The sequence below is a fragment of the Pongo pygmaeus genome, chromosome 12 (genome assembly GCF_028885625.2).
Source record: "Pongo pygmaeus isolate AG05252 chromosome 12, NHGRI_mPonPyg2-v2.0_pri, whole genome shotgun sequence".
NCBI classification, from domain to species: domain Eukaryota; kingdom Metazoa; phylum Chordata; class Mammalia; order Primates; family Hominidae; genus Pongo; species Pongo pygmaeus.
This window is the reverse complement of record NC_072385.2, coordinates 91,205,877-91,350,055: the sequence shown is the minus strand read 5'-3', so window position 1 is coordinate 91,350,055 and position 144,179 is coordinate 91,205,877. Positions and strand designations below refer to the sequence as shown.

General features: G+C 42.8%; 1 protein-coding gene, 1 non-coding gene and 2 pseudogenes across 3 annotated transcripts; 2 read left to right on the top strand and 2 right to left on the bottom strand.

Annotated features, from left to right (window-relative positions):
* Positions 1 to 66,528: 66,528 nt before the first annotated feature.
* LOC129030985 (small nucleolar RNA SNORD75) lies at positions 66,529 to 66,610 on the top strand. The gene has a single exon (XR_008500874.1). It is a non-coding gene; the product is annotated as a small nucleolar RNA SNORD75 (small nucleolar RNA).
* A 1,589-nt stretch (positions 66,611 to 68,199) lies between these two features.
* Positions 68,200 to 120,093, bottom strand: KCNG3 (potassium voltage-gated channel modifier subfamily G member 3). 2 transcript variants are annotated; one of them, XM_054475178.1, is made up of 2 exons: positions 118,948 to 120,093; positions 68,200 to 70,764 (listed from the first exon to the last, which is right to left on the bottom strand). In XM_054475178.1, the coding sequence occupies exons 1-2, from the start codon at positions 119,610 to 119,612 to the stop codon at positions 70,119 to 70,121; spliced, it is 1,311 nt and encodes a 436-aa protein (XP_054331153.1). In that variant the 5' UTR covers positions 119,613 to 120,093; the 3' UTR covers positions 68,200 to 70,118. The 2 variants fall into 2 exon arrangements, with proteins under 2 accessions (XP_054331153.1, XP_054331154.1); XM_054475179.1 differs by having other exon boundaries at positions 118,981 to 120,093.
* LOC129030746 (voltage-dependent anion-selective channel protein 1-like) lies at positions 89,292 to 90,268 on the bottom strand (annotated as a pseudogene).
* LOC129030179 (small ribosomal subunit protein uS15-like) lies at positions 96,043 to 96,492 on the top strand (annotated as a pseudogene).
* Positions 120,094 to 144,179: the final 24,086 nt, after the last annotated feature.

Sequence of the window (144,179 nt, the reverse complement as noted above, 5' to 3'; positions counted from 1 at the left end):
CACCACGACCTCCACCTCCCAGGTTCAAGTGATTCTCGTGCCTCAGCATCCTGAGTAGCTAGGATTATGGGCGTGTGCCACCATACCCAGCTAATTTTTGTACTTTTTGGATTACAGGTGTGAGCCACCATGCTTGGCTTATCCACCCTTGACTTCTTCAAAAAGACAAAGCTTTTTTTTGTGTGTGTGTGTATGTGTGTGTGTGTGTGTACGAAAATACATATAACCATTTTAGCCATTTTTAAGTATACAGGTCAGTGGCCTTAAGAATATTATTGTACAACCATCACCACTATCCATTTCCAGAACTTTTTTATCTTCCCCAACTGAAACTCTGTACTCATAAACACCAATTCTTTATTTCCTCCTCCTCCCAGCCCCGGCAACCACCATTTTACTTTCTGTATCTATGAGTTTAATACTTAGGATTTGTTGTTGTTGTTGAGATGGAGTCTCAGTCTGTTGCCCAGGCTGGAGTGCAGTGGTGCAATCTCGGCTCACTGCAACCTCCACCTCCCTAGTTCAAGCAATTCCCCTGCCTGCCTCAGCCTCCCAAGCAGCAGGGACTACAGGCATCCGCCACCAGGCCGGGCTAATTTTTGTATTTTCTGTAGAGACAGGGATTCACCATATTGCCCAGGCTGGTACTGAACTCCTGGGCTCAGGTGATCCTCCCACCTTGGCCTCCCAAAGTGCTGGGAATACAGGCACGAGCCACCGCACCTGGCCTGCTTACCTTTTAATGTTTGTCTCCTCCTCTGGAGGGTTAGCTCATGAAAGGAGAGACTGTGTCTCTCTTGCTTGGTACAGAGCAGGAGCTCAGTAAATATTTGTTAAGCAAATGGATGAATTGCATCTCTGCATTTCCACTTGAAGGGCTTAGTTCTTCCTCCACATGTTTTCTCTCAGACATAGGTCCAGACTCCACCTCTGACTCCTCTCTCTTCTCTACCTTTATCCTGTCTGTTTCCTACTTTTTTCACAGAAATGTCTCTCCTAACCTTCTTCTTTTCCCTGGCTGGCCCTTAGCCCTGGGCTACTCCACCTGTGCCCAAGACTGTAGTCCCTTCTCCTCCAATTTACCCCCAAAACCTTTTTCATCAAGTCCTCTTTCCCCACATTTTCCCCCATTAAGAATCTGCTCCCCGCTGGGCGTGGTGGTTCATGCCTGTAATCCCAACGCTTTGGGAGGCCAACGTGGGAGGATTCTTTGAACCCCAGAGTTTGAGTCCAGCCTGGGCAGCACAGTGAGACCCTGTCTCTACAAAAATTTTTGTTTAATTAGCCAAGCATGATGACACATGCCAGTGGTCCCAGCTACTCAGGAGGCTGAGGTGGAAAGATTGCTTGAGCCCTGGATGTCGAGGCTGCAGTGAGCTATGATTGAGCCACTGCACTCCAACCTGGGAGACAGAGTGAGACCCTATGTCAAGAAAAACAAAAAATAAATAAAAGAATCTGCTCCCCAATGCCTATCAAGTCTAAATTTTTTTTGGTCTAATTTTCTAAGTTCTAAAAAAATGTAGATTTACAGGGTTTTTTAAATGTTAACTCTGACACTCAAATTTATTGAGGGTCCGGAGGAATCTGTACTAACTTTATATAGTTCTTGTATTCCTTCTGGAATTTAAAACCTTAAAAATGTGTAAATCTGGCCGGGTGCGGTGGCTCACACCTGTAATCCCAGCACTTTGGGAGGCCGAGGTGGCGGATCACGAGGTCAAGAGATTGAGACCATCCTGGCCAACATGGTAAAACCCCATCTCTACTAAAAATACAACAATTAGCTGGGCGTGGTGGCACATGCCTGTAGTCCCAGCTACTCAGGAGGCTGAGACAGGAAAATTGCTTGAACCCAGGAGGCAGTGGTTGCAGTGAGCCGAGATTGCCCCACTGCACTCCAGCCTGGCGACAGAGCAAGACTCCGTCTCAAAAAAAAAAAAAAAGTATAAACCTTTTCACCCAGAAATTCCATGACTTTGTGCAAAGAAATAATCATAATTATATCCAAAGATGTATCTTCAAGGATATGCATTGTGGTAAAAATTTACAAAGGTACAAATAAACTATCTGATCAAAAATAGGCAATTGATAAATAAATTATGATACATTTGCAAAATGAGTACTTTGAACCCATTACAAAGTTATGCTGTAGTAGAATTCTTGCTATTGGAAAATTTTATTAACACACTGATACATTTTTATCTAAACAGGAGTATTAGTTAAGATACAGTTTCAAATGCTAAATCAAAAGTCAAAATGATAGTAGTTTAAACAAGATAGAAGTTAATGTACTGTAGCGCTGATGAGGGTCCACAGGGTCAGGGACCCAGGCTCCTCCCCTCCTGTCCCTCTGTCATCTGCCTCATGGTCTCCAATGGCTGCTACAGCTCCTGTCATCACAGCTGTCAGGGGAGGAGAGAAGTGGGCATAGGGGGCAAGCCCCCATCCTTTAAGGGCATGAGCCAAAATTTCTACACATCCCTTCTGCTCACATCCATTAGCCAGAAATTAATCACACAGCCATGCCTCGCTGCAAGGGAGACGAGAAAATGGATGCTACGCCCAGTGAGAGTAAAGATCTTTGATTACAAAAGGACTCAGGTTGAGTGGCCTGGAGAATAACAAGCAGCCTCTCCCACAGCAGACAGCCAACGGCACATGTACAGTATGACATATGCCAAAAATTTTCAGCAGTGATCATCTCTAAATGGTGATTTTTCTGTTTGGTTTATGCTTTTCTGTACAAATACTCTAATGAACATGTACTATCTTTGAAGTCAAGGCAAAAAATGCTACCATATTTCCTCTCTAATTATTCCAGTCTCCCTGAACTTCTGCTTCATTTCCTGCCACGCCAGGGTCTTTGCAGTGCCGGCACAGCCCTGGCTCATTTGGCCTCAGAGTCTTTTAATCATGCTGTCCCTAGGGCCCCAAGCGCTGCCTGACCCCCTCCCCCAGCATCCCCATTCAGTTCTCCTCCTTCAAGATCAGTTCAAGATCCATCCACCTGCACTCCTGCTTCTCCAGGAGAAGTTCCCCAACTGTCACAGGCTCTGGGCAGTCTTGTCTCAAAAGTAACCACATCAGCCAGGTGCAGTGGCTCATGCCTGTAATCCCAGCTTTGGGAGGCCGAGGCGGGCAGATGACCTGAGGTCGGGAATTTGAGACCAGCCTGACCAACATGCAGAAACTCTGTCTCTACTAAAAATACAAAATTAGCCAGGCGTGGTGGCGTATGCCTGTAATCCCAGCTACTCAGGAGGCTGAGGCAGAAGAATCGCTTGCACCCAGGAAGCAGAGCTTGTGGTGAGCCGAGGTCGCGCCATTGCACTCCAGACTGGGCAACGAGGGCAAAATTCCGTCTCAAAAATAAAAAAAATAAATAACCACATCACATCCACATACACACTTTCGTACCTTTGTTAAGCCCCCTGCAGTCCACTTCCACCCCCTACCATGGTGCCTTATGTAAGCCCCAAGACTGGAAGCGCCTGGAAGGCAGGTGGCTACATTACACTGCTGTGATCTTCCCACTGGCTCCCCAGCAGACCCTGCGGGCAGGTGCCGCTGTTTCTGAACAGAGAGGCGGAGCCACAGACTGTTATTTCTGGCTTGCCTTTGTCAAAGACGATGCAATGGAACAGTAAAAGGGTTTCAGTTCAACTACTTATGGGTTACATCTCTTGGTCTGTGTTCCTTGAACCTATTAACCTATAAAGTTAAACATAGTTACAAATGTTACCAAGGTTGCTTTTAAAAAATATCTTTTTTTTTTTACAAAAGCAACACAGTATAGGAATATTGAAAAATACAGAAAAATACAAAAATAAAAGCAAAACACCTGTCCTTCCACCCGCTTATCCTCCCTTCTCATGTAAAGTAAAACATGTAAAGTAAAATAGGAATAGGAGAGATCCTCCCACTATCACAGAGCTAAACTCTGTGAGTAAATGATTTGGCACAAACATGGAGAGGTTTTTGTTTCTATAGTTATACTAAATGTAATATCTTTCCATATTCATATCTATAGCATCTATATAGTATCTATGTCTATATAGATATGGACATATTAAGTACTGTTTTTTCCAAAATAAAATGTTGTTACGCTGTTCTACAATTCTCCATTTTCTCAATGATATTTGTACGTCATCAAGGTCTTGCTCTCTTTACACACACACACACCACACACACATTCTAATGCACATGTGCATGAGCACACTCACCTTATCAGTATATCCCATTTGTATGTGACATAATTTATTTTAAACAGGTTCCTACTTATCAACAATTGTTTTCCAGTCCATCACTATAACCAGTGTTATAATAAATACCATTGGGCCAGGCATGGTGGCTCATGCCTGTAATCCCAGTGCTTTGGGAGGCTAAGGCAGGGGGATCACTTGAGACCAGGAGTTTGAGATCAGCCTGGGCAGCATAGTGAGACCTCATCTCTACAGATTTTTTTTTAAGTTAGCTGAGCATGGTGAGCACCTGTAATCCTAGCTACTCAGGAGGCTGAGACAGGAGAACTGCTTGAACTCAGGAGTTCAAGGATGCAGTGAGCTATGATAGCACCACTGAACTCCAGCCTGGACAACCAACTGAGACACTACCTCTAAAAAAATGTGTGTGTGTGTGTGTGTGTGTTTATGTGTATACATATGCCTTTGCACATATGCCTTTACATTCTCATACTAGAAGTGAGATTGCTGGGTTGGTAAAGATATGCATTTAAATTTTGTTAGATACTGTCAAGTTATCCTCCAAAAAGGCTACAGCCATTTCCAGCCCCCCTTAGGCTATGTGGGCAGGCTGTAGGCTGCAGTGAGGAGTCCCAGTCCCCAGTACCATCCCCGTGTCTATGCCATCAGCTTAGCCTAAGCCTTTTTTCCCAGTCAGTAATGAGGAGGCCAGAACCTACAGCAAAAGTTGCTGTGAGTAGGACATAGAAGGATCCACATCTCAAAGATGTTACCACAGTGCCCAGGATGTAGTAGTCACCTCACAAAGTCAGCTGCCATTATTATCTTTTAAATTTTAGCTAATCTGATAAGCAAAAAAGTCATATTTTATTGTTGTTTTAATTTGCATTTCTGGAATCACTAAAATGATTATGGCAACTTCTCCTGAGAGTGTTGCTGGCTTCCCCACGATGTATTATGTATTTGGCCAACAGGCCAATCTCATTACGGTGCTCTGCAGAGCCTCATCATACAGGCCTGTGCCCCAGACTGACCCAGAATAGACCCCTATTAGCCACAGCTGCACTTCCAGGGGGCCTGCCTCACTGTCCAGATCCCCTCTCCTTCACCTTCAAGGCCACACTGTGGCTGGACTTTAAAGGGCAGGGATGCGGCCAGGCACAGTGGCTCATGCCTGTAATCCCAGCACTCTGGGAGGCCAAGGCAGGTGGATCACAAAGTCAAGAGATCGAGACCATCCTGGCCAACATGGTGAAACCCCATCTGCACTAAAAATATGAAAATTAGCTGGGTGTGGTGGTGTGCACCTGTAGTCCCAGCTACTCGGGAGACTGAGGCAAGAGAATCACTTGAACCTGGGAGGCGGAGGTTGCAGTGAGCTGAGATCGCACCATTGCACTCCAGCCTGATGACTGAGTGAAACTCCATCTCAAAAAAAAGAGAGAAAAAAAGGGCAGGGATGCTTCAGGTAGTAGAGATCAGAGAGGCTTAGTTTTCCAAGACACTGGGAACCTGAGGGAGGGTCTCAGGAGGCCTAGAGACTCACACCTACCCTTGATGGGACCACTGCTCAAGTCACCTATGGTAGAGTTGCCAGGCTTAGCTAACAGTAATACAGGATACTCTGTTAAATTTGAAGTTCAGAGTCAGGCATAGTGACACACCCTGTAGTCCCAGCTACTTGGGAGGCTGAGGTGGGGGGATTGCTTGAGCCGGGGCAACATAGTGAGACCCCCTCCCCACTCATCTCTAAAAAAATAAGAAATTGAAATCAGTTAAACAAGAATAGCAATATTAGATGGGATATACTTATACTAAAGAAATTATTTTAAAACTATTCATTATCTGAATTCAAATTTAACTGGGTGTGCTGTATTTTATCTGGTAGCCCTAGCTACCAGCTACTTTAGGTTTTTTATTAATCTGCTGTATTAGTTCTCTATTGCTGCTGTAACAGATTATCCAAATATAGTGACTTGAAACAGTACAGACTTACTCTCTTATAGTTCTGGAGGCCAGAAGTCCCAAATCAGTTGCACTGAACTAAAGTCAAGATGAAGGCATGGCTAGTTCTTTCTGGAGGCTCCAAGGCAGAATCTGTTTCCTTGTCTTTTCCAGATTTTAGAGGATGCCTTTATTCCTTGGCTTACGGCTCCTTCTTCCGTCTTCAAAACTAGCAGTGTTGCATCTTCAAATCTCTCTCTGTCCCTCTCTGACTCTGACATTTCTGCCTCCCTCTCATGAGGGCCCCTGTGATTACATTGAGCCCACCCAGATAATCCAGGAGACTGTCCCCATCTCATGATCCTTTAATTGCACCTGCAAAGTCCCTTTTTTTTTTTTTTTTTTTTTTTTTTTTGAGATGTAGTCTCGCTTTGTCACCCAGGCTGGAGTGCAGTGGCACGATCTCGGCTCACTGCAACCTCCACCTCCTGGGTTGAAGCCATTTTCCTGCCTCAGCCTTCTGAGTAGCTGGGATTACAGGTGCGCACCACCACGCCTGGCTAATTTTTGTATTTTGGTAGAGATGGGATTTCACCATGTTGGCCAGGCTGGTCTCAAACTCCTGACTTCAAGTTATCCACCCACCTCTGCTTCCCAAAGTGCTGGGATTACAGGCATGAGCCACCATGCCCGGTCCAAAGTCCCTTTTACCATGTAAAGTCTATTCACAGGTTCTGAAGATTAGGACACAGACATTTTTAGGGGACCATTATTCAGTCTACTACACCTGCCTGGTAACCTTCATACATTATATTGCTTCTACTGCAAAAAACATTCTGAGTTCTAAACTCCAACACCAACTTTCTTGCTCTATCTGTATAATAGCACTTGGCATATTCTATTGTGACTATTTTACATCCCTCTGTCTCTGTCTCCTGACTCATTTATCCCAGTCTGCCCTGTGCTTGACACACAGTAGGCACCTGAGCTAATGATGATTGAATTAATATTAAACTGCAGATTAGGATGTGCCTCTAACCACGTATTTATATTATGGAAGTGAACAAGAGAGAGTGTATTGGGTGGGAATGTGGACTTGGGAAGAGAGATGGGGTCAGGACCAGAGAGCTGAGCAGCAAATGGAACACCGTGATCAGAGAGGCTCAGGTAGGAGAGAAAAGAATGAGGCAGAAGGAGAGGAGCACCCCAAACTGTGACCCCTCCCTGGGTCCTAGGTGCAGACAGGGTACATTTAGGAGGTGGTTATGAAAGTAGCACACCCCGAGGCAAGGATTTGGGTGTAAGCATTTTGAGAGAGTATCCCAGGTAGCTCAGTGAGGGAGCAGACCTGTTTACAGGTGACTGGAGTGGGGAGCCAGGGGGATATGGTGGGACACCAACATTATCTGCTCAACATGGTTATTACACTAGGAGGTGAATTGCAATGATGTATACTTTAACTTTATTTTGTAAAATTTTTAAATTTTGCATTAAGAATACTTCCATTTTGTAAAAAAATATATATACAGTTAATTGTAGGAAATATTCATGCCTCACCATTCAAAGTCCAATGCTGTGGCTAGGCTTCTCAAGAAAGATTGCTTTTCAACCTCCAAGACAGCTGCCACCTTGACTCTCCTAATCTGATACATGTACAGAAAACACCCGTTGGCATTTCTGATTTGGGTTCACTAAAATTATCTTCTTTCCCTACCCCTTTCCTTGTCATGGTCTTTTTTTTTTTTTTTTTTTTTGAGACAGAGTCTCCCTCTGTTGGCCAGGTTGGAGTGCAGTGGCATGATCTCGGCTCCCTTCAACCTCTGTCTCCTGGGCTCAAGCAACTCTCCTGCCTCAGCCTCCTGAGTAGCTGGGTTTACAGGCGTGTGTCACCACACCCGGCTAATTTTTGTATTTTTAGTAGAGATGGAGTTTCACCATGTTGGCCAGGCTGGTCTTGAACTCCTGACCTCAGGTAATCCGACCACCTTGGCCTCCCAAAGTGCCGGAATTACAGGCGTGAGCCACCGCGCCCGCCTGCTTGTCATGATCTTTAACCAGTTATCAGTTTCCAGTCACAGTACATCAGGGTCCATCTCTGATCATTGTCTCCTCTCAAAAGAAAATAAATCTCAGTCATTACAAATTCATCAAGTTCATTCTGTTAGGATGAACTTTTGTTTCCCTTTATGTTCTTGTTTCAATGAATTTTGTGTTCTTTGGCTGTTTTCAGACCATGTGTATCCCATATCTGCGTTCATTCTTTGGTCTTTGAGTTGGGATCACAAAGGGAAAAAGGGCCATAGAAAGCTATCATAGGTGACAAGACCCTTCTGAGTGTGAAGAGCTCAAGTGGGCTGCCAGGCTTCACCGTGGGGTCCATGATGACAAAATCGCTGGTCCCTGCCAGCCATCCCTAGGGCGGCTCACAGGTGCAAATCCAGGATAGCAGTCCTCCCAAGACATCCCAGTTTGTGTGGATATGGGTTGGTGGATTAAACCAGAAAGTCTGCAACTCAGAGGCACTGGAGTCACCTGTCTAGTTTCTTGATGCAAAAGAGAAAGAATATGGAAAATTTCTCTTCACTCATTCACCTCACAGATTCTTGTTAAGGGTCTATTATGGGCAGGCACTGTGCTAAGTGTCCAATCAGAGATTAAATGTGAATTATTTTCCCCCAAAGGAATAAAATGCATGATGCCTGCGATGCTATCTGGTCAGCTCAGAAATGGAACAAGTAAGAGGTGAGGAGGAAACAGAGAGAAAAGGGAAGAGGGAGCAAATAATCCCCACCCATGAGAAACACTGGGGCCACAGCCCATAGCCAGCTGGCTGACCAGTGGTGACTGACAAAATTGGAAGCACATGGCATCTCATTCCATCAAAAACCTTCAGGAACACAGTGTTTCCATAAATAAGCATCACACACACTCACAGTCCGGAATGCTCTGCTAGCTTACCACATACAGTGGATTTTTGTTTACTTTGGAAAATCTAAATTTGAATCTAGAATCTCATCACAAGGCCTGCCTCGCAGACACTGGGCCCTGTCACGCATATGTCCCTAATGCAGCAGGGGCAGAGTGGGGGGAGGCCAGCCCACTAAGGTGGGCCAGACCTCAGGTCTGGGATCCCCTGCCAGCTGTTCCCTGACTGCCCACCATTCTGCCCTTCAACTGTACAGTCTGTCTTGCATCAACAGTTGGTGTTCAGTTTTCAGGGGATGAGCACCAAGTGCAATTTTTTTTTTTTTTTTTAGATGGAGTCTCACTCTGTTCCCAGGCTGGAGTGCAGTGGCCCGATCTCGGCTCACTGCAACCTCCGCCTCCCCGGTTCAAGCAATTCTCCTGCCTCAGCCTCCCAAGTAGCTGGGACTACTGGCGCACGCCACCATACCCAGCTAATTTTTTTGTATTTTTAGTAGAGACAGGGTTTCACCATGTTGGCCAAGATGGTCTTGATCTCTTGACCTGGTGATCCACCCACCTTGGCCTCCCAAAGTGCTGGGATTACAGGCGTGAGCCACCGCGCCCCGCCCAAATGCAAAATATTAACCAAATGGAAGTTAAGCTTTGGCACAAAATTGATTGCCGCCTCAGCGAATTAAATTCAGTGAGCTGCCTCCTTATCTTAGCTGTGCCTGTAATAATCAGGCATAGCTCCTCCGCTTGATCTCTAGGTAAGGAAGTTGGAGGCAGAGTGAGATGGGTATTAGGTAGGATATGCTGTTGGCAGAATATAGCTGCAAGATGATCATCTCCTTAGCGGCAAAAGAATAGCTGGCTCTTCTCCACATTCATCTCCACTAAAGAATTCACTCCCACCACCCTTCCCACATCCACTCTGAGCACTCTGAGAGCGGCAGGAGACCACTCTGCTCTGACAACTTTCTCTGCCACTGACATTATCTCCTAATTATCTTCTCAGCAGTGACGGCCTGGTACCAGTCTTCAACTTGTGCAAAATGATTATAATACCCAATCTGATTGAGAGGAAAAGGAAATTCTGCAGTTCTTTGAGCTTCTTGGGGCTGTTACCATTTTCCCAAAGGGCCTAAATATTCACAATGATCATAAGGGGCAAAACACACACATTACTTTAAATGACCATTACTCAGAAAACAATAATACATTTTTCAGCCAGATGAATATGTTTATGTAAGAGGGTAACTCTTGTCTACAGCAGAGTTTCCAAGAACCAGAGCCATTAAGTAAATGGCCTGAAACAGAACCCAAACGATGTCAGGCTCATATTTGTTCCATGACATACACCCTGGGTGGTGGGACACACTGCAGTCTTTAAAAAAAATGATTTTTATTTTAGAACAAATAACTTTTTTCAACAGCTTTGAGGTAAGCAGCTGCAGCACATGGCATGCTTTGCTAGGGGAAGAGGCCAGTTTGGCCCAGAAATCAAGTGCTGGCGTTTAAAGGCCAACTTCGACGAGCTTGTGACTGCGTCTGTACTTAGAGAAGGAAGACTAGCAATCACACCCCAGGTCCCCTGCCCAGCCTCAATCCCCTTCTTCCCTTGGTCTCTGGTCGCCTCTTGGTGATATAAACCAGTTCCTGGTGGCCTAAACCTCCTCTACTACCAGTGTGGGGCCAATCGGTCAGATAAACAGAGCCTGAAACCGCTCATCCTTGGTTAGCTTCCTTTGGTTTCATAAACCCAGAATCCCCGACTGGCCGTGCTGGTGGTCTAAGGGGTCTTAGGGCTGTGAATGGACAATGCTTCCACACAGATGGAAAAGCCACCCGAGTGTTTGCAGGCCTGACACCTGGGTGTAAGGACCATACACAGTGTTCCACTGCAGGTCAGTAAGCTGTACTCCTAGCCCCTTTCCTCCTCAGGGACTCTCTGGGGACAGCCCTGGTGAAGGGCAAAGGCCTGAGAATTTGGCACAGTGCACACTGCAGCACTTCTTAGTGCTTGAATATATGAACAACAACTTTTAGCTCTCCAGACTGGAGCAGCTGTGTGGGTTGACTTTAACTGGGAGTCCATCGGATCTCCAGTCCTGGTGTGACTGAATTTACTGTGCAGTTCTCTAAAAACCACCTAGTTCTTTGGGGCAGTTTTCTTTCATTTTGCAAAAATAAAGTTATTAGAGCAGCCTCCTAAGCCATCAGCTTACTGGTCATTAAACCTCACAATTACTCAGGTGAATGGACTGTCTACATTTAAAAAACATCATTAATGATTCTATTACTGGCTTTGTGAGAGGAAATGTTGGAAGAGAAGTACACTGTAACATTCAAGCTGAAATGCTCGCTTCCCTTCCAAATATACAGCAGCTGGGTGCCTCTCCAAGCCTCCTTTTCCCTCTCCTGCCCACCTGCCTTCCCCCAGCTCTGCAAGGTGCCAGCCTTGCCAGTTTCTGGATTGTGGTCGTCAGCAAGGCTGTTGCTGCTGCAAGGATGCTGGGACACACAGGCCATCAGCTGGGCGGCCAGTTGTCATTTAAAACCTCAGGCTTCTACTATTTCTTGTAAATAATTGGGGAACAAGTGCCTCTCCCCAGTGCTAGTCTTACTTCATGCCTTTCTCAAATCAATTCAACAAAGATTTGTTGGCCAGTTACTAAGCGTCAAACAGTGACAGAGAGAAAATGCAATCCCAGTGAAGAAATAAAAAATTTATCATCACTGAGGATGTGCAAGGCTGAGGCTGGCCCTAAAAATGCCAAAATGAATGTTGCCAGTGCTGCCTTTGAGATGCCGATGGAAGACCAAGTCCTTACCCTCAAGGAACACACAGCCTCAGAGACTGATGGGAGGCCACCACCAACCTGCTGTGACAGCAGGCCGAGCCAAGCACTGGGAGCAGCAGAGGGAGCCCTTCCAAAGGCAGGGACTGTGGAAAGAGGGAGGCGGAAGCATCTGAGCTGGACTATGATGCCTAAGATTTCAGCAGGAGAAAGAAGGTGACACGAGAACATGATGCAGGAAGTCACAGTGTCAGCAAAATGCAGGAGGGTTTCAAGGCGTCAGGAAAGAATAACCCCCATCAGACCCCTGTAACAAAAGACAGATTCACAAGAGAAAAACGAACAGAAGCTTATTAACATGTAGAGTTCACCTTTGCATGGGAGACACCCGGGCCATGAGTAGTTCTCAAAGAGGCAGCCTTGAATTCCAGCTTATTCTCAACAAAGAACAGTAAATTTTTAGATAAGTGACAAGACAAGAGAAAAGGACTTTGGGTCTCTAGGGGGAGCACTTTGGGGGGCCGCAAATACATGCAGATAAAGGCAAATTACCAAGGCTCGTTAATGTAGATTCTTCTGGTACCATCTCCATGCCGATAAGGGTCCAAAGTTGTCTTCAGTGGTTAACCTTTGTCCTCCCTAGTAGAAGAGGGAGCCGGGGCCGGGCGTGGTGGCTCACGCCTGTAATCCCAGCACTTTGGGAGGCCGAGGCGGGTGGATCACCTGAGGTCAGACACTCAAGACTAGCCTGGTCAACATGGTGAAACCCCGTCTCTACTAAATATACAAATATAAGCCAGGTGTGGTGGCAGGTGCCTGTAATCCCAGCTACTAGGGAGGCTGAGGCAGGAGAATCGCTTGAACCCGGGAGGCGGAGGTTGCAGTGAGTTGAGATTGCGCAATTGAACTCCAGCCTGGGCAACAAGAGCGAAACTTGGTCTCAAAAAACAAAAAAAAAAAAAAGAAGAAGAGGGGGCCAGGAAACTTTTTGTCCCGGTAAATCTGTGTCATGCTTTTAGGCAAATACAGGAAGGGCAGAGAGCCTTCCTGCATCTGCTTCTTCTTATCTTCAGCTCATCAATCCTTCAAATTTGGGGGCAGCATATTCTGGTCTTCCACGAAGGAAAGTCAGCAAGGATGGGGGAAAGGATCAAGGAGAGATGGGCTCCTTGATCCTTGATGTCCACAGGCTCGGCCACTTGGGGAGGGTCTTGGAGACCATGTTGAAGAGTCTGGCCTTGACTCTGCCTCATCAGGCAGTGATTGGAAGTTATGGAGTGGGGAAGGCTTCTATCAGATCACTTCTCTTCCTCTGACAGAAGCCTCCCTCCCATTCTTGCTGTGGGCCTTCTTGCCTTCCAGGTGTAAGGGGTGAAGTAGAGAGGAAGAGGTGCCAGCCCAGCCTCCAGTACTCTCCTCTATGGAGTTGAAGTTCAAGGGAATTGGGGCTGAGGGTTTGTACATCTGGGTCAGTCCTGATTCCGATCACACTGCCCCGCTTTGTGACACCAGGCCAGTTCTCCTCTGGTCAAATGCCAGGGATGGCCCCTAGAGATTATAACAATTAAAAGAATCCTCCACATTTCCACCCACTTTGGGTAATGATAATGCGTGTGCATGTCTCTCTCCCCTAGTGGACAGTCCTTGCCTTAACAGCAGGTGTTATTTTGGTCTTCAGCTTTGCATGTCTTCAAGTGTTTAGCACGATGCCTTGCGCAGTTTGAGCACTGACATACATCTGTTGAGTGCACATATATTACAATACTTTTTTTTTTTAGATGGAGTTTTGCTCTTGTCGCCCAGTCTGGAGTGCAATGGCACAATCTCGGCTCACGGCAACCTCCACCTCCTGAGTTCAAGCGATTCTCCAGCCTTAGCCTCCGGAGTAGCTGGGAATATAGGCACTCGCCACCATGCATGGCTAATTTTTGTATTTTTAGTAGAGATGGGGTTTCGCCATGTTTGTCAGGCTGGTCTTGAACTCCTGACTTCAGGTGATCCACCCACCTCGGCCTCCCAAAGTGCTATGATTACAGGCGTGAGCCACCGCGTCCGGCCAACAATACTCTTTATTTTTCTACCTTATATGTAAATATTATTTTTAAGTTCCATAGTCAAAGAGAGCAGTAGCGATCCTCATGCCAATACAAACTCTTCCCAGTTCTTCCACTTAGTCACCTTAAATTTTACTTAACTCCTAGAACACTAAGAAATCTAGCAAAGAGTGCCGATGTCTGCAACAGTTCTTATTCGCTAATGCAAAAACAGCAAAATCCCTAAGAGGATTTAAAGATGTTCATCCGAGCTCATACTTGTTAATGCAGAACAAATTCATAAATAGATAAGTCTGAAGCTGGATTTCAACATTGACAGATTCTAGCTTTTGCAGCAAAGCCATTGTCACAAGCACCACCTTCTTTCTGGGGCCCAGCATCCAGGCTTCACCTTGCCGCCAGGTGGATGCACAGGAATAAATCAAGGCTGGCTGCTGGAGCCTCTATCATAGCCTGCACACCCTCTGGGGTACTGGAAAACACGTGGCCCAGAAATAGCTCATGGTTGGCAAGCAAGTAGGAGAATGTGACACCTTTCTATTTCCAATATGAAATTTATACCTGGAGTGGGACTCTGGAGGATTGAGACTGCTCTCCGAATCTTACTCACAAGATTAACCAGGACTGATGCAAAAGAAAGAACTAGACAGACAGTAACTGGTAGCAGAGTTGGGCACTGGTCTTGGAGCCAAGCAGCCCAGTTCCTGGACCTGGGTCCACTGCCACTAGCCATGTGACGCTGGGCAAGCCACCTAACCTCCCTAAGCCTTGCTCATGCCTGCCTTGCTTACTGCTTGTGGCAGTCAACTAAGTTAACATATACAGATGTGTGTTTTAAACTCTAAATCACTGTGCAAGCTCAGCTAGAAATTATTGGCAATGCCAGGGATGTGGGGGCCCATGCCCCCTCCCTGAGCACCTGGCATAAGGAGCCTGACAGCAGGTGGACACCGCGAGGAAATGATCTTTGGGTGATCTCACCAATTCCCACTCAATACTATTCCCAAAAGAGACCCAGAGAGCTGTGTTCGTTTCTGTCGATAATGAAGTGGAGCCCTGAGAATAAATGTTTCACATTTATTGTTCTTTAAATAACAAAGCAATCGATATTCACTACAGAAAATAACAGAGAGCAAAAACAAGAAAATGTACATACTCACTGTCTTAGCTTGGGCTGCCATAAAATACCACAGACTGGTGGCTTCAACAACAGGAATGTATGTTCTCACAGTTGAGTTCTGAGGGGCAGGACTCTCTTCCTGGCTTGCGGGCTCGGCTGCCTTTTCGCTGTGTGCTCACATGGCTTTTCCTGGGTGTGTGTGCACAGAGACAGCTTTCTTCTTGTCTCTTCTTGTAAGGCCACCAGTCCTATTAGAGTAGAACCCTATGATTGCATTTAACCTTAATTACTTCCTAAGAGCCCTATCCTCAAATATAGTCACACCAGGAGTTAGGGGTTCAACATATGAATTTGAAGGTGGGGGGCACAATTCAGTCTATGGCACCCAATAGTCTCAACTGCCTAGAGAAAACCACTATTTATACCTTGGTATATCTTGTCTCCTTCTAAGCACATAATTTTGTTTTTGAGTGAGATCATACCATGTAGATTACTTTGTTTTGGTTTCTGTTTGTTTTTTATTTGAGAGGGAGTCTCGCCCTGTCACCCAGGCTGGAATGCAGTGTCAGGATCTCGGCTCACTGTAATCCCTATCTCCTAGGTTCACACGATTCTCCTGCCTCAGCCTCCCGAGTAGGTGGGATTACAGGCACCTGCCACCACACTCAGCTAATTTTTGTATTTTTAGTAGAGACAGGGTTTCACCATGTTGGCCAGGCTGGTCTCAAACCCCTGACGTCAAGTGATCCTCCCCCTTCAGCCTCCCAAAGTGCTAGGATTATAGTCATGAGCCACCTTGCCGGCGCCATGTAGATTACTTTGTAACCTGCTTTTATCACTCAACAGTGCATGATCATAGTCTTTCCACATCATCAAACATTTCCCCAACATCGCTGTTAGTAACTTTGTAGATTCTTTGGCGTGGCTATACTATTGTTCCTATGGTCCCTAAATTTGAACTTCTGGTTTCTTACCAACTCAGAGTGCTGAAAGAAAGGCCCTTGACTATTTCCTGGGAATGAAATGATGGGTCAGTGGGCACACACATTTCTAAATATTTTAATGAGCAGTGTCAGAACATTTGTACCCATTTATGCTCCCAGTAGTAACAAATAAAAATGTGACTTCACTTTTTCAAGAATAAACTTTTTATTTTGGAATATATTTGTATCTACAGAAAAGTTGTAATTATAGCATGAGGAGTTTCTGAAAACACTTCACCCAGTTTATCCTAATGTTGATATATTACCTGACCATCGTGCATTTGTCAAAACTAAGAAATTTAAATTGGCATGTCATAGTTAACTAAACTGCAGACTTTATTCACATTTCACCAGTTTTTTCCACTAAGGTTCTTTTACTGTTCCAGTATCCAGTCCAGGACACCACACCGTATTTTGTGTGGCATCACTTTTTAAATCTTATTTGTTATCAACTGCAAGAAAGTCCCTGGTGCTTTGGGGGCTTGCTGTCTCTGATGCTAACTAGTGGTTATTCATTGCTTTGGGGTATGTCTTGTTTCTGCCTATATTTGTTTCATCAGCAAAGTTTACTGTTGTACAGGGCAGCGCCGGAGATTTAGAGAAACTGACCATGGTGGCTTACTGCCCCAACCCTAACTTTGTAAAGAGCCAAGGGGAAGGCTCTCTATGTGGGAAAGGACATATATGTGTTCCTACTGCATCTCCCATGTGAATGTCATGCAGGAAACATTTATAAACAACAGCATCAAAATTGGATTTTGCTCTATATTTGGAAAATTTGGCCCTTCATTACAAAGCAAGCTGATGCTATCTTATTTAGTTCATTCTTTTGCTCATCTCCTGTAATCATTAAATTACAGAGCCATATTTCCAAAGCTCTAAGAAAAAAAAATGGATTAGGAATAAAATCTTTTAAGCTCCTTTAGAAAAGCTCTGGATTCATTTATGAATGGTGGATGCAGAGCCCAGGGAATGATCTATTCTGAGCCATCCTGGGTGAAAGACTGGCTTCATTTTCCGTAGCTCTACAATGTTCACTCTCTAATGCAGAACAAGGATGGTGCCTTTAATATTTTGTTCCTGGATGTATTCCTGATTGCTGCATGACCCGATCCCCAGGGGCAAAAGTGAACGAAGGAATGAGAAATGATATACGTGAATGGTCAGGAGGAAGAAAAAAAATTTAAAACCCAGGGAAACAAGGCTGCTGTGTTGTTTATCAGACTCCTCTGAATAAGGCCATTTTGATCATGCGGACTTATTCCTCACCTTTCTCAGAACTGTCAAACTGAAAAAGTCTTTGTTCTTTCCATAGAGAGGCCTATTTCTCTTAGGTGACTCGAAAACTTAACAAATAATCAGTGAGCTATTAGAACAGCTCTCCTACCAGCATTCACAGGCTGTTATCTTCCTAGCTCCAAATCTGTCTGAAACCATGATTGATTCACTTACATTTTCATTTCCCCTCATTTTCTCTGAGAGTCCAATTTGGACTCTTTTCAGCAAGGTTCGTTGGGGACACCTATTTGTTTCTCTGGGCAGTCCAGTTTTGCCTTAGGATTTCCCCCAGAGTCACCAACTCTCTCATTCCGGAGGAAAGTGCTGTGGGCTGAGCTCACAGGTTCAGCTGGGGAATCTTCAGGAAGGACTCTTCTGGAGAGCGCTGCTGTGACTATTTTCCTCCCAGACAGCTCTCTGCCAGGATGTGGCTCTGCAGGCCAAATTTGCATTCCAAATACAGGGCCCATTTGCCTCATTATGTTTTGTGTCTTTATTAAGAATGAGGGGAAATTAGAGCAGAAGAACATTTCTAACATGGTGCTATTGAAATCCCCCAGCAAGCCATCTCCTCCTCATGGAGCACTCCACATTGTCCTCACTTCTATGACCAGAAGACAAGCCCCTAATGGTTGCCTAAAGACCCAGGGCAAAGTGACCTACCTGGTTCAACCCCCATAACTCACAGCTTACTAGCATGAGCTCACACTCTGCTTCCAGCACCTTCTAGCTTGCAACAGCATCCTTAAGATTGGCTTATTTACAGCCAGTTTGGGGACCAAGGATTGAAACAAAGTGGCAACAGAAACAGACCAAATTTCTCTCTACAGCTTCCTGAGAAAGCTGTCCTTCCCAGCCTTCTCATTAATCAAGAGTAGATGTCTAGCATACACTTGTCTCTCTTTTAAACATTTTGTATCTCTTGTCTTTGATGAATTCCATCAATAAAGATGCTTTTACGGTGCCAGGCACTCATATCAGTATCTTAAAATTTGGCCCCCAATTTTTCCTACCAAAGATATAGCAAAATCTTAGGGATCTCTTTATTCATAACAATTAGAGCATCTGAAATTCGCTAAATAATTATTTCATCAGTTCAATTCAAATAAAGTCAAGATGTACCAAAGCCTATGCCTAAGAAAATGATGCTAAATGTCGGAAATGCCTTATAGGCATGAACTCAAGAGGCTCTCCCTGCCACCTTCCTCTAATGCATTCAGGGAAAGGGAGCTTGTCTCCCGTCTGCTCTTAGTCCATGCTGCAGCCCACATCTCCCTGCCCTGCCAGGTCACCTGGTCCCTTCCTCTAGTCTCTGCTTCTCCTTGGCCCTTTGCTTGTTGCACTACTAGTTACAACCTGAAACTTTGGGATCTCCTTCCTTCACATCCTGGGTGTCAGGGAGTGGGTAATGCCAGGGGAGGATGGGTGTCCCCCACCTGCGGATTCTCTAATACAACACTGTGGTGGTAGCAGATTCAGGGGTGGTACTGCACAACTGTTACTGAAACACCAGGGTTCAGTCTAGGTCCTACCGCTGGCAGCATAGAAAGCCAATCACTGAGACAACAATTATGGCCAAAGAGAAGGCTTTAGTTGGGTGCTACAGCCAAAGAGATGGGAGCCCGGTCTCAAATCCATCTCCCTGACTGACTAAAATTAGGGCTTCATAAAGCAGGGAAGAAATGTAACTATGTATGGGAAAATAGGAACTCAGGAGGGGTAAGGAAGTAATCTCGATGAATGAGGGTCCTGGCATCTCACTGTCTGGACGCAATGATCTAGTAAGCTTCAGTTCTCTGATACTTTTGAGAGGCCTGGGGATCCTTTCCTGAGGAAAGAACTCAGATAAAACAATGTGAGTTTCAAGCTTTAAGACCAGAAGGGTCAATTTCTATGTGTATCAAAACAAAACAAAACTTGTCTATGGGACTATTGGGTTGATTTCACAGCCGTATCAGTTAGGATTCGGTTCAGCTATGTTGGTGCAGTTTAAGTCAGTCAGTCTAGCACAAAGTTTACAAACCCAAATTGTTATTATATTAAGCCCAAATTAATTAACTTTGGGCAAAATAGCTAATCTCTCTGTGCCTCATTCCTTATCTGTAAAATAGGGATAATAATAGTACCTGCTTCATACAGTTGGTAGTAAGAGAATTAAATTAGTACATAATCCAAGCATTTAAAACAGTATTTGACATGCAATAAGTGATTATTATGATAAAACAAGAAAACAAAAAAACAAAGAATTTTATCTCTTACATGAAAAAAAAAAAAAAATGCCCAGGCGCGGTGGTTCAGGCCTGTAATCCTACAGCTTTGAGAGGCTGAGGTGGGCAGATCACTTGAGGTCAGGAGTTTGAGACCAGCCTGGCCAACATGGTGAAACCCTGTCTCCACTAAAAATATAAAAATTAGCCGGGCATGGTGGCGGGCACCTGTAATCCCAGCTATTCTGGAGGCTGAGGCAGGAGAATTGATTAAACCCAGGAGGCAGAGGTTACAGTGAGCTGAGATTGCACCACTACACTCCAGCCTGGGCAATAGAGTGAGACTCTGTCTCAAAAACAAACAAACAAACTGTCCAAAGATAAGAAGTTCAGAGCTGGTACAGCAGCTTCATAGTACTGTTAGACTTAGACTCCTATCTTTCTGTTGCTTCTTCAAGATTACCTCATAACACAAGATAAGTGCTGGAGCTCCAGTCATTGCATCCAAATTGCAGTCTAGAAGAAGGAGGAAAGGCAGATGGGCCAAAAGAGGTTATCTTGACTGAGTAAACTTCCCCCCTTTTTTTTTTCGAGACAGAGTCTCTGTCTGTTGCCCAGGCTGGAGTGCAGTGGTGCAATCTCGGCTCACTGCAGCCTCCACCTCCCAGGTTCAAGCGATTCTCCTGCCTCAGCCTCCCGAGTAGCTGAGATTACAGGTGCCCGCCACCATGCCCAACTAATTTTTGTACTTTTAGTAGAGACGGGATTTCATCATGTTGGCCAGACTGGTCTTGAACTCCTGACCTCAGGTGATCCACCTGTCTCAGGCTCCCAAAGTGCTGGGATTACAGGTGTGAGCCACTGTGCCAGGCCATAAACTCCCTTTAATTAGTCTTCCTGGGATTCTGACATAACACTTCTGCTTACATTTATTGCCCAGAACTTGATCACACTTCTTAAATTTTATTGACCAGAACTGGGTCACATGACCATGACATGCTGCAAGGGGAGCTGGGAAGCTCTTTATTCCAAGTGATAAGGGGCCCAACTAAAACTGCTAAAAAGGCAGGGAAGAGTAGACATACGGAGACACAGTCTGCCGACACCACAGCACAGCAATAGCCTCAGGGTGGATATTAGGCTTCTCTTTTCCAAAGCTCCTCAGCCATTCCCTCCCACAGGGGAGTTTTCATCAGCTACCATTCTCTCCTTCTGCTCTAACTTACCTGTATCACTTAGCTCAGGCCTTCTCTAGACCCTTGTCACACCTACACCCTTCTCACATCTTCCTCTTTTTTTCTGTGAAAGGAAAATAAATCTTGGGGTCCCCAAATCACTAAGCTAAAGGGAAAAGTCAAGCTGGAAACTGCTCCCATTCTATTCAAAGTCAGCCCACTGCTCACTGAGATAAATGCATATCTGACTGCCTCCTTTGGAGAGGCTAACCCTTATCTACCTATGACCTGGAAGCCCCTCCCTGATTTGAGTTGTCCCGCCTTTCCAAACTGAACCAATATTCATCTTTCATATGATGATTGATGTCTCATGTCTCCCTAAAACGTATAAAACCAAGCTGTACTCTGACCACCTTTGGCACATGTTGTCACGAGCTCCTGTCACGGGCACACATCCTCAACCTTGGCAAGATAAACTTTCTAAATTAACTGAGACCTGTCTCAGATATCTGGGATTCACACTTTCTAGTCTCAGACCACTCCAGAAACTCCAAATTCTCCTTGGTGTAGTACTGAGCAATTCAGCTTCCTCTTGACACTGCCCTCACCTGTATCTGAATGCCAAGGGGCCCTGCGATGGCTGGGACAAATCTTTCTCAACCAAAATGCTCATCAGAGCAACCAAAGCATTTTTCTAAATCAAAGAATAACTAAAGCTGGTGGATTGAATACAGGTATTTACTCCTGCCCCTCTCCAACTCCTCTAAAGCATCGGTTATAGATTTATAAAGGATACAAGCCCATGGAGACAAACAATGAACTGGAGAGGAGACAACAGCAATGTTCTGGAAACTGGAAAGCACATGGAGAAGTGGTCCATGATTTACGCAGTTCCAAGAAAGTTGAGTGATAAGCCAGCAGGTGGAAAAAAAACACACAGCACTCCCTTTTACAGCACACTCACAAAGGCCAGGATTGGGTAGTAGCAGTGAATGGGGAGCCAGAAGCAGGAAGATTGGTGGAAAGTCTGTTTAAGAAGGAGCTGGGGCCAGGCGCTGTGGCTCACACCTGTAATCCCAGCACTTTGGGACTACAGGTGCGCAGGAGGAGCTGGGACTACAGGTGTGCAGTTTTACTGTATTGTTTACTTTAGTAGATGTAATAATGAGGTCTGTGTTGGACAATGTCCTTATTTATTGGATTGTATGCATAAGCACTGGTGCTCCTTGACTTAAAACAGGATTACGTTTCAGTAAACCCATCATAAATTGAAAATGTTGTAAATTGAAAATACATTTAAGCCAGCCATGTTGGCTCATGCCTATAACCCCAATACTTGGGAGACTGAGGTGGGAGGATTATTTGAGGCCAGGAGTTCAAGACCAGCCTGAGCAACACAGCAAGGCCCCATCTTTATAAAAAATTTTAAAATTAGCCAGGTGTGGTGGCACACACCTGTAGTCCCAGCTACTTGGGAAGCTGAGGTGGGACACTTGAGCCCAGGAGGTTGAGGCTGAAGTGAGCTGTGATCCAGCCACGGTACTCCAGCCTGGGCAACATGTTGAGCAAATCCTTGTTTAAAAAAAAAAAAAAAAAAAAGAATATGCATTTAATACCCCTGACTCACAGAATGTCACAGCTTAGCTTAGCCTACTTTAAACATGCTCAGAACACTTGCATTAGCCAACATTTGGGCAAAACCATCTTATACAAAGCCTATTTTATAATAAAGTATTGAATGTTTCATGTAATTTATCGAATACCATACTGAAAGTAAAAATGGAATAGTCATATGGGTACTCCAAGTATAGTTTCTACTATTATACTGATATATATAGTTTCTATATATCAGTTTTGCATCATTGCAAATTCAAAAAAATCATTAAGTTGAACCATATAAGCCAGGGACCATCTGTATTTATATGTAAAGCATCTAATGTCCATAAATTTCTTTAAAATTTTGTCCATTTTTCTAAAAATCTCAGGAAAAATAGATGCATCAGATATGACAAAATGTTAAGAATTTTTTAATCTAGGTGAGGGGAAGTATTGGGATTTCATTGTCCTATTTCTTCTCTTTTTTCTTTTCTAGTTTTTCGTTTTCATAATAAAAAGTCCAACCAACCAAAAACAGTCAGGGAATGACTAAATAAACTGTGATGGAACTTCTACAAATTCCACCAGAAAAATGTAGGCAAGAAGAGGGCAGTTTGGTGGCTCCTACAGTCATTTCTACCTGAGTCCACAAGGGCCAGTGAGAGCTGGGGAGAACCAGTTCAAGACCCCTGGGAAAGTCAAGATTCTAATCCTGGAAAGTTCATGCCAAAACTTCAAGTTCAGGGCAGGACAGATTGAAGTTGGGGGTCACAGCATGGTTCAGAGCTTGGCAGTGAGAATTCAAAGCCAAGGATGGAATTTCAGGAAATTGCTTTGAAAACTGATGGATGGGTAGGCGAGGTCAGGCACATGCTGTAACCACTAAAAATTATGTTTACACAAGTCACTCATTGGGGCGTGATTTATTATAGTAAAAAAAATTAAAAGAATGTTAGTTGTTTAGGGAACTAGTTGAATAAACTAAAATAAAGTCACACAATGGAGTACTGGGTGGCCATAAAAAGCAATGAGAGGCTGGGCACGGTGGCTCACACCTGTAATCCCAGCACTTTGGGAGGCCAAAGTGGGCAGATCACCCGAGGTCAGCAGTTTGAGACGAGCTTGGCCAACATGGCGAAACCCTGTCTCTACTAAAAACACAAAACTTAGCGAGGCATGGTGGCAGACACCTGTAATTCCAGCTACTCAGGAGGCTGAGGCAGGAAAATCGCTTAAACCAGGAGGTGGAGGTTGCAGCGAGCCAAGATCGCACCATTGCACTCTAGCCTGGCCAACAGGAACAAAACTCCATCTCAAAAAGAAAGAAAAAAAAAAAAGCAATGAGAAAAAACTGTAATCACAGAAATGGGGTGGTTTCTAGGATATACTGGCAGAAGAAAGCAAGGTATAGTATATGTTACTTTTCGTGTGGGAAGGAAGGGGAAATATACGTAAGTACCTGAAAGACACACCATAGACAAATAAGCACGATTACTTACAGGAGGAGAAAGAGACTGACAGAGGAAAGAGATTGAAGCTTACATATGCCTATTATATATTATAGTTTCAACTTTGGAATTATGGTTTACATATTCAAAAATTAAATGAAAAGAAAAAACAGGCTTATAAGGACTGAAATAATGTAAGAAAGTATTGTGATGTTAGGTATAAAGGTGACACACAACATCTTATGTTCAAGCCTTTGCATGGGATACTGACTGGGAGGAGGTACATTACAATGCTCTGTGGTTGCTTTGAAGAATGGGACTGGGTGTTTTCCTCTTCTTTCTACTTGCTTATATTTTCAAAATTATCTTTCATGAGTCTGAGTTCACTTAATAATGGTGAAAAATAAGAATGTGTTTTGAAGAAGACATGGTTGTGTTATGCATGAGAAAATCTTGCATTTGTATGGCCCTTTTAGAGTCTGTTCACTCTCATATGTAGCTAGCCACTTAATTCTCACAACTCTAACAGGCAGACATTGTCTTTAAAATCAAGAAGACGGGCTGGGCATAGTGGCTCACGCCTGTAATCCCAGCACTTTGGGAGGCCGAGGCGGGTAGATCACGAGGTCAGGAGATCGAGACCATCCTGGCTAACACGGTGAAACCCCGTCTCTACTAGAAATACAAAAAATTAGCCGGGTGTGGTGGCAGGCGCCTGTAGTTCCAGCTACTCGGAAGGCTGAGGCGGGAGAATAGCGTGATACCAGGAGGCGGAGCTTGCAGTGAGCCGAGACCGCGCCACTGCACTCCAGCTTGGGTGACAGAGCAAGACTCCGTCTCAAAAAAAATAAATAACATAACATAACATAACATAACATAAAATGAAGAAAGAATAATACTCGAGAATTGGACCCTGAGATCAGTGCTTTTTGATATGGTTGCTTCCATCATTTTGGTGGCCCTTGTTTTGCTCAACTTCTGAGCATCCAGTCTCTTCCTCTGGCCAGAGGTAAGACGACAGTGTCCCAGGAAGAGCCCTGGGAATCCCATGAAAAATCTAAGCAGGTGAGTTTTGAGACACACGCATTATGGAAGACTCAGAATGGCTTTGATAAGCATTGTAACCTTCCAGATTAAATAAACCGTCTTCCAACAGAAACCAATCTTTGGTTATTAATTCTGAAATGGCCCAGGAGCAAATACAATTTGCAACAGTAGAAGGTTCATTCCTTTTACTCTGCAAGTGATGGGATCCACAAGACGTCAACAAGCTGTGAACACGCACACAAAGATGGCAGAGGCAAGGGGAAATGTTCTCACATATTCAAGGGACTGGAGCCGGGCTCATTCTGGGAACTCAGGGATAAGAGGACAGACCTTCACAAATCCTGCTTACAGTAGGGTCCCAGAGCTCCAGGGAGAAATGGAAAAGGAATTTTTGACATGTCAGCACTGTGAACATTACTGACTTGAAGAGAGAGACCAAGGGTGCCTCAACCACTGGGAGCTCTGCCTGGGCAGGAATCGCCTCACCCTCAGCATCTTTTCAATGTTCATTGCCTTGTAAGGTTCATCTTTTGTGAATTGCCTGTTCATATCCCTGGCCCATTTTTTAATATTGGGTTGTCCTTTTTTTCTTTTTCTTTTTTTTTTTTTTTTGAGACAGGGTCTCACTCTGTCACCCAGGCTGGAGTGCAGTGACTGGATCACAGCTCACTGCAGCCTTGACCTCCTGGGCTCAAGTGATCCTCCCACTTCAGGTTTCCGAGTAGCTGGGACCATAGGCATATGTCACCACACCTGGCTAATTTTTGTGCCTTTTATAGAGACAGGATCTCACCCTGTTGCCCAGGGTGGTCTTGAACTCCTGGACTCAAGTGATCTGCCCTGCCTCAGCCTCTCAAAGTGCTGGGATTACAGGCATGAGCCACCGTGCCCAGCCTGTCCTTTTCTTTTTTATCTGTAGAAGTTCTCTATTGTAGATACTATTCCTCTGAGTAACATGATGTTAAAATAGGGCTCTTTCAGCTTCAATTCTAATCTTCAGTCAGAGCTACTGACATGTTATATACCAAATACCAAAGTGAGAGTGAGGCTGGCTCTCCCATGCAGCATTCCTTTATTTATTTATTTATTTATTTAGCCTTTTGACCAGGAAACACATGCAGAATTTACAAAGGAAATTTCAGAAACAAACTAGTTCAATAATTCTTAGACTCCTCAGTCAGATCAAGAATAATTAAAGGGTAAGAGTGTGGAGACAGAAGAGAAATTTCTGAAGAGATTTTGATGGAGAGAAACTTGTTGCTGCACTGAGCAGTTCCCATCCCCTCTCAGCTTAGGTGGACAGGGTTGCTTTCTCCTTTGCTGGAATCCTAGGGAGAATGGGCTTCCATGACACTACTCAGGAAGCTTGATATGTCTCTCCCTACAGTTGGGGGTCACCATGGACCAGGGTCTGACTCCTGCCTTAGAAACTCAAGTACCAGCAACCTTCCACTCTTTGAGTTCTTCAGGACAAAGGATGCATCAGTGTTTCTATGGACAACATGTGAGCAGGCTGGGTGCAGTGTCTGTGGTCCCAGCTATTCAGGAGGCTGAGAAGAGAGGATCGCTTGAGCCTGGCAGGTCGCGACTGCAGTGAGCCATGATCACACCACTGCACTCAAGTGTGGGCAACAGAACGGGACCCTGTCTCAAAAAATAAAAATATGGGCAGTGTGGGAAAGGGCTGGCATGGGTGGTCTTAGTCCTGTCCAATAGGTCCACTTGAAGGAGCAAAGGGAACCCAGTAGAAAGAAGCTAGAGATGAAGCCCAACTGGAAGGAAACACAAGCAACCACTCACAATAAAACCCATCTGTCAAGGTCAAGGGACCTGCAGGATGGAGGTCCCTAGGAAGAGAAGTTCCTAAGAGACCATGACAGTGCCCATGAGACAACAAATCATGCTTTAAACTCTACCAAGCTCAGAATTCAAAGCCAGGTTATGAGAGGACTTTTCTATCCCATTTGCCACCCCTCTGTTCCTACATCTGGGCCTTGGAAACATAAAAACTGGGCAGCAGGCTTAAAGTTGGAGGAGTTGAGAGAACCCACAAGAATGAACTAAAGAAAAACACCAAACACCCCCTCCTTGTCACCCACCTGAAGCAGACCTAAGTTGGAGGAGGAAAGAAATTTAGACAGTAAATGAAGTTCATAGTTTTTATTAAGATCTTGGATGGATAATTCAATTTATAAATTGAGACTGGGCTTATGTCTTAAAGTGACTCTAAGATTTATTATCTAAGAATGAACAGAAAAGTCTTGGACCTGCCAGAGTTTTTATCCAGGAGCAAAAAAAGATTACCCCACTGGAAAAAATGGGTTTTTTTTTTCCCTATGGTATTTTTGTTACAGCAACCAACCCACTGAAATTTTTAAAGGAAGTTGGAAACAAAAAAAGAGAAGAAGTTGTTTTTGGTTATTCACCAGTGATGCTTGTCCAATATACTAAAATTCATCTATTATAAATATTTCATCTCTCTTCTCTCAGTCTATCGTCTTTTAATTTATGAATGGTGACTTTTGTCAAAATAAGCTCTATATTTTAATATTAAATGTATTGTTTTCTCCTTTTAAAAATATATGTGTATATAAATATCCATACATATATTTATATTTAAAATGTATATGTATATATTATACATTTGTCTATATGTATATATAAATGTATGCGTATATATTATATATACATTTTTTTCCTCTGGTGTATACATGTTTATATGTATACACACACAGAAAAATATATGTGTATATAATATATACACATATGAAAATATAGGTATGTATATATGTATAATGTGTATACATCAATGCACATTTTAAAAAGAAGAAAACAATACATTTAATATCAAAATATAAAGCTTGTTTTAACAAAAGCCACCGTCCATAAATTAAAAGACAATAGACTAAGAGAAAGGAGGTGAAATATTTATAATAGATGAATTATATAGAGAAAAATATATTTATATAAAAAAATATATATATATATGTATGTATTTTTGGAGACAGGTTCTTGCTCTGTCTCCCAGGCTGGAGTGCAGCAGTGCAATCACAGCTCACTGCAGCCTCAACTTCCTGGGCTCAAGCGATACTCCTACCTCAGCCTCCTCAGTAGCTGGGGCCACAAGTGCACACAACTGCACCTAACTAATATTTTTAAATTTTTTGTAGTGACAGGGTCTCACTATGTTGCCCAGGCTAGTCTTGAACTCCTGGGCTCAAACAATCCTCCTACCTCCCAAAGTGCTGGGATTATGGACATGAGCCACTATGCCCAGCCTTCTTTTAAAAATATTTTAAAAGAAATACTGTGACACCTGGGAGGCTGAGACAAGACGACTGCTTGAACCCAGAAGGTGGAGGTTTCAGTGAGCCAAGCTTGCGCCACTGTACTCCAGCCTGGGTGACACAGCGAGAATCCGTCTCAAAAAACAAAAACAAAAAACAAACAAACAAAAAACCAGAGAAATACTGTGATGGTTAATTTTCTGTGTCAACATGGCTGGGCTAAGGGATGCCCAGATAGCTGGTAAAACATTATTTCTGAGGGTGTTTATGGAGGTGTTTATGGAAGTATTTGTATCTGAATCAGCAGACTGAGTAAAGATCATCCTCATTCATGGGGATGTGCATCATCTAATCTGCTGAGAAACTGAATAGAACACAAAAGCAGAGGAAGGGTAAATTTGCTGTCTCTCTGTGAGCTGGGACATCTACCTGCCCTTGGACAGCCGAACCCCTGGTTCTCAGACCTTTGGTCCAGACTGAATTATACCACTGGGTTTCTAGGTTCTCCAGTTTGCAGACAGCATATCATGGGGCTTTTTGGACTCCAATATCATATAAGCCAGTTCCCTAAATAAGTAAATCAATCCTATTGGTCTGTTTTTCTGGAGAACTCTGAATAATACAAATACTTTCCTTTTAATGGTTTTAGTTTTGGGCCAGGTGCGGTGGCTCATGCCTGTAACCCCAGCACTTTGGGAGGCCAAGGTGGGAGGACTGCTTGAGCCCACTAGTTCAAGACCAGCCTGGGCAACATAGTGAGAACCCATCTCTAAAAATAAAAGTTTTAAAGTTTTGTTTTTTCACGCACAGATGTTTAATTCAGCTGGAATTTGTTTTGTGTATGGTATGGGATAGAGATTTATTTTATCTTTTTATAGAAAATCAATTTTCCTATTACCATTTATTGAACATCCACCCTTTCCCACTGATCTGACAGAGCATATCTATCATATAACAAGATCTCACAATATTTGGGCTCTGTTTTGGGGCTCTTTGTTCTGTTCCACTGATCTATTTGTTTATTCTGTATCAATATCTACCATTTAAATTACTCTAGACTTATGCTGCCTTGATTTCTGGTACTAATTCTTCCTTTTCAGAATTACATCTGAATTGTCACAGCTGTTCATCTTCTATATGAACGTAAAAAATGTTTGTCAAAGGGCTACCAAAAAAATTTATTGGGAATTTTTGTTAGGATCACATTGAATTTATAGATCAATTTGGGCAGAATCGCCATTTTGAGATCACTGAATCTTCCCTTTCATAAACATGGTTTATTTGGTTCTTCTTATGTGACTTTAAATGTATTTTTATAGGTTTTAAAATGGGAGTTTGCCTTTTATTTCTAAGAATTTTATTTGTCTTGTTAATGTGAATAGTCTCCCTCTTATTGTTTATGTTCCTTTTCCTTTTTGAGACAGGGTCTCACTCTGTCACCTAGGCTGGAGCGCAGTGGTACGATCATGGTTCACTGCAGCCTCAACCTTCCCAGACTCAGGTGATCCTCCCACCTCAGCCTTCCGAGTAGCTGGGACTACAGGCACACACCACTACACCTGGCTAATTTTTGTATTTTTTTCTGGAGACAAGATTTTGCCATGATGTCCACGCTGGTCTCGAACTCCTGGACTCAAGGGTTCCTCCCACCTTGGCCTCCCAAAGTTCTAGGATTACAGGCATGAGCCTGTAATCCTGGCCTATTGTTTCTGTTCTAATTGGCTATTTCTTTTCTGGTTTTTTGTTTGTTTGTTTTTTTGTTTTTTTTTGAGACAGAGTCTCACTCTATCACCCAGGCTGGAGTGTAGTGGCACAATCTCAGCTCACTGCAACCTCTGACTCCTGGGTTCAAGTGATTCTCCTGCCTCAGTCTTTCTATGCGACTTTTTATATATTTTTTTTTTTTTTTGTATTTTTAGTAGAGACGGGGTTTCACCATGTTGGCCAGGCTGGTTTTGAACTCCTGATCTCAAGTGATCTACCTGCCTCGGCCTCCCAAAGTGCTGAGATTACAGGCATGAGCCACCGTGCCCGGCCTAATTTTTCAGTTTTTTGTAGAGATGAGGTCTCACTATATTGCCCACGCTGATCTTGAACTCCTGACCTCAAGTGATCCCCCCATCTAGGCCTCCCAAAGTGCTGGGATTACAGGCATGAGCTACCCTGGCCCTAGCTGCATTTATGTTCTTAAGATTGTACTTTAACTTTCTTCTGTTATACTCTCTTTATCCAGTTTTGATATTAAAGTTATACTATCTTCACAAAATAAGCTGAATAACTGTTTCTATTTTTCTTTTCTCTGAAACAATTTGCATGATATAAAGGTTACCTTTTTTTCTGGGAAAACCGGCCCATAAAACAGTCCAGGCCTAGTAACCTTTGCATGGGCATTTGGGAGGCAGTTTTGAATACCTAGTCAGTTAATTTTATTGGTCTATTCTGGTTTTCAGTGTTAGGACAATTTTGGTAATTTATATTTTCTAGGAAATTATCCATTCCCCTAAGTTTTCAAATTTCTTGGCACAGAATTGTTGATAGTATTCTTTTCATCAGTTGTGCCTGATACAAGGAACAAGAACCCCTGTTTCAATGAAGGGAACTGGGAGCTTACAAAATTGTTGACAAGACTAGAGACGTGAGCTCTAGAAATGACTCCCAGAACAGTCTAGAGCTGTCAAGAAGAGCTGCCAAGTATGGCACCATTAGTAAAGTGGAGCCAGGAGCGATGGCTCACACGTGTAATCCCAGCACTTTGGGAGGCTGAGGCAGGCAGGTTATGTGAGCTCAAGGGTTTGAGACCAGCCTGGGCAACATGGCGAAACCCCATCTCTACTAAAAATACAAAAATTAGCCAGGCGTGGTGGCACACACCTTAGTCCCAGCTACTTGGGAGGCTGAAGTGGGAGGATTGCTTCAGCCCGGGAGGCGGAGGTTTCAGTGAGCTGAGATTGTGCCACTGCACTCCAGCCTGGGCGACAGAGGAAGACCACATCTCACCAAAAAAACAAACAAAAAAACAATGGAAAGTAGGGAACCAGATGCTGCCATTGGGACAACTGAGTTCAAGTATACACGGCAATGATTGCAATCCAGGGTCACAAAGCCATGGTTGAAACCACCGCTGACTCTTAAGAGCTGTAACTAGATATGGCACTGCTGATTCCAGCTGCTGTTGCTGCTGCTACAAACAACTCCCCAGACCCTCAAAGCCGGATCCTGGACTCTGAGTTTGGCAACAAAGAAAGTCAGTCCAAAGTTTTAGGATTATGGCCATTGCTTCCCTGTTTCCAACCAAATCTCACACAACTGCAGCTAACTAGCAAAATCTGATTCTCATCTAGAAACCTAATTGAAATGCAGTTTTCAGCTTTGTAATCTCTGTAGTTAGGCAAATACCCTCGAAGGAGATGGAAATAACTATCCAGTGCCAATCAACTATATCTAATACGTCTGGAATCACGTTTTATAGATCTCTACTATACATGCAGTTATGTGCACTTTCTTGACCTAATATTATTTACCTTTGCTTCCTCTCTTTTTCTCACTTTTGGCAGATGTCTATTTTTTCAAAAGAATTGTTTTTGGTTTTGTTGATTTCTCCTTTGTGTTTGTCTTCTGTTTCATCAATTTGTGGTTTTATCTTTATTCTTTCATCCCTTCTGCATTCATTGGGTTCAGCTTTTTGTTCATTCTGTAGCTTTTTTTTTTTTTTTTTTTTTTGAGACGGAGTCTCACTCTGTTTCCCCGGCTAGAATGCAGTGGCGTGATCTCGGCTCACTGCAGCCTCTGCCTCCCAGTTTCAATCTATTCTCCTGCCTCAGCCTCCTGAATAGCTAACATTACACGCATCTGCCACCAAATGTGGCTAATTTTTTTTTTTCTTTTTTTGAGACAGAGTCTCACTCTGTAACCCAGACTGGAGTGCAGTGGCGCAATCTCGGCTCACTGCAAGCTCCGCCTCCTGGGTTCACACCATCCTCCTGCCTCAGTCTCCCGAGTAGCTGGGACTACAGGTGCCTGTCACCAAGCCCAGCTAATTTTTTGTATTTTTAGTAGTGACGGGGTTTCGCCATGTTAGCCAGGATGGTCTCGAACTCCTGACCTCGTGATCTGCCCACCTCGGCCTCCCAAAGTGCTGGGATTACAGGCGTGAGCCACTGCGCCTGGCCTAATTTTTGTATTTTTTAGTAGAGACAGGGTTTCGTCATGTTGGCCAGGCTGGTCTTGAACTCCTGACCTCAGGTGATCCACCTGCCTCAGCCTCCCAAAGTGCTGGGATTACAGGCGTGAGCCACCATGCCCAGCCCATTCTCTAGACTTAAGTTGAGCACTAAATGACATGTTTTCAATATTGTTGTTTACTAGTAACGACACTGCTTTATCTGCATCCCACAATGTTTGATACTTTGCTAGTGTATTTTACAGGGTTTCATTGTCATTCAGTTCCAGATATTTGGTACCTTTCACTGTCCTTTTTTAACACATTAATTTTCTTTCTTAAGACGGAGTTTCACTCTTGTTGCCCAGTCTGGAGTGCAATGAAGTCATCTCGGGTCACTGCAACCTCTGCCTCCTGGGTTCAAGCAATTCTCCTGCCTCAGCCTCTGGAGTAGCTAGAATTACAGGCATGTGCCACCACACCTGGCTAATTTCGTATTTTTAGTAGAGACGAGGTTTTTCCATATTGGTCAGGCTGGTCTTGAACTCCTGACCTCAGGTGATCCACCCACCTTGGCCTCCCAAGGTGCTGGGATTACAGGCGTGAGCCACCGCACCAGGCCTAATGCATTATTAAGAAGTGAGGCAGGCTGGGCACGGTGGCTCACGCCTGTAATCCCAGCACTTTGGGAGGCTGAGGCGGGTGGATCACAAGGTCAGGAGTTCGAGACCAGCCTGACCAATGAGGTGAAACCCCATCTCTACTAAAAATAAAAAAAAAAAGCCGGGTGTGGTGGCACATGCCTGTAATCCCAGACACTTGGGGGGCTGAGGCAGGAGAATTGCTTGAACCCATGAGGCAGAGGTGGCAGTGAGCTGAGATCCTGAGATCGCACCACTGCACTCCAGCCTGGGCGACAGAGTGAGACTCCTTCTCAAAAAAAAAAAAAAAAAAAAAAAAAGGAGGCTTTTGGTTTACAAACATAGTGTGATTTCTGGGCTTTCATTTTATTGTTGGTTCCTAATTTTATGGCATTGTGATAAGAAACATTCTATATGATAAAATTTCTTTAATATTTGTAGCTAACGCTTTTTTTAAAAAAAATATCTAACTTGCATCAGAGAGTGGTTCACTGTTTAAAAAAAAAAAAACACACACTTCACATCATGCTTGATAAGAATTCATATTCTCTATTTGTTGGGTACACGCTTCTATACAAATCTACCAGAACACATTTGTCAGTTGTTTTTTCAAGTCATTAATATCATTGTTTTTATCTGCTTGATCTATTTTTTTTTTTTTTTTTTTTTTGAGACAGAGTCTTGCTCTGTCGCCCAGACTGGAGTGCAGTGGTGCTCATGGCTCACAGCAGCTTCAACCTCTTGAGCTCAAGCAATCCTCCCACCTCAGCCTCCTGAGTAACTTGAACTACAGGTGTGCGCCACCACACCCAGCTAATATTTTTAGAGGCGGGGGCTTTACCATGTTGCCCAGGCTGGTCTCGAACTCTTGGACTCAAATGTTCCTCCCACCTTGGTGATGGCAACGGCAGCCTGTCTGGAGCGGCTGCTGCCATCATGCTGGCTGCAGTAGGGAGGGGCGGCCAGGGCTGCACACCCTGTGGAGCCAGCAACAAGTGGGAGCCCCACCTCTTCTGAATTGGTGGGGTGGGAGCTCCCCGGGTGCAGCCACAGCCATCCAAGTCATGGCTGCGGACCCAGGCCTCCTGCTCCTCCAGGGAGCCCTACTTGGGGGGCAGCTGCAGCTGCCCAAATCACAGCTGCAGACCCGGGCCTCCCTAGGCTCTTGCAGGTGCCAAGAGCAAGCAGGAGCCCTGCCCTCCCTGGTGCAGCTTCAGACCTGGGCCTCCATGGAGCAGGCAGGAACCCCATCCCCGCCAACTGTGGGGCAGCTGCAGCCACCCAAACCGTGGCTGTGGACCAAGGCATCCCTGCACTCTTGGGGGCCCAGAAAGCCCCACCTGACCTTGCAGGCTCAGAAATGCCTGCTCCCACTGCCTGACTTCTCCCTGCTGTTGGTGCCCACGCCGATCTCAGAGCAAAGCTGGGGTGAAGACAGCCAGGTGTGCACACGCTCAGGGCAGTGCTGACATGCCAGCCCCCTGCCACCTTGGCCCCCTCTGGACTGTGGGTGCCTATGGGCATGGGAGGGAAGCCAAGAGGTGGCAGAGGGCAGCTCAGCACTGGCTTGCAGAAGCCCCTTGGCAGGAACAGCCTGGGCACCATGAACAGCAGCAGGAGGCAAGACAGGCTCCTGGGCGGAAGAGGGCAAGTCCCTGGTGAGGCCCCACCTTCAGGCCATGTAGGGCCTGAAGGCTAGGGGCTGAGCTGCCTGTCCCGCAGACCAGAATGGGAACTTGTGGTGCCTTTTCTGGGCCCGCTCATGGCCACTAATGGAGCAATTGGTGTGCACCTCCTCCCCTCAGAGGCCCATAAAAGCCCAGGTTCAGCTAGAGCTGGGCAGACCTCAGGATGACCAGCTGCAGAGAGGAGCTACCCACTCCAGGGCCTCCTCTCTGCTGAGAGCTGCAGAGATTTTGGGACAACCTACCTGCAAAGAGGAGCTTCCCACCCCAGGGTCTCCTCTTTGCTAGGAGCTGAACACTTGTTGGGACACCCTGGCTGCAGAAAGAAGCTGCCCCCTGTGGTAGACTGAGCTATTCTAGTGCTCAATAAAGCTCCTCTTCATCTTGCTCACCCTCCTGCTCACCCTCCACTTGTCTGCATACCTTATTCTTCCTGGTTGCAGGACAAGAACTCAGGACCACAGAATGATGGGGCTGAAAGAGCTGTAACACAAACAGGGCTGAAACATGCTCCTTGTTCCCCATGTTGCTGGTGAAGAGAAGGAGAGAAGAGCTGCAGTCCTTTGCGGAGCCCAAACCTGGGAACTCCCTGAGCCAGGGCTGTGACTCCCTCTTTGGGGCCCTGCTGTTCCTGGCGTCTCCAAGCTTCTGAATGCTTGTTCCCCGATGCAAGCCATGGAAGCTGCTTGTGGTGCACCTGGTCTGGCCACAGCCTCACAGAGAGCCAGTGCCTGTGCTGGCACCTGGAGCTGCCCACCCCACTGCAGCAGCCAGAATGTCTGACTGTGTGCAGTGGCCAGACCCCACACTCACTCACACGCCCCTTGCCATTCCATGTCTGACTTGCCCTTGGTGGCGTGGGATCCAGGCCAGCAGCATGAACCAAATGCAGCCTGCCAGGCCAACTGAGTGAAATGACTCCAGCGGGCCCGAGCAAAACTTGGGGAAAGGTACCACCGACCACAGAGGTTTCCTGCCAGAAAAACGACACCCCAAATATCCTATAATTGCTGCCACCCAAATCAGCCTCCCTCTGTGCTGGAAATACAGACATGAGCCACCATGCCTGGTGATCTTTTTTTTAATTAAAAATTGTTTTTCAAATATTTTTAATAGATAATCCATTCAAAGCATTTTTTAAGGCTGGGCGAGTTGGCTTACACCTGTATTCCCAGCACTTTGGGAGGCTGAGGCATGAGGATTGCTTGAGCTCAGGAGTTCGAGCCCAGCACAGACAACAAGGTGAAACCTGTCTCTACAAAAACGTACAAAAATTAGCCAGGCATGGTGGTGTGCACCTGTAGTCCCAGCTACTCGGGAGGCTGAGGTGGAAGGATTGTTTGAGTCCGGGAGGCAGAGTTTGCAGTGAGCCTTGATTGTGCCACTGCACTTCAGCCTGGGTGACAGAGTGCCTGTCTCAAAAAAAAAAAAAAACAAAATTTTTTTTTTTTAATTATACAGTGAAAAAGCTTGCTCCCACCCTGTCTCCTTAAACCCAATGCATCCCACTCCCAGGTAACCTCTATTCTCCCCCAATAATACTTATTTGGCTATAACGTGATTGACAATTGACTTTTGGACCTCTAGTTCTCCTAGCCAGCCAGCTGCCTACTACACTCATTGCAGTCATTTCATGAAGCTTACAGTAATGTGATCACATAATTTACACCACTCAATTTTTGGCCCCACTTAGAACTTTTGGGTTTCATAATCAAATATGAATCTATATTTATTTCCCAACCCCTTCCCACACAAAAGGTGGCATACTATATATACTGAGGTGTACCTAGCTTTCTCCATTCAATAATAATTCCTGGAGATCTTGCCATAGGTGGATAAGAGCTTCCTACTTCTTTATTGTAGTTATCTAGTATTCCATTGTTGGATGTCTCAGATGTTATTCACTTGGTCATATTTTGGGGGCAACTGGATTATTTACAATCTTTTCTATTATATACAATGCACAATGAATAACCTTATATGTATGTCAGTTCACACATGCGTGGGTATATCTGTGGTATAAATTATCAGAAGTGGTATTGCTTGATCAAGGGATACATGCATTTGTAATTCTGACAAAAATTGTCAAATTGAATTCTAGAGAGGTTGAAACAATTTATAATCCCATCCACCGTTTTCCCCAAAACTTTACCTATGGAGTATATTATTAAACTTTTGAATTTTTGACAATTTGATAGGTGAAAAATGGCACCTTAGTCTAGACTGAAATCGCTTTTCTCTTATTCTGAAAGATGTTGAGTATATTTTCATGTACTTAAGGGACTTTATATTTTCTATATAAAACTGTTCATATGCTTTGCTCATTTTCCTATTTGGTTGTTGATTCTTGTTTTATTGATTATTGATCATAAGCTCTTTTAGTTTTTAAAAAAATTTTTTTAAGCTTTTATATAAATTAGGGGGCCTGGTCCTTTAGGATGCAGTTCCAAGTTGTTTTTCTTCTTCCTAAGCTTTTCATTTGTCTTTTGACTTTGCTTCTTTCTTTCTGCAATGCAAAACTGTACAGTCAAGGTTGGAAAGACTACTTCTTTATGCCACAGTTAAGAAGGAATTCTCCTATGTTTCCTTCTAGGACCTTTATGGTTTTATGTTGTACATTTATCTTTAACCTTTAACCACTGGGAGTTTTTCTGGTGTATGCTTTGCGGGAGCCAATTTCTTTTTCCAAATAACTTTCTGATTGTTTCAATACAATTTATTGAGTAGTCTTTTATTCACTGATTTGAGATAGTTCTCTTAACATATATAGATATTTTCTCATGCATTTTAATCTTTTTGATTTTCTGTTCTGTTTTATTGATATGTCTATTCATTCATCAATGCTCAGTTGTTTTCATCTTTGAGGGCTGAGTGTTTTAAGATCTGGTAGGTCCAGTTCCCCTTCATTGATTTACTTTTTTCAATTTTATTCTTGCCATTCTTGTTTATTTTTCCATAGGAATATTAGAATCAGCGTATCTAGTTCTAAACAAGTGTCAGCATTTTTATTGCTCCTACATTACATTTATAAATTAAGTTAGAGAACTGAAGTCTTTATGAGGCTTAGTCTTCTGATCCAAGCACATGCAAAGTTTTTCCATTTGTTCAGGTCTCCTTTAGTGTCCCTCAGTGCTATTTTTAAAGTTTTCTTCATAAAGGTCTTATATTTTTTTTTGTTTGAGAGAGAGAGCCTTACTCTGTCACCCAGGCTGGAGTGCAGTAGCGTGATCTCAGCTCACTGCAACCTCCACCTCTTGGGTTCAGGCAATTCTTGTGCCTCAGCCTCCCTAGTAGCTGGGATTACAGGTGTGCACCACCACTCCCAGCTAATTTTTGTATATTTAGTAGAGATAGGGTTTTGCCATGTTGGCTAGGCTAGTCTCGAACTCCTGGTATCAAGTGATCTGCCCACCTCGATCTCCCAAAGTGCTGGAATTACAGGCATGAGCTACTGTGCCCAACCAGGTCTCATACATTTTTCATTAAACTGATTCCTAGTTATTTGTACTTGCTACTATCAATTGGTACTTGACCTTCATTCTCATCTACTTCTCTGTTCCCTACTGAAATACAAGGGCTGAAAGGCAAAATAAATAAATAAATAAATAAATAAATCACATTTCCAAGACTATGTGACAGCAAATTCTGGATATGATTTAGCTTTGGCGAATCAAATACATACATACAAGAGCAGGAAGATGGAAAAGACGTGGAGCCCCTTGTCCTCCTGCTGTGGTGGCTGGCAAGCCAGGTTGAACTGACTACCCCTGGACTCAATATTCCAGTGTCTAGTCACTACCTTTGTGGACATGAGAAGATTGTGGTGGCAGCAGCAGTGACAGCTTCCTGACATCTGAATTACAGCTATGATGATATGACTTTGAAATCATTAATCCCACGACAGTCCTCAACTTTATGTATCTTCTAAAATTTTATCTAACACTCATGTAATACATACTAGCTGCCAGAAACTGTTACAAGCAATTCTTCAAAATTATATATGTGAAGACTTAAATTAATTCCAGGCCTAATGATATTGGAAGCAGCTAATTCCCCATCTTCTTTTGTACTTGAAATTCTTGGAGTGACTTTGAACTGATTCAAGGTTCTTTAGTGTGACTATTATACTACTAGGGTCACCTTCTGTCATTATACCTTACGTTTGTGTGTGTAAAAACAGACATCAGTTTTTTAGATAGTGTGTTAAAATCTCCCATTATGATTGTAAATTTGTCAAATTCTATTAGGTTTGTTTTATATATTTTAATGCTTTTATTGGATGTAAAGAAATGAATGATTCTTATTTCCTGGTAGACTGTTTCTTTCTGTGAGATAAAATAACCTTTGTGCATATTTCTGCTTAAATGTTATTTGGCCTGATAACATTATTTTATCATTTATATTATACTATATTGTTACACCAACTTTCTTTATACTAGTAATTGAGAATTTTGTTTGTTGAGAAAGAAATACATTCACATGGTTCAAAATTTAAAAGGGTATTCAGTGATGTTTTCTTCCCACACCTCACCCCCAGCTACTCAGTTTTCTTCCCTGCTGGCATCTGAAATACCTTTTTCCATCCCTTTTATTTTTAATTACTACGTCACATTTTTTAGAAGTGTTTCTTTCTTTTTTATTTATTTTTATTTATTTTAGAGATGAAGTCTCACTCTGTCATCCATGCTAGAGTGCATGCAGGCTAGAATGCGCCCAGGCTGGAGTGCAGTGGTGCAATCATAGTTCACTGCAGCTTTTATCCCCAGGGCTCAACTCCTGCATAGTTCACAGTGGACTTTAACTCCTGGGCTCCCACCTTAACCTCCCAAATAGCTAAGACTACAGGTGTGTGCCACCATGCCTGGGTAATTTATTTTAATTTTAATTTTTAGAGACAGGGTCTCACTACATTGCCCAGGCTGGTCTCAAATTCCTGGGCTCAAGCAATCCTCCCTCCTCAGCCTCCTGAGTAGCTGAGATTATAGCCAAGGAGTGTCCCTCATAAATAGTATTTTTAAAATCCAGTCAGAGTCCCTGCTTTTAATAGAGGAATTTAATAGCAATATACTAATAGTGATCACAGACATACTTGGATATAGATTTGCCATCTTGTTTTTTCTATTTACTGTTCTTTTTTATCGCATTTTTCTTTCTCTCTTGCATTCTACCAGACTGATAAAATTTTTATTCCATTTTTCTTCTTCTAATGATTAAGAAGTTATATATTCTATTTCTAGTCTTCTAGTCATATCACTTACATTTTAAACATTTTATTTTGTATTTGTATTAGTCCGTTCTCACACTGCTATAAAGAACTACCCAAGACTGGGTGATTTAGAAAGGAAAGAGGCTTAATTAACTCACAGTTCCACAGGAGGGAGGCCTCAGGAAACTTACAATCATGCAGAAGGGGAAGCAAACATGTCCTTCTTCACATGGCAGCAGCAAGGAGAAGTGCCCTGCAAAAGTGGGGAAAGCCCCTTATAAAACCATCAGATCTCGTGAGAACTCACTATTGTGAAAACAGCATGAGGGTAACCATCCCCATGATTAAATTACCTCCCCCTGGGTCCCTCTCATGACACATGGGGATTATGGGAACTATAATTCAAGATGAGAGCTGGGGGGGACACAGCCAAACCATATCAGTATTTTTCCAGCAAAGTCTAAAGCTAACCAGTATTTCAAGTGTTCTGAACAAAACAATGTTCTTAACATTCTTTAGCTTTCTTCTGAAATATCTCCTTGTTTTTGGCCTAGAATGTAATTATCAGCTTGCCTTTAAATACGCACACAAAAACTGTTGTTGTTGTTATTATAATTATTATTTTATTTAAGGTTTGTCAACATGTTTTACCAATTTCTCTTTTTCACCTTTTCTTGTGGCATCATGCTCTTTCCTTTTGGATTAATTTTTCTTCTAGCCAAAGCAGTTTTCAGTTGTCCTTTCAGTGAAGGTCTGTTGGTAGTAAGTTCTTTTGGTCCTTGTGTGTGTTAAAATATCTCTATTATGCACACTCTACTGACAGTTAAGCTGGGTATGAAATTCAAAGTTCAAATTATTTTCCCTCAGTATTCTGAAGTTGTTATTTCATTGTTTTTTGGCAATGATTTGTGCTAAAAATAAGCGTACTGTTATTCTGATTGTCATTCCTTTGTACATAATCTGTCTTTACCTCCTGGTAGCTTTTAAGAGGATTCTCTTTATTTCCAATATTTTGTCATTTCACTGCAATCTTCTAAATGTGCTTTCTTTTTCTTTTTTCGTTTTGTGCAATCTGTCTCAGCATTTAGTGGTTTCAACCTGACAATTTGTGCCCTTTTTAAATGCTGAAAAATTCTTAGCTATTCTATCTTCAAATTTTGCTGTCTTCACTCTATTATTTCCTTCTAGGAAACCCTCGTTTGTGTAGGCTAAAATGTCTCAGTCTATCCTCCATGACATCAACTGATTACCTTTTTGTTCCATACTCTAAGAGTTGTCTTCAGTTCCATCTTCCAATTTACAAATTCTCTCTTCAAATATGTCCAGCCTAGAAGTTTTAAATTTCAACGACTATCTTTTTCACATCCACATCTACCTGTTCTTGTTTCACCACCTCCTGATCTTACTTCACTGATACCAGTTCATCTGTTATATCTTTAAGCATTTTAAGCATACTTTTTATTTTAATGTCTTTTGGATGGGCCTATTGTTTATATTTCTTGATATAAATTATCCTATTTGTCGGATTTGTAGATTTTCCTTGATAGGGCTGAACCTCCTCAAATACTTTGTAATTTATGTTTGAGAGCTTACCTTGGGAGTTTTTTCCTTGTGCCCTTTCTTATTAAGTGATTTCTGTGGTGCTGTGTTCCATCCTAAGCAGGTACAGGGATCCGAGCTGGGCCCCACATTAGGGCTCAGAGGTGTTGCCCCATTCAGATAGCATGATTCCAGATCATGCACTACCTTATAGTGAGGTCTCATATGTATAGATGTTTCCCTTCCTCCATGGCCAAGACAAGTGTCTTATTTCTGGTTATAACCCTATAGTAACTGTATTATTGCTCCCAAATAATCACTGTCCCTTCCTATAGAAGGACTATATTTTCTCACCCCAATAAGGTCAGGCTAGGTTATATGACTAGCTTTAAGAGTCTCATGCTTCCATGATTTTTTCCTCTGACACAGAATGGCAACATACCAGATAAGGGCATATCCTTCATCCTGGATTCTAAAATGAAGAGGATGTGGCACAGAGTTGTGGCCAACCTGTAAAAGACATGTAACATGAACAAGAAATAGACTTTTGTAATTGTAAGGCATTAAGACTTGGAAGTTGTTAGCTACTACTGCATAACTTAGTCCAAAGTCTGACATAAACTTTAAGCCATCTATATAAAAATACGATTTAGGCACTCCAGCCTGGGTGACAGAGTAGACTCTGTCTCCAAAAAAAAAAAAAATTCCTACTTGGCCATAAAAAATTTGCAGCAACATGGATAAACCTGAAAGACATATGTTAAGTGAAATAAGCCAGGCATGGAAAGGCAAATATTGCATGATCTTACTCATATGCAGAATCTATAACACGGTCCTCATAGAAGTAGAGAGTAGAGGCTGGGTGCAGTGGCTCATGGCTGTAATCTGAGTACTTTGGGAGGCCAATGTGGGTGGATCACTTGAGGTCAGGAGTTCGAGGCTAGGCTGGCCAACATGGTGAAACTCCATCTCTACTAAAAGTACAGAAATTAGCTGGGTGTGGTGGCGTGCATCTGTAATCCCAGCTGATTGGGATCAGCTGGGATTGGGAGGCTGAGGCACGAGAGTCACTTGAACCTGGGAGGTGAAGGTTGCAGTGAGCTGAGATCATGCCACTGCCCTCCAGCCTGGAGACGAAGGAAAGCAGGAGGAATGGTGAGAGGTTAATAAATGAGTACAAAGATACAGATAGGAGGAATATGTTCTGGTGTTCTACTGCATAGCAAGATGACTAGAGTTAACAATAATGTATTGTATATTTCAAAATAACTAGAAACTAGGTACAGTGGTGCATGCCTGTAGTTCCAGCTACTTGGGAGGCTGGGCAGGAAGATTGCTTGTGCCCAGAAGTTCAAGGTCAGCCTGAGCAACACAACAAGATGCGGTCTAAAACAAACAAAACACAACCTAAAGATCATGAAAAACACAATTGCAAAGACAAAATAACCAGATTTTGAATGTGCACATCACAAAGAAATAACATTTAGGCTGGGCACGGTGGCTCACTCCTGTAATCCCAGCACTTTGGGAGGCCGAGGCAGGTAGATCGCTTGAGGCAAGGAGTTCGAAACCAGCCTCGTCACCATCTCTACTAAAAATACAAAAAAATTAGCTGGGTGCATTGGCTCATGCCTGTAATCCCAGCTACTCAGGAGGCCAAGTGGGAAAACTGCTTGAACCCAGTAGGCAGAGGTTGCACTGAGCCGAGATTGCACCACTGCACTCCAGCTTGGGTGACAGAGTGAGTCCCCTGTCTCAAAAAAAAAAAAAAAAAAGAAAGAAAAAAGAAATGACAGATGTTTAAGGTGACAGATATGTTAACTGCTCTGATTTGATCACTATACAATGTATACATGAATCAAAACATCATGTCATACCCCACAAATATTAATTATATAAAAACATAAATTCGTCCTGGCACGGTGGCTCATGCCTGTAATCCCAGCACTTTGGGAGGCTGAGGTGGGTGGATCACTTGTGGTCAGGAGTTGGAGACCAGCCTGGCCAACATGGTGAAACCCTATCTCTACTAAAAATACAAAAATTAACCGGGTGTGGTGGTGGGTGCCTGTATTCTCAGCTGCCTGGGAGGCTGAGGCAAGAGAATCGCTTGAACCTGGGCAGTGGAGGTTGCAGTGAGCTGAGGTTGCACCACTGCTCTCCAGCCTGGGCGACAGAGCAAGACTCCATCTCAAAAAATAAGAAAATAATTTTTTTTTGCATTTAAAAAATATTTGCATTTTTATCATAGTATTTATCATTTGTAGGTGTGTGGTGGGGGGAAGGTTTGGAGACAGGGTCTCATTCTGTCACCTGGTCTGGAGTGCAGTAGCACAATTATGGCTTACTGGGGCCTTGACCTCCCAGGCTCAAGTGATCCTCCTGCCTCAGCCTCCCAAGTTGCTGGGACCACAGGCACGCGCTAACACACCTGGCTAATTTTTGTATTTTTTCTAGAGACAGGGGTTTCACTATGTTGCCCAAGCTGGTCTGAAAATCCTGGGCTCAAGTGTTCTGCCCATCTCAGCCTCCTAAAGTGCTGGGACTACAGGTGTGAGCCACCATTTGTGTTTACAGAATAGTACAGAAAATTACATGCTCATTGTTTTTCTTTTTTTGTGTAGTAAAATATACTGACACAAAGTCAGGCGTGGTGGCTCACACCTGTAATCCTAGCACTTTGGGAGGCCAAGGCAGGCAGATCATGAGGTCAGGAGTTTGAGACCAGCCTGGCCAGCATGGTGAAACCCTCTCTCTACTAAAAAATTCAAAAATTAACCAGGCTTGGTGGCGTGCACCTGTAGTCCCAGCTACTTGGGAGGCTGAAGCAGAAGAATTGCTTGAATCCAGGAGGTGGAGGTTGCAGTGAGCTGAGATTGTGCCACTGCACTCCATCCAGCCTGGGTGACAGAGTGAGACTCCATCTCAAAAAATAAAAATTAAAAATAAAAATAAAAATATATATATATATACACTGACACAAAATCACCATTTTAACTGTTTTTAAGTGAACAATTAAGTGGCATTAAGTATATTCACAATGTTGTTTAACCATCACCACTATCCATTTCCATAACTCTTTAATTATTCCAAACAGAAACTCTATAGCCATTATACAATAACTCCTCATAAGTGAAATCCTACAATGTTTGTCCTTTTACATGTCTTATTTCACATATTACTACGTTTTCAAGGTTCACCCATGTTGTAGCATGAAGAATTTCATTCCATTTTAAGGTTAATATTCCATTGCATATATAGACCACATTTTGTTTATCCATTCATCTGTTTATGAACATTTGGGTTGTTTCCACATTTCAGCTACTGTCACTGTGCTTTCTTGATCTAGAAGTAGCCAAAAACATACTATTAGAGAAAAAATACTGCAAATAAACCACAACCAGTGGGTGCCTGTTGAGTTCAATCTGGAATGAGGAAAACTTTCACTCTTCATCTTGTGTATTTCTTTATTATTTAAATTTGTTGCAACAATTTTTATGTAATTTTTAAAACTAGTAAAGAGTTTTTAAAATAAATGCTTCTTTGTGATCAGAAGAGAGATGCTCAAGAGAGATAATGAATCATTGCAAATGTGTGGGTTTAGGGTTTTTTGTGGTTAAAAACATGTATCATAAATTTTACCATCTTAACTATTTTGAAGTGTGCACACAAATGTGTTTTTTAAAATTATTAGGAAGAACCTAGGGAGGCTCCACTGGTAGCCAGCCAGCCACAGAATCACCATAAATGAAGAGTAGTTATTAAAAATTAAAATCACACCACAGGAAGCTGTATATGACCAAATGAGACTCTTGCTCATAATATTCACTTTCTTCTTCCTTTAATTACCTTAGTCTTCTGTATCAGATTTTATGGCTCATAGTGATTAATGATTATTAGTAATAACAGTCCTTTTTGAACAAAGCTGAAGCTTATCCCAGCAGTGCATTCTCTGAGTCTAAATATGATTAAGAATGTACTCAAATTCAGCCTCATTTCAGTAGTAAAATGCTACCCTTGTGTAACTGCTCTTGGTTTTTAACTGAAAAATGCTACTGTATGTTTTAGCTGTTCAAACCGTGTAATGTTGCTGACAGGCCTGTGGAAATTCTCACGTGCTGCTATTTCCCAAGTGGTCAAAATAAAGCTCAGATGGTATTTCTTTTTTTTTTTTTTGAGATAGAGTCTCACTCTGTGGCACCCAGGCTGGAGTGCAGTGGTGTGATCTCAGCTCACTGCAACCTCTGCCTCCTGGGTTCAAGTGATTCTCCTGCCTCAGCCTCCCAAGTAGCTGGGATTACAGGCACCTGCCACCATGCCTGGCTAATTTTTTGTATTTTTAGTTAAAGAGATGGGGTTTCGCCGTGTTGGTCATGCTGGTCTCGAACTCCTGACCCCAGGTGACCACCCCGCCTCGGCCTCCCCAAGTGCTGGGATTACAGGCGTGAGCCATCACGCCCGGCCCTCAGATGGTATTTCTTAATATCCTTGCAAAAGGCTGGACTTAAGGAGGTGGAAACTGAATCAAAGGTTTGCTAAACCAGAGCTGGAAAGCCCAACCTTAGCACTCAGCTACTCAATACAGCTTGAACTTTCAGCCTTCTGATTAAAAGTAAGATCATCTACTTATTTCATGTTCTGGGTCTGTAGACATAACTTCAACAGAATAAAATAACTATCCAAGACTAACAAACAGCAGCAATGAGGAGACAACAGGTCATGTGCATCAGGGTTAAATCGCAGAACTGATTTCAAGGCCAGCACTACTAGCAAGAGAGCAGAGACTGCAGGTCAGTCTGTAACCAGAGATTTCCACACTACTATCTGCGTAATCTACATAAAATGAGGACTCGGCTGGGCACGGTGGCTCATGCCTGTAAGCCCAGCACTTTGGGAGGCTGAGGCAGGCGGATCACCTGAGGTCAGGAGCTCGAGGCCAGCCTGGCCAACATGGTGAAAACCCCATCTCTACTAAAAATACAAAAATTAGCCGGGCATGGTGGCGGGCACCTATAATCCCAACTACTCAGGAGGCTGAGCCAGGAGAATCGCTTGAACACGGGAGGCAGAGGTTGCAATAAGCTGAGATCACACCATTGAACTCCAGTCTGGGTGACAAGAGTGAAAAGAGCGAAACTCCGTCTCAAAAAATAAAAAATAAAAATAAAAGAGGACTCAGTGTTAGAACATCTATGTTTGAATTGCAGCTGTGCTACAAAGAGCTAGTATGCTTTTGGACAAGTTACTTAACTACCCTGAGACAGTTTCTTCATCTGTAAGAGGGGGTTAATAATAACTACCTTACAGAATTAATGCAAAGACTATGCACTATCATGTGAGTGCAAGTGCACTAGAAAGGCTAGTCATCATTGCCCTTCCTCAACTTCCTTGGCACTTGATTCAGATTCCAACAGGGGGCCGGGTGAGATGGCTCATGCCTGTAATCCCAGCACTTTGGGAGGCCGAGGTGGGTGGATCACCTGAAATCAGGAGTTTGAGACCAGCCTGACCAACATGATGAAACCCTATCTCTACTAAAAATACAAAATTAGCCGGGCGTGGTGGCACATGCCTGTAATCCCAGCTACTCAGGAGGCTGAGGCAGGGAGAATCGCTTGAACCCAGGAGGCGGAGGTTGCAGTGAGCCGAGATCATGCCATTGAACTCCAGCCTGGTTAACAAGAACAAAACTCTGTCTCAAAGAAAGAAAGAAAAGAAAAAAGAAACTAACAGGGCCAGTACTCACAGTGACAAATCATTCTGACCTCTCCAACAACCTATCAGTTTAGACATATTGACCATTTAAAAAAATTGAATTGACCAATTTTTTCAATCTAAGTTCCAGATTGTATCCTTAGCCCAGACCACCCATTGCTCAACTGTATGTTGTTAGAAACAAAAAGGGCAGCTTTATGAGTAAGAATGAATCACCATAAAACGATACGCTACCACACAAAAATGACTCAATGAGAGTAGAACACAAATCATGAAACAGTAGTATAAACTGATCTCATTTTTGAGATGTTTTATCTTGATATACAGACATATTCACAGAGAAAAAGCATAAAAGGAAATATCCCAAAATGTTAAAAATGATTACTTGAATTTATGTGTTCATTCGACATTTACTGAGCAACAATTATGTGCTGGCCTCTGTGCTAAGTGTTGGGGATACAGTAATTAATCACACATATAAGGCTGCTGTTCTGGTAAAGCATTTATAATTCAGAAGTAACAATAATAAAGAAAGATCAATAGGATGAGAGAAGATGAACCTAATCTATTATAGGGTTCAGTCAACAAGGCCCCAAGAAAGGAACATTTAAACTAAGACCTAAAGGATAAGCAGGAGTGAGTCAAACAGCTGAGTAGGATCGTGGGAATAGCACGACAGATTACTTTTATTTTCTTCTCTTTGATTATCTACAATTTATTTATTTTTTCTTAACGAACAAGAGTTCTTATTGTTCTGTTGGTAATATCTTCCTACTCTAAGGGCTAATATGTTTTTCTGATCATACCGAAGGTTTCAGTCAATTTCTCAGTGTTTATTTGGGGCCAGCTGTGGGCCCCATACCCTCCTAGCCACTAGGAGTTGCAAATGGAGAACAGAGAAAAATATCTCAGAATCTTAGAATTGGGGAAAAAAACCCAGAGAAAACATCAACAAATTATCTTAGTCAAGAAACAGACCCAGAGAGATGAAGCATTTTATCCAGGACCACAGCACAAGAGCAGTCAGCCCCACACAATGATCAAATGCTTTAACAAGTTTGTTTTCTGTTTCCTCTTTAAACTACCAATCCAATATGTGTTTTTTAATCTGGTTGGTTAGTAACTAAAAGTGATTGTAACATATAGTCATTGGTAACCAAGATGTTATTACAAGAGACACAGTGAGAAGCCATTGTTAATCTGTTGCATTAAGAAAATAATTTAATGAGGTAAAAGCCAGAGTTTACGAGGGTGTGGTAAAACTAGAAAATAATTTAATGAGGTAAAAGCCAATGTTTATGAGGGTGTGGTAAAACCGACAGTATCAAACATTACCAATTGCTACAGTTTGAACTTGTCCCCCAAAGTTCATGTGTTGGAAAGTTAATCCTCAGTGTAACAGTGTTGAGAGGTGGGACCTTTAAGGGGTGATTAGGACATGAGGGATCTGCCCTCATGCATGGATTAACGCTGTTATCTTGAGAGTGGTTTTCTAATAAAAGGATGAGCTTGGCTTCTCTTCCCTCTCTCTCTCTTGCCCCTGCCTTTTGCCATGTTATGATACAGCTAGAAGGCCCTCACTAGAGGGCCTTCAATCTTGGACTTCCCAGCCTCCAGAGCGGTGAGGCAAATAAGCTTCTATTGTTCACAGATTACCCTGTCTGTGGTATTCTGTTATAGCAAGAAAGAATGAACTAAGGCACTGACAATACTCCTAATCAGTACATCCCAACTTAAAATCAGTGTGGTAATGTATTTCAAAAGCCATAAAAATGATAGGACTCTTTGGTCCATTTCTTTAGACTCTGTTATCTAAAGAAATAGATAACTTCTGGTATACCTAAAGGCAGACAATTAAAAGTAATGGCTATGAAGACTCTACAGTAGGAGGGAAGAGCTCAGAGTTTAATATGGATGATGTTTATATTTCCACCATATTTATAGCCATAGTTATGAAGAAGCCTGTAACCTGCATCTGCACCCTAAGCCACCAGAATGGCTTTCTCCAAAGCCCCCATAAGTGCCTAGTTGCTGAAACCAGTGAACATCTGACTGTGAGGAGGCATTTAACACCCCACCTCCTTGTTGAGCCCCTCAACCCCCTTTCCTCCTCTTATCCAGTTTGGTGGTCTCCAGGGACCAAGCCTAGGTTATTTCCTCCACTCCCTCAACACTCTTACAGAGGGATTTTTCACATCTTTTTCCAAACTAGCTTCCATTTCCATCTATAAGCCAAGGATTCCAAAATCCTGACCATTTGGACCACTCTAGACAGAACCTCTCCCCAGTGCACAGAGCCAACAGTCGGCTTGATATTTCCATTTGGATACTTCCCAGGCTCCTCAAATCATTAAATCTACAATGGAACTCTTTCCCATCAAAAGCTGCTCTCTTTCTATCTCTCTCTCGTTATTGCTACTGAAACCACTCCCATCGCTTCCTCTTACTTGAATGATTACCACAGTAACTTCCTAATGGGTCCCACTGTCCCCAGTCTCTCTCCACCCTTGACAGAGTTGACAGTGTAATCCTCCTTAAGCACAAACCCTGTTTTTCCTGACTTAGGTCCTTCAATGGCTCTCTGCCTGCAGGGTGAAGCCCACCTTCTTGGCTGCCACATGAGATTTTTCCTAATCTGACCTCTGCCCACCCAACAGCACTCCTCACACACTCTCTTCTCTCTGCACTTACCCAACCAAGTGCAACTGCCAAAACATGCCACTTTCTCTTGCTTTGGTACATGCTGAACCCTGTAAGTGTCACAGATCATCAAGGGTCTGTCTCCCTGAACTGAATTTAAGAATCGCTCCTCTAGGAAGCCTTCCTTGACTCCTGAACTGTCTTCTGCGATCTCACAGCATCTATTTCATAATCTTTACCCTACCTGTAAACGTCTTCAATGTTTTATTACTGGTCACCTTCCCCCAAGAGCTCTTTATCAATGGGGAGTGTACCTTCCACATATGTGGCTAGAGCCTCGCACAGTCGGAAATGAGGTGAAAGGAAAAAAAAAAAGCAGATGATGACAGTAACTTATTACGATGACAGGGCAGTATGTGCTTATTTTTTCCTCCCCCTGTTTTCCATATTGTCTAGTATGTGGATTATACTATTTTGATACATTTTAAAAAATCAATTCATTTTGAAGATATGTCCAATCTCTCCAAGCTAGCTCCTGTAAAATAACTTACTGCCCAAGTAAAGTCAACTTCAAGATCCTCTTTCCCCAGAGCCTTAGGCTCAAGACCCCCATCTCGAGCTTCACAAATCCAGGATTCTACTTTCCACAAATCCTTCAGGATTCTACTTCCTGCAAAGTAAAATGGCTTATTTCAACATTTTCAGCAGACAGAAGGACCACCCACACACCAAAAAATTCCTTGGCCTTGAAAAGGTTACATTGCTCTTGTAGCTGAGTGCCAAAACTCATTTTTGGCCAAACATTCGTCAGAACCTCACTGTATTCACAGCCTGAACACAAAAAAATGAGGTGCTCTGACAACCTTGCCACAGATTTACAAGGGACAGAGATGATGGGACTTCTGACTGATATATCCATCACCTTGTCAGCTTAAGACATCAATGAAAGATGGGGGTTGGGGAAAGACTATGAAAATTCCCCCTCCGTCCCTTTAAAAAAAAAAAAACCCAAAACATTAATTATCTTCTCAGGTATCCAAAAGTTCAACCATGCACACTGGCTTTTAATTCTTTTAAATTTGTGAAAATAATCCAACCACATAATGTTCAGTCTGACATTTGCTATTATTTTTCCCCAAAAGAAAACAAAAACCTGATTAGTTCCAAAAATAAAATATAAAGAAGAACTCAGATGAGAAGCAAACCCTGTGGCTTAGAAACCATTGCTCTGATTAACAGCACATAAGTGTTACCTGACGAATGGGTTCCTGTCTTAAATGCAATTATCACAAATTTCTTGTGACTCCCCACTGTTTTTATGGTTTATGCCCAGCTCTCAAAGCAACAACTTTAATAGCAATAAATCAAAGGAAACCTCTTCTCGGGACATGGGCCGACTGCTTCACATCTCAGTCAGCAGAGACGCCAGAGGGAAATGCAGGGCCCCGGCTCCACAGCTATCCAGAAAGGTATCTACTTCTCCGCCCTCAGAAGTCCTTGCATCCACCCCTGAAAGGGTGATTTTCACAGTTAAGTCCATCGACAGGGCCTGCTGTGACAATCAGGACAAGAGGGGCCTCTGTCCTCAGGAAACCCCCTCCTGGCGCTGCGGGCCTGCTTCCTGGGGATGCAGCCGCCATGCTATTGGCACGGCCACACAAGGTGCTTCCGGCAGGGCGGAAGCACCACCCGGTCAAGGGGTCTGGGGGCAGCTGCTCCACCGCTGGGCCACTGTCAACGCAAGAATATCAAATCAGCCAGCCCGGCCAGCATGGCAAAAACCCGACTCTACTGAAAAAAAAAAAAAAAAAAAATTAGCGAGGCGTGGTGGTGCGCCTGTAGTCCCAGCTATTGGAGAGACTGAGGCACGAGAATCGCTTGAACCCGAGAGGCAGAGGCTGCAGTGAGCTAAGGTCCCGCCACTGCACTCCAGCCTGGGCGACGGAGCAAGACTCCGTCTCAAAAAAAAAAAAATCAAATCAGGAATTATTTCCTCCAGGAAGCAGGGATGGGGGGTGTAGAGTGTGGGCAGAAGAGAAATAGAGGGATGATGGGGAGTGGGAGGAGGGTCACGTGGTCTTTTTACTAGGAGAACTGAAAGGGGCTGGCAGGCATCTTTGTAACTGAGAACATACTATAAACAAACAGCAGCATTTGGAAGGTATAATTTCCAAGATTTTTGATTCAACTCAACATGTACTACGTGCCTATAGGTACCCATCATCATGACCTGGAAACTTGCCTCGTGTTGATTAATGATATTCTTACCACGGAGAAGAAGAGTAATTAAAAGGAAGAAAAATAGAATATGAAAGCAGGTCAAAGAAGATCAAATGACTGATTCAAGGCTACCTGACCAACAGAGACATTGTCACAGCCAGGAGACACCTTTGTGCTTCATTCACAGTAGTTTATTGCAAAGTGAAGTTTTGGTTCAGAACAAAAGGGAAGTAAGTCCACTAAGAATAAACTACTGTACGCAAATTACTGAAGCTGAAGCACCAGATAAGTAGCATGTATTTAGTATCAGCTGTAGGTGGTTCTCAAAGTCAAAATTTATTAACTATTCAAATGTTCAAGCTGTACAGACTTTTTTTCAGATGTGCATACAACATACTTATAACAAAGTTAATTTTTATAAAATATTATTTCCTTAAGAACTGAAGATGCTAAAAAGCTCCAACCATAAATTAATCAAATATTTGATGCCCATTTAAAGATACTATTAAAGATCTGACAAATACTAAATAACACAGCTGAATGAGGAAAGTTATGACCCAAATGACTGCACACTTTAATAATCCCATATTAAAATAGAAAATGTCACATACATTGAGCTGATTTGAAATATTTTTATTAGAAAACAAAAGCTATGTCCATTTAAACCATCATTCCTAAAACACCTACCAAACAATATAATTATTACCTTAAATCCTGAATGATAATACAATCTTTTCTATCCACATTATATTCCCCATTGGTTGATACAGTACGTCTGATCCTTCCATGACATATACAATGGCCATTAAGGATGACAGTTAACAGTAGTTATGTATATACAGTGAAAATAGTAAAACTGACCACACACACGATTGAATACTCTCATTGAGGATAGGGTCAATAAAAATAATGGTTAAAACCAATACATGTTTTATCTGTTCAATCACTTGCTGTCTTTAGCAGTAAAAGTCAAACAACACACACGTATTATTTTTTTCCATAAAGTCTTCACATGTTGAAAATACTTTTTAATCCAGGTGCAGATAATTAACAATGAAAAGACATTTCATCTTCTTTCTTACATCCAGGGACTTTATCAGACTTAAATTCACTAGGTGCACGGAAAGAGCAGTAACTAAAAAGGCAATTTGACCGTAAACTGCTTGCAAGACAGAAGTGTTCTATTTTAAGGCAAGTATCTTTATCACACACATACACAGCAATTTATCCACTGATGAATTTTATCATATGACAGTATCAACCAAGAAAGTGAGGTATAACTTTACTCAATGTAAGTACAAATGTCAGAAAATGTAAAGACATTCTCAATGTACTTAATATATTTTACCCATAACTAGAGAACTCTTCTCAAAGTTCTTATATGCTCAGAAATACCCGAGATTCTCAATTCTAGAAAAAATACTAGAAATTAAATACTCTAATATCTTTGCATAAGGCTCTCCATATAAGGCTACCTTTGATATAAGGCTACTTCGATGTATTTTCTGAAAATAGCAAAAATGTGCACCAAAATTCAAGGTATTCTGAAACTAAAGAAGGGGTCTTGGTCTTGCGAGGGATAGTGAGGTGGTTAGTTTATCTATCAAACTTAAGCTAAAAATCAAATTTAAAATGCGTAAAATAAAAATGTTTCCTGACAGGGAGTGGTGGCTCATGCCTGTAATCCTAGCACTTTGGGAGGCTGAGGCGGGTGGATTTGCTTGAGCCCAGGAGTTTGAGACCACCCTGGGCAACATGGCAAAACTCCATCTCTATAAAAAAATGCAAAAATTAGCTGGGTGTCATGGCATGTGCCTGTAGTCCCAGCTACTTGGGAGGCTGAGGTGGGAGCATCACTTGAGCCCAGGAGGTTGAGGCTGCAGTGAGCCATTATCTCGCCACTGGACTCAAGCCTGGCATCAGAGTGAGACCCTGTCTCAAAAAAAAAAAAAAAAAATTCTTTCAACATAAAACTGAACTATCATTGTATAAAAATGGTTGAATGCATAAGATATTTTTTAGTGCAAAACAGACATATATTTATCTTTACATAAATAATTTAAATAGAATATAATCCATAACTTGGTATTCATAATATATTTTAAAAATCTACATTCTGTTACCTTTACAAAAGTAAATCTGTTCTTTACTTTCAAGTTAAAAATGGCCTAAAAGTTTATCTTTGGAGATTTCAAGTCAATGGCTTTCTAAAATGAAGGATAATACAAATCTAAGTCATAGGTCATTTAGTACATTAACATGTAAGCCATCAGTTTGGGGCCCTAAAAGCAAAAAATAATTAACTACTACAAAAAGTAGAAAATAATGTACTCCAGATTTATGCTCTAGTCCAAAGACTTATAGTGTCTATGTATTTTTAATTATTGAATAGTCTGATGCAATGACATTCAATGCTAACTGAATTCATGTTCAAAATATTTTCCTTAAAATGAAAATAGAAAGTATTCATCATCCCAAATATGAACTAATAACAAGGTAGATTTTTTTTTTAAGTTAGCCTGGGCATGTTGGCTCACATCTGTAATCCCAGCACTTTGGGAGGCCGAGGCAGGTGGATCATTTGAGGTCAGGCGTTCGAGACCAGCCTGGCCAACATGGTGAAACCCCATCTCCATTAAAAATACAAAAATTAGCCAGACAATAGTGGTGCACGCCTATTATCCCAGCTACTCAGGAGGCTGAGGCAGGAGAATCACCTGAGCCTGGGAGGCAGAGGTTGCGGTGAGCCGAGATTGTGCCACTGTACTCCAGTTGGGGTGAGAGAGACCTGGTCTCGAAAAAAAAAAAAAAGAAAGAAAGAAAAGAAAAAGTTTGACAATTACTGCACTCATTTCCTCTACCAAACTCTCAGTGACATTAAGAGAAAAAAACTGTAATTATTTTCACCTAATAATTTAATCAAGCACTCTAGAAAAATGTTCTTCTAATGGGAAGTTTGGTAGGAATTTCTTACTACATTTCCAAATTAGATCAAAAGAAGGGAAAAAAAGGGGGATTCAAAAAGACTAGCTAGCTTAATAAATAATAACAATAAACATTAAAACAGCTGCATACTAAGTAATCAGAAAGATCCACAACTCAAATACCACTTCCACAGTGATGTCAGGTGTCACCTGGTTGTGGGGCCTCCTGCTGATTCCTACAGAAACAGGCACGAGGCTGAGTGTGGTGGCTTGTGCCTGTAATCCCAGCACTTTGGGAGGCTGAGGTGGGCAGATCACTTGAGGTCAGGAGTTTGAGACCAGCCTGGTCAACATGGTGAAGCCCCATCTCTACTAAAAATACAAAAATCAGCCAGGTGTAGTGGTGCACTCTTGTAATCCCAGCTACTTGGGAGGCTGAGGGAGGAGGATCACTTGAACCCAGGAAGGGGAGGTTGTGGTGAGCCAAGATCATGCCACTGCACTCCAGCCTGGGTGACAGAGCAAGACTCCATCTCAAAAACAAAAAAAAGACAAAAACAAAAAACAGGCAAGAAGCACCCTCAAGTGTCAATCTCACAGAGTTGCTCCTTTGAAAAAATGTCCTAACAGTTGGGGAAAGAATGTGGTACAAGGGGACAGGAACTTTAAGTGTAGATACCAAGATAGATGCTCCTTTATTTGAAGAGATCTAGAAATCTGCTTATTTAGTAATTAGCTGTACATGCCAATGACTTCAATTCAAACACTCACCCTTCTAGAGACTGCCACAAATCAGCCATGGCCTCTGCCCACAGAATGATTTATTTTTGTTGTAACTGTGGCTAATCCCAACAGCAATTTGAGCTTAGAGTAAAATTCATTTTCTACTCTTGAGTATACCAGACAGGTCAATCACTGTGACATCTAAGTACTTGCTACTTCTTTCTCATCATGTCGAATCAGCAAAATGTCATTAACATGGTAGGCCAGGGTGTGACACTACACAAAGTCTCTGTGGACCACAGGATGGTACTTCCAACACTTCCTTCTAAAAGAAACTGCCCTGCCCACAGCAATCACCTCACCCAAAAAGACTGCTTCCCCCAGGGCAGGGAGCCTAGCTTTTAAAACCTCTCCCCAACCCAAGTGATGGTTAAGACTCAGCTAATGCTACTCTGGAATCTGAAGATGGAAAGTACAAAGAGAATCAACCAGTGGACCTCGAGTAGAGAAGATACGGGAAAAGAAGAAGAGAAACAATGTGGGTGAGAGTGATGCCAGACCCTGAGAGGGAGGAGGAAAGAGAACAGAGCCACCAGACTCAGCCAGGCAGCTGCTGTTGTGTCCTTACAATAATCACCCCATTACCTCCAGTGACCTGTGTTTTCCTGTAACTAATGAGCCTATAAATACAGAGAGAAAGATATATTTTTGAGAGACTGCTGGCTACAATTTTTTTCTCTAAGCAAATTTTATTAAGGTAACCAACTAGGGGGGCGGACATGGTAGCTCATGCCTGTAATTCCAGCAATTTGGGTGGCCAAGGCAGGCAGATCACTTGAGCTCAGGAGTTCAAGACCAGTCTGGGCAACACAGTGAGACCTCATCTCTACAAAAAAATAAATAAAATTAGCTGAGCATCACGGTGCACACCTGCAGTCCTAGCTGCTTGGGAGGCTGAAGTGGGAGGATTGCTTGAGCCCAGGAGGTCGACGCTACAGTGAGCTGTGATTGTGCCACTGCACCCAGGCCTGGGCAACAGAATCTGTCTTAAAAATAAATAAATAAATAAATAAATAAGCTAACCAACTAGGAGTGGAGGTTTATTTTCAAAATACCTAAAAATATTAAGCAGGCCAGTTAAGGTGGCTCATGCCCGTAATCCCAGCACTTTGAGAGGCCAAGGCAGGAAGATCACTTGGGCCCAGGAGTTTGAAACCAGCCTGGGCAACATAGTTAGCCCTTGTCTGTACAAAAAAGTTAAAAATTAGCTAGGTGTGGTGGCACGCACCTGTAGTCCCAGCTACCTGGGAAGCTGAGGGGGGAGTGGGAGGATCACTTGAGTCCAGATGGTCGAGGCTACAATGAATCATCATGCTGCTGCACTCTAGCCTGGGCCACCATGTGAGATTCTGTTTCAAAACAAAACAAAACAAAACAAACAAACAAAAAAAAACAAACCAAAAAAAGTATTAAGCAAAAATAAAAGACTGATTTTTAGGCCAGGAGTGGTGGCTCACACATGTAATCCCAGAACTTTGGGAGGCTGAGGTGGGCGGATCGCTTGAGGCCAGGAGTTTGAGACCAGCCTGACCAACATGGTGAAACCCCGTCTCTACTAAAATTACAAAAATTAGCTGGGTGTACACGCACCTGTAATCCTAACTGCTCAGGAGGCTAAGACATGAAAATCAGTTGAACCCGGGAGGCAGAGGTTGCAGTGAGCCAAGATCGTGCCACTGCACTCCAGCCTGGGCAGACAAAGGGAGACCCTGTCTCCAAAAAAAAAAAAAAAAAAAAGAATTATAAAATATTAATACATTTTTTATGAAAAAGTTGCTATAATTTTCATTACTCTATAAATTTTAGGAGTTGTAGCCATTATTCAAGCAGCCAATGACTAATAATTGGGGATCCTGCTATTCCTAAGAATAGCTGTTATGAATAGTACTGAATACATTTATTTTACAGTTATGGCAAAGTACATCTCTCTTTGAAAGCTTTTTTTTTCCCTGAGCATTTTAAATAAATATGTAACATTAAAAATGTAGTGTGCCCAAAATCTTGGATCATAACTCCGTTAGGTTTGATATACACATTTGCATTGAAGATTAATATTTGCCTAGAACATTCACAAAATTTATTTAAAATGTAGCCATTAACCAAAGGCCTTTTGGGCATATGTACAAAATTAGAGAACTGTAAGTATTCAGTTAAAAACTACATTAGAAATATTACTCATGAGAAAATGCTAGTGGGGCTCTATCTATGAAAAGTTAGTCAAAACCGGAAAACTCGCAAGTGAGCTTCCAACCATTTGAGGAAATGTTGCTTGCAGATAATACTAAGCTTTTCCTCCACTGATTTTAGTAACATAATTCCCTAAAGGAATTTCACAATGACTACACTCATGATGATGAATTACATTAAAAAATCTGAGCTTAGGGCAGGGCATAGTGGCTTCTGCCTTTAACCCCAACACTTCGGGAGGCCGATGTGGGCAGATCACCTGAGGTCAGGAGTTCGAGACCAGCCTGGCCAACATGGCAAAACCCCATCACTAATAAAAATACAAAAAATTAGCCAGGCGTGGTGGTGCATGCCTGTAATCCCAGCTACTCGGGAGGCTGAGGCAGGAGAATCGCTTGAACCCGGGAGGCAGAGGTTGCAGTGAGCCAAGATAATGCCACTGCACTCCAGCCTGGGTGACAGAGCAAGACTCTGTCAAAAAAAAAAAAAAAATCTGGGCTTAGTGTAAAGGACCCTCAGAACGGGTCTTTTGAGGGCTTTTTGCACGTACAAGGATTGCTCAGAGCGTATTTGTCAGGGTGAGGCCAGCTGATGGTCATCTCTGTATACCCCACAGTGCCCAGCACAGAAGTGACACTTGTTAGGCAAATGCTCCTGCTTTGTGCACACAAAGGATTAAAATTCAACAACAACAACAAGAAAACCCAAAACTTTTCCTAGGGCAATGCTGAAGGTTAATTAACCATCAAGTCTTGTTTTTGGAATACTTCCTCCATCCCAGTAATTCAGTGGTACTTGTGCTTACTGTAAGTACTATGGAAAGATAGGATTAAACACTGTTAGGAAATCCAGTTCCCAGAAATTCAGAGCTGTTTCTCAGCTCTTCTGCCAAAATATTCCCAAGATAGGTAAAGGAAGATAACTGAAAGAGCTCTAACATTGACAATTCAAGGACACAGAGGCACCCTGTATCCACAACCTCCAGCATTCTCCCAGGAACCTGAAATAACTGAGTTTGAGAAGCATGAGGTCAGGTAAAAAAGAGGTATTACAATAAACCAACCAACAGAAGCAAGTAATCTTTTATCTCTCATGTCTGTGTGTCTCTGTATCTTTAGGCAAGTGAACACAAACTCAAATTAACTTGGGTTAATGAAGAGAATCAGTTTAATGAACTTAGAAACCATTAAATATATACCAGTTGAAGAACTGTTTAAAAACCATCAACAAGTACTTCTACGGCTTCGACTTGGTAAATTTCTTGCAGAGATTTTAAAATTTCAACAAAATGTATTTCCTGATATAGACAGTACAACAACTCAACTCACGAAGTCTGTCCATCTCTTCATTAAAACACAGAATCAATACGCTTTTATGATTAAAAAAAAACACTCAACAAACCAGAATAGAAGGATAGTTCCTCAACCAAGTAAAGGGAATCTATGGAAAAACCCACAACTAACATCACACTTAGCAATGAAGGACTGGAATTTTTCCCCCAAGATCAGGAATAAGGCCAGGATGTCCACTTCTATTTGACATTGTACTGTAAGTTCTAACTGGGGCAATTAGATAAGAGAAAGACGTAAGATACCCAGATTGAAAAAGAAGTAAAATTATCTCCAGTTGCAGATGGTATGATCTTATATATAGAAAACCTAAAGAATCCTATTATAGCTAATAAAGCGTTCAACAAGTATGATGGTTAATTTTAGGTGTCAACTTGACTGGATTAAGGAATAGCTAGAGAACAGGTAAATTATTACTGCTGGGTGTGTCTGTGAGGGTGTTTCCAGAAATTGGTGTGTGAGTCGGTGGGCTGAGTGGGGGAAGATCTACCATCAATGTGGGTAGGCACCATCCAGTTGGCTGAAGGGCCAGGGGTGGTGGCTCATGCCTGTAATTTCAGCATTTTGGGAGGCTGAGGGGGGCATATCACTTGAGGTTAGGAGTTCAAGACCAGCCTGGCCAAAATGGTGAAACCCCGTCTCTACTAAAAATACAAAAATCAGCCAGGCGTGGTAGCGCACCCCTGTAATCCCAGCTACTTGAGAGGCTGAGGCAGGAGAATCGCTTGAACCCGAGAGGTGGGGGTTGCAGTGAGCTGTGATGGTGCCACTGCACTCCAGCCTGGGTGACAAACCAAAACTCTGTCTCAAAACAAAACAAAACAAAACAAAAAAATAATTGGCTGAAGGACCAGACGGAACAAAAAAGACAGAGAAAGGGTAATTTCTTCTCTTTCCCTTAAAGCTGGGGACACTCTTCTCCTACCCTTGGACATCAGTATTCCAGGCTCTCTGGCCTTTGGAATACAGTAACAAAAATAAAATACTTTGGGAATAAGTTAAACCAAACAAATGCAAGACTTGTACACTGAAAACTATAAAACATTGTTGAAAGAAATTAAAGAAGACCTAAGTGAATCGAAAGGCACCTCATATTCATAGATTAGAAGACTTAATATGAATAAGATGCTACTCCCTAATTTATCTACAGATTCAATGTATTCACTGTCAAAATTCCAACTAAATTTTTTTGCAGAAATGGACACACCAATCCTAAAATTCATATAGTAATACAAGGAATGGCCAGGCACTGTAGCCTACACCTGTAATCCCAATACTTTGGGATGCTAAGGTGTGAGGATAGCTTGAGCCCAGGAGTTCAAAACCAGCCCGAGCAACACAGGGAGACCCTATCTCTACAAAAAAAATTTTTTTTAATTAGCCAGGCATGATGGTACACACTTGTGCTTCCAGGTGCTCAGGAGGCTGAGACGGGAAGAACCTTTAAGCCTAGGAGGAGGCTAAGGTTGCAGTGAGCTGTGATCACAGCACTGCACTCCAGCCTGGGCAACAGAGTGAGACACTGTCTCAAAAAAAAAAAAAAAAAAAGAGAGAGAGAGAGAAAGAGAAAGAAAGAAAGATAATAAAAAAGAAACAAAGAAATATAAGGGACCCGGAATAGCCAAAATAATTTTTTAAAAAGGGAATTGCTTGAACCCGGGAGACAGAGGTTGTAGTGAGCCGAGATCGCACCGCTGCACTCCAGCCTAGGCAACAAGAGTGAAACTCCATCTCAAAAAAAAAGTAAGAGAGACTCACACTTCCTGATTTCCAAACTTACTACAAAGATACAATCTTTTGTGTTGTTCTGGCATAAAAATCAACACATAGATCACTAGAATAGAATTGAGAGTCTAGAAATAAACCCACACATCTATGGTCAATTGATTTTTGTCAAAAGTGCCAATACCATTACATGGGGAAAGACTGATCTTTTCAACAACTAGATATCTACATGCAAAAAATAAACAAATAAAATTGGACTCCTACTTCATAACAGATGCAAAAATTAACTCAAAATGGATCAGCGACCTAAAGACAGGCATTAACACTATAAAACTCGTAAGAGAAAACAGGGCTGGGCGCAGTGGCTCACGCCTGTAATCCCAGCACTTTGGGAGGCCAAGGCGGGTGTTATCACCTGAGGTCAGACGCTCAAGACCAGCCTGGCCAACATGGGGAAACCCTGTCTCTACTAAAAATACAAAAATTAGCCAGGCATGGTGGCGCATGCCTGTAATCCCAGCTATTCAGGAGGCTGAGGCAGGAGAATCGCTTGAACCAGGGAGGTGGAGGTTGCAGTGAGCTGAGATCGCACCATTGCACTGCACTCCAGCCTGGGCGACAAGAGCGAAACTCCATCTGAAAAAATAAAATAAAATAAAATAAAATTCTTAAGAAAACACATAGGAGTAAATCTTCATGACTTTCAGTTTATTAGATATGACACCAGAAGCAAAAGAGACAAGAGAAAAAACAGATAAATTGGGCAACATCAAAATTTTAAATGTGTGCTGCAAATGATACATACCACTAAGAAAGTGAAAAGACAACCCTCAGAATAAGAGAAAATATTTGCAAATCATATATTTGATAAGGATCTAGTATCTAGAATAAACAACTCTTAAAATCCAACAACTTTTTTTAAAACCTATTTTTTTAAAGGCAAGGGTTTAAGTAGACATTTCTCCAAAGAATAGATGAAAAGATGACCAACAGCATTGTCATTAGGGAAATGCAAGTCATAACCACAGGGAGGTAACCATTTCATACCCACTGTGATGGCTATTATTTTTAAAAAGGAAAATAACAAGAGTTGGGGAGGATGTGGAGAAACTGGAACCCTCACACATTGCTGGTGGGAATCAAATTGCTCAGCTGCTTTGGAAAACAGTTTGGCAGCTCCTCAAAAAGTTAAACATTAGCATCTAACCTGGCAATTCCATTCCTAGGTTTATATCCAACAGAAAAAGAAACCCTATGTCCACATGATAATTTGTACATGAATGTCATAGCAGCATTATTCATAACAGTCAAAAAGTAGAAACAAGTGTCCATCAATTGATGCATGGATAAACAAAATGCAATCTACCCATACAAGGAAATAGTATTCAGTCATAAAAAGGAATGATGTACTGATACATGCTACAACATGGATGAACTTTGAAAACATGACACTAGGTGAAAGAAGCCAGACACAAAAGGCCGGCCATATATCATATGATTCCATTTATATGAAATGTCCAGAATAGGCAAATCCACAGAGACAGAGAGTAGATTAGTGGTTGCCAGGGGATGGGTGGAGTGGAAATGGGTAGTGACTGCTAATGGGCACAGGGTACATGAAAATGTTCTGGAGTTAGATAGTGGTGATGGTTATACAGCTCTATAAATATATTAAAAACCACAGAACTGTACATTTTAAGATAACAAATTGTATGGCATATGAATTATATCTCTTTTTTTAAAAAGGCATTGTTAGGACCACCCCATATTTGTTTAGTTCCATTTTTAAACTTCCCTAAAAACTCTTGCTAGATAGACTAAAGCTTGTCTACAGAGCCACAGTGCCAATAACACTGACTGGTCAAGGTAGTCATGTAGCCAGGAACTACCCTTATTTCCTTCTCTGGCCACTCAATTGCCTCTTGGCATGGTGAAGACATGCTTAACACTCACTTGTGTGGGATTAAACAGAATAGAGTGTGAGTTGCTGAACTGAGAAAGCGCAAAGCAGAAAAGAGCTAGAACAGGGAATAAAAAGAAGGTATCCATCTATCATCCCAGCTACCCCTTAGAAAACTTTTGTGAGGACCATAAAACCACACTTTATCAGTTGACAAAATTCCTCATCCTTAGGTCAAACATTATAATTCCTCAAATCTGATTTTACACATACTGGCTTTTTAATAAAATCTGATTCTGTTTTGACCCTTATATAAGAATGCCCTTCTCAAAAGAACTTGTTCTTTCATACATGCATGAAAAATGAAATTTTTTTAAAAATCTCCTTTAGGGGATGATAGGTAACACAACAGAAGGGTGACCCACAGGTTAGATTCCCTAATTCAGTTCCTGTACATATCTACCATTATGTAAAATATGAAGACATTTACAACCCTTTTTTCCCATATGAATGTCTGGAAACCTATCTATTACATGAAGTGGGGTGCACCTAATTATTTCTTACATGCTATAGTGTTCCCATCTCCACCTTGTACTACAGCACAAAAAGATGCAGACATAAAAAAATATATATTTAAGAAAAAGACACACAAATATATGTGTGCCCAGTTTCTGATCTTTTTAAACAGGGTTAACTGGGAATCTAATAAAAAGTGGTTTTGATTAAATTAATATAAGTCGAATCTTAGAAAGAAAGCAACCATGACCCACGATTCTAACTTTAAAACTAGAATATTTATATGATTTGTATTATTCATTGTTTTTAAGGGCCTTCCAAATGGTAAGAATTACTGAATAAAAAATATAGGTAAGAGAATTAAGCAGTTTATCTCAAAGCAAAACATCTAAAGTTTCCACCTCTGTCCTAGGAACAAAAATAAACAACCTTCACATAGATCTGAAAGTTAAGCCTTACACAGATTTTATGATTTGCATTTTACTTCAGAGTGTATAGTATAAAAGCATGGATATGGTTTAATTTTTTTTTTATTTTGCCAAACAGCACTGACATAGGTATGGTTTTAAAAAATAAATATGTGGGCTGGGTGTGTTGACTCACTCCTGTAATCCCAGCACTTTAGGAGGCTGAGGTGGGCGGACCACCTAAAGTCAGGAGATTGAGACCAGCCTGGCCAACATGGCAAAACCCCGTCTCTACTAAAAATACAGAAATTAGCAGGGCATGATGGTGGGCGCCTGTAATCCCAGTTACTTGGGAGGCTGAGGCAGGATAATTGCTTGAACCCAGGAGGTGGAGATTGTAGCGAGCTGAGATTGTGCCATTGCACTCCAGCCTGGGCAACAAGAGTGAAACTCTGTCTCCAAAAAAAAAAAAAAAAAAAATTGTGTCACTACAATCACATAATAAATGTTCCACTTTTATCACAGCTCAGAATTTGTAACTATAAATATTACTCTCTACTAAGAAAGTAAAATTATCTTGCCCTCTATATTTGTAGAGAAAGAAAGCATGGAATTCTATCAGAGTTATAAGATCGAGGTTGTAATATGCAGTTGAAAAACAATACCTAAGTTGAACACATCATCGTATATTACTACAGCAAATGTCACTGCTTGAGCCCAGGAGTTTGAGACCAGCCTGGGTAACATAGGGAGACCCTGTCTCTACTACAAAACAAAAACAAACCAATACACACTACAAACCGCCTCCACTCTGTCATGGGCAGAACTATAGAATTATTTCCAAATAACAGAAATAGTGATCCTATCTAATATAAAATTACGGGAAATTTTAGTTTTAGTTTTAATACAATGCTGCATAAATAAGTACATCAAAGCACTCCTTCAGATATAAATAACATAGAATCACTTACTCCTGGAAGGTGAAAGCCAAATAATATTCTCCCTTCACTTTCATGTACTAAATGTTACTATTATATTTGGTATAGTCTTGTTGATGTTTTAAACGATAAACCAAAGAATTCCCACCAAAGCTACTTAAAATGTATTTGTTTAAATTACAGCATAAATGCAGATTATCAAGTTCAATTTTCTAAGCAAATAATAGTAAACTGACAATTGAGCTTATGCTAATAGTCAAAAGCTCCAGTACTTATTGAAAATATTTGGAAGATCTAGAAAAATCTGAAAGTTTGGGCATAAGTTAACCACAGAATGGGACAATATAATCATGCTTCTAGATGACATTTCACAAATCTATGAAAGGCTTCACTGCAAATGAGGCAGTAAATCATTAGTCTACTTTCAGAAGCAGAACTGATATGCCCAGGCCTCTGAGTGCAGATGGGATCTGGAAAACCAGGAAGTGAAACACCATAGGAAAGAATGCTGAACAGACACAGAAGTAAATGGATGCAATCTTTCCTGACCAAAATGGAACTTTCCAGAACATTCCATTAAAGCTTTAACCCATGTTACTTGACATTTCTCAGCCTGGTTCTGAGAATGTCCTAAATAATGCAGTGACAACTATCAAATACTTGTACTTATTTGTATACATGTGGATGAGTGCACAACTGCACGGTAATTTTTAAAATTCTACAGAAAATCTGAGTTCCTTATCCATTTGTCTCAAGCCCTCCTTCTTGACATCTAAGGCTTCTAAAAGCAATATATATATATCTTTTATATTTTTATTATAAAAATAAACTGTCAATTATATATTATTGTGTATATATATATATATGATTTTTTTGAGAGTTTCCCTCTGTCACCCAAGCTGGAATACAGTGGCAGGATCTCAGCTCACTGGAACCTCCACCTCCCAGGTTTAAGTAATTCTCATGCCTCAGCCTTCTGCGTAGCTGGGATTACATTCATGTGTCATCAAGCCTGGCTAATTTTTTGTATTTTTAGTAGAGACAGGGTTTCGCTATGTTGGCCAGGCTGGTTTCGAACTCCTGACCTCAAGTGATCTGCCCACCTTGGCCTCCCAAAGTGCTGGGATTACAGGCATGAGCCACCATGCCCGGCAATAATTGCTTTTTAATTCAAACATTAAAAAAAAAAAAAAGAAAAAGGAAAAACACGGGGAACACCAAAGCCCTAAAGAAAAATTTTTCTTTTTTTTTTGAGACGGAGTTTCACTTTTGTCACCCAGGGTGAGTGCAAAGGCGCGATCTCGGCTCACTGCAACCTCTGCCTCCCTGGTTCAAGTGATTCTCCTGCCTCAGCCTCCCAAGTAGCTAGGATTACAGGCACCACGATGCCCAGCTAGTTTTTGTATTTTCAGTAGAGATGGGTTTTCACCATGTTGGCCAGGCTGGTCTCGAACTCCTGACTTCAGGTGATCCACCCGCCTCGGCCTCCCAAAGTGCTGGGATTACAGGCGTGAGTCACCATGCCCGGCCAAGAAAATATTTTTAAAAGAAATCCTTCATGGCTTCCGAAGTTACAAAATTCTTAAAGGAAGTATATCCAGAGTACTAAGCCAAAAGTCTGGAAATCAAGCTTCTGGGACCTAACCTGACACTAGAGTGACCATGGCTAAATTACAACCCACTGGGAACAGAGTTCCCTGGTTGCTAATATCTGGATCAGACAAAAGGCATACAATTGGGCCAAAAGAGACCAGAAGGTTTCCACAACCCCTAGTTCCAACTTCCTATGACCCTACAAAATGATTAGACTATGTTTGATTGAATTGTATATTACACACCATAAGGGAATGCACATTTATGAAGGGTCAGAGGACTCGAAATATTCTATGACACTATACATTAAGTTTGGAGTTACATAGCTGAACAGTAATACAGGGCTAGGAGCTTTCAATGTTTTATTTTTCATTTCTACGGAAAAGAGGTGAAGTGGACAGAAGGGATGTCTGAAATTCTATCCTGAGGCTTTAATATTTCAAATATTGTTTTGCATCTTTTTGTCTGTTTTCTTTAAAAAAAAAAAAAGAGGAAAATAAGCTGCTATTAGCAAATACCAAGCCAACAGGGAAAATTCTCCCAACACCAACATCCAAATTAACCCCATCTCCACCTCTTCCAGATTACAGGACATCTGGACAAAGGTTTAAAAAGAGACAAATAATTCTGACTTATTGACAGCCATTGTGGAAATAACTTTTCAGAAAGTACGAACTTACAAATGGGTACTTATAAGTAACGACCAAACCCAAGAACAAATGCAACTGTTTCAATTAGCAACAAGGACAATACAGTAATAAAAGTCTTGAATTGTTAGTTTGTTCACTTTCAAATATATTCCCTAATTTTGTGTTTGTAATCCTAAAACTCCCATTTTAGAGAATACAAAACAAGTTACATATTAGATCAAGTCATGTAAACTCAGGTGTGGTAAAATCAGATTAAAGATTAGGAGATTAGGGCTTTTTTCCTCTTTGGGTATTTTAATTTAGGATAATGTCTGACTTACTGGTACCAATATAGATATTAATGAAAACATTTCTGCCATGAAAAGACTGAGTTATAATAGATGTCTGTAAGTATAGCTAAGAAAGAAGTGATACTTAATGGTTTTTTTAAAAAGCAGCAACAGGCCAGGCACAGTGTCTCATGCCCATAATCCCAGAGCTTTGGGAGGCTGAGGTGGGAGGACTGCTTGAGGCCAGGAGTTTGAGGCCAGCCTGGGCAACATAGTGAGATCCCTATCTCTACAAAAAAATAAAAATAAAAAAATTAACCAGCATGGTGATGCACACCTATAGTCCTAGCAACTTGGGAGGCTGGGGTGGAAGAACTGCTTGAGCCCAGGAATTCGAAACTGCAGTGAGCTATGATCACACCACTGCACTCCAGCCTAGGCAACCAAGCAAAACTCTATCTCTAGAAAAAAATAAATAGATAAATAATGATAAAAGTAGCAACACTCAAGGAAAGTTACAAGAAAATGCTGTTCCTAAAAAAACACAACATCCATGAAGACAAAACCCTAATACATATTTTTTCATTTATGAACGAACTACTCTATCACGTCTCATCGTCTCCTTATAAATGGGTAGCTTAACTGCCACTAGTATTTATCCAACATGCTTCTTTATGAAAATCGGTCCTATGGAAAGTCTGGAATCACCAAGAGATTTCACACTTGTTACCTAGGGTAGCATGAAGTCTGTGTGTATATTTGCACATGTACATTATATATATATATATATATATATATATGCCTATATATAAAATATATATACATATACATACACCTATATATACCTATATGTATATATAAAAAATATATATAGGTGTGTATATATATATATATATACCTATAGATATATGCTTCTCCTTGTCTCTTCTCACAGAAGTTTCTCCCCTCAAATCAGTCAACTGTTTGTGCCCAAGTCTGTAACAGACACTGTTGGGGATATAAAGGTGTATGCATGAGAGATGATCCCAGCTCTCAAGACAGTTATAATTTACTTGGGAAGATAGGACATATTCACATAAAGCGGTCCCAGTACCAGTAAAATTGATGGTTATCATATTTTTATTAGTAATATGGAGGTGCTATCATCTGCACATTGTTTGCATGAACCACAAAGCTTTAATCCAAATAGTTAAGAAAAAATAAATCCATGCCATTTATTTCAATTATATTAGAATACAATAAATATACAATAAATAATTGAATTTCTTCTGAGTATGTAAGAAGTAGCATACTAGCAGTAGTAGGGAAAATAAGGCAAGATATTTAATGGCCAAACTATTACATAAGCTTAGGAAAGGAAATTAAGGGAAAGAAAACAGTTTTGCTATTATTACCTCAGCATGACAATGACAAAGAAGTGTGATTTTTCCAGGCTTTTCTCAGAACCCAGAGGTGTGTGAAGATTAAACTGCTGGGCTAGGTTTCTGGAGATCCAGGTGTTAGCCCTGACTCCTTCACAATTATAACCTCTCCTGCCCTGATTTTCTACCTGTAATAGTTGAGGTTTGAACTAGATGATGGCTAAAATTCCTTTAATGAACACTTCTGGTAACCCTTTATTTGATAAATATATCCAGGTCCTCCATCCTACCCACCACTTCCCAATCCCTGTCTTCTCTATCCCTGACAAAATTACTGTGTACAACATTCAATTTTTTATGAATCTGCCACTAATTATTGGTGTTTATATATACACTAACTTCTTTATGGTAACTGGTTGAAAAAGCAAAAATCTAATTCCTATTGCTAAAATTTAGTTACTAAACAATCATCACTTTTACATTATCTAGTCCTAATAATCTAGCCAGATTAACATGGCGTATTAGTCAGTATTCTTACAAGAAGAGTTTTGGTGTAGCTGTGATTCACAATAGTTAAAGCTCAGATCAAATAATTATGTATCCATTGCTTTTACTGGCTTAAAATTTACTGAGCTACACAGCAACTAAGAGTACAGTAATATTTAATTTCTTCCTTTTATGATAATCCAGTGACAACACATAAGTATGACTTTGGTACTAAAAGGCTATATAAATATCCTTTCATCTGATAAGTCTTATTAAACCTCTAGTGTTTGGGGGAGGAGGTTAAAAGAAGAAGACGATGTAATATTGAGTCATCTCAAATTATTCCTATTATAATTTTTATGTTGGAAGTATTCTTGTTTGGACATCTAAATATTAGGACAGTTATCACCTAGGAACAGCAATGAATTCAAATATTATCCAGTAAGATGCTAAACAATACAAGCTCTCGTCAATTCTTAAATATCTTTTGAGTCATTTCAGTAAAGAGATAAATCCAAAATGGAAAAGGGAGAACATACTCAAGCTTCCATGAAGCTGCACGATAAGGTGAATAATTGGCACAAAAATAAAGCAAAGAATTGAGAAGTATGCTGGAAAAGTCTTTCAAATACTATTCTTGCTTGTATCTAGCTCCATTATACAGTTTAAATTTTGGCCAAATTTTTAAAGTATTTGTTAAACAGTTCCCGCATGTGACATATGTTTCCAGGATACTTCTGACATTGATATGAGAAATTATAAAACATTTAGAAATGAAAATGTTACTCTCAAACAAAAAACACTATAAGTTCCAAGCTTCTTCTGAATTCATAAGATGGAAAAACATTTGGAAAATAGTACCTTTCTGTTTTAAAATGTTCAAATAATGTATTTTTTAAAAATGTGTAATCATTCAAGGAAACGGGAAAACAAGTCTAAATAAAACTAGGTCCTAAAGTTTACTCTAGGAGTCATTATTCTTCCTTTGCAGTCTCAATTCTATTTACTCCATAATAAGTAAACTGTTTTATCCCTTCGGCTGGGAAGGATAATTTTTACCCTACCAAGATGATGACAATGCCACTGCAGTGCTCACCCAGCAAGAAACACATAAATATGAAGCAGCATCAAAGTCGTTCTATGAAGTGTATGCAAGAATTGATTTGCAATGCATTAATTCAGGAATTCAGTGGAGAGGCTCCTACTATACCTAGCAGATCTAAACTTGAGCTCATGATAACACTGCACAAAGCTATGGTAGATAAAAGTGATAGGTAATGCCAATAGAACAATTCCACTGACAACACAAACTCCTCCAAGAATTCTTCCAGGCACTGTGATAGGATACATATCTCCATAGCCAACTGTAGTCATAGAGATAATCACCCACCAGCAGGCAGCAGGAATGCTGGTAAAGTCCTTGTTGGATGTTTCCAGGTCCAGCCCATGTTCAAGAAGCTGAGAAAGTGCACTAAAGATTGCCATGGCAACACAAATGAAGACAAGTAACATAACCATCTCTCGGTAGCAACGTTTGAGAGTCAAACCGAGTGTCTGAAGACCAATGAAGTGACGGGCAAGCTTAATCACCCAAAAAATCCTCATCATTCTAAGTACCCTCAAGGTGACTCCAGCCCTCTGGAGTTGAGAGTTCTCGCCTGTAAACACTGTCATCAACACGGAGATGTAATACGGCGTGATTGCCAGTAAATCAATGATGTTCAGGGGTCTCTTGACAAACTCACACTTGTTTTTGGAGACAATGAACCTCACGATGCACTCCGCAGTGAACCAACCTATGCAGATAGCTTCAATTATCCTGTCAAAAGAACAAAAGAAGAATTATCATTTTATTTTTAAGCATTTTAATAGCTCTTAGATTTCTTCAGATAGTACTACACTGACATACTAATTCAGTTACTTTTCCAGAAAACATAAAGAACAGACAACATTACCAACATCATCAGACCACCAGGATGCACGCAACAGAACAACAAATCAATTCAGATGAAAATTGAGACCAGGTGCAGTGGCTCATGCGTGTAATCCCAGGTCTTTGGAAGGCTGAGGTGGGTGAATCGCTTGAGCCCAGGAGTTCAAGACCAACCTGGGCACCACAGCAAAACCCCATCTCTACAAAAAAAACAAAAAACAAAAATCAGCTGGGTGTGGTGACACACACCTGTAGTACCACCTACTTGGGAGGCTGAGGTGGGAGGATCACCTGAGCCTGGGAAGGTCAAGGCCAGAGTGAGTCATGACTGTGCCACTGCACTCCAGCCAGGATGACAGAAAGAGACCCTGTCTCAAAAATTTAAAAAAAAAAAAAAAATTGAACTTGATAAAGTTCTTACTTCTATGCTACAATACTATTAAATTTTGTTTTTTACTTGTCACTAATACTTTTAAAAAATATCTCTCTTATTTGGTAGTTTGAAATTAACTTATCCTCAGTTGGCCACAACATGAAATTTAACTTACTCTTGCAGGACAGTGGTTCTCAGCTGTGATACCAGTTCTGAGTTGGATTGGAAGGGCATTATTCCGATAGAATGTGGACCTATCTAAGTTTTTTGATGGGCTACTTCTTGGTAACTTACAGTCAATGCAAGATCATTTCCTAAAACGTGAATCGTCCTTCCTTCCCAACAGGCTTATATGGGAGACACTGGCACCGAGCAAGTTTATGGGGCACTGGGTGAGTGCCCTCACCAGGAACACACCAGGTCACAACTATCCTAAAAAGGCTCCCAGCAGAAACGAGGCCGAGGACTCCCACATTGGAGCAAAATGGCCGCTAGGATTTTCCCAAAGACCACAAATACTTTGTGTTCCATCATCATTTTTATACAGCACATATTTTTAAAAGACCACATTTTACCTAGAGCAATATTTACCAGCCTTTCTGCATTACTGCATGCACTGAAAATAATCGCATTTATACAGTACACTGCAGTCAAGGGATAGGATTCCTTTTTTTTTTGAGATGAAGTCTCACGCTGTTGCCCAGGCTGGAGTGCAGTGGCATGATCTCAGCTCACTGCAACCTCTGCCTCCCAGGTTCAAGCAATTCTCCTGCCTCAGCCTCTCCAGTAGCTGGGACTACAGGCGTCTGCCACCAAGCGTGGCTAATTTTTGTATTTTTAGTAGAGACGGAGTTTCACCATTTTGGCCAGACTGGTCTCGAACGCCTTACCTCAGTTGTTCTGCCCACCTCAGCCTCCCAAAGTGCCGGGATTACAGCCATGAGCCACCACACCCAGCCAACGGGTAGGATTCTTGAAGAAGCCAGCATCCTGGGAGCTCTAGGCCCCCAGCCCTCAGGCCACAAACCCCAAAGCTGAGAAAATCAAATTTCAACACCTCTGACCCTGTGAGCGGTAATTTGAAGGTAATTTTAAATTTAATTAACATTTTAAATTTTTTTTTTTAATTGAGATGGAGTGTCGCTCTGTCACCCAGACTGGAGTGCAGTGGCACGATTTCGGCTCACTGCAACCTCTGTCACCTGGGTTCAAGCAATTCTCGTGCCTCAGCCTCCCAAGTAGCTGGGACTACAGGCGCGCGCAACCACGCCTGGCTAATTTTTTTATATTTTTAGTAGAGAGGGGGTTTCACCATGTTGGCCAGGCTGGTCTCGGACTTCTGACCTCAAGTGATCCGCCCACCTCGACTTCCCAAAGTGCTGGGATTACAGGCATGAGCCACCATGCCTGGCCCAAAATTTTTAACATGCTAAATTAAAATTTATAATTATTATACCATCACTTGTTTTTCTCCACATAATTCTTTCTCACCACTAACTTAAACCCAAACATTAGAAGTACAATGGAGAGAGAAGAAACTGGTGTAAGTGGGAGGAGAGTAGGTGGGGCAACATTTTGAAAAGAATTACTCAAAGTGCATTCCACACAACACAAGTGGTACTTGACGTTACTCATAAAAATGAATAAATACAATTAACCATGTTTCCCTATTGTAGGGCTTTACAGGGCTGTAAAGATTAACTTTATTTATTAACTTTTATTTTCTGAATAGGTATTCACATTCACATGGCTTAAATCACATGATTTTAAAAAAAAGAGTATAGAAAGAAAGGTCTCAGGCCAGGCATGGTGGCTCATACTTGTAATCCCAGCACTTTGGGAGGCCAAGGTGAGAGAATTGCTTGAGCCCAAGAGTTCAAGACCAGTCTGGGAAACATAGTGAGGCCTCCTCTCTACAAAAAATAAGGCAGGAGGATTGCCTGAGCCCAGGAGACTGAGGCTGCAGTAAGCCATGATCACACCACTGCACTCCCACCTGTGTGACAGACAGCACACCTGCCTCAAAAAAAAAAGGGATGAGGAAGGGGAAGGGAAAAGTCTCACCTCTCACACTATTCCAGCCACCCACTTCCCCTCCCTGGAGTCAACAAATATCATCACTTTCTTATGCATCCTTCCAGAGCTATTTGATGTATGTACAAAGAAACAAAAATTTTTACTTATGTGTGTATATATATGTATATACATGTATATATATATACAGATACATATACACACACATATATATGTATGTATCTCCTTTTACACAAATAGTAGCATGTTACACTAATTGTCCTGCCTCATTTGGTTAATATATCTTGGAGGTCATTCCAAATCAGTAAATAGAGAGCTCCCTCATTTCTTAAACATGGTGACACAGTGTTCCACTGAATGTACAGTGATTTATTTAACCAGTCCACCAAATGAACATTAACAATGATGCAATGAATATTCTTTTTTTTTTTTTTTTTTTGAAACAGGGTCTTGCTCCCGTCAACCATGCTAGAGTGCAGTGGCACCATCACAGCTCACTGCAGCCTCGAATGCCCAGGTTCAAGTGATCCTCCCACCTCAGCCTCCCAAGTAGCTGGGACTAAGGCACATACCACCACACCTGGCTAATTTTTTTTTTTTTTTTTTTTACTTTTTCTAAAGATGAGGTCTTGCTATGTTGCCTGGAATGGTCTCGAACTCCTGGGCTCAAGCAATCTGCCCACCTTGGCCTTCCAAAGCACTGGAATTATAGGCATGAGCCCAGCCAATGCAATGAATACTTTTATTTGTACATCATTTCCCACATGAGCAGATATATCTGTAGAATAAATCTGAGACTTGGAATTACTGGATCAAAGAAGACACATATGTATTTGTAATTTTGATAGATCTTGCCAAGCTACCCCTACAGAGGTTGTACTAAATTACCCACCCACAGGCAATGCATAGGAGTGTCTATTCCCCATGGCCTCACTAATGTAAAGTATTGTTGAACTTGGAGGTCTCTGCCACTCTGAGAGATGAAAAGTGCTAGCTTATTTTGAGCAATGTTGAGCATCTTTGCACATGTTTAACAGCCTGCTCTGTGACCTGTCTGCATCCCTTGCTCACAAAGGCTTTAATCTTCTCAGAAACAGTAGGAATATCCTTCAGAGTATCAGGCCAGGACTATTGTTCCTTGAAATACCAGTTTTGCAAAACGATTCCAGAGCCTTTGTCTATAAATTTCTTAGTAACATGGTTTGACAAACTATAGCCTGGGGTCTAAATCCTGCCCACTTCCCACTAATTTTTTTTTTTTTTTTTGTATGGCATGCAACCTAAGAATGGTTCCTAAATTTTTCCCCCCCTGGTGTGAAATGGTGGCTTTTATCATACATTAAATTACCAATCACACCTAAGTAAAATTCTGGATTTTCCACTTTCCAGAGCGGAAAGTTCAGAACTTCACTCAGGTATATCTGATCGATCCATTCTATCTTATACTATGCTACTCTCAATTTTCATTACAGTTGACCCCTGAATAACATGGGTTTGATCACAAGGATCCACTTAAAGGCAATTTGTTTTTCAACCAAATGTGATAAAAAATACAGTATTCGCAGGAAGTAAAACATGCTTATGGCCAGGCGCGGTGGCTCATGCCTGTAATCCCACCACTTTGGGAGGCCGAGGTGGGCGGATTATGAGGTCAAGAGATAGAGACCACGGTGAAACCCTGTCTCTACTAAAAATACAAGAAATTAGCCGGGCGCAGTGGTGGGCACCTGTAGTCCCAGCTACTCGGGAGGCTGAGGCAGGAGAATGGCGTGAACCTGGGAGGTGGAGGTTGCAGTGAGCTGAGATCGCGCCACTGCACTCCAGCCTGGGTGACAGAGCGAGACTCCGTCTAAAAAAAAAAAAAAAAAAAAAAACACGCTTATACAGATGGCCAACTTTTCATATACTTGGGTTTCCCAGGGCCCACTGAGGGACCTGAGTATGTGCAGATTTTGGTATATGTGGGGGGTCCTGGAACCAACATCCTACATGTACCAAGAAATGAGTGTACTTTGTTTTGATGTCTAGTTGAATGATACTGTTCTTCCTTTTCAAGACTGTCCTGGTTGTTTGTAAGCACTTGCTCCTCCAACATAAATTTTATTTTTTTATATTTTTTAATGATTGGGGGAAAAAACAAAATCTAAAGAATTACATTTTATGACACGTACAAATTATGTAAAATTTGAATTTCAGTGGCCATAAATAAAGTTTTATTGGAACACAGCCATGCTCACTCATTTACACAATGTCTGTGGCTGTTTTCATGGCAAAGTTGCGTGGTCATGACAGAGACCATATAGCTCTGCAAAACCTAAAGTACTTACTATCATTGAAAAAAAACAAAGTCTGCTGTTGGGTTAAGCCACTCAGATTTCTTTTTTATTTTCTTTTTTTTTTCGAGACAGGGTCTCACTCTGTCGCCCAGGCTGGAGCACAGTGGTACGATGTTGGCTCACTGCAACCCCCACCTCCCGGACTCAAGCAATTCTCCTGCCTCAGCTTCCTGAGTAGCTGGGATTACAGGCGCTCATCGCCACACCTGGCTAAGTTTTGTATTTTTAAGAGAGATGAGGTTTCATCATGTTGGCCAGGCTGGTCTTGAACTCCTGGCCTCAAGTGATCCCCCCTCCTTGGCCTCCCAAAGTGCTGGAATTAAAGGCATGAGCCACCGCACCCGGCCTGGGATTTCTAAATTGGTTGCTATCCTAGGTAGTAAACTGGTAAATATACTAGGTAGCAGTAAGATGTGCACTTAAAAGGGATTGTAGGAGCACACAGCAGTGATAATAATAGTTTCCTGACATTGGCTTGTGGGTAAGATGTACCAGTTCTCCAGCTAACATACTCTGTCTCTTCTCTAGCCAGACACAAGCAAGGGCACTGGACTTGACGTCAGAGGTTCTGTGCTCTTTCCATTCTGAAGGACAAGCCTCACCATCAAGTGGCAGATTTACATGGATCTTCTAAGGACCTTCCCAGCTCTAAAATCCTAAGATTCTATTAATTTCAGAAGAGTAAAAATGTCAATTGTGCCAAAAATACCAGAACATTTTTTGTCTAATTATTTCCAGCAGCAGCCAAAGTTGTTAAGACTAAGAAGGAGGATATCCAAATGGTGTAGAATAATCTCTCAGTAAGGGAATTTCAAAGAAGTAAGCTCATCTGTAATGAGGTCCTCAGAGTTCTGCTTGCCCACACCCTAGGTTAGATGCAGTTTATTCAGAATTCCACACCAAAGGGATGAATCAGTGAGAAACCCCAGGCATCACTTTCACCTTCAATTATGCCAAGGCAGTCTCTAGCAACAAACACCACCAAGCCTGCCAAAATTCCTCATGTTTCCAAATGGCACTCTCACCAATGCCACCACTGACAACTGCTGAAAAACTGAGTACTGTTCACCAAGCACAAGAGCAAACAATTGGGTATTCCCGGAGGTTACTTCTGCAAAATTAAGCAGGAAAAAAGAAACTAAAGATACTAAGAGACATCACATTCCTTTGAAGCCCATTCTGATTTCTTCTGAGGTCCAAACATATAGATGTTCATGAATGTATGCCTAATAAAAATATTCACCACTGACTGATGCCTTTCAGTTGGGCACTATGCTAAGCAATTTACAGACATCATCTCGTCTGATCCCTTTCAAGAAGTCTATGAAATATGTATTTCCCCTAGTATCTCCACTTTACAGATGACAAAATTGAGGCTGAAAGGTTAAGCACTTTTCCAAGGTCATACAGCTAAGAAGCTGCAATTACACAGGTAATGAAACCCAGATCTGTAAGATTTTAAAGCTAAAAGGAGCATTTGGAAATGCAAATGATTTTATGACAATGTCCATTGTTAAGATTAAATGGGGCCAGGCGCAGTGGCTCATGCCCATAATCCTAGCACTTTGGGAGGCCAAGGCAGGTGGATCGCTTGAGGTCAGGAGATTGAGACCAGCCTGGCCAACATGGTGAAACCCTGTCTCTACCAAAAATACAAAAATTAGCTGGGCATGGTGGCAGTCGCCTGTAATCCCAGCTACTCAGGAGACTGAGGCAGGAGAATTGCTTGAACCTGAAAGGCGGAGGTCGCAGTGAGCTGAGATAGTACCACTGCACTCCAGCCTGAGTGACAGAGCAAGACTCCAACTAAAAAAAAAAAAAAAAAAAGATTAAATGGTATACGTCAACCATTTGGTCTCCAGGGTTTACATTAGAATAGCATTTTTTTTGTGCCGGGGGCAGTGACACACACCTGTAATCTCAGCACTTTGGGAGGCTGAAGTGAGAGGATTCCTTGAGCCCAGGAGTTCAAGACCAGCCTGGGCAACAAAGCAAGACCCCGTCTCTACTACAAATAATGTTTTAAAATTAGCAGGGCGCCAGGCACAGTGGCTCACGCCTGTAATCCCAGCACTTTGGGAGGCTGAGGCAGGTGGATCACTTGAGGTCAGGAGTTCAAGACCAGCCTGGCCAACATGGTGAAACCCCGTCTCTACTAAAAGTACAAAAATTAGCTGGGTGTGGTGGTGCACGCCTGTAATCCCAGCTACTCAGGAGGCTGAAATAGGAGAATTTGCTTGAACCCAGGAGGTGGAGGTTGCAGTGAGCTGAGATCGTGCCACTGCACTCCAACCTGGGCAACAGAGCAAGACTTTGTCTAAAAAATAATTAATTAATTAATTAATTAAAATTAGCAGGGAGTGGTGGTGTGTGCCTGTAGTCCTAGCTACTTGGGAAGCTGAGGTGGGAGGATCCCCTGAGCCCAGGAGTTCAAGGCTGCAGGGAGTCATGATCTTGTCACTACACTCCAGCCTGGGCAACAGAGTGAGACCCTACCTCAAAAACAAAAACAACAACAACAACAACAACAACAAAGACATAATCAAGAGTGAAAGGGCAACCTACAGAATGGGAGATGATATTTGAAAGTCATATATCTGATTAAGAGTTAATGTACAGGATATACAAAGAACTCCTGCAACTCAGTAACAACAACAAAAAAATCAACCCAATTAAAAAATGGGCAAAGGATTTTTTAGATTAATTTTTTATTTTTAATTTTCATGGGTACATAGTAGGTGTATAATTTATGGGTTACATGAGATATTTTGATACAGGCATGCAATGCATAATAATCACATCAGGGTAAATGGGGTGGTAAACATATATATATATATTTTTTTTTAGGAAACAGAATTTTGCTGTGTCACCCAGGCTACACCATAGTGGTGCAGTCATAGCTCACTGCAGCCTCAAATTCACCTAAAGCATTTATCCTTTGTGTTACAAACAATCCAATTATACTTTTTTAGTTACTTTAAAATGTAAGATTAAATTATTTTTTTACTATAGTCACCCTGTTGTGCTAGCAAATACTAGGTCTTACTCATTCTTTCTATTTTTTTTTTTAACCATTAACCATACCCACTTCCCCGCCACCACTGCTACCCTTCTAAGCCTCTGGTAACCATCCTTCTGCTCTCTATATTCATGAGTTCAATTGTTTTAATTTTTAGCTCCCACAAATAAGTGAGAACACAAGAAGTTTGTCTTTCTATGCCTGATTTATTTCACTTAACAAAATGACCTCCAGTTCCACATGTTGTTGCAAACGGCAGGACCTCATTCTTTTTTATGGCTGAATAGTACTCCATTGTGTATAACTACCACATTTTCTTTATACATTCATCTGGGTTTGTGTGTGTGTGTGTGTGTGTGTGTTTTGTTTTGTTTTGAGATGAATTCTCACTCTATCAACCAGGCTGGGGTGCAGTGGTGTGATCTAGACTCACTGCAACCTGCGCCTCCAGGGTTCAAGAGATTCTCCCGCCTCAGCCTCCTAAGTAGCTGGGACTACAGGTGCATGCTACCATGCCGGGGTAATTTTTGTATTTTTAGTAGAGATGGGGTTTCGCCATGTTGGCCAAGCTGGTCTCGAACTCCTGACCTCAGGCGATCAGCCTGCCTCAGCCTCCCAAAGTGCTGAGATTACAGGCGTGGGCCACCGTGCCTGGCCACGTTCATTTGTTGATGACACTTAGGTTGCTTCCAAATCTTGGCTAACATGAATAGTGCTGCAACAAACATGGGAGTGCATGTATCTTTCTGATATGCTGATTTCCTTTCTTTTGGGTAGACACCCACTCAACAGTGGGATTGCTGGATCATATGGTAGCTCTATTTTCAGTTTTTTAAGGAACCTCCAAACTGTTCTCCATAGTGGTTGTACTAATTTACATTTCCACTAACAGTGTACGAGGGATCCCTTTTCTCCACATCCTCGCCAGCATTTGTTATTGTCTGTCTTTTGGATGAAAGCCATTTTAACTGGAGTGAGATGATATTTCATTGTAGTTTTGATTTGCACTTCTGTGATGATCAATGATGCTGAGCACCTTTTCCATATACCTGTTTGCCATTCGTATGTCTTCTTTTGAGAAATATCTATTCAGATTTTTTGCCCATTTTTAAATCAAATTATTAGATTTTTTTTCCTATAGAGTTGTTTGAGCTCCTTATACATTCTGGTTTTTAATCCCTTGTCAGATAGGTAGTTTGCAAATATTTTCTCTCATTCTGTGGGTTGTCTCTTCACTTTGTTGATTCTTTCCTTTGCTGTGCAGAAGCTTCTTAATTGGGTGTGATCCCATTTGTTCATTTTTGCTTTGGTTGCCTATGCTGGTGGGGTATTGCTCAAGAAATCTTTGCCTACTCAGATGTCCTGGAGATTTTCCCCCATGTTTTCGTGTAGTAGTTTCATAGTTTGAGGTCTTAGATTTATGTCATTGATCCAGTTTGATTTGATTTTTTTAATATAGTGAGATAAAGGGTCTAGTTTCTTTTGCATATGGATGTCCAGTTTTCCCAGCGCCATTTATTGAAGAGACTGTCCTGGACAAAGGATTTGAATAGATATTTCTCCAAAGTTAATATGGCCAATAAGCATATGAAAAGATGCCCAACATTATTAATCATCAGAAAAATGCAAATCAGAACCACAATGAGATATCACCTTATACCTACAGGATGGCTACTATACCAACAAAAAAAAAAAAACCACACCAGAAAATCACAGGTGTCTTGAGCACTGTTGGTAGGATTGTAAAAGGGTACATCCACTATGGAGGTTCCTTGAAAAATTAAAAACAGAACTATCACATGCTGAAGTAATCACTCTTCTGGGTATATATCCAAAATAATTGAAAGCAGGGTCTTAAAGAAATATTTGCACACACACTTTCACAAATACAAATGAAGCATTACTGACAATAGTTAAGATGTGGAAGCAACCTTAACGTCCACTGACAAAAGAATAAATAAAGAAATCTATTTGGAATTTAATACTGAATTTAAAATTGGAATATAGCTGGGTGTGGTGGCTCACTCCTGTAATCCCAGCACTTTGGGAGGCCGAGGCGGGCAGATCACCTGAGATAAGGAGTTCAAGACCAGCCTGGCCAACACAGCAAAACCTCGTCTCTACTAAAAGTACAAAAATTAGCCAGGCGTGCTAGTGGGTGCCTGTAATCCCAGCTACTCGGGAGGCTGAGGCAGGAGAATCACTTGAACTGGGGAGGCAGAGGTTGCAGTGAGCCAAGATTGTGCCATTGTACTGGGCGACAGAGCAAGACTCTGCCTCAAAAAAAAAAAAAAAAAGAAAGAAAGAAAGAAAGGAAATCCTGTTACATGGATGAACCTTGAAGACATTACGTTAAGTGAAATAAGCCAGTCACAAAAAGACAAATACAATGTGATTCCACTTATATGAGGTATCTAAACTAGTCAAATTCACAGAAACAAAAAGTAAGAACAGGCAGCTGGGAAAAGGTGAAAGAGAAGAGTTGTTTGATGGGTACAGCACTCAGATTTGCAAGATGATATGAAAAAGCCCTGAAGATCTGTTTCATAACAATATGAATATATTATACTTAACACTACTAAATGGTATACTTAAAAATTGTAAAGATGGTAAATTTTATATTATGTATATTTTACTACAATTTTAAAGAGCAGACATATGAGCAGTGATGGAATACAAATCTACGCCCCCAAGAAGGCTAGAGCCTTAATACAGAACTTTTTTATTTTCTATGTTCTTTATATTTTGTTGAGCTGAGATCTCACTATGTTGCTCAGGCTGGTCTCAAACTCCTGGCCTCCCAAAGTGGTAGAGGTTACAGGTGTGAGCCACCACGCCCAGCACGTTAGACTGCTCAGCCACACTACCCATGGGGTCAATGGAAAAACAAAAACAAAACAGTACTGACTTTGACATTAATTAATTTTTGACTTACATTCTGCTTTACCTCAGAAGAATTAAAGGAGATTGTTCCTGTCATTAACACCAAACAGAACCTGATTAAAATTTAATATTACAAGGACAACTATGAAAATTAATACAAAAAACAGCTGTGGCTGGCCCCAATAGTTCACGTCTGTAACGCCAACACTTAGGGAGGCCAAGGCAGGAGAACTGTTTGAGCCCAGGAGATCTTGGAATATAGTGAGATCTCACAATATAGTCAGATCTCATCTTTACTAAAACTTTTCAAAAAATTAGCCAGTGTGGGGCATGTGCCTGTAGTCCCAGTTACTTGGGAGGCTGAAGTGGGAGGATCACTTGGGCCCAGGAGCTTGAGGCTGCAGTGAGCTATGACTGTACCATTATACTCCAGACTAGGCAACAGACCAAAATCCTGTCTCTTAAAAAAAATAAAAATTAAAAATTAAAAAATTATATATATATATATGTATAGCTGAAAGCTGAATCTGAACAGCTAACTTGAAAAAGCTAAATGAATTACACAAGCAATAGGCCAACACAGAAAACCACCTAAAATAATAATTATATACGTATATTTATTAAATACCTATAATATGTGCATATATAATTATATTACATTTAAAATAATATATAGTAAATTTTAAATACAGTACAATATCATAATGTATAAGAATATAAAATAAGGAAATGTTATATGAATCCAAACCCCAATAACTTTGTTACTTACTAATCATATTTACACTGGAATAGAATTTTAAGATAAAACTTAACAGTTTTGGCAGGGAAAAATGAAATTTATTTATAACTTCTTTGAAGCCATAAATATTGACACATCAGTATAAGATGAAAGGCATAGACTGCAATCATTTTTTAACCTCTCCAAAAATAATATGGCCAGGTGCAGTGGCTCACACCTGTAATCCCAGCACTTTAGGAGGCCAAGGCAGGAGGATTACTTGAGTAATCTTCTTAGTAGTTCGAGTCCAGTCTGGGCAACATGTCAAAACCCTGTCTCTACAAAAAATACAAAAATTAGCCAGGCATGATGGTGCATGCCTGCAGTCCCAGTTACTTGGGAGGCTAAGGAGGAGCACCTGAGCCCAGGGCTGCAGTGGGCCATGATCGCACCATATATTCCAGCCTAAGCAAGAGTGAGACCAGTCTCAAAAAACAAACACACAAAAAAAGACTTGTGACCATTATTATTATTACTGCAAACCAACTCTGAGCTCAGAGCCTTCCATTTACAAAAGGAGTTCAGTTGAAGTCCAACTTAAAAACATTTTAAAAGAAAGTAAAAAGTACGCCCAACTAGAAGAGTAATCACCACAATCGAGTCATCAGCAGCTTAAATCAGCCTTAACAACCCCAGGAGTGCCACAAAAGGAAAAGTTACCCTTCTTACTCCAAGCCTTCAGATTTAAATGTACAAAGCATTTCCAATCACATTTCTAACAGGCATGTAAAATGTAATAACACAAAGCACAATAAAAATTTCCAGCAAACTGCACATCAACAGCCACTTCATTACCTAGAGTCTTTCATGTCCTTATAAGAGTTTTCTCCACAACAACTGGTTAAATGGGAAAAAAGTAGGGATTTTTGAAAGAAAAAAAACATGATTTTTTTTCTTACACACTTTATCTTACAGAGAAAAAATCTATACCATTCGTACCTCTTTATCTTCCAATCTAGATCAATAATAAATTAAAACACATAATTGAACACTTATTCAAGTTCCAAACATCTTTCTTTAGATTTACATACTAATTCACTTAATTCTCACAACTGTATGCAATAGGTTTTGTTATGATCTCCATTTACAAATGAGGAAACTAAGCCAAAGAGAATTAATTAACTAGTGGCCAAGTGCAGTAGCTCATGCCTGTAATCCCAACACTTTGGGAGGCCAAGAACGGCAGACTGCTTGAGCCCAGGTGTTCAAGACCAGTCTGGGCAATGTGACGAAACTCCATCTCTGCAAAATACAGAAGAAAAAAAAAATTAGCCAAGCATGGGGGCACGCGCCTGTACTCCCAGCAACCTGGGAGGCTGAGGTAAAAGGGTTCATTGAGCCCGGGGAGGTTGAAGCTGAAGTGAGCTGTGATTATGCCACTGCACTCCAGCTGGGCGGCAGAGACTTTGTTTCAAAAAAAAAAAAAAAAAAAGAGAGAGAAGTAACTAGATCATGTCACACAGATAATAAATGGCAGGTTAGTAATATTTACAAGGCTGGCCAGGCACGGTGGCTCATGCCTGTAATCCTAGTACTTTGAGAAGCCGAGGCAGGCAGATCACACATACACACACAAGGCTGGGAGCAGTGGCTCACACCTGTGATCCCAACACTTTGGGAGGCCAAGGCAGGAGGATCACTTGGGCCCAGGAGTTTGAGGCTGCAGTGAGCTATGATCACACCACTGCACTCCAGCCCAGGTAACAGACTGAGACTCTATCTCTAAAAAAAAAAAAAAAAAAAAAAATGTACAAAGCCAGGTGTGGTGGCAAGCACCTGTAGTCTCCTAGCTACTTGAGAAGCTGAGGAAGGAAGACCACTTGAGCTCAGGCTTCAAAACCAGCCTCAGCAATATAGTGAAACCCCTCATCTCAATATATAAATAAATAAATTTTAAACAAACAAAATATATGTACTCACTGACTAAGTCATACCTTGAATCACGCCTGGGATTCATGGATGTCCCTATATAGCTACAGTCAATGTATGTGTTAATTTTTACGTTCCTCACTTGATACTATTTTGTTTCCTCATGCTCACATTTGGACGGCCATTTCATTAGGATATGTGGCAGGACAACGATAATGATGAATGAAAAGTTCACTCTCTCAAAGTCATTGGGATTGGCCACAGAGAACTGTGCTCCTCCCACAGTTTTTAAGGGGCTGCTATTATTCCACCGGATCTCTTTTCCTGCAATCACCTCCATCTTTGCTTTTCTCACTTTCCCTTAGCAGACAAGAACATGGGGCTATCGCCCTTGCCTGAGGAATCTGGCCTCTGCCTCCTAAACACAGTTTACCCTCTGTGGTTCCTCTGTCCTCTGTTTTGGCAACAGAGGTACTAGATCCACATTCTCTCTGTATTGGGAAACAGTTACTGATGACCCTCTACAAAGAAACAACCAAGTTCCTGACTGCAAATGCAAAGGCAACAATACCTGTCCTGCTAAGACAGGGGCTATCCATCATATATAAATCTCCATCAAAGTCTGTTTCTTGAGAAATTACAGGCAATTACTACAAATAACCCTTATCTTCTCTGACTCCTTTTAGCATAATTCAATATTCAACCCAAATACATGACTTAAGTGCATTGTAGTGTCTGCAGTGTAGCCTGAGGTAGTGTCTTGCAAGGAGCTCTGTCCCGCTAGCGTGAGCTTGTAGAGACAGACTCTAAAACCTCAGAAAGAAGCAACACAGGAGACCCCATTACTTAAAAAAACAAACAAAAAAAAGAATCTCAGGAAGAAATAGTTTTGATATTATGTCAGTGTGGTAGGCTTTTGTTTCTTAAACTTTTAGAGATGAAGAACTGAGACCATTCAACATACAAGAGAAGACAGAATGGCCAGATGCCTGAAATCCCAGCACTTTGCGAGGCCAAGGTGGGTGGATTACCTGAGGTCAGGAGTTTGAGACGAGTCCGACCAACACGGTGAAACCCCGTCTCTACTAAAAATACAAAATTAGCTGGGTGTGGTGGCACACGCCTGTAATCCCAGATACTCGGGAGGCTTAGACAGGAGAATCGCTTGAACCCGGGATGTGGAGGTTGCAGTGAGCCAAGATCGCGCCACTGCACTCCAGACTGGGCAACAAGAGCAAAACTCTGTCGTCTCAAAAAAAAATAGAGACAGTGAGAAGACAGAATGGTATTATGGTATTATGACCCCCCAAACACCCTGCCCCATTCACCATTGGCCCAAAGCCAGTTCTGCCCCGCTCCACATCCTCATCTACTTCCCTCATGTCTTATTTTGAAATCCCAGAGTGTGGGCATTTATCCCAGAGTCCTTTCTCACCCTCCCTGCCTGGCAAGTCAACTAATGGGCACAAAGGAGGCACGAAATGTGCATGGCTTCAGTCTTGAGTCTCCTGAGACAGGTCACTTGTAGCCAGGATGATGCAATGTCCTCAAGTCAGGATGGGATGACAACATATTAACTTGGATGTGGCTGTAAGCCCATGGAGCCCATTAATTCATTCACCATGCAACAAAGCTCATGAGTGAGTGCCTACTGCATGTCAGGCTCTACAGAGCCACAGAGAGGTGTATAAAGATAAACTAAAGATAGAACTTAAGCATAGTTACGTAACACGTTATCGGCCGGGCGTGGTGGCTCACGCCTGTAATCCCAACGCTTTGGGAGGCCAAGGCAGGTGGATCACGAGGTCAGGAGATCGAGACCATCCTTGCTAACACGGTGAAACCCTGTCTCCACTAAAAATACAAAAAATTAGCCGGGCATGGTGGCGGGCACCTGTAGTCCTAGCTACTCGGGAGGCTGAGGCAGGAGAATGGTGTGAACTCGGGAGGTGGAGCTTGCAGGGAGCCAAGATCGCACCACTGCACTCCAGCCTGGGCAACAGAGAGAGACCCCATCTCAAAAAGAAAAAAAAAAAAAAAAAAAGATGTTATCATTGGGGAAACCAGATGAAGGATAAAACAGAACTCTCTGTGCTGTTTTTGCAACTTCTTGCAAGTATAAAACTATTTTAAGCCAGGCAAGGTGGCTTACATCTGTAATCCCAGCACTTTGAGAGGCTGAGGTGGGAGGACTTCTTGAAGCCAGGAGTATGAGACCAGCATGGGCAACATAGCAAGACCCCCATCTCTACAAAAAAAAATAGCAGGCACGACGGCGCACACCTGTAGCCCTAGCTACTCAGAAGGTGGGAGAATTGCCTGTACCCAGGAGTTTGAGGCTGCAGTGAGTCATATTTCTACCACTGCACTCCAGCCTGGGCAACAAAGCAAGACTCTGTCTCTAAATATAAATCGATTAACTAATTAATTAATAATTAAATCATTTCAAAATACAAGGATTTTAAAAAGAAGATAAACAGACTGAAAGTTTGCGACTTAGCAAAGGGTAAGATATACCCTCCCTAACAACAATCCAATCCTTAAAAACTCAAAAAATAGAACGTAGAAAGTAATAAATGCTATAATTGATGTGCATTAAGTTCAGAAGAAGAAAAGTTTTTCTTCATCTGGGAGACCATGGAAGGCTTCTTTGAGAAAGTGGCGATTCAATTTGGCAAAAGCAAAATCAGGAAAGTGCCGGATACCTGATGAAGTGAAAGCAATTACATTTAAAAAGTTAACAAAACACGGATGTGAGCAGATGCCCTACACAGATTAAACAGGTGCACGACACTGGGCCACTGCCCAGTGTTTAGGCTTCCCCTAAACGGAAAGGCAAGTGAAGAAAACAAAAGGCACCCCAAAACATCTAACAAAAAAATGGCCACTCTGACTATTCCTTTGATTTTCTTAACTGATAAAAACGTAGGCCGGGCGCAGTGGCTCACACCTGTAATCCCAGTACTTTGGGAGGCCGAGGTGGGCGGATCACAAGGTTAGGAGATCAAGACCACCCTGGCTAACACGGTGAAACCCCGTCTCTACTAAAAATACAAAAAATTAGCCTGGCGTGGCGGCGTGCGCCTGTAGTCCCAGCTACTCAGGAGGCTGAGGCAGGAGGATGGCGTGAACTCGGGAGGCGGAGCTTGCAGTGAGCCGAGATCATGCCACTGCACTCCAGCCTGGGTGACAGAGCAAGACTCTGTCTCAAAAAAAAAAAAAAAGGTAGCCATCATCTTCTAGGAGCTAATTTACATAAAAAATTTCATCCATCCCATGCATCAGTGGTCGTGTTCATTACCCTCTAATAAAGGACTCGGGTTGCTTTTTCCTTAGCTTTGAACCGGCTCCATGGACAAACCAGAGGTGTTTCTGTGTGCGCCTTGCCTGAGGCTCTCGAGAGTCAGAGACATCATCTCTTTCTGACTGACCCAGAAATCAGGGTGCACTTCTCTTCACCAGAGCCAGGGAGTGTGTTTTCAGAAGACTACCATGCTTTAGGGGACATACGCATACAAGCAAAGAGATCAAAAATCTGTGGTTCTGACTCTCACTGCTACAAACTTTCCAGAGATGACAGCCCCGGAAACCAAGGCCTGACAGCACCTGCAGTCCCTCTGCCACACTCTCCACTCCGGGTGGGCCCCCTTAATCTTCAGGTGCCACAATCCCTTCCTGCACCTTCACCACCACCCCAGTGTGCATATATTTGCCTAAATAACGCTACAAGAAGATCAATCTCAATAATCTGTTCCCATTCCATATATGACTACCACATGGGTTCTATTCCCTTTTTATTTAACTGGCAGTTCATTAGTAAAAGAATTATGAGACTAGAAAGGATATCAAGATCTACCTTTTCAAACAAGATCACCTTACAAAAAGTGATAACAATTCTTTTCTTTAATAGTATTTTACCATTTTGGCTTCAAGATAGTTTTTATCTACAGAACAACTTGGGAAGATGAATTTCAACAAATGATATTTTTAGTTTTTTGAGGTTTCAATATTTTATTCAAGTTTTATTTTAAGTGATGTTAATTACAGCACTTGAAGGGGAGGATCTAATTCCACACAAAATGAAAGACTCTAAAATGTACCCATTAAACTGCTAAAAAATAAATTGAGTGGTGAGAATGCAACAGAAGTCCAATTTAGATTCTAAGTGTTGTCACCATGTGATTACAATCACACAACCTCTCCCCAGCTTATAGCTGGAGCTCCTGAAAGCTATTTCATACTCTGCTGCAAGGGCAAAAAAGCACAACAAGAGAAGGAATTCAGTCCTGAATTATTGGCTTCATCAGATCCACCCTCTCCACCCCAAAATGGTAGAAAAGCAGCAGCTATCACACCCTGCAGACCTTTTGGTATAAGACAGGTGATGAAGGATTGGGATGGGAACAGGTCATGAAGACCTGTCTAAAAAGGTCCCTTAGCCGGGTGCAGTGGCTCATGCCTGTAATCCCAGCACTTTGGATTACTTGAGGTCAGGAGTTGGAGCCAGCCTGGTTAACATGGTTAAACCCCGTCTCTGCTAAAAATACAAAAATTAGCCAGGCGTGGTGGCACGTGCCTGTAATCCAAGCTACTGGAGAGGCTGAGGCACGAGAATCACTTGAACCCAGGAGACAGAGGTTACAGTGAGCCAAGATTACAGCACTGCACTCCAGCCTGGGTGACAGAGTGAGACTCTGTCTCAAAAATAAATAAACAAATAAATAATAACAATTAAAAAGTCTTTGTCAGGTGAATTTGTACACACCATGAAGCAATGAGCCTCTGATCAACTGGGGTTAGGAAATCAAGGTTCACTTATCAGGAAGTCACAGTTTCATTCATTTATTTCATTCATTTATTTATTTCATTCATTCATTTATTTCATTCACATTTCATTCATTTATTCAATACATAATCATCTTCCACTTGCAGCCACTGCAAGATTTTTTTAAAACCTGGCATCTCTAGAAGGGCTACCAAATTCCCCCCAAGTCTACAGCTAAAAGGGCCTTTTTTGGAATTGGGTTTCTTCTGTATGTCTGAAAAGGTAGCACTCTTTGAATCATCTTTAACCTGGAGGTCTAGCATGAAATTTAGCAATACTTGCATCTCAAATATATGTTAAAGATACATTAAATTCTGAAGGTAGCTATATTGCAAAAGTAGTTTAAAATTAAACAACTGTACAGTATTCATTTGTGCTTGAAATTCTAGTCCTAGACCAAACTCATGGCCACCAGCATCGACGTTCTTGCCATCCAGCTGAGCTGACAGCATCAACTTGATACTTGGCTTTACGGTCTGAGTGTACCCTAAACCTATCAGGCTAGGGTTGTACACTTTAGCCAAGAAGCAGGCATCAGGGTCCATCTGACACTTGCCTGCTGTTCTGAAGTGTGTGTTACCGTTTCCTGATGTCCAGGCAAGCTTAACAGCAGTCTGCAACTTCTTATTCACCTCTGGGAAACAGAGGTGCCAAACTCTGCCCCATCATTCACGTAAGTGTGAAGCTGGAATTCATCAGTCTCGTAGCCAACAGTAAAGTCCCTCTGGGTCTCTTAAAACTCTGTGGTCTCAAAATTCATCCGGTAGCCAGCCAGCCAGCCCTCATAACCCAGCACTAGAGCACCCCAGATTGAAGGCTCAACAATGTCAAAATCCACGGTGCAACCCAGGTTGATATGCTCCTGCCTATAGCAGTTTTGATTTAGCATTTTTTTCCCCCAGCGTTAGGTGAGAAGCGATGAATCAAAGGTTAGCTTCAGTCCACATGCAAGCTGGTCCTCCACACAATCCATGCCCGCTGTGTGGTCAGTGTTTCATTTCTCCATAATCGTCAGGCCATATCTGGTCCATCTGTACTTGGTTCTCAGACTGCCAGTCACTTTGGTGGCCTCAGTGTTGGCTGAGCCTAAGTTTGCAAATTCCAATCCCTTCTCAGATTTTGTTTTCAAATCAAGTTTTATTAAGCCAAATCCATAGCCCTTGGTGAACACATCCCTGGCAGATTTGCCAAGATCAGCGTACGTGGGAGGCATAACCATCTTCTGCTTAGAGGCGGTGGCAGTGGGCTCAGTGGTGGTGGCAGGCTCGGTGGTGGCTGCAGCGGGGGCTGCCTCAACAAATGACATTTTTGAAAAGTGAGGTAGTTCATTCTGATATCATTATTTGCTATTTCCTAACAACAGGTAACTAATGTGTCCAGTGCTCAACTCAGGTTATTTTTACTTAACTACTGTGTACTAGGTACACACTGCAAACATCAGGACAATGATACTTCTACGCACACAAAGTTTCCAATATGTACATTAAAACAAGTTGCCCAGGTTGGTCTAGAACTGCTGGCCTCAAGTGATCCACCTGCCTTGGCCTCCCAAAGTGCTCAGATTACAGACCATGAGCCACTGAGCCTGGCCAAAACAAGAGATTTAAACAAAGTAGGGATATTTCAAAGTATCTAGACTATAAGGTCTTCCTGAAACAATAAGATAAGTGTTTTAGTCTATAGTCATGAATACAAAAACATTCACAGTACTAAAAGCAGCAATACTCGAATACTCTGAGTACTGAGGTATTGCTGACTCCTAACTCTCCATAGATAAGAGCTAAAATGCATGAGTTATCATCCAAGGCTTCAGATCTGCCACTCTCCGCCTTGTACCATCTGCTTCAACTAATGGAAAGTAACACAGTCCCCAGTCTTCTCACGTCTCTTGCCTTTGCACATCTAGCCTCCCTTCTTGGCCAGCATCAACCAGGCCTTCAAGTCTGAGCTCAAGGATCACCACCCCAGGGAATCCTTATCTTAGGTCCACTAGCATGGCTGAGTTTCTCCCTGATGTTCCTACAGCAGCCAGTGCTTATCTCTAGCAGTGCGCATAGCACATCGTGTAGTGGTTGTACATTTAGCCGTCTGTCTCTCCAGCTAGGAAGCAAGTAGGGCTGTGTGTCTTTAAAAAAACAAACAAACAAAAAACACTATATTGCCTAATCATGGCACTTAATAGGTACTCAGAAAATATGTTGTTTGACTAAATTAATGGTACAAAAAAATTTAATCATTAGAGAGTTCAACCGTTTTATCAGTCTAATGGAATATTTAGGACAAAATGATATATTTGGTATGTTGATTTTAACAATTAGAGATAATGCATTACTATCCTTACTTCATACCACACACAAAAATGAATGAGAATGAGCGTAGTACTAAATTTAAAAGTGAAAACTTTAAGATTTTATTTTTTTAAGAGTATTTAATTTCTTTCTTTCTTTTCTTTTTTTTTTTTTTTTGAAACAGGGTTTGGCTCCGTCGCTCAGGCTGCAGTGCAGTGGCACGATCATGGCTCACTGCAACCTCTACCTCCCGGGCTCAGGTGATCCTCCCACCTCAGCCTCCCAAGTAGCTCGGACTACAGGTGTGCACCACCACGCCCAACTAGTTTTTGTATTTTTAGCAGAGATGGGATTTCACCATGTTGCCCAGGCTGGTCTTGAACTCCTGGGCTCAAGTGATCCACCCACCTCAGCCTCCCGAAGTGCTGGGATTACAGGAGTGAGCCATTGTCCTCAGCCTATAAAGATTTTAGAAGAAAACACAGGAGTAATGTTTGTGACTGAGCAAGTAGGCAAACTTTCTTACACAGGGCACAAAAAGTAGTAATCATGAAAGAAAATACTAATAAATTAGACTTCACCAAAATTTAAAACTTTAGTATAGTAAAAGACACCACTAAGAAAATGAATAGGCAAACCAAAAAACTAGAGGAAAATATTCACAACACATTTATCTGACAAAGGACTAGTATCCAGATTGTACAAAGAACTCCTAAAACTCAATAGCAAAAATAACCCATTTTTTTAAAAATAGGCTAACTATGTGGACAAACATTTCACATAAAAAATTATGTAAAAAGCCAATAAGCTAATGAAAATGATGATCAACTCTGTCATCAGAGAAATTAACACCACAATGAGATATTACTACACTCCAGACAGAATAACTAAAATTTGTATAACCAATAACACCAAGTTTGTGAAGTAACTGAAACCATATACAGTCATACACCACATAATGACAATTCTGTCAACAATGGATCGTATATATGACAGAAGTTCCATAAGATTATAATACTGCATTTTTACTATACGTTTTCTCTGTTTACGTATGTTTAAATACACAAATAAGCCAGACGCAATGGCTCACATCTGTAATCCCAACACCTTGAGAGGCCGAGATAGGCAGATCACCTGAGGTCGGGAGTTTGAGACCAGCCTGGTCAACATGGTGAAACCCTGTCTCTAACAAAAATACAAAAATTAGTCAGGCGTGGTGGTGCCTGCCTGTAATCCCAGCTACTTGGCAGGCTGAGGCAGGAGAATCGCTTGAAACCAAGAGGCGGAGGTTGCAGTGAGCCAAGATCATGTGCCACTGCACTCCAGCCTCAGTGACAGAGAGAGACTCTGTCTCAAACAAACAAAAACAAAAACAAAAACATGAAATACAATACACAAGTATTTACCACTGTGTTATAACTGCCTACAGTATTCAGTAGATTCTGCATAAGTTTGTGGCCTAGGAGCAATCGGCTATACCATACAGCCTAAGTGGTGAGGTATGTAGCAGGCAGTACCATTTAGGTTTGTGTGAGGACGCTCTATGACGTTCACAGAGCAAAGAAATCTCCTAAGCATCTCCCGTCGTTATGCGACACACGACTGTGTACTGTTGGTGGGAGTACAGAATGGTAGATTGGTACAAAAGTTAATTGTGGTTTTTGCCATAGGAATTAGTGGCAAAAACTGCAAATACTTTTCCTTTTTTTTTTTTTTTTTTTGAGATGGAGTCTCGCTTTGTCATCCAGGCTGGAGTGCAGTGGCGCAATCTCGGCTCACTGCAACCTCTGCCACCCGGGTTCAAGCGATTCTCCTGCCTTAGCCTCCCTAGTAGCTGGGATTACAGGCACCCGCCACCACGTCCAGCTAATTTTTGTATTTTAAGTAGAGATGGGGTTTCACCATGTTGGCCGGGCTGGTCTCCAACTCCTGACCTCAGGTGATCCGCCTGCCTCGGCCTCCCAAAGTGCTGGGATTACAGGCAGGAGCCACTGTGCCCGGCCAAAAACAGATCTTTTATAAAAACATAAAAATACATTAAACCACTCCATGAAGATAAATGTGAAAATTTAGGTGAAATGGACAATTTCCCAGAAAAATGAATCAGACCAAAATTTTCAGTTTTAGAGTAACTGGAAAAACTGAATGGTCCTACAATCATGAAAAAAATTGAATCTACACTTTGACATCTATTCACCAAAAGATGCATACCGGGTCCAGATGATTTTACAGGCAAGTTCTATCACATACCAAGCATGAATAATCCCTATTTTATATAACACTATCCCAAATAATTAAAAAAGCAGTCACCAACTCATTTTAAAAAGTCAGTGAAAGGCCAGTCGCAGCAACTCACGCCTGTAATCCCAGCACTTTGGGAGGCCAAGGCAGGTGGATCATCAGAGGTCAGGAGTGCAAGACCAGCCTGGCCAACATGGTGAAAACCCATTTCTACTAAAAATACAAAACTGAGCCAGGCATGGTGGCGCATGCCTGTAATCCCAGCTACTCAGGAGGCTGAGGCAGGAGAATCACTTGAACGCAGGAGGTGGAGGTTGCAGTGAACTGAGATCACGCCACCGCACTCCAGCCTGGGTGACAGAGGGAGACTCCGTCTCAAAAAAAAAAAAAAAAAATTAGAGCCAGGTGTGATGGCTCACAACAGTAATCCTAGCACTTTAGGAGACCAAGGCAGGCAGACTGCTTGAGCCCAGGAGTTCAAGACCAACCTGGACAACACGGCGAAACTCTTGTCTCTACAAAAAATTCAAAAATTAGCCAGGCATGGTAGCATGCCCCTATAGTCCTAGCTACTGGGGAGCTGAGGTGGGAGGATCACTTGAGCCTGGAGAGGTTGAGGCTGCAATGAGCCATTATCATGCCACTGCACACCAGCCTGGGTGACAGAATGAGACCCTGTCTCAAAAAAAAAAAAAGTTACTGAAATGTTGATACCAAACCCAGACAGACAGTACAAGAGAGAAAAACTGTAGGCCAATCTCACTTAGAAACACAGATGCAAAAATTCTACATAAATTAGCAAATGTGATCCAAAAATGCATTTAAAAATAAAAATAAAAAGGCAAGAATGCCAGCTGTCACCATTTCTCATCAGTACAACTCTAGAGGGTTTAGCCACTGCAGCAAGACAAAGGTATTATAAAGGTTGCAAAGACTGTCTTTATTTCCAGATAGTATCACTGTCTACATTACAACAAAAATAGACCCTTTGAATTATTAGAATAAATGAAAAGTACAGGTGCTCTTTGACATACAATGAAGTTAAATTCCAAAAAACTCATCATAAAATCAAAAAATCTTAAATTGAACCATCATAAATTAGGGACAGTCTATACTACTACAAGTAAGATGAAGGTACAAAATCAACTGTACAGCTATATCAGCAAAAGGCAGAAATTATAATTTTTAAAAAGGATATAATTAGCAATAGCAACATAAGTTATAAGGTACCTAGATATAAATCTAACAAAAGATATAAAATAATTTTTAGATGAAAATCATAAAACTTTATTGAAAGACATTAAAGAATAGTGGAGTAAGTGGAATTATATACTATGTTCATGGATAATAAAACTAAATAATGTAAAAATGCCAACTCTCAGGCTGGGCGCAGTGTCTCACGCCTGTAATCTCAGGACTTTGGGAGGCTGAGGCAAGTGGATCATGAGGTCAGGAGTTCAAGACCAACCTGGCCAAGATGGTGAAACCCCGTCTCTACTAAAAATACAAAAAAATTAGCTGGGCATGGTGGCAGGCACCTGTAATCTCAACTACTCCAGAGGCTGAGGCAGAGAATTGCTTGAACCTGGGAGGCGGAGGTTTCAGTGAGCCGAGATCATGCCACTGCACTACAGCCTGGGTGACACAGCAAGACTCCGTCTCAAAAAAAAAAAAAAAAAAAAAAAAGACAACTCTCCAAATCCATAAATTTAATGCAAAAAATTTTAGTGTAATGTGATCAAAATTCCCAAGAAGGGTTTACATGGTAATTAATAAGCTGATTATATTATTTCAGTAATTAAGACAGTATAGTGTTGATGCTGGAATTAATAGGATGGCGGGCCGGGCGTGGTGGCTCACACTTGTAATCCCAGCACTTTGGGAGGCCGAGGCAGCTGCATCACGAGGTCAGGAGTTGGAGACCAGCCTGGCCAACATGGGGAAACCCCGTCTCTACTAAAAATACAAAAATTAGCCAGGCGTGGTGGTGCGTGCCTGTAATCCCAGCTACTCAGGAGGCTGAGGCAGAAGAATTGCTTGAACCCAAGTGGCGGAGGTTGCAGAGAGCCAAGATCACGCCATTGCACACCAGCCTGGGTGACAGAGCAAGACTGTCTCAAAAAAAAAAAAAAAAAATAGGATAGTGAACCTAGAAGTAGATCCACATAACCACAGAAACAAGATAAATGGCAAATGAGGCTCTTCAGATTAGTGAAGTACATACTGGACTATTTTGTAGTGCTGAGGAAAGTGTTATCCACATGAATAAAATTAAATTCCTCACATAAATAATAATAGGTGGACTAAAGACTCAATCTGAAATGTAAAAGTTAAGTAAATTATTTATAAATATATTTAAAACTTTAAAGAAAATATAAAAGAATCTTTATGCTCTTGGAGACGATATTGGAAATTTTCTCAGATAAGTTAAAAATCACACTAATCATAAAGAAAAATTTGATAAATTTGTCTGCTAAAATGTACAGCTTCTTCCTTTTGCTGCCTGACTGCTGCCATTATGGGTCGCATGCATGCTCCCAGGAAGGGCCTGTCCCGGTTGGCTCTGCCCTATCACTGCAGCATCACCACTTGGCTGAAGTTGACATCTGATGAAATGAAGGAGATTTACAAACTGGCCAGCAAGGCCTGACTCCTTCACAAATCGGTGTGATCCGGAGAGACACATGGTGTTGCACAAGTACGTTTTGTGACAGGCAATAAAATCTTAAGAATTCTTAAGTCCAAAGGACTTGTTCCTGATCTCCCTGAAGATCTCTACCATTTAATTAAGAAAGCAGTTGCTGTTCAAAAGCATCTTGAGAGGAACAGAAAGGACGAGGATGCTAAATTCTGTCTGATTCTGATAGAGAGCTGGATTCACCATTTGGTTTGATATTATAAGACAAAGCGAGTCCTCCCTCCCAATTGGAAACATGAGTCATCCACAGCCTCTGTCCTGGTCGCATAAATTTGTCTATGTACTCATGCAATAAAATAATTGTTTAAATTTTTTTAAAATGTACAGATTCTATAAGCCCCAAAACACCATAAACAAAGTAAAAATACCAGCCACAGTCAGTAAGATATTTGCAGTCAGGCATTGTAGCTCACGCCTGTAATCCAGACACTTCAAGGTCAGTACAGGAGGACTGCAGGAGTTCAAGACCAGCCTGTGCAACATAGTAAGACCCTGTTTCTACAAATATTTTAAAATAAATAAAAGAAGATACTTGCAATACACAATCAGTACCTAGGATGTATAATCAACCATTAAGAAAAAGAAAAGTCAGGATCAAGCACGGTGGCTCACAACTGTAATCCCAGCACTTTGGGAGGCTGAGGCAGGCAGACGGCTTGAGCCCAGGAGTTTGAAACCAGCCTGGGCAACATAGTGGGACCCTGTCTCTACAAAAAAATACAAAAATTAGCCAGACATGGTGGCATATGTCTGTAGTCCCAGGTAGTCAGGAGGCTGACATGGGAGGCTGAGGCTGAGGCTGCCATGGTCACGTCACTGCACTCCAGCCTGGGCAACAGAGCAAGACCTTGTCTCAAAAAAAAAGAAGTGGGGGGCCAGGTGGCGTGGCTCTCACACCTGTAATCCCAGCACTTTGGGAGGCAAAAGTGGAAAGATCGCTTGAGGATCGAGACCAGCTTGGGCAACACAGTGAGATCCTAACTCTGCAAAAAATGTTTAAATTAGCCAGGCGTGGTGGTAAATGCCTGTAGCACCAGCTACTTGGAAAGCTGAGGCTAGAGGATCACTTGAGCCTAGGGCTTCAAGGCTGCAGTGAGCTATGATCGTGCCACTGCACTCCAGCCTGGGCAACAGAGTGAGATTGTCTCAAAAAAGTGTGTGTGTGTGTGTGTGCGTATATATATATATTCACACAAAAATTTGCACACAAATGTTTATAGCAGTCACAATAATCAAAAAGTAAAAACAATACAAATGTTCAACTGATTAATGGGTAAACAAAATGTTGCATAACCATACAATAGATTATTATCCAATCATAAAAGGAATAAAATACCACATGGATGAATCTTGATAATAAACTAAGTGAAAGCAGCCAGACACAAAAGGCTCCATGTTGTATAACTATATTCATATGAAATGTCCAGAATAGGCAAATCCATGGAGATACATAGCAGATGGTTGTCAGGGTATGTGAGGAGGGGGAACAGGGTGTGACTACTAACAAGTAGGTTTCTTTTTGGGGTGATGAAAACGTTCTGGAATAGTTATGATAGTTGTACAATGTAGTGCATACAAATAAAAACCACCAAATTGTATACTTGAAATGGTAAATTTTGTTACATGAATTATATCTCAATTTTTAAAAAAGGAATGAGCAATACAAACAACATGCAGATAAATGTTTTTAAACATCATGCTGATCAAAAGAAGCCAGACATGAGGCTGGGTACAGTGGCTCATGCCTGTAATCCCAGCACTTTGGGAGGCAGAGGCAGGAGAATTGCTTTAGCCCAGGAGGTTGAGGCTGCAGTGAGCCATGATTGCACCACTGCACTCCAGCCTAAGTGACACAGCGAGACCCTGTATCTCAAAAAAAAAAAAAAGAAAGAAAGAAAGAAAAAAGAAAAAAAGAAAAATATATTTCATATCTACCAGATTAGCAAAGTGTTAAAGTCTGACAACATGTAGAAATGGCAAGGATATTGAGCAACGGGACTTCTATTCACTACTGTTAAGAATATAAATCAGTAGAACTACTCTGGAGAGCTATTTAGCAACATCGAGGAGAGATGCACATACTTTTCAATACAGCAACTCCAATCCTAGGTAGATGCATTAAAGAAGGTCTCCTACATGTGCAATGAGACATGGACAAAACTATTCATTGCAGCACTACAGTAATAGCAAAATTTCTATGAACAAAAGAACAAATAAATCAATTCCTACTACATTATAGTTAAAATGCAAGGGCTACAGCCATAGAAATCAAACATGAACATGAAGTTGAACTAAAAAGGCAAGCTCTGGACTCCACTGATTATACCATTATAAAAACAGTTTACGCAAAACAATGCTATATTTTGTGTACATAATCATATATTAAATGTATTTTTAAGTACATGGGAATAACATCAAAGTCAAGAGAGTGCCACTTTCTGTGGGAAATGAAGGGATTTCAATGGGAAAGAGGCACTCAGTAAACTTCGACTGCATTTTTTTTTTTTTGAGACACGGACTCACGCCGTTACCCAGGCTGGAGTGCACTGGCACGATCTCGGCTCACTGCAACCTCTCTCTCCTGGGTTCCAGCGATTCTCCACCTCAGCCTCCCCAGTAGCTGGGACTACAGGCATGTGCCAACATGCCCGGCTAATTTTTGTATTTTTTGGTAAAGACAGGGTTTCACCACGTTGCGCAGGCTGGTCTCAAACTATTAGCCTCAGGTGATCTACCCGCCTTGGCCTCCCAAAGTGCTGGGATTACAGGCTCAACGATATATAGATATATCTAGATATCTCTAGATATCTAGATCTATCGATAGATATATGTACATATATGTGTATATATATATCTATAAATATATATATCTATATAGATCTATCGATAGATCTATATATATATAATTTTTTTTTTGAAACAGAGTCTCGCTCTGTCGCCCAGGCTGGAGTGCAGTGGCGCAATCTCGGCTCAGTGCAAGCTCCGCCTTCTGGGTCCACGCCATTCTCCTGCCTCAGCCTCCCAAATAGCTGGGACTATAGGCACCCACCACCACGCCCGGTTAATCTATTTTTACTAGAGACGGGGTTTCACCGTGTGAGCCCGGATGGTCTCCATCTCCTGACCTCGTGATCCACCCGCCTCGGCCTCCTAAAGTGCTGAGATTACAGGTGTGAGCCACCGCGTCCTGCCCTCAATGATATTTTTAATGTTTTATTTCTTTAATTGGGTAGTGGGTAAACAGGTGTTAATTGTGTTATCATCTATTGTTTTTTATATGCCTGAAAGACTTTATAATGACTTTTCTGCATAATTTCCTCTTCTACCTTTGTAAAGCATGTGTTTCTTTTTTTTTCTTTTTTGTTTTTTTGAGACAGTCTCACTCTGTCTCCCATGATGGAGTTCAGTGGCCCGATCTCGGCTCACTGCAACCTCCGCCTCCCAGGTTCAAGGGATTCTCCTGCCTCAGCCTCCTGAGTAACTGGGACTACAGGCACACACCACCATGCCTGACTAATTTTTGTATTTTTAGTAGAGATGGGTTTTCACCATGTTGGCCTGGCTGGTCTCAAACTCCTGACCTCAAGTGATCTGCCTGCCTCAGCCTCCCAAAGTGCTGGCATTACAGGAGTAAGCCACCATGCCTGGCTATAAAGCATGTGTTTCTTTTATTTCACAGATTGATTTGTTCTGCTTCTTAGGTTTTTGATAGATGTAGTCAAGAAAAACACATTTTGATTGGCATAAGGAATTCGGCTTTTAAATGCTTAAATTTTGCTTTATTTTCAACACTTATATTAGAAAAAAAAATCTTCTGAGCATTTGCTGTAATGACTTAGCACCAACATTTAAATAAATTATTCAGGTTAGGCCAGGTGCGGTGGCTCACGCCTGTAATCCCACCACTTTGGAAAGTAGAGGCAGCTGGATCACTTGAGGCCAGGAGTTTGAGACCAGCCTGGCCAACATGGTGAAACCCCGTCTCTACTAAAAATACAAAAATTAGCTGGGTGTGGTGGTACACACCTGCAGTCCCAGCTACTTGGGAGGCTGAGGCAGGAGAATCGCTTGAACCCGGGAGGCAGAGGTTGCAGTGAGCCGAGATCGCCCCTTGCTGACCATCCTTATCTTCTGACTCTTGGTGATGCTATTTTGATTTAGTGACCTAGAGCAGTGGGATCCCACAACCCTTGCTCTGGGCAACAGAGCAAGAGTTCATCTCAGCGTGAAAAAAAAAAACACTGTTCGGCCAGGCATGGTGGCTCATACCTGTAATCCCAGCACTTTGGGAGGCCGAGGTGGGCAGATCACTTGAGGTCAGGAGTTCAAGACCAGCCTGGCCAACGTGGTGAAACCCTGTCTCTACTAAAAATACAAAAATTAGCCGGGCATGGTGACGCGTGCCTATAATCCCAGCTACTCAGGAGGCTGAGGCACAAGAATTACTTGAACCCAGGAGGTGGAGGTTGCAGTGAGCCAAGATGGCACCACTGTGCTCTAGCCTGGTGACAGAGCAAGACTCCATCTCAAAAGAAAAAATAAATATATTTTTAAAATGGTTATGAATCCAAATATTATGTTTTGATATACCTACCAACTCTCATTTTAAAAAATACATCCTAATCTTTAACAGAAAATTTACGTTGCTACTTTTTCTCATATATTTCTATTCTGCTTCTCCCACTTAATTTTGCCCTGATATATTTTTTAAACATTTGTCAAATTTTATCAAATCTTACACTTAAGTTTTATGCACTACATTGTAATTTTCACCTAAAGATTTCTGTTGTAAAACGAACAAAAAGAAAATTAAATATGGACAAATTAAAGAGAACACATAAAGGGGAATTCTTTTGTTCTGATGAATCCTTTGAAAGCAATAGGTTTGGGAGGAGCCAGCCTGCCTTACTCCAGTGGCAGCTGACACAATGTACACGATTTCTGCAAACTAATCATAATTAGACCAAGCTACACAAGGGCAAGGAAGCCACCTTATTTCCTCTCTTCTCATCATTGTGTCCTTAGCACACAGTACACAGGTGTTCAGTATATTTGCTGAACAAACTTCTATAACCAAGGTTTAAAAGGACCTACTGTAATATATTTTTATACTTGAAATTTTGTAAACACCCATTACCTTTCTCTGCAACAACAAAAAATAGGCTTACAATTTAACTGTTTAAAATTTCCTGTGCTACTGGGTGCAGTGTAGTCTCAGCTACTTGACAGGCTGAGGCGGGAGGATAGCTTGAGCCAGGAGTTTGGTGCTTCAGTGAGTTATGATCACACCACTGTACTCCAGCCTGAGTGACAGAGCAAGCCTCTGTGTCTTTTTTTCTTTTTTTTTTTGAGATGGAGTCTCGCTCTGTCGCCCAGGCTGGAGGAGTACAGTGGTGCGATCTCAGCTCACTGCAACCTCCTTCTCCCAGGTTCAAGTGATTCTCGTGCCTCAGCCTCCCGGGTAGCTGGGATAAGAGGTGCACACCATTATACCTGGCTAATTTTTTTATTTTTTTGTAGACATGCGATTTCACCATGTTGGCCAGGCTGGTCTCAAATTCCTGGCCTCAAGTGATCTGCCCACCTCAGCCTCCCAAAGTTCTGGGATTACAGGCATGAGCTGCTGCGCCCGGTCTGAGACTCTGTCACTTTATTAAAAAAAAAAAAAAATTCCTGGGACTGTAAATTGCGTCAAATTTTTTCATCAAGTTACCACTCCAAGTATTAATAGGATGTAATTGATCAAAACATGAATATTACAAAATTCATTATAAAATTAATAAAATAGGGCCAAGCGCAGTGGCCCAGCCTGTAATCCCAGCACTTTAGGAGGCCAAGGTAGGTGGATCACCTGAGGTCAGGAATTTCTGAGACCAGCCTGACCAACATGGTGAAACCCCATCTCTACTAAAAATACAAAATTAGCCAGGAGTGGTGGCACATGCCTATAATCCCAGCTACTCGGGAGGCTGAGGCAGGAGAATCACTTGAAACCAGGAGGCAGAGGTTGCAATGAGCCAAGATTGCGCCATTGCACCCCAGCCTGGGCAACAAGAGTGAAATTCTGTCTCATATAATAATAATAATAATTAATAAGACATTAAAATTCTATTGAAACTATTTTTTTAATAAAGTAAGTACAGTTTTTTTTTTAATTTTTCAATTATTCATGTCTCTTTATCTGTTACAAATTTTACAACCAGGCCGGGCACAGTGACTCAAACCTGTTATCCCAGCACTTTGGGAAGCCAAGGTGGGAGGATCGCTTGAACTCAGGAGTTCGAGACCAGCCTGGGCAACATAGAGAAACCCACTCTCTACAAAAAAAAAATACAAAAAATTAGCCAGGCACAGTAGCACAGGCCTGGAATCTCAGCTACTTGAGAGGCTGAGGTGGGAGGATTGCCTGAGCCCAGGAGGTTGAGGCTGCAGTGGGCTGAGATCATGCCACTGTACTCCAGCCTGGACAACAGAGCGAGATCCTTCTCAATAAAAATTTCAAAAAACAAAAAATTTTGAGACAGAATCTTGCTCTGTCACCCAGGCTGGAGTGCAGTGGCGCGATCTCGGCTCACTGCAACTTCCGCCTCCTGGGTTCAAACGATTCTCTGGCCTCAGCCTCCCTAGTAGCTGGGATTACAGACATGTACTACCATGCTCAGCTAATTTTTATATTTTTAATAGAGACGGATTTTCGCCATGTTGGCCAGGCTGGTCTCGAACTCCTGACCTCAGGTGATCCGCCCACCTCAGCCTCCCAAAGTGCTGGGATTACAGGTGTGAGCCACCATGCCCAGACAAAATAAAACATTTTTAAAAAGCAAAGAACTGATAATCATATAACTTTGCAAAAGAATTTGTTGCCCATCATTAGAGTCATTTACTTTCTCACTTCTTCAAAAGTACTGCTTAAGGCCGGGCGTGGTGGCTCATGCCTGTAATCCCAGCACTTTGGGAGGCCGAGACGGGCAGATCACGAGGTCAGGAGATCGAGACCATCCTGGCTAACACAGTGAAACCCCGTCTCTACTAAAAAATACAAAAAAAAAAATTAGCCGGGCGTGGTGGCAGGCACCTGTAGTCCCAGCTGCTCGGGAGGCTGAGGCAGGAGAATGGCGTGAACCCGGGAGGTGGAGGCTGCAGGGAGCTGAGATTGATTGTGCCACTGCACTCCAGCCTGGGCGACAGAGCAAGGCTCCGTTTCAAAAAAAAAAAGTACTGCTTAAAAAAAAATACTTAGATCAAAAGGTTTCCAGTGACTGCTAAATACACTACTCTTCTGCTTAAAGGCAGAAAGGGATGATACATTAAAATATTTCAATACAAATTTTTCAATTTTATATATATGTGTATATATGTATATATATGTGTATATATGTGTATATATGTATATATATGTGTATATATGTATACATATGTATTATATGTGTATATATGTGTGTGTGTGTGTATATATATATATATATATATATTTTTTTTTTTTGAGACGGAGTCTTGCTGTGTCGCCCAGGCTGGAGTGCACTGGCGCAATCTCGGCTCACCGCAACCTCCGCCTCCCGGGTTCACGCCATTCTCCTGCCTCAGCCTCCCGAGTAGCTGGTCAATACAATATTTTTATTAAATATTTGTGTTGGGATTGGGCATGGTGGCTCAGGCTTGTAATCCCAGCACTTTGGGAGGCCGAGGTGGGCGGATCACCTGAGGTCAGGAGTTCGAGACTAGCCTGGCCAGCATGGCGAAAATCCGTCTCTATTAAAAATATAAAAATTAGCCGAGCATGGTAGTGCATGTCTGTAATCCCAGCTACTAGGGAGGCTGAGGCCAGAGAATCGTTTGAACCCAGGAGGCGGAAGTTGCAGTGAGCTGAGATCACGCCACTGCACTCCAGCCTGGGTGACAAAGCAAGACCCTGTCTCAAAAAATATATATATATTTTTTGAGTCATCTCTTTCACGGGCATCCCACAGGGTTTTATACCCTGACACAACACACCTTAGTAAGGTTCTGGATGAGTGAGAGGAGTGTTTTTCGTTTGTAAAGTGGGAGTTGGAATTGTGAAAGGAGAGCCTGGAGCCTTTACCACAGGCACGTTCTCAGGCCTACTTGTTTTACAGGTGTCCACATTGAAGTTGAGGACTTGGAAACTGGTTGCCTTTAAAACCATGGTTCTCAAACTTTGGGGCTCAGGACCCCTTTACACTCAACAACTCCTGAGGATCTAAAGGAGCTTTTGTTTTATGTAAATTACATCTATCAATATTTATCATATTATATATTAAACTAGAATTTTTTTTGAGATAGGGTCTCACTTTGTTGCCCAGCCTGGAGTGCAATGGCAGCTTCCTGGCTCACTGCATCCCCGACCTCCTGGGCTCAAGCAATTCTCCCACTTCAGCCTCCTGAGTAGCTGGGAGTAGAGTATATCACCATGCCTAGCAATTTTCTTAATTTGTAGAGAAGAGGTCTCACCATATTGCCCAGGCTGGTCTTGAACTCCTGGGCTCAAGTGATCCTCCCACCTAGGCCTCCCAAAGTGCTGGGATTACAGGTCTGAGTCACCACACCTGGCCTGTCAAAGACATTCTTAGGTAAAGCTTAAAAAAAAAAAAAAAATTGAGTACATGGTAGTAGAGGATATAAAAACTAACAGTTTGGTGTCACTCAAATGACATGACCTCAGAAGCCCTTCTGGGACACCCCAGGCTGTGTTAGTTCTGTCCCCCACCTGCATTCCCTTCCACAGCGGCACCATCTCATCTTCTCTCATGGATGGCTCTATGGCTACCTGAGGGCAAGGGTCCCGTCTTGGTTATGCCTCAAGAGTTACTGGGTAATATTAACACATACAACTCACTTCCTTTCTTAAAGTGTGTGTCCCAGTTTATTTCATATAAAATCATAAACTTTTAACACATTACTAAAACAGCTGTCCCTGATTTAACACAGGTTGAATATCTCTTCTAACATGCTTGGGACTAGAAGTATTTCAGAGTCTGAATTTTTTTTTTTTTTTTTTTTTTTTGGATTTTGGAGTATTTGCATAATACCACTTGAGTATCCCAAATTCAAAATCCAAAATACTCCAGTGAGCATTTCCTTTGAGTATCATGTCAGCATTAAAAAAGTTTCAGATTTTGGCATGTTTTGGATTTTCAGATTTGGGATGCTCAATCTGTGGGACCTATCTCCTGAATCCCAGTTTTGATCACCCATTGCCTCCCCAGCCACCAGATTTACTAAGTCAGAGTCAAGGATAGCTAAACTTTCTTTCTCTAGGATAGACACAAAGAATAAAGCACTTACTGGAACCCAGAAGTACCTTGCCATCTCACCATCAGCTCCAAGTAGTGAATCCTGGTATTTTCCAAGGTGGAGCTCAAGCATGAATATTGTCATATAAGCGTGGAATAGCCACACTTAGTGACTCACACCTGTAATCCCAACACTTTGGGAGGCCAAGGTGGGCAAATCCCTTGAGCTAGGGAGTTCGAGACCAGTTCTGGGCAACTGAGCAAAACCCCATCTCTACAAAAATTCAAAAAAATTAGCTGGGCATGGTGGTACATGCTTGTAGTCCCAGCTACTTGGGGGGCTGAGGTGGGAGGGTCGCTTGAGCTCAGTAGGTCGAGGCTGCAGTGAGCCAAGATAGCACCACTGCACTTCAGTCTGGGTGACAAAATGAGACCCTGTCTCAAAAAAAAAAAAAAGAAAAGAAAAACAAAGAAAAAAAGAGTGGTATAAATGAGGGTTAAGCATCTCTGAAATTAACACAAATCAGCCAGGCAGGGTGACTCACACCTGTAATCCCAGCACTTTGGGAGGCCAAGGCGGGCAAATCACTTGAGGCCAGGAGTTTGAGACCTGCCTGGGCAACATGGCGAAACCCTGTCTCTACTAAAAATAACAAAAATTAGCCAGGCGTATTGGTGCATGTCTGTAACCCCACCTACTCGGGAGACTGAGGCACAAGAATCGCTTGAACCCAGGAGATGGAGTTTGCAGTGAGCCGAGATTGCACCATTGCACTCCAGCCTGGGTGACAGAGCAAGACTCTGTCTCAAATTAGAAAACAGAAACAAACAAAAACACACACAGATAGTCCTTAACTTCTAAATACTTGATATCCCACACCAATCATAAAAGCCCCTGTTCTACCAGAACTATCATGATTCAATAATAAGTTCTAATTATTGTTCAGTACTTTGGGGAAATACAACACTCTGTAAGTCAGGACCTCAGGCACGCTCTTTCCCTAAGGCTGAGTTTGCAAGTTGGTTTTATGGCTCCCTATTCATGATGATGAATGGTGGTAAAGTGTTACGTCCAGACCTGGGTGGTACCACCATTCTAAACCAGGGGTTGGCAAAAGTCTCCTATAAAGGGCCAGATAGTAAATGTTTTAGGCTTTTCAGGCCATACAGTTTCTATTGCAACTACCCACCTCTGCCAAAGTAGTAGGAAAGCTGCCATAAACAATATGTAAAAGAATGAGTGTGGCTGTGTTCCAATAAAACTTTATTTATGGACACTAAAATGTGAATGTCATGTAGTGTTCACAAGTCATAAAATACTCTTCTTTCAATTTTTTTCAACATTTACAAAATGTAAAAACCATAACTACTCGTAAGGCTGAGACAGGAAGAGCCTTTAAAAGCTGAAGTTCAAGACCAGCCTAGGCAGCATATTGAGACCCCATCTTAAAAAAAAAAAAAAAAGTAAAATCGTTTTTTTTTTCTTTGAGATGGAGTCTTGCTCTGTTGCCCAGGCTAGAATGCAGTGGTGTGATCTTGGCTCACTGCAACCTCCACCTGGATTCAAGCAATTTTTCTGCCTCAGTCTCCCTAGTAGCTGGGATTACAGGCATGCACCACCACACCCAGCTAATTTTTGTATTTTTAGTAGAGACAGGGTTTCGCCATGTTGGCCAGGCTGGTCTCGAACTCCTGACCTCAGGTGATCTGCCCGCCTCAGCCTCCCAAACTGCTGGGATTTCAGGCGTGAGCCACCGCGCCTGGCCAAAATCCATTCTTACTTAGTTCAGGGGCTATACAAAAACCAGGCAGTGGGCCTGAGTTCGTCTGCAGGTTATAGTCTGCCCACCCCAGCTCCAGACTCCCACTGGTCCTGCAACAAAGTGTGTGGGGGATGAGTAGAGACCCTTGTCATACCATGAGGCCAGAGGCTCACTTGGCTGATTATAACAATATCTTTACCCAGAAAAAGGGAAACCCTGACACCACAGCCTGGATCAACAGGACCTTTAGCTGCCCGAACCCAGGACTCAAGGAAGTCCTTGACCATCCAGGAGAAACCAAATACCAGTACCAGAGGCTTCTGTGAGCTAGCCAAGAAACCCACCCTGCATCTCTTACTGCAGTTTTAACTGGCCTCACTGGCTCTACCCTTGCAGGACCCTGGAGTCTATACTCCACACGCAGACCAAAGTGATCTTTTAAAATTAAGCCAAATTCTCTCTTCTCCTCAAAACCCACATTCAGATATCAATCCAAAATCCTTACCAAATGGTGAAAAGAAAACAGTCAAACCTAAATCCTTTTAGTTGGTGCATCTATAAGGCGCTTCATGAGCTACACACCCCTGCCTTCCCCCCCATTCCCCACCATTTTCACCTCTCTGGGTTTCCTTCCTGTTGCTCCAATTGACCAAAGACATATCCGCCTCAGGGACTGGTTTGTGCTTCCTCTTCTCTATGCTTAAAACTCTTTCACCTAGCTATCTTCCCAGGTGCCTCCTGCATCCCTCCAGGACCCTATTCAGGCATCATCTATCACAGAGGCCTTTCCTAATCATGGCGCACACTTACACTCTGCACACCCCTTATTCTCACTTATTACTTCATAACACTTATCGCCCTCTGGGTTTTTCTTGTTGTTGTTTTTCTCTAATCCCATGAAAGACAACTTACATTGTGTTTTTTCTTTTGAGATGGGATCTCACTATGTTGCCCAGGCTGGCTTCAAACTCCTGGGCTCAAACAAACTGCCTGCCTCAGCCTCCCAAATAGCTGGGACTAGAGTGTTACGCACTGATTTATTAGAATAGGTGGTCATTGAAAGCAAGGACTTTGTTTTATTCACTGCTATATCCCCAACACCTAAAACAGTCCTAAATACATAGTCGGTGCTCAATAAATGTTTGTTGAATTTAATGAATACATGAATAGGGAGCCATAAAACCAACTTGCAATTGATTTTTAAAAATATAACCTACAGATCGGGCATAGTGGCTCATGCCTATAATCCCAACACTTTGGGAGGCCAAGGCAGGAGAATTGCTTGAGGCCAGAAGTTCAAGACCAGAATGGAAACACAGAGAGACCCTGTCTCTACAAAAAATTTAAAAATTAGCCAGGCAGTAGGCCGGGCGCAGTGGCTCACACCTGTAATCCCAGCACTTTGGGAGGCCAAGGTGGGTGGATCACGAGGTCAGGAGTTCGAGACCAGCCTAGCCAACATGGTGAAACCCTGTCTGTACTAAAAATACAAAAATTAGCTGGGCCTGGGCATGGTGGCGCATGCCTATAATCCCAGCTACTCGGGAGGCTGAGGCACAAGAATCGCTTGAACCCGGGAGGCTGAGGTTGCAGTGAGCTGAGATTGCACCACTGCACTCCAGCCTGGCAAACAGAGCAAGACTCCACCTCAAAACAAAAACAAAAACAAAAACATTGTGGATGGTGATGGTTGCACAATCTTGTAAATATCCCAAAAACCACTGAATTTTATGGTATGTGAATTATATCTCAATAAAGCTATTCTAGGCCAGGCACAGTGGCTCATGCCTGTAATCCCAACACTTTGGGAGACCGAGATACGTGGATCGCTCAAGTCCAGGGGTCCAAGACCAGCCCAGGCAATATAGCATGATCCCATCTCTACAAAAAATATAAAAATTAGCCGGGCATGGTGGTGTGTGCCTGTAGTCCCAGCTACTTGGGAGGCTACGGTGGGAGGATCGCCAGAGCCAGGGAGGCAGAGGTTGCATTGAAGGGAGATCGTACCACTGCACTCCAGCCTGGGTGACAGAGCAAGACCCTGTCTCAAAAAAAACAAAAATAAAAAAACAACTGTTCTATTTTTTAATTATGTTGTTTCCAGATGTTTGCTATTAAATGTGTTATTAATATAGAATCCTATTCATTACTAACTGCATATGATGACGGTCATTATTATCAATAAAGAATAGTTCTGACTTTCATATTTTAGAGGGAAATTTAGCAGTATCTATCAAAAAATGTTTAAAGCACAATCCTTTTAACTCAGCTATTTGCCACTTTGGAATTTTGCCTAAATAGATACTTACACCAATTTGCAAGGATATGCGGAAATGATCGTGCTCTGCGCCACTGTTTGCACTTTTGAAAAACTAGTATCAAACTAAACATTTCTCAGCAGAGTAGAGTGGGGGCATGGGAATCAGAGCCCAGGGCGCCACCGACTCACTGTGTGAGTCTGGACATATTGGATAAAGTACCTAAATCTCAGGCATAAAACTGGGTAACAGCACTACTTCATAGGACTGTAATGAGACTTAGACGACAAAACACATGTCAGTATTCAATAAATATTAACTGTTACAATCATTACTATTATTATCAGATGAGACATTTATTAAATGAATTATGGCCCATCCATGCAATGGAATGCTATATAAATATTTAAAGAATGAGGGAGATTTATAAGAACTAATATGAAAAGAGTTTCTTTTCTTTCTTTCTTTTCGAGACAGGGTCTTGCTCTGTCACCCAAGCTGGAGTGCAGTGCCGCGATCACGGCTCATTGCAGCCTCAACCTTCTAGGTTCAAGCGATCCTCCTACCTCAGACTCCTGAGTAGCTGGGATTACAGGAGCACGTCACCACACCAGGATAAATTTTGTAGAGATGGGATTTCGCCATGTTGCCCAGGCTAGTCTCGAACTCCTGAGCTCAAGCGATCCTCTCGCCTCAGGCCTCCTAAAGTGCTAGGACTACAGGCCTAAGCCCCTGCTCCTGGCATGAAAAGAGTTTCAAAATGTATCATTAAGTAAAAAAGGCCAATTGCTGAACAAGATCATAGAACAATCCCAATTATGTATTTAAAAGAGAAAATATGACCGGGTGCTGTGGCTCACACCTGTACTCCTAGCATTTTGGGAGGCCGAGGCGGGTGGATCACCTAAGGTCAGGAGTTCGAGACCAGCCTGGCCAACATGGTGAAACTCCATCTCTATTAAAAATACAAAAATTAGCTGGACATGGTGGTGCACGCCTGTAGTCCCAGCTACTGGGGAAGCTGAGGCAGGAGAATTGCTTGAACCAGGGAGGCGGAGGTTGCAGTGAGCCAAGATCGTGCCACTGCACTCCAGCCTGGCAAGAGAGCGATACTCCATCTGAAGAAAAAGTAAATAAATAAATAATAAAAGAGAAAATCTGTATGTGTATATGTATGTAATTGTATACATTTGCATGTACATGTTTGTATGTATACGCACACGTGTATATATGTTTATATGTGCATGGAAAGTTTCTCGAAGATACCCAGAAACTGGGTGGTGGGATTGAAGAGAGAGGGCAAGTTAACTTTTCATATTTTAACACTTTTTTTCCAATGAAGAAAGTTTTAATTTTACAAATATAAAAAGAGTAACGTTGAAAATAACTTGCTTACCAAAAGATAGGGAAAAAAGAAGCACTCTGGTTAGAGAAAGGGCATTGACAAAAGAAAGTTTCCACTGAATTCTAAAATTGGCAGCAGCCTGTACACATTAAAAGAAACAGTCTACTGTGAAAGAACAGAATTTAACTGAAGTTCTGGGTTATGTTCAATCCTATCAGAGATCTAGTAATTACTGACTGAAAATATCCACCTTATCTGCACAGTAAAAGCACTAAGACTTTCATCTTCAGTTTCAAATATTGCTTTTTATTTTTAAACTACTTAAAACCTATTGGATTTATATAGTATTGAACTGAAAGGCAATCGAAATAATATAATTGAAATTTAAATTTCCATCACCTGGTGTTTCATTTTGATCATTTAATTTTTTTAACTGAGGATTAAAATAACACAAGAAATTTTAACATTTTAAAAATCTCCTCAAATTCTCACCACCACAACACAAAGCAATACCAATTAAAGATCAAAATTCCAACATGAAGCAACTTTTAGAAAAAAATTTCTAAAGAGCAGATCAAAATTATAGCAAGACTTTGCCTGCTAAAGAGCTTTAAAACTCAAACAAGAACACTTCAGCTGAGATTGACTGAGGGGAAAAAGTCTATAGGCAAAAGGGACCAAAAAACAAAAGGGGCCACTACTTTATGTCTGACCTTTCAGAAGTCACAACTCCTCAAACGCTGCCAGCAAAGAGCATCTTTTTTTTTTTTTTTTAAGACGGAGTCTCACTCTGTCACCCAGGCTGGAGTGCAGTGGTGCGATCTCGGCTCACTGCAAGCTCTGCCTCCTGGGTTCACGCCATTCTCCCACCTCAGCCTCCCGAGTAGCTCAGACTACAGGCGCCTGCCACCATGCCTAGCTAATTTTGCTTTTGTATTTTTAGCAGAGACGGGGTTTCACCGTGTTAGCCAGAATAGTCTCGATCTCCTGACCTCATGATCCGCCCGCCTCGGCCTTCCAAAGTGCTGGGATTACAGGCATGAGCCACTGCGCCCGGCAAATGCTTAGTCATTTTAAAAAACAACTTGTCTATATGTTAAAATGCGAAAAAGAACATTAATCTCCTTGGAAGTCTCAGAATAATACTCAGCTGTTACTAGAAGGCAAACTGCCTGAAAAATCTAGTTTATCTTAATAATCAGATAAAACATTAAGAACATCACCATTCTAAGATTAATTCATTACTAGAATTGTTTATCAAGGGAGACTGTGAGTGTGTTCACTATTATCTTTAACAGGTGAGACAGTCCTCTCAATGAGGACTAAACTCAGTTGTAAAGTAAGGAAAGACATCTATGCTCCTTCTCCTACCAACATGCTGGAGATCCCTCTCCAGAGTCTCCTCCCCACAATATCCCCAAATGGGAAGCAGATCCTGTAGAAAAAGAACTGGATTCAGGCTTACTGTGTGTGAGCCAAAGTAGTCAAGCGAGAGGGACTCCAATGCCTGTGGGCCCTAGCACAGCTTCACACAATAAATATCTCACACACTCTCCTAGTCCTGGTAGATGAGCTGTCATTAATGACATAATAACACCCAGAGAATTCACCTGAATCCAGTCACTTCTCACCGTCTCCACTGCTATTCCCTTAGATCAAGGTCCATATGCTCTCAGGTGCCAGGTCTCTCTCCACATCTGCTGTTGACTCTCCCTTCATTTTCTACCTAGTGGTGTTTATAAAACACATATCATAGCTTTCCTCTGCTTAAAACCTTCCAAAGACCTCCCTGTCACACTTGGAAGAAAATCCAAACTCCTTCCCATGGCACACAGGCCCTGCCTGATAGGCCCCATTGCCCTCCAACCTCATCTACCCTTGGACAAAACTACAGCCCACATGAGCCTTCCTTCTGTCCTGTAGACAAGCCCAGCCCATTGCCATCTCAGTGGCATCTTTGCATTAGCTGCTCCCTCTACCCAGAACACTCTTCTCACTCAACTCACGTCACCTTTCACAATCTGAAATTCTTATCTGCTTACCGTGCTGTCTGCTACTATCACCACTAACTGCCCAGCTCCATGACAGCAGGAACCCTTTGTAGGAACCTCTGTGCCCATACTGTCTGGCACAGCACCTGGCACAATCACAGGAGCTCAAGAGTTGATGAATGGTTAGAATTCACAATTATTGGTCAGGCACGGTGGCTCACTCCTGCAATCCCAGCACTTTGGGAGGCCGAGGTAGGTGGATCACGAGGTCAGGAGTTTAAGACCAGCCTGGCCAATGTGGTGAAACCCCATCTCTACTAAAAATACAAAAATTAGCCGGGCGTGGTGGCGGATACCTGTAATCCCAGCTAGTTGGGAGGCTGAGACAGAAGAATCGCTTGAACCCAGGAGGCAGAGGTTGCAGTGAGCTGAGATAGTGCCACTGCACTCCAGCCTGGGTGACAGAGCAAGACTCTGTTTCAAAAAAAAAAAAAAAAAAAAAAGAATTCACAATTTTTTTTAATCATTATGCATTTTTTCTCAACAAATAGTGAAAGTGCAGCTACTATGTTTTAGGCAATTGTAGTTGTCTTTTTATGGGGTCCTAAATTAGAAAACAAAGTATTTGCAACTAATATCATAAAAAGAGCTAATTTCTTTTTTTTTTTTTTTTTAGATGGAGTCTTGCTCTGTCACTCAGGCTGGAACGCAGTGGCGTGAGCTCAGCTCACTGCAACCTTAATATTATTTTTAATCTTCAAACTAAGAAAATCATTGACAAAATGAGAAAAAGGTATAAATATCTCATTTTTAAAAGCAAGATGAATGACTCCTCAATATATGTAAAGATGCAAAATCTTGCTCAAAATAAAACAAAACTACTGGATACCATTTTTCACTTTTCAGCATAGTAAAGATCAAATACTTTGTAGAGTATGCAGAAACATGCTCTCTCCTTTATTGCTGGTGGGAGCATAAATTGATACAGTACAATCTTTTTGGAGAGTAGTTTGGAATTATCTGTGAAAATTACAAGTGCATATCTCCTTTGACCCAGTGATTTAACTCTCAGGAATGTATCCTATGGATATACCTGCATAAAAGAAATAAAATATACATGAACAGGATAATCACTGCAGCATTTACTACAGACAAGAAACGACATGAATGTATAGTGACTATGGGCCATCTCTACAGTAGAATACTACGAAGCTGCAGAATCAGGGAGCTCTTTATAGACTCACATGGAATGATCTACATGACACATTGCTAGTTAAAAAGCACGTTTCAGGACAGTGTGTATTACACTGGATTTCTGGCTTTTGTAAATATATATAATGTACTTACAAATATATAAAATGTCTCTGAAATGACAAACCAAAAACTAGTAACTTTGGTTGCATCTAGGGAAAAGAACTGAATGGCTGGAAGAATGGAGAAAGGCTTAGTTTTATAGCTTTTAGATTTTGAACCGTTTTTATATGATTATTAACCATCTAAAACAAATCAATTTAAAAGGATTTTCCTCATACATAAAAAGTTCTAAAATATTGCTTTGGAAGACCTAAGATTTCTTCCAAACTTTAGATTGTGCACTGTGCCAAAATTTCGGAGGTTCATAAAAGTAAACCATACCCTTATCTTTATTCCTTTCGTACCATTAAGTACTTGATAAATAATTGTTCCTTGATTTTTTTATTGTTTTGTTTTGAGACAGGGTCTCCCTGCTGCCTAGGCTGGAGTGCAGTTGCTGAATCATAGTTCACTGCAGCCTTCAACTCCTGGGCTCAGGTGATCCTCCCACCTCAGCCTCTGGAGTAGCTGGGACTACAGGCTGTTTCCTGATAGACGTTTTTCATTTTCTTTTCTTTTTTTTTTTTTTGAGACTCAGTCTCACTTTATCGCCCAGGCTGGAGTGCAGTAGCGTGATCTCGGCTCGCTGCAACCTCCACCTCCCAGGTTCAAGTGATTCTCCTGCCTCAGCCTCCCGAGTAGCTGGGATTACAGTCACCCACCACCACGCTCAGCTAATTTTTGTATTTTTAGTAGAGACGGGGTTTCACCATTTTGGCCTGGCTGGTCTCGAACTCCTGACCTCATGTGATCCGCCTGCCTCGGCCTCCCAAAGTGCTGGAATTACAGGTGTGAGCCACCATGCCTGGCCCCAAACAGCATTTTAAACTATGCAACAGAAGATATAGTTCTGGAAGGTTATATTTTGAAATGTTATATAAACAATAGATATTTATGGTGCCTGAATAGCAATTTTTGCGGTAGTGGAGAAATGACAACTCTGGCAAGTACTAAGAATTATTTCCTAGTATTTCAGCTGGGCACAGTGGCTCACACCTGTAATCCCAACACTTTGGGAGGCCAAGGTGGTAGGATTGCTTGAAGCCAGGAGTTCAAGACAGACCTGGGCAACATAGTAAGACCCCATATTGAACTCCTGACCTTGTGATCTGCCCACCACGGCCTCCCAAAGTGCTGGGATTACAGGCGTGAGCCACCATGCCTGGCCTGTGAGACTCCATGTCTACAAAAAATGTTCTTAATTCACTGGGAGTGGTAGCTCATGCCTGTGGTCCCAGCTACTCCAGAGGCTGAGGTGGGAAAATCACCTGACTCCAGGAGTTCCAGGCTGCACTGGGCTTGATCGCACCACTGCACTCCGGCCTGGGTGACAGAGTGAGATCTCTTCTCAATCAATCAACAAAAATACAAAATAAAAGATGTTTTAATAACAAATAGTATAAGAGAATTTACCTGCCTTCTAGGACTTTTTATCTAATCCAGCTTAGGAGCCAGGATATGTTTACAAGAAAATATAACCATCATGCTAAGAAGGATATCACAGATGCCAAATAAATAGTACAAATAAGCAATTCCTTAAGGAGTTCAGGAGGAAACATCACATCTACTAGGGTAATCAGTAAATGCTTCAAGAGAGGAATAGAATCTGAATTGGGCTTGATGAATAATCCAATTTCAGCAGGCTAGGCATTGCACAGTAAGGGACATTTGAGTGGCTCAGGAAGAAGTAAGCAGGCCAGGCTGGACAAATGAAGACTGCAAGTGGCAGGGGATACTCTTAACTCCTGGAAAGTCCACTTCATCAGTCCCTGATGCCTGTGCCCTTCCAATGCCCTGGATTAATTTTGACTCTTCCTGGTATTTTCCAGAGTTGTCATTTCTCCTCCATTTCTCCACCACCACAAAGCCATCCGAGCTCTCATCCCCTCCCTCTGGGAAGATCTCCAACTCATCTTCCTGTGTACAATCTTCCCTCTCTCCAAATCACAGAACACATGCACCACATGTACTACTTTATATGCACAACCCATTTACCCCAAACACAAAACTGGCTAATGGCTAGCCACTGCCTGCGAAATAACATTATTCTCCCTGGAATTCAAGGCCTTCTATCATCTGCTCTCTATCCACCTCTCACTCTATCACTGGACTCAAGCTTCCATAAACATCATATACAAGTTTCTTGCCCATGATGTTCCTTTTATCTTAAAAAATCTCTTTTATTTTGTTCCTAGGCAGGGCACACATGGTTGTACAGGTTGCATTAACTAGAATTTATATAAATGACACTCCCTGGCCAGGCGCGGTGGCTCACGCCTGTAGTCCCAACACTTTGGAAGGCTGACACGGGTGGATCACCTGAGGTCAGGAGTTCGAGACCAGCCTGACCAACATGGAGAAACCCCATCTCTACTAAAAATGCAAAAAATAAAATAAAATAAAATAAATGACACTCCCTGCTAGTTTGGGCAGTGCACAACCTCTGCAACCTTCCAACCATGGTTTGTTTCCATCCTCCACCACCTTGAAGGCCTTCTCCAAACAACGGAACTCTCAGAGATCAATTGTGCCTCTGATTCCTACACCACCAACTTGACACCAGCTTTTCTTTACAACGAGAAGTTACAATATTTGGAACACCAGCAGTGCCTTGAACATAACAGATACTCAAAAGATGTTAGCAAACTATGATGGAGTAAGTCAAGAACGGCAGGTTGTCATCAAACTGTAAAGAGCCTTGAAGGCCAAGAAAGAAGTTTTGGCTTTATTTGGCAGATGCAAAATATGGTCAAATAATGAGAATCATGTTTTAGAAAGACTAATTTCAGCAACCACAAGCAAGCAGGGTTTTACCGACTATACTTAAAGTGACAGGTTAAGGGCCCTCTCTTGTTGAAGGGCAGAGGGGAGCTTCTTCTGTAATGAGCAGCATCCTCATTCAGCCATCCTGCAGTTTATCTGTTTGGGATTGCAGATATTGGTTTTCATATACCTACACTCAGAGAGTGAAGCTAAAACTGGGCCATTAAGCCAAGAAAAACATGCTTTTGCCTGAAATATCTAAGTATCTAGGAAACAGCTCTGACTTGAATAATTATACACATACATAAAATACATATACACAAATAAGCATCACTTTTCTCCCTTCACTTCTTTTGCAGTCTCCCTCTTTTCCATCTCTGTCTTCCCTTTTTTGTTTGTGTTTCTCTCCTTAAAATTACTACGCATTTCTCTCATTTCTTTACAAATGCTTTACATTAATGATCTCCATATGGCCCTTTCCCTCTCCCAAAACACCCTCCATCCCCCTAAGATTATATTTGAGGTATTTTACGGGTTTTGCTCATATACTGGTTCAGTCAACTCCCTCATTACCTGTACTAATAATAATTCAATTCTCCTGTTTCCTTTGCTAATGTAGCTCAAACCTTCACTAACCTTAGAATTCTACAGTTACTAGAGAATCAAAATTGCAAGTCCATTTTCCTAAAGCCCTCAAAAAAAAAGGCATTTATGTATTTAGGTAAAAAATTAATTTCATTGTATTGTTGGAGAACCAAATAAGTAACTCTTATCTGTAAATTCAAAACTGTCAGAACCTAATTCACTAAACAAAATGAGTTTCCTAATGAATTTCCTTTCAAAGCATGTATCTTCGATTTCAAGCCAAGAAGAAATAATAGACTCCGTGGTACTAGACAATTTTATTTACTTCTTAGATTTGTATAAAAATCCTAACTCCCTACAGGAAGAATATTATGTAAAAGTAATCCACTGCAATAGCAAGGCCGCCGTTCCGAACATGTACATGTCTATCAGTAAAAGATGACAGGGCACAACCTTACATTTAAAAAATGAATGGAAGGAGGATCTTAAGACAGTGTCAAACAGATAAACTATAATATGCAGTTTGGGTTTTCTGCCCCAAAAAGCTGTCTTCTTTGAAAGTCCACCCTTAGTCTGCTTATTCCTCCCACTGAATATGCTCACTTGTACTAAAAACAGGAAAGTGCTATCACCACTTCAAGGTAAGACAGTCTAAGAAAAGACTGCAATATTTTCCCATTCATCCTAGTAAAGTGGAAAAAAAAACTTACCCAAATACTGTTTTCTGGATTTAGGACAGTTTAGATTTTTCTCTGCTCTCAAGGTAATGGTTTTTTCCCTTCCCATACCATAGACCCTCTGAAAGTCGCAGTGTGGATCTTTGATACCAAACGGTGGACAAGAGGTTTGCTAACTCCATGCTTTGTAGGAAAAGGGGGGAGAAAAGGGCACAGACATCCATTATTTAGTCTATCGGTAAATTAACCTGCTTTATAACAATTCCATTACAGCACATAGTATGCCGGGGGCAGAGGGTATAGCATGTGTGGAGAGTGCACATTTCACCACAACAAGAATCCATCTTTCCAAACACTGCCAAAAATTGCCAAATACTTCAAACTGCGCTTAGTTCAAGGCTTAATTGTTGAACCCTAACAATGAAAGTTCAGAAAAATATAATTAGCAGGTTGCTCTCTGCGCAAAAGTAAACTACAAACAGGGGACATTTGTCTATCTCTACACGCCCCTCCCCATGCCTGAGGATTTCGCCCTCAAGAGGTGCGTCTAGTGTAAGGGCCAGACCCCGCTGGTGCCCCGGACAACGGGGTGGGAGTGGGGACCGACCCGTCCCATAGTTGGCCGCGCACCCCGCTGGCTCGGTCGACCGGAGGCGGACAGGACGGAGACAGGACGGATGGACGGGACGGACAGACGCGACAGGACGGACGGGACGGGCAGAGAAGCAGTGCGTCCTACCCGGAGGGCTCCCTCCCAGGGCCGGCGGAGTACCTGCTCCGGTCATCCAGGCTGCGGTTGTCGGCGGCTGCGTTGCGCCAGTCGGGCAACGTGCTGGCGCACAGCACCACCATGGACACGATCACGAACACCACCGACACGCTGGCCAGGATCTGCGCGGCCAGCGACGACGTGGGCTCCTCGAAGGTCCGCCGCATGCGCTCCAGCCAGCGCCTGGAGGGAGCCGCCTCGGCCCCGCTGGGGCGCGCCTCGTCGCGGCCCAGCACGCCCGGCTCGTCGGCCGAGTAGAAGGTGTAGGTGTCGGACATGCGGTCGTCGAGGCGGCGCTGGCAGCAGTACTCCAGGTGCGCGCCCTCCAGGCCCCAGTAGATCATCTCGTTGTAGAAGGAGAGCTCGCACATCCGCGGCGCGAAGCGCAGCTTGCCGTGGCCGCGCACGTAGAGCAGGATGAAGCCGAAGGCCTCCGAGTGCCGGTCGAAGAAGTACTCGTTGCGCTCGCGGTCGTAGTCGTCGCACACCTCGAGCACGTCGCGCTCGGAGCGGCAGCCGTGCAGCCGGCTCACGCGGCGCAGCGGGAAGTCCTTCAGCAGCTCCCGGGACAGCGAGTACCGGGCGCCGCCCACGTTCAGCACCACCGAGGCCGCCCCGCTGCGCCCGAAGGTCATGGCTGGCCGCCCGGGGGACTTTCGGCCCGAGGGCCCCGCTGCAGCCCCCCACCCCAAGCCGCCACGCGGGGCCTGCCTGCCTGTGGCTGACGGGGGAGCGCGCCGTCGGGGCCCGCGCTCCCTCGGGGCTTCGCTCCTGCCCTCCGCTGGCCCGGGGGTCCCTGGGCTCGAGTATCTCCGGCGCTGCTAGCAGCGCGCCCTCCGCCCGGCGGTACCTGCGGGTGGCCGGGGAGTCCTCGCCGGCGCCAGCGCTGCGCCCCACCGGCTGGAAACGCGGCTGTGTCCGCGCCGCCGCCCCTCGCGCCCGAGGGCTGCCCACACCGAGGCCGCGGTGCCCTCTCCCAGGCCGCGGCGCCGACCCCCTGAGGGGTGCGGGCGCCGAATGGAGGCGCCGGGGCGGGATAGCTCCCCGTCTCCGGCGCTCCCTGCGGCCGCGAATCCGGCGGCCGCCCCGCCGCCGTCCAGAGGCGAGAGGCAAAGTGAGCGGGTTCGGAGGCGGCGAGGAGCCGGCTCGCGGCGGCGGGGGCGGGGCCTCTGTGCCGTCCTCCTCCTCGCCCGCCGGCTCCGCGCGCGCCGCTCACCTCCCTCCGCGCCGCCCTCCGCTTCCCGCCCGCGCCCGCACCTCCCCGGCTTGCTCGGGCTGGGATTCCCGGGCGCCCCGCCCTGGACCTCGGGCTCCCCGCCTCGTGACGCCGTCCTGCCCCTCCGCTCCCGCCCGTAGTGGCGAGGAGGGGTCCGCAGGGCGGGGGAGCGGGGAGCCCAGCGGCTGGGATGCCTGCTCCCGCGTCCTGCCCTGGGCCATCGGGATGACTTGGGCAGTCCCCAGGGGCCCTTTTAACAGCCCTGGTTCAAAGCCCAGTGTGGACTCGGGTGCGGGGACAGACGTCGTTTGGAGAGCTTTTCCCAGAAACTGTCCGGAGCCCAGCTCGGGTTCTGACATCGCCCCTAAGGATTTCTCAGGGAAGGCATCCCAGCCACGGCTTTTCCTGCCGACTTTGCTCTTCCTACCGCCGCGCGGGGCGACCCACGTACCGCGTGCTCCGAGGGCGGCTACACGCCCCATCCCCCAGCCTCGGTGCCGCCTGCCAGCCCGCGGAGGGGAGCGGTCCCCGACCCGGCCCGGGCCCCCACGTTCTGGGGCGCGGGTCCTGAGAAGGCGCCTACGTGGAGCGCGCCTGGACCCTCTCGAGATGCTGCCCTTAGAGTGGGATGAAAGTCTGGGGAGGAACGCCTTGTCACCGACAAAAACAGCCTTTCTCGTGGTCTTCGCCTGCATCCTCCTTTTCAAAATATCTTGATTTCCCCCGCGCACCCCTGACTCGGCTGCAGTACCGGCCCTCGGAGCGGGAAAAGCCCCGTGAAGGCTCCGCAGAGCGATCTACCCCGCGCTCTTGTCCGTGCCCAGAGAGTAGGTTCCACTTGGCAGGGATTATTTTAAACTGCTACCAGCAATTCATTCACCCGACACCCGACACCGGTAGCCCAGCCCGCCGGAGGCGAGACAGGTGAGTTGTAAGGCGAACCGTGTTAGATGCAAAACAAATACTAGAAGAAAAAAATAAGGGTGGGGTAGGGTGAGATGCGGTCATCTGACCACAGGGTAACCTGGCTGCTTAAAGGGAAGAGTTTTTCTTTGCCCTCTACTTTTCATAATTTTGTAGGATTGTCCGGTGCCCGCTAGAGGTCACCAAACGGAGTCCTTTTGCGCTGGTTCTTAAGTGGATTCCTAGTGAAAAGGCAGACAACTGAAAATGTGAGTGCTGTCTCACACAAAGTAAAATCACTCTGGGTGGCTTCTTAAATAATGAAAATCTTTGTGAGTTGTTTATCCCCAGACTTGGATAATTTATCTTAAGAGCACTAAATGTGATTAAAAGCTCAAAAACAGGAGTTATTTGCTACTTTAATATCTACTAAATACTTTGCTATTTAGTATCTATTTTGCATCTACTAGGTAGATACTGCTACTTTGCTATTTAGTATCTACTAAGTAGATACTAAACAAGAAAAACATCCGTAAGAAAGTGAGTTTCAACACAGAATTGGAGGTGCTGATGGCCATGAGTTGGCACAGAGAAAGGGCAAAACATTCCTAGTAGCAAAATCTCGAATGTGGAGGTTTAAAGTCTGAAGAAGTATAATGCACTTGCCCACTGAAACAATGGGGATCTCAACTGCAGCATTTAAATTGGATCCTATAAGTAGTGGAATCCCTGGAGGTTTCAATAGCAGAAATGGCTTGATGAAAGCTTTATTTTAGGAAGATGCCTTTGCACTTTGGGTCATTCTAAGGAGAAGGTCATTTCAGCAATCCGCGAATGGGATCCCCAACCCCCTCTCTGTGAAGATGAAGAAGGGTCTGTTCTGAGAAACGCTGAGACCAAGAACTTTGCAGGTCTTGAAGATGGATTTGTTGTAGGATGTGAGGATGGGGAAAAGTTTGCAGATGTGAGCCAGAGATGAGCCTGGCTTCACACCAAGAGCCAATTCATCAGGAAGCCGTTAAAAAATACTTTCTAGAAGGATCACAAGCAATAGAAGACAGAACTACAGTGCCAATTGTTTGCTCCAACATTATTATAGGGTTTATTTCCTGTGTTCTCTCCGTAGAATCCCTCTACTGTCTGTTGATTGAACCAGTTGAAGAAATATCTCATTTTAAATTACATTTGAGCTTAGAAAACAAATTAATCTGATGACAATACAATGTGTGCCTCCTAGGTATATTTTCATAAGATTTCTTAGAGAGATAGGTTTAAATCATTTCATTTGTTTCAAGAGTAATATTTTTATTTGATTTTAATATCATCAACCACTGCTGCAGCAGCAATACCCAAATCGTTTTCTTAAGCAAAGAAAACAGTGATGCAGAAATGATAGGCTTGTCTCAATATAATCTGGTTTAGAGAGCATTCTTAAAGCCAATTCTATTCCTTTGTACTTTGAGAAGATAATATTGAGAAGTATTACATCCAAATTCTCTCCTAGACTCGGGATGATATTTAGGGTCTTCATATCTAAATCTTTAGAATGCATTACAATTTAAAGGTAGAATTTTAGAGTTTGAAAGAACCTAGAGGTTTTCTAGTTTCAGAACCTAGGAAAAAAAAAAAGCAAATTACTCCCATTTTTTTCTCCCCTCCGAAGTTACAAAGCTTCAGAGATGTGGCTATAACTTGCCCAAGCTTCCCCAGCAGCAGCATCCTGGCAGAGGCTAGAATCAGGTTTTCTAATGTCAAACTCTGCTCACTCTGTTTCCAGAGCCTGGATTGCTGCCACAACCTTCTACCTCATCTCTTTGCACTCCAGTTCTTTCCTATCTCTATGAATTCTGAATAAGGCCACCAGAGAGCTCTTCCTTCCATCCATTTTCATCAGGGCATTCCCAAGTTCAAAAACCTGAAAGGTGGCTGGGTGTGGTGGCTCACGCCTGTAATCTCAGCACTTTGGAAGGCCAAGGCAGGCAGATCACCCAAGTTCAGGAGTTTGAGACCAGCTTGGCCAACATGGTGAAACCCGTTTCTATTAAAAATTCAAAAAATTAGCCAGGCATGGTAGCAGGTGCCTGTAATCCCAGCTACTGGGGAGGCTGAGGCAGGAGAATTGCTTGAACCTGGGAGGCAGAGGTTGCAGTGAGCTGAGATTGTGCCATTGGACTCCAGCCTGGACTACAGAGCAAAACTCCTCTTGAAACGTAGAGGTTTTCAAAAACAAAAAACAAAACAAACAAACAAAACCTAAAAGGGGTATATAAAAGTACATAATTAGAAATTGTCCATACAATAAAGTCCATATTGGCCAGGCGCGGTGGCTCAAGCCTGTAATCCCAGCACTTTGGGAGGCCGAGGCAGGTGGATCATGAGGTCAGGAGTTCAAGAGCAGCCTGGCCAAGATGATGAAACCCCGTCCCTACTAAAAATACAAAAATTAGCTGGGCGTGGTGGTGCGTCCCTGTAATCCCAGCTACTCAGGAAGCTGAGGCAGGAGAATCGCTTGAACCTGGGAGGCAGAAGTTGCAGTGAGACAAGATCGCTCCACTGCACTTGAGCCTGGGTGATGGAGCGAGACTCCATCTCAAAAAAAAAAAAAAAAAAAAAAAAAAAATTGTCTATAGGGCTCTCTCTAGACTCAAATTCTGGCTGTATAACTCATTTGCTAAGCCACCTGGAGCCAGTTCGTTAAACCTCATTGATCCTCAGTTTTTCTCCTCCATAGAATGAAGATAATAATACCTACATCCAAAGGGATAATGAAAAGATCACAAGCTGATGTGAAGGTGGTATGTAGCTCACTGCATGACACTGGAAAAATCTCACTTCATGTATGCTTCCTTTAGCGCAAATCAGCCATGCTCATTTCTCATTCTTGGGTTCTAAATAAACACAGATTGGATAAGTGAATTGATTTGTCTAAACATGTGACCAACAACGGAGTAACCTGAAACAAAAAATTCAGTAAAAAGTTGTGACCCTTATACAGCTGACTCTGGCTTGAACACAGATTCCTCCATCACTTTGCATTGCATAACTGGATGTATTCGAGGACTCTGAACACCCTGTCTGCCCCAAAGCTTTAGAAATTGAAATACCCTGTGGGCACTACTGTTCCATGCAGCTTACTTATCAACTCTGTCTGCTTTAAAAAGCCCTTGCCCTGCTGTTAATTCATATTTTTCAATGTTTGCATTTACATCAGTTTATTTCTCAGCCTCTGCCAAATCAGTTGGTACTTTTAAAAGTCAGCTTTTTGAATGGAAATGTAGCCTTCTAACTTTTCTCATTTTAATAAATAAAAGACTAATGACTTAGCCCACTATGCAGAATGACTCCTGTAGAAGGTGTTCAGAAGACCACCAGGATGGCTGAATGGTAGAAAGGAGAGCTTTATTGTTGTTATCAGTTTGCAAGCCAGGAAGAGAAAGTCTCTGGTGTGGACCGAAGGTGCCCTCTCTTCGAAGAGGGGAATAACAGGTTGGGTTTTAGGCCTCACAGGGCCTGTATCATACATAATCAGTAGGCTTGGGGGAAAAGCTATACATACTTATGGGGGAGGTGCACACATGCGTAATGGGTACACATATATGTAACATACATTGTGTTCATTTTGTGATGGGGCTTTAGCATTAAAATGAGGTGGAATTTGGCTCTTTATGTCAACAGGTGAACTACAGGCCACCAAGACAGCTTGTGTGCTGCCTCTGTAAGCTGGCTGAAACTGACCTGAGGTCTGCAGCAGCTCATCAGAGAAGAATGTAATGGCTGCCTATCCAGACAGAGTTGTTGTCATCTGGGTTGTATAACAGAATTGAAAACTCCTATTTTTAGGGAGTTTAGCCACAGTAATTTAGAAATTTGCCAGCCAAGCCCTGAGCCCTTGACCCATCAGTAACTTGGTTTCTTTGTCTTAGGGTCTGTCTTAGTTTATTAAGGGGCATCTATTTTGGTATCTCAGATTGCAAAGGTAGAGCTGTAACTCGATAGCACTATGAGGTTATCCCAAGATTCAGAGAGTGGTCTTGTTTACAGAGCTCTAATACGGGGATGTATAAGTCAAAGGGTATGAAGTTTCAGTTATATAGGATGAATAAGTCCTAGAGCTCTACTATGTGGCATAGTACCTATATTCAATAGTACTATAATGCATACTTAAGCATTTGCTAAGAGGGTAGATCTTTTTTTTTTTTTTTTTTGAGACGGAGTTTCACTCTTTTTGCCTAGGCTGGAATGCAATGGTGCGATCTCAGCTCACCACAACCTCTGCCTCCCAGGTTCAAGCGATTCTGCTGCCTCAGCCTCCTGAGCAGCTGGGATTACAGGCATGCACCATCACCCCGGCTAATTTTGTATTTTTAGTAGAGACGGGGTTTCTCCATGTTGGTCAGGCTGGTCTTGAACTCCCGACCTCAGATGATCCGCCCGCCTCGGCCTCCCAAAGTACTGGGGTTACAGGCGTGAGCCACCGCGCCCGGCGAGGGTAGATCTTATAGGTGTTCTTATCATTTCAAAAAAAGGAATAGCCGGACATGATGTCCGTAACCGGAGGTTACAGTGAGCTGAGATCGAGCCAATGCACTCCAGCCTGGGCAACAGAGAAAAAAAAAAGGAATAATAAAAAGACAGAAAGAAACTTTCAGAAGTGATAGACATGTTTATGGCATAGATTGTGATGATAGTTTCAAAAGTGTATACTCATCTCCAAACTCAAGAAGTTGTATACGTGAAATATGTACAGTTTTTTGTATGTTAATCACACCTCAATAAAGTGTTTTCTTTTTTGAAAAAAAAAAAGAGAGAGAGAGAGAGATGGCTGGGCATGGTAGCTCATGCCTGTAATCCCAGCACTTTGGGAGGCAGAGGCAGGTGGATCATTTGAGGTCAGGAGTTTGAGACCAGCCTGGGCAACATGGTGAAACTCTGTCTCTACTAAAAATACAAAAATTTGGCCGGGCATGGTGGCTCACGTCTATAATCCCAGCACTTTGCGAGGCTGAGGCAGGTGGATCACCTGAGGTCAGGAGTTCGAGACCAGCCTGGCCAACATAGTGAAACCCTATCTGTACTCAAAATACAAAAATTAGCTGGACGTGGTGGTGGGCACCTGTAATACCAGCTACTCGGGAGGCTGAGGCAGGAGAATCTCTTGGACCTGGGAGGCGGAGGTTACAGTGAGCCGAGATCACGCTACTGTACTCCAGCTTGGGTGACAGAGTGAGATTCCGTCTCAAAAAAAAAAAAAAAAAAATTAGCTGGGTGTGGTGGCACATGCCTGTAGTCCCTGCTACTCAGGAGACTGAGGCAGGAGAATTGCTTGAACCCGGGAGGTGGATGCCAGTGCACTCCAGCCTGGGTGACAGAGACTCTCTCAAAAATAAACAAACAAAAATGAGAGATACAAGAAAAAATGTAAAAGTTCTCAGATGTCTAAGGCTGAGGCAAGAAATATGTGTAAGGGAGGGGAAAAATTTTTTTCCTCTACCTTCCTAGGTTCTTGGCCTATGGTCCTACAAATAAGACTGACAAAAGATAAATTAACAAGAGAAACACAGTTTGTTAGAAACACAGTTTATTAATAAGTACAGCATAGCACATTACACTGAGAAAATCAAAGGGTTGTTAGTATCAAAATCAAGGGGCTTTATGAAGCTTTTTTTTTTTTTTTTTTTTTTGAGACAGAGTCTCACTCTCACCCAGGCTGGAGTGCAGTGGCGTGATCTTGGCTCACTGCAAGCTCTGCCTCCCGGGTTCACGCCATTCTCCTGCCTCAGCCTCCCGAGTAGCTGGGACTGCAGGTGCCCGCCACCACGCTCGGCTAATTTTTTGTATTTTTAGTAGAGACGGGGTTTCACCGTGTTAGCCAGGATGGTCTCCATCTCCTGACCTCATGATCTGCCCGCCTCCACCTCCCAAAGTGCTGGGATTAAGGCATGAGCCACTGCACCCGGCCTGTATAGTATCTTAACAAAGAATAATAAATTTGCTACGAAGTAACCAGCTAAAGGAAAAGGAGTTTAGGCGCTTAGGGGTGGTAAACTATGGGAAAGTAAACATGTCAGGAAACTAACAGAAGTTAAGTGTTGTTTTATAAGATGCATTATGCATTACATAGATTCCTCTGGTGCTATCTCTAGGCTGATAAGAGGCTAGGGTCTCCATTGGTTAAGAATCTTTCTGCCTTTCCTAGTAGAGAAGAGGAGGGCATAATTTTTTTCTTACGTCTGATTCTTCTCAATTGCCTTTAGCTCAAAATAATCCTTACATCAAAATGGCATATTTTGGGAGGCATATTCTGATCCCTACATATGGCATGGAGGCCATTATTGTATTGTCAGCCAACCCACTCCTAACACTGTGGCTTCATTAAACTTAACATTTAGGTAACATTAAAGTTACCTAACTGAACTCGAGTCCGCTACCCAATGCAGTAAAGTCAAACACTGGCATCAGGATTGCAGCGAGAGAAAGTGAGGCATTTATTGCAGAGTGCCAAGCAAGGAGAATCAGACAGCCCATGCTTAAGACCTGAATTCCCGGCTGGTCGCGGTGGCTCATGCCTGTAATCCCAGCACTTTGGGAGGCCGAGGCGTGTGGATCACTTGAGGTCAGGAGTTTGAGACCAGCCTGGGAAACATGGTGAAACCCTGTCTCTCCTAAAAATACAAAAATTAGATGGGCCTGGTGGCGCATGCTTGTAATCCCAGCTACTGGGGAGGCTGAGGCAGGAGAATCACTTGAACCTGGTAGACAGAGGTTGCAGTGAGCCGAGATCGTGCCACTGCACTCCAGCCTGGGCAATAGAGTGAGACTCTATCTCAAAAATTAAAATTAAAATTAAAATTAAAAAAAGACCCAAATTCCCTGATGGCTTACAGGTAAGGGTTTTTAAAGTCAGGAAGGTAGAGGTTACAGGCAAAGTCATAAATCAATACATGGAGGCCATATATTGGTTTGACCTGAAAAGGGGGGACATCTCAAAGTGGGGGTGTGGGGGGTGGCCAACAGGTCATAAATGGATTCAAAGATTTCCTGATTTGCAATTGATTAAGGAGTTGAAAGTTTGTCTAAAAATTTGGGATCAGCAGAAAAGAACGTTGGCTCTGGCGTGCAGGTGTGACCTCCTCCAGGACCCTTAGGAAGAGTTTTAGAACAAAGAATGGCAGTCTGAGTTCACTTGTTAGTCTGAGGTCTGTATGCCAATGGATGTGTTTGGTGGAGGTACGGTTTCTGAAAAACAACTCAGGGACATATGTGCAGATGTTATCTTTACTTTCTATCGGGAACTAAAGATGCTGTGATTCTAATTTCCTTAGCTATTATTGTTATTGGAAAGGGGTCCCAATCCAGCCGTGCGCAGTGGCTCATGCCTGTAATCCCAGCACTTTGGGAGGCTGAGGCAGCTGGATCACCTGCTGTCAGGAGTTTGAGACCAGCCTGGCCAACATGGCGAAACCCCGTCTCTACTAAAAATACAAAATTAGCCTGTGTAGTGGCGCATGCCTGTAATCCCAGTCACTCAGGAGGCTGAGGCAGGAGAATCACTTGAACCCCATAGGCGGAGGTTGTGGTGAGCTGAGATCGCGTCATTGCACTCCAGCCTGGGCAACAAGAACGAAACTCTGTCTCAAAAAAATAAAAAATAAAAAAAAAAATTAGCCGGGCGTGGTGGCAGCCACCTGTAATCCCAGCTACTCAGGAGGCTGAGGCAGGAGAATCACTTAAACCGGGAGACAGAGGTTGCAGTGAGCTGAGATCGCACCACTGCACTCCAGCCTGGGAGATAGGGCAAGACTCTGTCTCAAAAAAAAAGCAAATAAATAAAAAATTTTAAAAAGAAGGAAAGGGGTCCTGATCCAGATCCCAAGAGAGGGTTCTTGGATCTCACACAAGAAAGAATTGGAGGCAAGTCCATACAGTAAAGTGAAAGCAAGTTGGTTAGAGAAGTAAAGGATTAAAGAATGGCTACTCCATAGACAGAGCAGGTGCTCCCAAGGGCTGCTGGTTGCCCATTTTTATGGTTATTTCTTGATAATATGCTGAACAAGGGGTGGATTATTCATGACTCCTCTTTTTAGACCATATAGGGTAACTTTCTGACATTGCCATGGCATTTGCAAACTGTCATTGTGCTGGTGGGAGTGTAGCGCTGAGGACGACCAGAGGTCACCTTGTCACCATCTTACTTTTGGTGGGATTTGGCCAGCTTCTTTACTGCAAGCTGTTTTATCAGCAAGATCTTTATGACCTGTATCTTGTGCCGACCTCCTATCTCAACCTGTGACTAAGAATGCCTAACCGTCTGGGAATGCAGCCCACTAGATCTCAGCCTTATTTTACCCAGCTCCTATTTATTCAAGATGGAGTTGCTCTGGTTCAAACACCTCTGAGATTTTAAACTACTGTTAGCTTCTTGCTTGTCAGGTTGTTTATTTACTTCTCAGGGCTAGCTAGGTGCCTGGAATTTACCTTGAAGGAGCTCAAGAATTTCCTTTTATTTCTATGCTTTGAGGTGGAGGGTGCCCAGCAGGCCCCTAAGAGGCGCTCCTGTTCCTTCTCATGCCCTCAAAGCTGGGTGTGGTAGTATGTACCTGTAGTCTCAGCTGCTCAGGAGGCTGATGCAAGAGCATCCCTTTGGCCCAGGAGTTCGAGACCAGCCTGGGCAACATAGCAAGGCCCCATCATTTAAACAAAATGAAAGAAAGGAAAACAAATAAATAAACAAACTTCCCTCAGACCCATCCCACCCCATGAACCACATTCTTTTTTTTTTTTTTTTTTTTTTGAGATGAAGTTTCTCTCTTGTCACCCAGGCTGGTGTGCAGTGGCATGATCTCGGCTCACTGCAACCTCCACTGCCCGGGTTCAAGCGATTCTCCTGCCTCAGCCTTCTGAGTAGCTGGGATTACAGGCACCTGTCACCACGCCCAGCCCAGCTAACTTATTGTATTTTTAGTAGAGATGGGGTTTCGCCGTGTTGGACAGGCTGGTCTCGAACTCCTAACCTCAGGTGATCCGCCCTCCTCGGCCTCCCAAAGTGCTGGGATTACAGGTGTTAGCCACCACGCCCGGCCATGAACCACATTTTTTTTTTGAGTCTGTCAAAAGACTTTGCTCTTTCCCCAGGCTGGAGTGTAGTGGCGTGCTCTTGACTCACTGCAACCTCCACCTCCCAGTTTCAGGTGATTCCCCTGTCTCAGCCTCCCGAGTAGCTGGGATTACAGGCATGCACCACCATGCCCGGCTAATGTTTTGTATTTTTAGTAGAGATGGCGTTTCGCCATGTTGACCATGCTGGTCTCAAACTCCTGACCTCAGGTGATCCAGCTGCCTCGGCCTCCCAAAGTGCTGGGATCACAGGGTGAGCCACCACACTGAGCCCCATGAACCACATTCTTAAAGATGAGAGGCCACCAGAGGGACATGTCACTCCTATGACATACTTATGACACCATCTCACATCAATGTCCTTGCTTTTTCTTCTGCTCTAGGACCCTTTAAGCTTGCTTTTTTTTTTTTTTTTTTCTGTAGAGATGTGGTCTCCCTATGTTGCCCAGGTTGGTCTTGAACTCCTGGGTTCAAGCAGTTCTCCCACCTTATCTTCCCAAAGTGCTGAGATTACAGGCGTGAGCTACCACAATTGGCCCCTTTTTGCTCTTATTCAAGCAAAAGAAACACTCTCTTCCTTAAATTTCCAGCTTTGCAAAGCTCACTGTATAATCATTAACAGGTGCCATTATAGGAACAGCCCCTCTTTGTAATCTTCACCCCAGCCTCACTCCAGTCATGCTGCCCTGTTGGACTAGGATGACCCTTCTCCCCATCACCACTCTGTGGACCTTGCTCTGTACGATGGCTAAGCCCTTCTAGGAGGCACCATGCACTCTGCTGCCCACAAAAACACTGTTATTATTACTCCCATTTTGCAGATGAAGAAATGAAGCTTCAAGAGATGAGATGGGGCCGGACATGGTGACTCATGCCTCACTTTGGGAGGCCGAGGTGGGTGGGTCATGAGGTCAGGAGATTGAGGCATCCTGGCTAACACGGGGAAACCCCATCTCTACTAAAAATACAAAAAATTAGCCCGGCGTGGTGGCATGTACCTGTAGTCCCAGCTACTCAGGAGGCTGAAGCAGGAGAATTGCTTGAACCTGGGAGGCGGAGGTTGCAGTAAGCCGAGATCGTACCACTGCACTCCAGCCTGGGTGACAGAGTGAGACTCCATCTCAAAAAAAAAAAAAAAAAAAAAAAAAGAGATGAGATGACTGACTCACCTAAGGTCCCAAAGCTAACTAGTAAGTGCCAGAACCAATACTGAAACCCACAGACCGTGCAGGCTGTCTTGCCTCCCATGCTGGCTCAGCACCACCTCTCCTCTCTACCAAGCACTAAGCACTCCCCTGGAGGGAGGAACCAGTTAGGTGATGCCAGAGGAAGCAACCAGATAAATCTAGAATGTGGATCATTATATAAGATAATTAGTCTTCCAAAAGCCACTTTCATATCATGAAATATTTAAGGAGAAGATCATATAATGTCTGATATGTACTTCAGAACAACCAAGAGCAAGGGCAAGTGAGTGTGAATATAGATGAAACGAGATTGGCCATAAATTGATAATTTTTTTTTTTTTTTAGGTGGAGTCTCGCTCTGTCGCCCAGGCTGGAGTGCAATGGCGCGATCTCAGCTCACTGCAGCCTCCATCTCCCAGGTTCAAGTGATTCTCCTGCCTCAGCCTCCCGAGTAGCTGGGATTACAGGTGCCTGCCACCACGCCTAATTTTTGAAATTTTAGTAGAGAGAGCGTTTCACCATGTCAGCCGGGCTGGTCTCGAACTCCTGACCTCAAATGATCTGCCCGCCTCGGCCTCCCAAAGTGCTAGGATTACAGGCATGAGCCACCGCGCCCAGCCCCCTCAAATTGATAATTATTGAAGCTGGATAATGGGGTTCATCTTATTAATCTCTCCACTTTTATATGTGTTTGAAATTGTCCATAATAAAAAAGTAAAGCCCAGTACGGTGGCTCACGCCTGTAATCCCAGATCTTTGGGAGGCTGAGGCAGAAGAATTGTTTGAGCCCAGGAGTTCAAGACCAGCCTGGGCAACATAGTGAGACCCTGTCTCTACTAAAAATAATTTTTTAGAAATTATCTGCATGTGGTGGTACTTGATGGCCTGTGATCCCAGCCACTCAGAATGCTGAGGTGGGAGGATCACTTGAGCCCAGGTGGTCAACGCTGCAGTGAGCCATGATCATGCCACTGCACTCCAGCCTGGGCAACAGAGTGAGACCTTGTCTCAAATATTATATATATGTTTTTTTTTGAGTAAAAATAAAATGTTAACACCTTGGACTTCATTTAAGCTTATTTTTGAATGCCGATTTTGATTCCTTAATTCCTTCAGATTGAATCTGAAAATAGAGAGATGTAGGCGGGGGGTAAGGGATTGGAGATAATTTACTTATTATTATTATTTATTTATTTATTATTCTTTTTTGATACGGAGTCTGTCTCTGTTTTCCAGGCTGGAGTACAGTGGCATGATCTCAGCTTACTGCAACCTCCATCCCAAGTAGTTGGGACTACAGGCACAGACCACCACACCCAGCTAATTTTTGTAAATTTAGTAGAGACGGGTTTCACCATGTTGGCCAGGCTGGTCTCAAACTCCTGACCTCAGGTGATCCGGCCATCTTGGCCTCCCAAAGTGCTGGGATTACAAGTGTGAGCCACCGCGCCCGGCCTGTTTTATTTTTTTGAGACAGAGTCTCACTCCATCTCCTGAACTGGAGTACAGTGGTGCAAATTATAGCTCACTGTAACCTCGAACTCCTAGGTCCAAGTGGCTTCCTCTCTCTTCAGCCTCCTGAGTAGCTGGAGTAGCATGCATGATCACGCTTGGCTAATTTTTTAATTTTTTGTAGAGAGAAGGTCTCACTATGTTGCTGAGGTTGGTCCCCAGCTCCTGGGCTCAAGCAGTCTTTCCACCTCGGCCTCCCAAAGTGCTGGGATTGCAGGCGTGAGCCACTGCTGATGGTCTCGCTGTGTCTCCCAGGCTGTAGTAAGTGGCACAATCACAGCTCACTGTGGCCTTGACCTCCTAAGCTCAAGCAATCCTCCCTCTTCAGCCTCCCAAGTAGCTGGGACTATAGGCATGCATGACCACACCCAGCTAATGTCATTTTTTTATATAGAGATGGGGTCTCACTATGTTGCCCAGGCTGGTCTCAGACTCATGCAGTCCTCCCACTTCAGCCTCCCAAAGTGTTGGGATTACAGACATGAGCCACTGTACCTGGCTGAGAATAAGATTTCCGAAAAAGATACATAAAATAGTTATGAGTGGTTATTTCTTGGTCGAGGGACTAGGAATATGAGGTTAGACATCAGACCTATCTTTTGTTTGTTTTTATAAACCTTTCATCTTTTTTTTTTAACTGTGTGAAAAGATTATGTTTTCAATGAAAAAAAAAAGGAAAACTAGGTCAGGTGCCATGGCTCACACCTGTAATTCCAACACTTCAGGAGACTGAGGTGGGAGGATCAGTTGAGCCCAGGAGTTCAAGACCAGCCTGAGCAATATAGTGAGACCCTGTTTCTACAGAAACCTTAAAAAATTAGCCAAGCATGGGGGCGCACACCTGTAGTCCCAGCTACTCCAGAGGCTGAGGTGGGATGATGGCTTGAGCCCAGGAGGCAGAGATTGCAGTGACAGAGGTTGCAGTGAGTCGAGATCTCGATGCTGCATTCCAGCCTGAGCAACGGGGTGAAAGTCTGTCTCAAAAGAAAAAAAAGAAAGAAACCTAGTTAAAAAAAATCTGACCATATAGCATTCTATCAGATTACCTCTTTTTCCTGAGGCCCATTCTTGCTGGTTCCTGCATCCATCCCCGTCTTCTGAGTTACACCTGGGCCAGGCTTGGCACCTGCTGTTCCCTCTGCCTAGAGCACGAACACATTGTCCCAGAGCATTAGGTGGCTCATTCCTTCTTGTCAGTCAAGTCTCAGTTCAAATGTCACTTCCTCAGAGAGTCTTTCCCCAGCCACACATTCTAGCATATAAACCTATTTTTTTCTTTCCCTTACCCTATTTTTAAAAATCTAACTTGTCCAAACCCATAGAATCTCCAGCACCAAAAGTGAACCCTATATATGAACTATAGGCTTATTTTTTCTTTTTGTTTGAGACAGTCTTGCTTTGCCACCCAGGCTGGAGTGCAGTGGCACCATCTCCACTCACTGCAGCCTCGACCTCCTGGGCTCAAGCGATCCTCCCACCTCAGCCCCCTGAGCATCTGGGACTACAGGCGTGTGACACTATGCCCTGCTAATTTTTTTTATCTTGTGTAGAGATGGGGTCTTGCTATGTTACCCAGGCTGGTCTCAAACTCTTGGCCTCAAGCAGTCATCCCGCCTCAGCCTCCCAAAGTACTGGGATTACAGGTGTGAGCCACTGCACCCAGCCTAGACTTTGAATGATTATGATGTGCCAATAATGTAGTTTCATTGACTGTAACAAATATACAACTCTGGTGAGGGATATTAGTTAAGGGGGGAATATGTTGTATATATTTATAATATTATATTATATATTATATATTATATATTGTATTATATAATATGTTTAATATATCAGATTAGATATATTGTATATTATATATCATATGATATATATGATGTATAATGAATATATTAAATTATTAAATTATTAAATATATAATATATGATATATCATATATTAAATATAATTAATGTATGATATATTAAATATATATTCATTATTATATATTATATATTAAATATAATATAATATATATACAACATATATACTATACAACATATAGTATATATGTTGGGGGAAAGGGGTTATACATCTCTGTACCTTCCTTTTGATTTCGCTGTGAACCTAAAACTGCTCTAAAAAATAAAGTCTATTTTTTAAAAATCACTTTGCTTATTCACCTGTTACTTGTTTTTGTTGTTGTTGTTTTTGCGATGGAGTCTCGCTCTGTCGCCCAGGCTGGAGTGCAGTGGCACCATCTTGGCTCACTGCAACCTCCACCTCCTGGGTTCAAGTGATTCCCTTGCCTTAGCCTCCCAAGTAGCTGGGACTACAGGCGTCTGCCACCATGCCCAGCTAATTTTTGTATTTGTAGTAGAAACGGGGTTTCACCATGTTGACCAGGCTGGTCTTGAACTCCTGACCTCAAGTGATCCGCTTACCTCAGCCTCCCAAAGTGCTGGGATTACAGGTTAGAGCCACTGCGCCTGGCCTCACCTGTTACTTATTTATCATCTGTCTCCCACAAGATGCTGTTCACGTCCTTTGAGAGCAAGGACTCTGGGGTCAGTTCACACCAATACTCCCAGTTCCTAGAACGGTGCTTGGCTCCTTGTAGAAGCTCAATACCTATTTGTTGGCCAGGTATGGTGGCTCACACCTGTAATCTCAGCACTTTGGGAGGCCAAGGTGGGTGGCTTGCTTGAACCCAGGTGTTTGAGACCAGTATGGGCAACATGGCAAAACTCTGTTTCTATTAAAAAATGCAAAAATTAGCCAGGCATGGTGGCATGAGCCTGTAATCCTGGCTACTTGGGAGGCTGAGGTGGGAGGTTCAATTAAGCCTGGGAGGTTGAGGCTGCAGTGAGCCATAATCATACTACTGCACTTTAGTCTGGGCAACACAGTGAGACCCTGTCACAAAAAACAAAAACAAAACCCAAAAAAGTCAAATAAAGGAATAAATAAATATTACTGTTGATTTAAATGCTGTTCTCTGAGTGCTGAACTGGCTATATTAATGTATACATTATATAGTGAGGCTGGAATTGACCAACTTAGGAAATCTAGGCTTTTTCTGAAAAACCACTTCAGTTTTCTTAAATGGTTAGCATTCTGGTAGAGAAGGTCTTGGCACTGCTTTCCCCCCATACCTGCCGTGTCTGCCAGCTTCCCATGTTTAAAAGCACTGCAGAGCTGGGCACGGTGGCTCATGCCTGTAATCCCAGCACTTTGGGGGGCCAAGGTGGATGGATCACTTGAGGTCAGGAGTTCGAGACCAGCCTGGCCAATATGGTGAAACCCCATCTCTACTAAAAATACAAAAATTAGCTGGGCGTGGTGGCACAGGCCTGTAATCCCAGCTACTCGGGAGGGTGAGGCAGGAGAATCACTTGAACCCAGGAGGCAGAGGTTGCAGTGAGCTGAGATTGCACCACTGCTCTCCAGCCTGGGCAACTGAGAAAAAAAAAAAAAAAAAAAAAAAAGCACAGCAGAAATCCTCATTTAGCAGGCCCCAATCCTGGGTCAATGAGTACCCCTGTTATTCCTTAGTCAGCAGATGCTTTAGTCAGAAAAGTTCTTGAGATCAGCTCCTATCATGTCTGGGTCCCCACCTTCACCCATTCTGTCCCTGGAGGAAGGAGAAAATGTGAAAGCAGACCAGGACCTACAAGGTCAGAACTGTCCACTGTTGAACTGAACACTTCAAATGGGCAAATTGTGAATTATATCTCAATGACACTGTCACGAAACAAAAGAACTGCTTCTTTCCTGTAGTGTCTTGGCTTAGGAACTATAGAAAATATGGGGGAAAAAAATGTAGAAGGCTGTTGCCCTAAGGGTAGATTGACATCTCTGATATCCAACTGTTTGGGTGCTGGAGATCAGCGGAAGAAGCTTTCCAGCAAAGCAAGCCTTGAGCCCAGACAGGAAGGAAGTGGGAGAGCCAGGCAGAGAGAGGGGGATGCCCTCACTCTGACCCTTATCACATCACAGGACATATTCAAACAGCTGGGCAAGGATTCTGTTCAGAAGAAAAATCAAAGACACTTTCAAACTGAATGGAAGTTCCCCACTGTGTCCTATCCATTCTGCAAAGAGCAGAGCTCCCTTTACCAACATTAATGAACCAAAATTAACTAGTTTAGGAGTTAGTTTTCAAAAACACATGCTGTTCTTACCCTTCTGTCCCTCTAACAATCTATTTCCCAACCCCGCAATCCTAGCCCTCCTCCCACTATGTTCAATGCTGCTATTTCCGCCTTAGAGGAAAGACTGGGGCTGGGTTGACTGAAGTGAAGTGTATGGCATTCCTGGAAATGATCTTCTCATCGTAGATGCAACCAAAATAGCATTGACTCCACACTTAATAATTGATATACTCTTCAACAGTAATTGCATTTTTCTCCAAAGTGCAGGATTTAAAATACTTTTTTTTTTCTCTAGTTCTTAACTGGAGATAAAATGATTCAATTCTGATGTGTGTGATCTCATTACCTTTCTATGTCAAAAAAAAAGAAAACCCTCAGGCATTTGCCTCCGTTTACTCTGAGATACATGTTCTCACAGGTTGCAAAAAATAGTATTTTTGCTGGGCACAGTGGCTCATGCCTGTAACCCCAACACTTTGAGAAGCCAAGGTGGGTGGATCACTTGAGGTCAGGAGTTCGAGACCAGCCGGACCAACATGGTGAAACCCTGTCTCTACTAAAAATACAACATTAGCTGGGCATGGTGGTGCATGCCTGTAATCCCAGCTACTTGGGAGGCTGAGGCAGGAGAATCGCTTGAACCCAGGAGGCAGATGTTGCAGTGAGCTGAGATCGCCCATTGTACTCCAGCCTGGGCAACAAGAGTGAAACTCTGTCTCAAAATAAAATAAAATAAAATAAAATTAAATAGGCCGGGCACAGTGGCTCACGCCTGTAATCCCAGCATTTTGGGACGCCAAGGCGGGCGGATCACAAGGCCAGGAGATCGAGACCATCCTAGCTAACACAGTGAAACCCCGTCTACTAAAAATACAAAAATTAGCCGGGCGTGGTGGCGTGTGCCTGTAGTCCCAGCTGCTGGGGAGTCTGAGGCAGGAGAATGGCGTGAACCCGGGAGGCAGAGCTTGCGGTGAGCCGAGATTGTGCCACTGCACTCCAGCCTGGGTGACAGAGCGAGACTCCGTCTCAAAAAAAATAAATAAAATAAAAAATAATTATTATAATATTTTCTGTGGAAACCTGAGAAGTATAGCAATCTGGAAGATTGGGAGGGGTTTTTTTCTTTTTCTTTTTCCTTTTTTTGTTTTGTTTTGTTTTTGTTTTTATACTAGAGATCAACCTCAACTTGATGATTGGCAGTTTTTGAAAGTGATTTGGAGAAGATGCAATTAGGTTGGTGTAAGCCAGTCTCAGGCCTGAGTTTGAAAAAATAGCCTATGGCTCAGCCAAAAATGATGAGAGATGAGTGCCCACTGGAGCTTTCCTAGTTTTTCGGGATTCCACTTCCAGTGCTATAACTCCATGCTGCCATGTGGTCAAGCAACAGCAAGGTCCTCTCCCCAGAAGAGAACCTTCCTCTGACTGCAGGAGTGTTGCCCTCTGCTTAACATTTGCTAGTACTCTATGTCTTCCAAGTAGAATTTTTCCTTTCCAGAGGAAAGTAATCACAAACAAAAATCTTTATAGCAAAGGACACTGAGAAGGTTTTTATCCCCTTTCACTAGCTTCTGTTGTGATGGATGAAACTGCAAGGACAATTAGAACAAATGTCAGTGTAAATCTCCAAAGAAAGAAGAAAATAAGCTTACCAAGTTTCCTTTGATGATGCCAAGAAGACATTTTCTCCTCTAGATAACAGTGTGTATTTAATTTAGACCATGTCAAGGGATTAGAAAACACTCAACCACTGTACCAGTGGTCTACCTCAATAGCAACAGATACTTACGGAAAGGGAGAAATTGTATATAACTTCCATTGACTCGGCATTAGTTAAGACTTTCAATTTATAGTTCTTTGTGCTTTCACCCTAGTCACCAACTCAAGAATGACATTTATATTCTATATAAACATTCTGAGACATCCTCTACTTACAGGACCCTTAAGAAAACTCCAATTTTAATGGCACCAATCAAACCATCCATCAATTCTCCCAGACTGTGAAAATGCAAGGTCTACAAGTAATATTGCCACTTAATTTAAATCAGTCCCCATGGCATCCCCTATAAAAATGTTCACTCTGCCTTTACTTGCTAACTTGCTAAAAAACAAACTGGGCATACGAGAGGCTAGTGTTTCTGGTTACCCATGTAGGGGAAACCCCATTTCATCTTTGTGTTGGCAAGCCCTTTGTTACATGTTTAAGTTACTTTTTGGATATTAAACTGTAGTGATTTATTCTGCAAAACCTATTGTGGTTGGAGGGAGTGTGAGGGGAATGAAATGAGCATTACTTGGGATACTGGTCCCTGTTCAGGTTGGGACTGAGAAAGGATTCAGCAATCACTGGGGTGGGTAGGTCAGTCTTTTCAGTTTGACAAATATCCTTGGAATTTAAACAAAACAAAAAACTTCCAGAGAGGACCACTAGGAGGTGCTGGGAAGAAAGGGCAACGACTTCACCCAGGAAAAGGGATGGACTCCAAGTGAAGAAGGAACAGACTCCGTGTTAAAGCCTTCTGGCCAATAGTGAGGCCCCATCTAAACCTAGCGAGAGACCCAGCTCCATGGAATGGTATAACCAGGCTTATCAAGACCCTCAGAAGTAGTCTTTGGCCAGCCACATAAGACAGAGAAAAGGGTAGAACTTCCAGGACAGAGAGAGACAAACACCAGGAGGGACATTTGGAAAACTAGACCCACTTGTCCTGAAGCCCAGAGTGCTGGAGTCAGTGAGCCGGGAATGAGGGAGAACGTAAAGGGACAGGGAAGTGCAGGACTGCCACACCTCCCAGGCTGGCCTGAGGGGCAAACGGGCTCACACCTAGGAAAGCCCTGGAAGGATTTCAGACTCCCCTGAAATCCAGCAATGCTGGCCCCCCTCCACTACCTCAAATTGAGACAGACATGAGAGCTTAAAGAATCCCAAGTCTAGGCCAGGCGTGGTGGCTCATGCCTGTAATCCTAGCACTCTGGGAGGCCAAGGTGGATGGATCATCCGAGGTCAGGAGTTCAAGACCAGCCTGGCCAACATAGTGAAACCCCATCTTTACTAAAAATGTAAAAATTAGCCGAGCATGCTGGTGCGCACCTGTGGTCCCACCTACTTGGGAGGCTGAGGCGGGAGAATCACTTGAACCTGGGAGGCAGAAGTTGCAGTGAGCCGAGATCGCGCCACTGCACTCCAAGCTGGGCGACGGAGTGAGACTCTGTCTCAAAAAAAACAAAAAAAAAAGAATCCCAAGTCTGCAATATGAAAACTGGTCAAATAAGAGTTATCTAAGGACAAGAAAATTGTGCTTTGTTAGCTCACTATTTATATGATGCTTGTAAAAAATACATATGCTTTTAAAATGTTTTTATTTCTTTTTGTGTGTGTGTGGTTTTTTGTTTGTTTGTTTTGAGATAGAGTCTCACTTCATCACCCAGGCTAGAGTGCAGGGGCACTGTCTTGAGGCTCACTGCAACCTCCACCTCCAGGATTCAAGCAGTTATCCTGCCTCAGCCTCCCGAGTAGCTGGGATTACAGGTGCCCACCACCATGTCCAGCTAATTTTTGTATTTTTAATACAGATGGGGTTTCACCATGTTGGCCAAGCTGGTCTCAAACTCTTGACCTCAAGTGATCTGCCCACCTCAGGCTCCTCCCAAAGTGCTGGGATTACAGGCATGAGCCCAGCCTCTATTTTTTTTTTTTTTTTTTTAAGATAGTGTCTCACTGTTGTCCAGGCTGGAGTACAGCAGTGCAATTTTAAATCACTGCATCCTCAGACTTATGGGATCAAGTGATCCTCCCGCCTCAGCCTCCAGAGTAGCTGGGACTAAAGGCATGCACCACCATGCCTGGTTAATTTGCTTTTATTTTTTATAGAGTTGAGGTTCCCACTGTGTTGCCCCGGCTTGTATCAAACTCCTAGCCTCAAGCGATTGTCCTGCTTTGACCTCCCAAAGTGCTGGGATTACAGGCATGACCCACTATGCCCAGCCTAAACTTTTATATTTTTCTTTGGATATGTATGCCTGTGTTTATTTTATTTTATTTTATTTTATTTTATTTTATCTTATTTTATTTTAATTTTTCGAGACAGAGTCTCGCTCTGTCCTGCCCAGGCTGGAGTGCAGTGGTGCGATCTCGGTTCACTGCAACCTCTGCATCCTGGGTTCAAGCAATTCTCCTGCCTCAGCCTCCTGAGTAGCTGGGATTACAGGTGCCCGCCACCACACCTGGCTAATTTTTGTATTTTTAGTAGAGACAGGGTTTCACCCTGTTGGCCAGGCTGGTCTCAAACTCCTGACATCAGGTGATCTGCCCACCTCAGCCTCCCAAAGTGCTGGGAATACAGGTGTGAGCCAGTGTGCCCAGCCTGTTTTATTTTTTGAGATGGCATCTATGTTGTCCAAGCTAGTCTTGAACTCCTGGACTCAATCCTCCCACCTCAGCTTCCTGAGTAGCTGGGATTATAGGCATGTGCCGCTGCATGCAGCTTCTGTGTTTATTTTATTTTATTTTATTTTTTATTTTTTTGAGATGGAGTCTCGCTCTGTCTCCCAGGCTAGAGTGCAGTGGTATGATCTTGGCTCACTACAACCTCTGCCTCCTAGGTTCAAGCGATTCTCCTGCCTCAGCCTTCTGAGTAGCTGGGATTACAGGTGTGCGCCACCTCGCTCGGCTAGTTTTTGTATTTTTAGTAGGGACGGGGTTTCACCATGTTGGTCAGGCTGGTCTCGAACTCCTGACCTCATGATTCGCCCACCTCAGCCTCCCAAAGTGCTGGATTACAGGCATGAACCACCATGCCCAGCCGCTTCAGTGTTTATTTTATTTTGTTTTATTTTATTTATTTATATTTATTTATTTATTTATTTATTTATTTTTGAGACAGAGTCTCCCTCTGTCGCCCAGGCTAGAGTGCAGTGGTGCGATCTTGGCTTACTGCCAGCTCTGCCTCCCAGGTCCACGCCATTCTCCTGCCTCAGCCTCCCGAGTAGCTGGGACTACAGGCGCCTGCCACCACGCCCGGCTAATTTTTTATATTTTTCTCCTGCCTCAGTCTCCCGAGTAGCTGGGACTACAGGCGCCCGCCACCACGCCCAGCTAATTTTTTTGTGTTTTTAGTAGAGACAGGGTTTCACCGTGTTAGCTCCAGGATGGTCTCGATCTCCTGACCTCATGATCTGCCTGCCTTAGCCTCCCAAAGTGCTGGGATCAGGTGTGAGCCACCGCTCCTAGCCCAGTGTTTATTTTAAAAGCTGTTTCTGTAAAAGCTCAGTCAATATTAAAATAAAGGGAAAGGGATTTTTGACTGCACTTGGATTTTAGGTTAGCAAGAGTAGAGATAAATTATTAACCTTTTCCTTGGATCTAGGCTTTTTATTAAGCACAGAAAATGGATACATCTTCATGAAACTGAAGCTTTTCTGCTAAAGGTCCCAACCCATCTCACTTCCATAGTTGTCCAGGTTACTCCTTTTCTCCTTCCCCAACAATGGTTTTACAGTTCACAGGCTTATAAACCCAAGGCAACTGTTATAGTTTTATTGTACAAAATGGCAATACCCTGCATTAGGAAAGAAGGAAATGGCTCACCGACAGGAACTTAGGTCTAGACTTGGAACTATTGAGGAATCTAGTGGTGACAAGCCCTGCACACAGTTCAGCCAAAGCCTGTTTAAGCAGCTTTAGATATGTAGAGAAAACAAAGAAGTGAATGAATATTAAAGTATGCAAAGAAATTAGGAAACCAAAATAGAAACAAATGTAGGCGTGTGCAAAAGTATAGTGCGCTTTACCTTAGGTCAGGAAATAATGAAGCATGAAAATGCAGTATCTGCCAGCTGTGGCGGCTCATGCCTGTCGTCACAGCACTTTGAGAGGCCATGAAGAGGGGAATACTTGAGCCCAGGAGTTCAAGACCAGCCTGGGCAACATAGCGCGACCCTATCTCTATAAAAAATAAAAAATTTGGCCAGGTGTGATGGCTCACGCCTGTAAACCCAGCACTTTGGGAGGCCGAGGCAGGCAGATCGCCTGAGGTCAGGAGTTTGAGACCAGCCTGACCAACATGGGGAAACCCCATCTCTACTAAAAATACAAAAATTAACTGGGTGTGGTGGTGCATGCCTGTAATTCCAGCTACTCAGGAGGCTGAGGCAGGAGAATCGCTTGAACACGGTAGGCGGAGGTTGCAGTGAGCCGAGATCACGCCATTGCACTCCAGCCTTGGGGACAAGAGTGAAATTCTGTCTCAAAACATAAAAATAAATAATAAATAATTAGGCTGGGCGCAGTGGCTTGTGAGCCTACTTATTATTACCTCTTTAATTATTACCCTAATCCCAGCACTTTGGGAGGCCGAGGCAGGTGGATCACCTGAGGTCAGGAGGTCAAGACCAGCCTGGCCAACATGGTGAAACCCCATCTCTACTAAAAATGTAAAAAATTAGCTGGGTGTGGTGGCACATGCCTGTAATCTCAGCTACTCAGGAGGCTGAGGCGGGAGAATTGCTTCAATCCGGGAGGTGGAGGTTGCAGTGAGCTGAGATCACGCCATTGCACTCCAGCCTTGGGGACAAGAGCAAAATTCTATCTCAAAAAAAAAAAAAAAAAAATTAGGCCAGGCGTGGTGGCTCATGCCTGTAATATCCTAGCACTTTGGGAGGCCAAGGCAGGTGATCACCTGAGGTCAAGAGTTCGAGACCAGCTTGGCCAACATGGTGAAACCCTGTCCCTACTAAAAATACAAAAATTAGCCAGGCGTGGTGGTGGGCGCCTGTAATCCCAGCTACTCCGGGAGACTGAGGCAGAAGAATTGCTTGAACCCAGGAGTCAGAGGTTGCAGTGAGCTGAGATCATGCCACTGCACTCCAGTGAGACTCTGTCTCAAAAAAGAAAAGAAAATACAGTAGAGGCTAGGTATGGTGGCTCATGCCTGTAATCCCAGCACTTTGGGAGGCCAAGGTGGGCAGATCACCTGAGGTCAGGAGTTCAAGACCAGCCTGACCAACATGGTGAAACCCCTCCTCTACTAAAATACAAAAAATTAGCCAGACGTGGTGGCAGGCGCCTCCCAGCTACTCAGGAGGCTGAGGCAGGAGAATCGCTTGAACCCAGGAGGCAGAGGTTGCAGTGAGCCGAGATCG

Excerpts from the sequence above, each read along its gene's own strand:
- KCNG3 (XM_054475178.1), bottom strand. The coding sequence starts at position 119,612 with ATGACCTTCGGGCGCAGCGGGGCGGCCTCGGTGGTGCTGAACGTGGGC. Across the intron at positions 70,765-118,947 it reads CCTGGGAGGGAGCCCTCCGG|GATAATTGAAGCTATCTGCA; the intron begins GTAGGACGCACT and ends TTCTTTTGACAG.